Consider the following 121896-nt stretch of genomic DNA (forward strand, 5'->3'; position numbering starts at 1 on the left):
GAACACTTAACCCTACCCCTAGCTCTGGCCCCTGGACCTGACACGTCAGGGACAACATTGACAAACCCCACCGCTCCACATATACCTGACACTCAATCTCGCCCTCACCCTCAGACCAGAGACAGAACCTCACTGTAAAAGTAGCACTCTCCTACTCATACCGATTACCGAACATCTAACCCTAAACGTAGACTTGGAGTGTGCATGGGAACCACCAGAATGCTTTAAGGGTCAGCCCCACAAAATCATAAACCTAAGACCCAATCTCACACTCACCCTCCCATTACAGTCGAAACGTAACTCGAACTGAAACACTATCACCAACGTACACCATCCCAAACACCGAACACTAACCCTAGCCCTGACTCTTGGAACAGACGCCTACCGTGAATATCAACGTCACCCGTGTCTCAACGTAATACTGTCATTCAATCTCACTGTTGCCCTCATATCTCAGCCGACCCCTAAATGTACTGATAACCCCATCCTGTCAGTACACATTGCTGAACCCTGAACCCTAGCCCTTGCACGGTTGCCAGGATCGGAACCTCACGGTCAGCATCGACACAACCGACACGTCACCGCGATGCTGTCACTCAATCTCTCCCTCCCCCTCATATCAGAAAAAGCACCTCACTGCAGAAATAAGACTATCCTGCCCATACCCTTTACAGAACATGTAACCCTAACCCTAGGCTTGGACTGTGCACGGGACCCATCAGAATGCTTTAATCGTCAGCTCCACAAAATCGTACACCCGAGACCCAATATCGCACTCACCCTAATATTACAGACGGACCCTAACTAGAAACGAAACCCTATCACCAAGGTACACCTTCTCAAACACCGAACCCTAACCCTAGCCCTGACTATGGGACCGGACCCCTTCCATGAATATCGTCGTCGCACATATCTCACTGTAACACTGTCATTCAATCACACTGTCTCCCTCACATCAGAGCGGAGTCCTAAATGTAAACATAAACTTATCCAGCCCATACACCTTACTGAACCCATAACCCTAAACGTACGTACCCTTGCCCCTGGGACTGATACCTCACAGTCAACATCGACAACACCCACAGCTCACCCAAACCTGCCACTCAATGTCACCCTCACCCTCACATCAGAGCCAGATTCTCACTGTAATCATATTGCTCTCCTGCCCATGTGCATTAACAAACACTTAACTCTAACCCTAGCCCTGTATTCTGTTCCTCACCCATTAGAATACCTTTCTTGTAGGCCCCACAAAATAGTGAATGAAGGATCGACACTCGCCCTCGATCTCACATCACAGTCAGAACCTCAATGTAGCCGAAGCACAATCCTGACGTTACCTGTTTACAAACACAGAAACGTAAGCGTAGCCCTGGCACATGAACTTGACCGTCACGGTGAACACCGACATCACCCCGAGTTCACAATGTACGTGGCACTCAATGTCGACTTATCCCTCACATTGGAGGCAGATTCAGATTGTAATTGTTGCGGTATCCTGAACGTAAGCATTTTACACGTTGACTGTGAGGTATCAGTCCCAGGGGCAAGGGTACGTACGTTTAGGGTTATGGGTTCAGTAAGGTGTATGGGCTGGATAAGGTTATGGTTACATTTAGGACTCCGCTCTGATGTGAGGGAGACAGTGTGATTGAATGACAGTGTTACAGTGAGATATGTGCGACGACGATATTCATGGAAGGGGTCCGGTCCCATAGTCAGGGCTAGGGTTAAGGTTCGGTGTTTGAGAAGGTGTACCTTGGTGATAGGGTTTCGTTTCGAGTTAGGGTCCGTCTGTAATGTTAGGGTGAGTGCGATATTGGGTCTCGGGTGTACGATTTTTGTGGAGCTGACGATTAAAGCATTCCGATGGGTCCCGTGCACAGTCCAAGCCTAGGGTTAGGGTTACATGTTCTGTAAAGGGTATGGGCAGGATAGTCTTATTTCTGCAGTGAGGTGCTTTTTCTGATATGAGGGTGAGGGAGAGATTGAGTGACAGCATCGCGGTGACGTGTCGGTTGTGTCGATGCTGACCGTGAGGTTCCGATCCTGGCAACCGTGCAAGGGTTAGGGTTCAGGGTTCAGCAACGTGTACTGACAGGATGGGGTTATCAGTACATTTAGGGGTCGGCTGAGATGTGAGGGCAACAGTGAGATTGAATGACAGTATTACGTTGAGACACGGGTGACGTTGATATTCACGGTAGGCGTCTGTTCCAAGAGTCAGGGCTAGGGTTAGTGTTCAGTGTTTGGGATGGTGTACGCTGGTGATAGTGTTTCAGTTCGAGTTACGTTTCGACTGTAATGGGAGGGTGAGTGGGAGATTGGGTCTTAGGTTTATGATTTTGTGGGGCTGACCCTTAAAGCATTCTGATGGTTCCCATGCACACTCCAAGTCTACAGTTAGGGTTAGATGTTCGGTAATCGGTAGGGGTAGGAGAGTGCTACTTTTACAGTGAGGTTCTGTCTCTGGTCTGAGGGTGAGGGCGAGATTGAGTGTCAGGTATATGTGGAGCGGTGGGGTTTGTCAATGTTGTCCCTGACGTGTCAGGTCCAGGGGCCAGAGCTAGGGGTAGGGTTAAGTGTTCAGTGAGATGTGTATTCATGATACGGTTCTGTTTCCATTTAGGACTCGGTTCTGATGTGAGCTACACAGCATGATTGAATGACAGTGTTACAGTGACACCAGGGTGACGTCGATGTTCATGGTAGGAGCCTTTACCGAGATTCAGTGTGAGGGTTATTGTTCGGTGTTTGGAAAGTTGTACGTGAGTGAAAGCATTTGATTCGTGTTAGCGTCCGGCTGTTATGTGAGGGTGACGGCGAGATTGCGCGCACTTTTTCGGTGATGTGTGCGTTATGTCGATTTTGACCGTGAGGTTCTGACCCAGCAGCCATGGCAAGGTTTACGGCTAGGGATTCAGTAAGGTGTCCGGATAGGATAGGTTTATGAGCACACTTCGGTGTCAGCTGTGATGTGAGGGCGACAGTGAGATTGAATGACAGTGCTACATTGAGACACAGGTGACTTTGATATTCATGTTAGGGTCAGGTACATCATTCGGGGCTAGGGTTAGGATTCAATATGTGGGAATGTGTTCATGGGAGATACGGTTCCGCTTAGAGTCAGGAGAGGTCCCTGATGTGAGGGTGAATACAAAATTGGATCTCAGGTTTCTGCTTTGGTGGGGCTTACCTTAAAGGAATTCTGAGGAAAACGGCGCCGAGTTCTGGGCTAGTCTCAGGTGTAAGTGTTTTGCAATGCTTACGTTCAGGATACCGCTACAATTACAATCTGAATCTGCCTCCAATGTGAGGGATAAGTCGACACTGAGTGCCACGTACATTGTGAACTCGGGGTTATGTCGGTGTTCACCGTGACGGTCAAGTTCATGTGCCAGGGCTACGCTTACGTTTCTGAGTTTGTAAACAGGTAACGTCAGGATTGTGCTTCGGCTACAGTGAGGTTCTGACTGTGATGTGAGATCGAGGGCGAGAGTCGGTCTCTCATTCACTATTTTGTGGGGCCTACAAGAAAGGTATTCTGATGGGTGAGGAACAGAATACAGGGCTAGGGTTAGAGTTAAGTGTTTGTTAATGCATATGGGCAGGAGAGCAGTATGATTACAGTGAGAATCTGGCTCTGATGTGAGGGTGAGGGCGACATTGAGTGACAGGTGTAGGGTGAGCTGTGGGTGTTGTCGATGTTGACTGTGAGGTATCAGTCCCAGGGGCAGGGGTACGTACGGTTAGGGTTATGGGTTCAGTAAGGTGTATGGGCTGGATAAGGTTATGTTTACATTTAGGACTCCGCTCTGATGTGAGGGAGACAGTGTGATTGAATGACAGTGTTACAGTGAGATATGTGCGACGACGATATTCATGGAAGGGGTCCGGTCCCATAGTCAGGGCTAGGGTTAGGGTTCGGTGTTTGAGAAGGTGTACCTTGGTGATAGGGTTTCGTTTCGAGTTAGGGTCCGTCTGTAATGTTAGGGTGAGTGCGATATTGGGTCTCGGGTGTACGATTTTTGTGGAGCTGACGATTAAAGCATTCTGATGGGTCCCGTGCACAGTCCAAGCCTAGGGTTAGGGTTACATGTTCTGTAAAGGGTATGGGCAGGATAGTGTTATTTCTGCAGTGAGGTGCTTTTTCTGATATGAGGGTGAGGGAGAGATTGAGTGACAGCATCGCGGTGACGTGTCGGTTGTGTCGATGCTGACCGTGAGGTTCCGATCCTGGCAACCGTGCAAGGGTTAGGGTTCAGGGTTCAGCAATGTGTACTGACAGGATCGGGTTATCAGTACATTTAGGGGTCGGCTGAGATATGAGGGCAACAGTGATATTGAATGACAGTATTACGTTGAGACACGGGTGACGTTGATATTCACGGTAGGCGTCTGTTCCAAGAGTCAGGGCTAGTTTTAGTGTTCGGTGTTTGGGATGGTGTACGTTGGTGATAGTGTTACAGTTCGAGTTACGTTTCGACTGTAATGGGAGGGTGAGTGTTTGATTGGGTCTTAGGTTTATGATTTTGTGGGGCTGACCCTTAAAGCATTCTGATGGTTCCCATGCACACTCCAAGTCTACGGTTAGGGTTAGATGTTCGATAATCGGTAGGGGTAGGAGAGTGCTACTTTTACAGTGAGGTTCTGTCTCTGGTCTGAGGGTGAGGGCGAGATTGAGTGTCAGGTATATGTGGAGCGGTGGGGTTTGTCAATGTTGTCCCTGACGTGTCAGGTCCAGGGGCCAGAGCTAGGGGTAGGGTTAAGTGTTCAGTGAGATGTGTAGGCATGATACGGTTCTGTTTCCATTTAGGACTCGGTTCTGATGTGAGCTAGACAGCATGATTGAATGACAGTGTTACAGTGACACCAGGGTGACGTCGATGTTCATGGTAGGAGCCTTTACCGAGATTCAGTGCGAGGGTTATTGTTCGGTGTTTGGAAAGTTGTACGTGGGTGAAAGGATTTGATTCGTGTTAGCGTCCGGCTGTGATGTGAGTGTGACGGCGAGATTGCGCGCACTTTTTCGGTGATGTGTTCGTTATGTCGATTTTGACCGTGAGGTTCTGACCCAGCAGCCATGGCAAGGTTTACGGCTAGGGTTTCAGTAAGGTGTCCGGATAGGATAGGTTTATGAGCACACTTCGGTGTCAGCTGTGATGTGAGGGCGACAGTGAGATTGAATGACAGTGCTACCTTGAGACACAGGTGACTTTGATATTCATGTTAGGGTCAGGTACATCATTCGGAGCTAGGGTTAGGATTCAATATGTGGGAATGTGTTCATGGGAGATATGGTTCCGCTTAGAGTCAGGAGAGATCCCTGATGTGAGGGTGAATACAAAATTGGATCTCAGGTTTCTGCTTTGGTGGGGCTTACCTTAAAGGAATTCTGAGGAAAACGGCGCCGAGTCCTGGGCTAGAATCAGGTGTAAGTGTTTTGCAATGCTTACGTTCAGGATATCGCTACAATTACAATCTGAATCTGCCTCCAATGCGAGGGATAAGTCGACACTGAGTGCCACGTACATTGTGAACTCGGGGTGATGTCGGTGTTCACCGTGACGGTCAAGTTCATGTGCCAGGGCTACGCTTACGTTTCTGTGTTTGTAAACAGGTAACGTCAGGATTGTGCTTCGGCTACAGTGAGGTCCTGACTGTGATGTGAGATCGAGGGCGAGAGTCGGTCTCTCATTCACTATTTTGTGGGGCCTACAAGAAAGGTATTCTGATGGGTGAGGAACAGAATACAGGGCTAGGGTTAGAGTTAAGTGTTAATGCATATGGGCAGGAGAGCAGTATGATTACAGTGAGAATCTGGCTCTGATGTGAGGGTGAGGGCGACATTGAGTGACAGGTGTAGGGTGAGCTGTGTGTGTTGTCGATGTTGACTGTGAGGTATCAGTCCCAGGGGCAAGGGTACCTATGGTTAGGGTTATGGGTTCAGTAAGATGTATGTGCTGGATAAGGTTATGTTTACATTTAGGACTCCGCTCTGATGTGAGGGAGACAGTGTGATTGAATGACAGTGTTACAGTGAGATATGTGCGACGACGATATTCATGGAAGGGGTCCGGTCCCATAGTCAGGGCTAGGGTTAGGGTTCGGTGTTTGAGAAAGTGTACCTTGGTGATAGGATTTCGTTTCGAGTTAGGGTCCGTCTGTAATGTTAGGGTGAGTGCGATATTGGGTCTCGGGTGGACGATTTTTGTGGAGCTGACGATTAAAGCATTCTGATGGGTCCCGTGCACAGTCCAAGCCTAGGGTTAGGGTTACATGTTCTGTAAAGGGTATGGGCAGGATAGTGTTATTTCTGCAGTGAGGTGCTTTTTCTGATATGAGGGGGAGGGAGAGATTGAGTGACAGCATCGCGGTGACGTGTCGGTTGTGTCGATACTGACCGTGAGGTTCCGATCCTGGCAACCGTGCAAGGGCTAGGGTTCAGGGTTCAGCAATGTGTACTGACAGGATGGGGTTATCAGTACATTTAGGGGTCGGCTGAGATATGAGGGCAACAGTGAGATTCAATGACAGTATTACGTTGAGACACGGATGACGTTGATATTCACGGTAGGCGTCTGTTCCAAGAGTCAGTGCTAGGGTTAGTGTTCGGTGTTTGGGATGGTGTACGTTGGTGATAGGGTTTCAGTTCGAGTTACGTTTCGACTGTAATGGGAGGGTGAGTGGGAGATTGGGTCTTAGATTTATGATTTTGTGGGGCTGACCCTTAAAGCGTTCTGATGGTTCCCATGCACACTCCAAGTCTACGGTTAGGGTTAGATGTTCGGTAATCGGTAGGGGTAGGAGAGTGCTACTTTTACAGTGAGGTTCTGTCTCTGGTCTGAGGGTGAGAGCGAGATTGAGTGTCAGGTATATGTTGAGCGGTGGTGTTTGTCAATGTTGTCCCTGACGTGTCAGGTCCAGGGGCCAGAGCTAGGGGTAGGGTTAAGTGTTCAGTGAGATGTGTAGGCATGATACGGTTCTGTTTCCATTTAGGACTCGGTTCTGATGTGAGCTACACAGCATGATTGAATGACAGTGTTACAGTGACACCAGGGTGACGTCGATGTTCATGGTAGGAGCTTTTACCGAGATTCAGTGCGAGGGTTATTGTTCGGTGTTTGGAAAGTTGTACGTGGGTGAAAGGATTTGATTCGTGTTAGCTTCGGCTGTGATGTGAGGGTGACGGCGGGATTGCGCGCACTTTTTCGGTGATGTGTGGTTATGTCGATTTTGACCGTGAGGTTCTGACCCAGCAGCCATGGCAAGGTTTACGTCTAGGGTTTCAGTAAGGTGTCCGGATAGGATAGGTTTATGAGCACACTTCGGTGTCAGCTGTGATGTGAGGGCGACAGTGAGATTGAATGACAGTGCTACCTTGAGACACAGGTGACTTTGATATTCATGTTAGGGTCAGGTACATCATTCGGGGCTAGGGTTAGGATTCAATATGTGGGAATGTGTTCATGGGAGATACGGTTCCGCTTAGAGTCAGGAAAGTTCCCTGATGTGAGGGTGAATACAAAATTGGATCTCAGGTTTCTGCTTTGGTGGGGCTTACCTTAAAGGAATTCTGAGGAAAACGGCGCCGAGTCCTGGGCTAGAATCAGGTGTAAGTGTTTTGCAATGCTTACGTTCAGGATACCGCTACAATTACAATCTGAATCTGCCTCCAATGCGAGGGATAAGTCGACACTGAGTGCCATGTACATTGTGAACTCGGGGTGATGTCGGTGTTCACCGTGACGGTCAAGTTCATGTGCCAGGGCTACGCTTACGTTTCTGTGTTTGTAAACAGGTAACGTCAGGATTGTGCTTCGGCTACAGTGAGGTTCTGACTGTGATGTGAGATCGAGGGCGAGAGTCGGTCTCTCATTCACTATTTTGTGGGGCCTACAAGAAAGGTATTCTGATGGGTGAGGAACAGAATACAGGGCTAGGGTTAGAGATAAGTGTTTGTTAATGCATATGGGCAGGAGAGCAGTATGATTACAGTGAGAATCTGGCTCTGATATGAGGGTGAGGGCGACATTGAGTGACAGGTGTAGGGTGAGCTGTGGGTGTTGTCGATGTTGACTGTGAGGTATCAGTCCCAGGGGCAAGGGTACGTACGGTTAGGGTTATGGGTTCAGTAAGGTGTATGGGCAGGATAAGGTTATGTTTACATTTAGGACTCCGCTCTGATGTGAGGGAGACAGTGTGATTGAATGACAGTGTTACAGTGAGATATGTGCAACGACGATATTCATGGAAGGGGTCCGGTCCCATAGTCAGGGCTAGGGTTAGGGTTCGGTGTTTGAGAAGGTGTACGTTGGTGATAGGGTTTCGTTTCGAGTTAGGGTCCGTCTGTAATGTTAGGGTGAGTGCGATATTGGGTCTCGGGTGTACGATTTTTGTGGAGCTGACGATTAAAGCATTCTGATGGGTCCCGTGCACAGTCCAAGCCTAGGGTTAGGGTTACATGTTCTGTAAAGGGTATGGGCAGGATAGTGTTATTTCTGCAGTGCGGTGCTTTTTCTGATATGAGGGTGAGGGAGAGATTGAGTGACAGCATCAGGGTGCCGTGTGGGTTGTGTCGATGCTGACCGTGAGGTTCCGATCCTGGCAACCGTGCAAGGGTTAGGGTTCAGGGTTCAGCAACGTGTACTGACAGGATGGGGTTATCAGTACATTTAGGGGTCGGCTGAGATATGAGGGCAACAGTGAGATTGAATGACAGTATTACGTTGAGACACGGGTGACGTTGATATTCATGGTAGGCGTCTGTTCCAAGAGTCAGGGCTACGGTTAGTGTTCGTTGTTTGGGATGGTGTACGTTGGTGATAGTGTTTCAGTTCGAGTTACGTTTCGACTGTAATGGGAGGGTGAGTGTGAGATTGGGTCTTAGATTTATGATTTTGCGGGTCTGACCCTTAACGCATTCTGGTGGATCCCTTGCACACTCCAAGTCTACGGTTAGGGTTAGATGTTCGGTAATCGGTATGGGTAGGAGAGTGCTACTTTTACAGTGAGGTTCTGTCTCTGGTCTGAGGATGAGGGCGAGATTGAGTGTCAGGTGTATGTGGAGCGGTGGGGTTTGTCAATGTTTTCCCTGACGTGTCAGGTCCAGGGGCCAGAGCTAGGGGTAGGGTTAAGTGTTCAGTGAGATATGTAGGCATGATACGGTTCTGTTTCCATTTAGGACTCGGTTCTGATGTGAGCTACACAGCATGATTGAATGACAGTGTAACAGTGACACCAGGGTGACGTCGATGTTCATGGTAGGAGCCTCTACCGAGATTCAGTGCGAGGGTTATTGTTCGGTGTTTGGAAAGTTGTACGTGGGTGAAAGGATTTGATTCGTGTTAGCGTCCGGCTGTGATGTGAGGGTGACGGCGAGATTGCGCGCACTTTTTCGGTGATGTGTGCGTTATGTCGATTTTGACCGTGAGGTTCTGACACAGCAGCCATGGCAAGGTTTACGGCTAGGGTTTCAGTAAGGTGTCCGGATAGGATAGGTTTATGAGCACACTTCGGTGTCAGCTGTGATGTGAGGGCGACAGTGAGATTGAATGACACTGCTACCTTGAGACACAGGTGACTTTGATATTCATGTTAGGGTCAGGTACATCATTCGGGGCTAGGGTTAGGATTCAATATTTGGGAGTGTGTTCATGGGAGATACGGTTCCGCTTAGAGTCAGGAGAGGTCCCTGATGTGAGGGTGAATACAAAATTGGATCTCAGGTTTCTGCTTTGGTGCGGCTTACCTTAAAGGAATTCTGAGGAAAACGGCGCCGAGTCCTGTTCTAGAATTAGGTGTAAGTGTTTTGCAATGCTTATGTTCAGGATACCGCTACAATTACAGTCTGAATCTGCCTCCAATGTGAGGGATAAGTCGCCATTGAGTGCCACGTACATTGTGAACTCGGGGTGATGTCGGTGTTCACCGTGACGGTCAAGTTCATGTGCCAGGGCTACGCTCACGTTTCTGTGTGTGTTAACAGGTAACGTCAGGATTGTGCTTCAGCTACAGTGAGGTTCTGACTGTGATGTGAGATCGAGGGCGAGAGTCGGTCTCTCATTCACTATTTTGTGGGGCCTACCAGAAAGGTATTCTGATGGGTGAGGAACAGAATACAGGGCTAGGGTTAGAGTTAAGTGTTTGTTAATGCATATGGGCAGGAGAGCCGTATGATTACAGTGAGAATGTGGCTTTGATGTGAGGGTGAGGGCGACATTGAGTGACAGGTGTAGGGTGAGCTGTGGGTGTTGTCGATGTAGACTGTGAGGCATCAGTCCCAGGGGCAAGGTACGTACGGTTAGGGTTATGGGTTCAGTAAGGTGTATGGGCTGGATAAGGTTATATTTACATTTAGGACTCCGCTCTGATGTGAGGGAGACAGTGTGATTGAATGACAGTGTTACAGTGAGATAAGTGCGATGATGATATTCATGGAAGGGGTCCTGTCCCATAGTCAGGGATAGGGTTAGGGTTCGGTGTTTGAGAATGTGTACCTTGATGATAGGGTTTCGTTTCGAGTTAGGGTCCGTCTGTAATGTTAGGGTGAGTGCAATATTGGGTCTCGGGTGTACGATTTTGTGGAGCTGACGATTAAAGCATTCTGATGGGTTCCGTGCACAGTCCAAGCCTAGGGTTAGGGTTACATGTTCTGTAAAGGGTATGGGCAGGATAGTGTTATTTCTGCAGTGAGATGCTTTCTCTGATATGAGGGTGAGGGAGAGATTGAGTGACAGCATCGCGGTGACGTGTCGGTTGTGTCGATGCTGACCGTGAGGTTCCGATCCTGGCAACCGTGCAAGGGCTAGGGTTCAGGGTTCAGCAATGTGTACTGACAGGATGGGGTTATCAGTACATTTAGGGGTCGGCTGAAATATGAGGGCAACACAGAGATTGAATGACAGTATTACGTTGAGACACGGGTGACGTTGATATTCATGGTAGGCGTCTGTTCCAAGAGTCAGGACTAGGGTTAGTGTTCGGTGTTTGGGATGGTGTACGTTGGTGATAGTGTTTCAGTTCGAGTTACGTTTCGACTGTAATGGGAGGGTGATTGTGAGATTGGGTCTTAGGTTTATGATTTTGTGGGGCTTACCCTTAAAGCATTCTGATGGTTCCCATGCACACTCCAAGTCTACGGTTAGGGTTAGATGTTCTGTAATCGGTATGGGTAGGAGAGTGCTACTGTTACAGTGAGGTTCTGTCTCTGGTCTGAGGGTGAGGGCGAGACTGAGTGTCAGGTATATGTGGAGCGGTGGGGTTTGTCAATTTTGTCCCAGACGTGTCAGCTCCAGGGGCCAGAGCTAGGGGTAGGGTTAAGTGTTCAGTGACATGTATAGGCATGATACGGTTCTGTTTCCATTTAGGACTCGGTTCTGATGTGAGCTACACAGCATGATTGAATGACAGTGTTACAGTGACACCAGGGTGACGTCGATGTTCATGGTAGGAGCCTCTACAAAGATTCAGTTCGAGGGTTATTATTCGGTGTTTGGAAAGTTGTACATGGGTGAAAGGATTTGATTCGTGTTAGCGTCCGGCTGTGATGTGAGGGTGACGGCGAGATTGCGCGCACTTTATCGGTGATGTGTGCGTTATGTCGATTTTGACCGTGAGGTTCTGACCCAGCAGCCATGGCAAGGTTTACGGCTAGGGTTTCAGTAAGGTGTCCGGATAGGGTAGGTTTATGAGCACACTTCGGTGTCAGCTGTGATGTGAGGGCGACAGTGAGATTGAATGACAGTGCTGCCTTGAGACACAGGTGACTTTGATATTCATGTTAGGGTCAGGTATATCATTCGGGGCTAGGGTTAGGATTCAATATTTGGGAGTGTGTTCATGGGAGATACGGTTCCGCTTAGAGTCAGGAGAGGTCCCTGATGTGAGGGTGAATACAAAATTGGATCTCAGGTTTCTGCTTTGGTGGGGCTTACCTTAAAGGAATTCTGAGGAAAACGGCGCCGAGTCCTGGGCTAGAATTAGGTGTAAGTGTTTTGCAATGCTTACGTTCAGGATACCGCTACAATTACAATCTGAATCTGCCTCCAATGTGAGGGATAAGTCGCCATTGAGTGCCACGTACATTGTGAACTCGGGGTGATGTCGGTGTCCACCGTGACGGTCAAGTTCATGTGCCAGGGCTACGCTTACGTTTCTGTGATTGTAAACAGGTAACGTCAGGATTGTGCTTCGGCTACAGTGACGTTCTGACTGTGATGTGAGATCGAGGGCGAGAGTCGGTCTCTCATTCACTATTTTGTGGGGCCTACAAGAAAGGTATTCTGATGGGTGCGGAACAGAATACAGGGTTTGTGTTAGATTTAAGTGTTTGTTAATGCATATGGGCAGGAGAGCAGTATGATTACAGTGAGAATCTGGCTCTGATGTGAGGGTGAGGGCGACATTGAGTGACAGGCGTAGCGTGAGCTGTGGGTGTTGTCGATGTTGACTGTGATGTATCAGTTCCAGGGGCAAGGGTACGTAAGGTTAGGGTTATGGGTTCAGTAAGGTGTTTGGGCAGGATAAGGTTATGTTTACATTTAGGACTCCGCTCTGATGTGAGGGAGACAGTGTGATTGAATGACAGTGTTACAGTGAGATATGTGCGACGACGATATTCATGGAAGGGGTCCGGTCCCATAGTCAGTTCTAGGGTTAGGGTTCAGTGTTTGAGAAGGTGTACCTTGCTGATAGGGTTTCGTTTCGAGTTAGGGTCCGTCTGTAATGTTAGGGTGAGTGCGATATTGGGTCTCGGGTGTACGATTTTTTTAGCGCTGACGATTAAAGCATTCTGATGGGTCCCGTGCACAGTCCAAGCCTAGGGTTAGGGTTACATGTTCTGTAAATGGTATGGGCAGGATAGTGTTATTTCTGCAGTGAGGTAGTTTTTCTGATATGAGGGTGAGGGAGAGATTGAGTGACAGCATCGCGGTGACGTGTCGGTTGTGTCGATGCTGACCGTGAGGTTCCGATCCTGGCAACCGTGCAAGGGATAGGGTTCAGTGTTCAGCAATGTGTACTGACAGGATGGGGTTATCAGTATATTTAGGGGTCGGCTGAGATATGAGGGCAACAGTGAGATTGAATGACAGTATTATGCTGAGACCCGGGTGACGTTGATATTCACGGTAGGCGTCTTTTCCAAGAGTCAGGGCTAGGTTTAGTGTTCGGTGTTTGGGATGGTGTACGTTGGTGATAGTGTTTCAGTTCGAGTTACGTTTCGACTGTAATGGGAGGGTGAGTGTGAGATTGGGAGTTAGGTTTATGATTTTGTGGGGCTGACCCTTAAAGCATTCTGATGGTTCCCATGCACACTCCAAGTCAACGGTTAGGGTTAGATGTTCGGTAATCGGTATGGGTAGGAGAGTGCTACTTTTACAGTGAGGTTCTGTCTCTGGTCTGAGGGTGAGGGCGAGATTGAGTGTCAGGTATATTTGGAGCGGTGGGGTTTGTCAATGTTGTCCCTGACGTGTCAGGTCCAGGGGCCAGAGCTAGAGGTAGGGTTAGTGTTCAGTGAGATGTGTAGGCATGATACGGTTCTGTTTCCATTTAGGACTCGGTTCTGATGTGAGCTACACAGCATGATTGAATGACAGTGTTACAGTGACACGACGGTGACGTCGATGTTCATGGTAGGAGCCTTTACCGAGATTCAGTGCGAGGGTTATTGTTCGGTCTTTGGAAATTTGTACGTGGGTGAAAGGATTTGATTCGTGTTAGCGTCCGGCTGTGATGTGAGGGTGACGGCGATATTGCGCGCACTTTTTCGGTGATGTGTGCGTTATGTCGATTTTGACCGTGAGGTTCTGACCCAGCAGCCATGGCAAGATTTACGGCTAGGATTTCAGTAAGGTGTCCGGATAGGATAGGTTTATGAGCACACTTCGGTGTCAGCTGTGATGTGAGGGCGACAGTGAGATTGAATGACAGTGCTACCTTGAGACACAGGTGACTTTGATATTCATGTTAGCGTCAGGTACATCATTCGGGGCTAGGGTTAGGATTCAATATGTGGGAATGTGTTCATGGGAGATACGGTTCCGCTTAGAGTCAGGAGAGGTCCCTGATGTGAGGTTGAATACAAAATTGGATCTCAGGTTTCTGCTTTGGTGGGGCTTACCTTAAAGGAATTCTGAGGAAAACGGCGCCGAGTCCTGGGCTAGAATCAGGTGTAAGTGTTTTGCAATGCTTACGTTCAGGATACCGCTACAATTACAATCTGAATCTGCCTCCAATGTGAGGGATAAGTCGACACTGAGTGCCACGTACATTGTGAACTCGGGGTGATGTCGGTGTTCACCGTGACGGTCAAGTTCATGTGCCAGGGCTACGCTTACGTTTCTGTGTTTGTAAACAGGTAACGTCAGGATTGTGCTTCGGCTACAGTGAGGTTCTGACTGTGATGTGAGATCGAGGGAGAGAGTCGGTCTCTCATTCACTATTTTGTGGGGCCTACAAGAAAGGTATTCTGATGGGTGAGGAACAGAATACAGGGCTAGGGTTAGAGTTAAGTGTATGTTAATGCATATGGGCAGGAGAGCAGTATGATTACAGTGAGAATCTGGCTCTGATGTGAGGGTGAGGGCGACATTGAGTGACAGGTGTAGGGTGAGCTGTGTGTGTTGTCGATGTAGACTGTGAAGTATCAGTCCCAGGGGCAAGGGTACGTACGGTTAGGGTTATGGGTTCAGTAAGATGTATGGGCTGGATAAGGTTATGTTTACATTTAGGACTCCGCTCTGATGTGAGGGAGACAGTGTGATTGAATGACAGTGTTACAGTGAGATATGTGCGACGACGATATTCATGGAAGGGGTCCGGTCCCATAGTCAGGGCTAGGGTTAGGGTTCGGTGTTTGAGAAGGTGTACCTTGGTGATAGGGTTTCGTTTCGAGTTAGGGTCCGTCTGTAATGTTAGGGTGAGTGCGATATTGGGTCTCGGGTGTACGATTTTGTGGAGCTGACGATTAAAGCATTCTTATAGGTCCCGTGCACAGTCCAAGCCTAGGGTTAGGGTTACATGTTCTGTAAAGGGTATGGGCAGGACAGTGTTATTTCTGCAGTGAGGTGCTTTTTCTGATATGAGGGTGAGGGAGAGATAGAGTGACAGCATCGCGGTGACGTGTCGGTTGTGTCGATGCTGACCGTGAGGTTCCGATCCTGGCATCCGGGCAAGGGCTAGGGTTCAGGGTTCAGCAATGTGTACTGACAGGATGGGGTTATCAGTACATTTAGGGGTCGGCTGAGATATGAGGGCAACTGTGAGATTGAATGACAGTGTTACGTTGAGACACGGGTGACGTTGATATTCACGGTAGGCGTCTGTTCCAAGAGTCAGGGCTAGGGTTAGTGTTCGGTGTTTGGGATGGTGTACGTTGGTGATAGTGTTTCAGTTCGAGTTACGTTTCGACTGTAATGGGAGGGTGAGTGGGAGATTGGGTCTTAGGTTTATGATTTTGTGGGGCTGACCCTTAAAGCATTCTGATGGTTCCCATGCACACTCCAAGTCTACGGTTAGGGTTAGATGTTCGGTAATCGGTATGGGTAGGAGAGTGCTACTTTTACAGTGAGGTTCTGTCTCTGGTCTGAGGGTGAGGGCGAGATTGAGTGTCAGGTATATGTGGAGCGGTGGGGTTTGTCAATGTTGTCCCTGACGTGTCAGGTCCAGCGGCCAGAGCTAGGGATAGGGTTAAGTGTTCAGTGAGATGTGTAGCGTGATACGGTTCTGTTTCCATTTAGGACTCGGTTCTGATGTGAGCTACACAGCATGATTGAATGACAGTGTTACAGTGACACCAGGGTGACGTCGATGTTCATGTTAGGAGCCTTTACCGAGATTCAGTGCGAGGGTTATTGTTCGGTGTTTGGAAAGTTGTACGTGGGTGAAATGATTTGATTCCTGTTAGCGTCCGGCTGTGATGTGAGGGTGACGGCGAGATTGCGCGCACTTTTTCGGTGATGTGTGCGTTATGTCGATTTTGACCGTGAGGTTCTGACCCAGCAGCCATGGCAAGGTTTACGGCTAGGGTTTCAGTAAGGTGTCCGGATAGGATAGGTTTATGAGCACACTTCGGTGTCAGCTGTGATGTGAGGGCGACAGTGAGATTGAATGACAGTGCTACCTTGAGACACAGGTGACTTTGATATTCATGTTAGGGTCAGGTACATCATTCGGTGCTAGGGTTAGGATTCAATATGTGGGAATGTGTTCATGGGAGATACGGTTCCGCTTAGAGTCAGGAGAGGTCCCTGATGTGAGGGTGAATACAAAATTGGATCTCAGGTTTCTGCTTTGGTGGGGCTTACCTTAAAGGAATTCTGAGGAAAACGGCGCCGAGTCCTGGGCTAGAATCAGGTGTAAGTGTTTTGCAATGCTTACGTTCAGGATACCGCTACAATTACAATCTGAATCTGCCTCCAATGTGAGGGATAAGTAGACATTGAGTGCCACGTACATTGTGAACTCGGGGTGATGTCGGTGTTCACCGTGACGGTCAAGTTCACATGCCAGGGCTACGCTTACGTTTCTGTGTTTGTAAACAGGTAACGTCAGGATTGTGCTTCGGCTACAGTGAGGTTCTGACTGTGATGTGAGTATGAGGGCGAGAGTCGGTCTCTCATTCACTATTTTGTGGGGCCTATAAGAAAGGTATTCTGATGGGTGAGGAACAGAATACAGGGCTGGGTTCGAGTTAAGTGTTTGTTAATGCATATGGGCAGGAGAGCAATATGATTACAGTGAGAATCTGGCTCTGATGTGAGGGTGACGGCGACATTGAGTGACAGGTGTAGGGTGAGCTGTGGGTGTTGTCGATGTTGATAGTTAGGTATCAGTCCCAGGGGCAAGGGTACGTACGGTTAGGGTTATGGGTTCAGTAAGGTGTATGGGCAGGATAAGGTTATGTTTACATTTAGGACTCCGCTCTGATGTAAGGGAGACAGTGTGATTGAATGACAGAGTTACAGTGAGATATCTGCGACGACGATATTCATGGAAGGGGTCCGGTCCCATAGTCAGGGCTAGGGTTAGGTTTCGGTGTTTGAGAAGGTGTACCTTGGTGATAGGGTTTCGTTTCGAGTTAGGGTCCGTCTGTAATGTTAGGGTGAGTGCGATATTGGGTCTCGGGGGTACGACTTTGTGGAGCTGACGATTAAAGCATTCTGATGGGTCCCGTGCACAGTCCAAGCCTAGGGTTAGGGTTACATGTTCTGTAAAGGGTAAGGGCAGGATAGTGTTACTTCTGCAGTGAGGTGCTTTTTCTGATATGAGGGTGAGGGAGAGATTGAGTGACAGCATCGCGGTGACGTGTCGGTTGTGTCGATGCTGACCGCGAGGCTCCGATCCTGGCAACCGTGCAAGGGCTAGGGTTCAGGGTTCAGCAATGTGTACTGACAGGATGGGGTTATCAGTACATTTAGGGGTCGGCTGAGATATGAGGGCAACAGTGAGATTGAATGACATTATTACATTGAGACACGGGTGACGTTGATATTCACGGTAGGCGTCTGTTCCAAGAGTCAGGGCTAGGGTTAGTGTTCGGTGTTTGGGATGGTGTACGTTGGTGATAGTGTTTCAGTTCGAGTTACGTTTCGACTGTAATGGGAGGGTGATTGTGAGATTGGGTCTTAGGTTTATGATTTTGTGGGGCTGACCCTTAAAGCATTCTGGTGGTTCCCATGCACACTCCAAGTCTACGGTTAGGGTTAGATGTTCGGTAATCTTTATGGGTAGGAGAGTGCTACTTTTACAGTGAGGTTCTGTCACTGGTCTGAGGGTGAGGGCGAGATTGAGTGTCAGGTATATGTGGAGCGGTGGGGTTTGTCAATGTTGTCCCTGACGTGTCAGGTCCAGGGGCCAGAGCTAGGGGTAGGGTTAAGTGTTCAGTGAGATGTGTAGGCATGATACGGTTCTGTTTCCATTTAGGACTCGGTTCTGATGTGAGCTACACAGCATGATTGAATGACAGTGTTACAGTGACACCACGGTGACGTCGATGTTCATGGTAGGAGCCTTTACCGAGATTCAGTGCGAGGGTTATTGTTCGGTGTTTGGAAAGTTGTACGTGGGTGAAAGGATTTGATTCGTGTTAGCGTCCGGCTGTGATGTGAGGGTGATGGCGAGATTGCGCGCACTTTTTCGGTGATGTGTGCGTTATGTCGATTTTGACCGTGAGGTTCTGACCCAGCAGCCATGGCAAGGTTTACGGCTAGGGTTTCAGTAAGGTGTCCAGATAGGATAGGTTTATGAGCACACTTCGGTGTCAGCTGTGATGTGAGGGCGACAGTGAGATTGAATGACAGTGCTACCTTGAGACACACGTGACTTTGATATTCATGTTAGGGTCAGGTACCTCATTCGGGGCTAGGGTTAGGATTCAATATGTGGGAATGTGTTCATGGGAGATACGGTTCCGCTTAGAGTCAGGAGAGGTCCCTGATGTGAGGGTGAATACAAAATTGGATCTCAGGTTTCTGCTTTGGTGGGGCTTACCTTAAAGGAATTCTGAGGAAAACGGCGCCGAGTCCTGGGCTAGAATCAGGTGTAAGTGTTTTGCAATGCTTACGTTCAGGATACCGCTACAATTACAATCTGAATCTGCCTCCAATGTGAGGGATAAGTCGACACTGAGTGCCACGTACATTGTGAACTCGGGGTGATGTCGGTGTTCACCGTGACGGTCAAGTTCATGTGCCAGGGCTACGCTTACGTTTCTGTGTTTGTAAACAGGTAACGTCAGGATTGTGCTTCGGCTACAGTGAGGTTCTGACTGTGATGTGAGATCGAGGGAGAGAGTCGGTCTCTCATTCACTATTTTGTGGGGCCTACAAGAAAGGTATTCTGATGGGTGAGGAACAGAATACAGGGCTAGGGTTAGAGTTAAGTGTATGTTAATGCATATGGGCAGGAGAGCAGTATGATTACAGTGAGAATCTGGCTCTGATGTGAGGGTGAGGGCGACATTGAGTGACAGGTGTAGGGTGAGCTGTGTGTGTTGTCGATGTAGACTGTGAAGTATCAGTCCCAGGGGCAAGGGTACGTACGGTTAGGGTTATGGGTTCAGTAAGATGTATGGGCTGGATAAGGTTATGTTTACATTTAGGACTCCGCTCTGATGTGAGGGAGACAGTGTGATTGAATGACAGTGTTACAGTGAGATATGTGCGACGACGATATTCATGGAAGGGGTCCGGTCCCATAGTCAGGGCTAGGGTTAGGGTTCGGTGTTTGAGAAGGTGTACCTTGGTGATAGGGTTTCGTTTCGAGTTAGGGTCCGTCTGTAATGTTAGGGTGAGTGCGATATTGGGTCTCGGGTGTACGATTTTGTGGAGCTGACGATTAAAGCATTCTTATAGGTCCCGTGCACAGTCCAAGCCTAGGGTTAGGGTTACATGTTCTGTAAAGGGTATGGGCAGGACAGTGTTATTTCTGCAGTGAGGTGCTTTTTCTGATATGAGGGTGAGGGAGAGATAGAGTGACAGCATCGCGGTGACGTGTCGGTTGTGTCGATGCTGACCGTGAGGTTCCGATCCTGGCATCCGGGCAAGGGCTAGGGTTCAGGGTTCAGCAATGTGTACTGACAGGATGGGGTTATCAGTACATTTAGGGGTCGGCTGAGATATGAGGGCAACTGTGAGATTGAATGACAGTGTTACGTTGAGACACGGGTGACGTTGATATTCACGGTAGGCGTCTGTTCCAAGAGTCAGGGCTAGGGTTAGTGTTCGGTGTTTGGGATGGTGTACGTTGGTGATAGTGTTTCAGTTCGAGTTACGTTTCGACTGTAATGGGAGGGTGAGTGGGAGATTGGGTCTTAGGTTTATGATTTTGTGGGGCTGACCCTTAAAGCATTCTGATGGTTCCCATGCACACTCCAAGTCTACGGTTAGGGTTAGATGTTCGGTAATCGGTATGGGTAGGAGAGTGCTACTTTTACAGTGAGGTTCTGTCTCTGGTCTGAGGGTGAGGGCGAGATTGAGTGTCAGGTATATGTGGAGCGGTGGGGTTTGTCAATGTTGTCCCTGACGTGTCAGGTCCAGCGGCCAGAGCTAGGGATAGGGTTAAGTGTTCAGTGAGATGTGTAGCGTGATACGGTTCTGTTTCCATTTAGGACTCGGTTCTGATGTGAGCTACACAGCATGATTGAATGACAGTGTTACAGTGACACCAGGGTGACGTCGATGTTCATGTTAGGAGCCTTTACCGAGATTCAGTGCGAGGGTTATTGTTCGGTGTTTGGAAAGTTGTACGTGGGTGAAATGATTTGATTCCTGTTAGCGTCCGGCTGTGATGTGAGGGTGACGGCGAGATTGCGCGCACTTTTTCGGTGATGTGTGCGTTATGTCGATTTTGACCGTGAGGTTCTGACCCAGCAGCCATGGCAAGGTTTACGGCTAGGGTTTCAGTAAGGTGTCCGGATAGGATAGGTTTATGAGCACACTTCGGTGTCAGCTGTGATGTGAGGGCGACAGTGAGATTGAATGACAGTGCTACCTTGAGACACAGGTGACTTTGATATTCATGTTAGGGTCAGGTACATCATTCGGTGCTAGGGTTAGGATTCAATATGTGGGAATGTGTTCATGGGAGATACGGTTCCGCTTAGAGTCAGGAGAGGTCCCTGATGTGAGGGTGAATACAAAATTGGATCTCAGGTTTCTGCTTTGGTGGGGCTTACCTTAAAGGAATTCTGAGGAAAACGGCGCCGAGTCCTGGGCTAGAATCAGGTGTAAGTGTTTTGCAATGCTTACGTTCAGGATACCGCTACAATTACAATCTGAATCTGCCTCCAATGTGAGGGATAAGTAGACATTGAGTGCCACGTACATTGTGAACTCGGGGTGATGTCGGTGTTCACCGTGACGGTCAAGTTCACATGCCAGGGCTACGCTTACGTTTCTGTGTTTGTAAACAGGTAACGTCAGGATTGTGCTTCGGCTACAGTGAGGTTCTGACTGTGATGTGAGTATGACGGCGAGAGTCGGTCTCTCATTCACTATTTTGTGGGGCCTATAAGAAAGGTATTCTGATGGGTGAGGAACAGAATACAGGGCTGGGTTCGAGTTAAGTGTTTGTTAATGCATATGGGCAGGAGAGCAATATGATTACAGTGAGAATCTGGCTCTGATGTGAGGGTGACGGCGACATTGAGTGACAGGTGTAGGGTGAGCTGTGGGTGTTGTCGATGTTGATAGTTAGGTATCAGTCCCAGGGGCAAGGGTACGTACGGTTAGGGTTATGGGTTCAGTAAGGTGTATGGGCAGGATAAGGTTATGTTTACATTTAGGACTCCGCTCTGATGTAAGGGAGACAGTGTGATTGAATGACAGAGTTACAGTGAGATATCTGCGACGACGATATTCATGGAAGGGGTCCGGTCCCATAGTCAGGGCTAGGGTTAGGTTTCGGTGTTTGAGAAGGTGTACCTTGGTGATAGGGTTTCGTTTCGAGTTAGGGTCCGTCTGTAATGTTAGGGTGAGTGCGATATTGGGTCTCGGGGGTACGACTTTGTGGAGCTGACGATTAAAGCATTCTGATGGGTCCCGTGCACAGTCCAAGCCTAGGGTTAGGGTTACATGTTCTGTAAAGGGTAAGGGCAGGATAGTGTTACTTCTGCAGTGAGGTGCTTTTTCTGATATGAGGGTGAGGGAGAGATTGAGTGACAGCATCGCGGTGACGTGTCGGTTGTGTCGATGCTGACCGCGAGGCTCCGATCCTGGCAACCGTGCAAGGGCTAGGGTTCAGGGTTCAGCAATGTGTACTGACAGGATGGGGTTATCAGTACATTTAGGGGTCGGCTGAGATATGAGGGCAACAGTGAGATTGAATGACATTATTACATTGAGACACGGGTGACGTTGATATTCACGGTAGGCGTCTGTTCCAAGAGTCAGGGCTAGGGTTAGTGTTCGGTGTTTGGGATGGTGTACGTTGGTGATAGTGTTTCAGTTCGAGTTACGTTTCGACTGTAATGGGAGGGTGATTGTGAGATTGGGTCTTAGGTTTATGATTTTGTGGGGCTGACCCTTAAAGCATTCTGGTGGTTCCCATGCACACTCCAAGTCTACGGTTAGGGTTAGATGTTCGGTAATCTTTATGGGTAGGAGAGTGCTACTTTTACAGTGAGGTTCTGTCACTGGTCTGAGGGTGAGGGCGAGATTGAGTGTCAGGTATATGTGGAGCGGTGGGGTTTGTCAATGTTGTCCCTGACGTGTCAGGTCCAGGGGCCAGAGCTAGGGGTAGGGTTAAGTGTTCAGTGAGATGTGTAGGCATGATACGGTTCTGTTTCCATTTAGGACTCGGTTCTGATGTGAGCTACACAGCATGATTGAATGACAGTGTTACAGTGACACCACGGTGACGTCGATGTTCATGGTAGGAGCCTTTACCGAGATTCAGTGCGAGGGTTATTGTTCGGTGTTTGGAAAGTTGTACGTGGGTGAAAGGATTTGATTCGTGTTAGCGTCCGGCTGTGATGTGAGGGTGATGGCGAGATTGCGCGCACTTTTTCGGTGATGTGTGCGTTATGTCGATTTTGACCGTGAGGTTCTGACCCAGCAGCCATGGCAAGGTTTACGGCTAGGGTTTCAGTAAGGTGTCCAGATAGGATAGGTTTATGAGCACACTTCGGTGTCAGCTGTGATGTGAGGGCGACAGTGAGATTGAATGACAGTGCTACCTTGAGACACACGTGACTTTGATATTCATGTTAGGGTCAGGTACCTCATTCGGGGCTAGGGTTAGGATTCAATATGTGGGAATGTGTTCATGGGAGATACGGTTCCGCTTAGAGTCAGGAGAGGTCCCTGATGTGAGGGTGAATACAAAATTGGATCTCAGGTTTCTGCTTTGGTGGGGCTTACCTTAAAGGAATTCTGGGGAAAACGGCGCCGATTCCTGGGCTAGAATTATGTGTAAGTGTTTTGCAATGCTTACGTTCAGAATACCGCTACAATTACAATCTGAATCTGCCTCCAATGTGAGGGATAAGTCGACATTGAGTGCCACGTACATTGTGAACTCGGGGTGATGTCGGTGTTCACCGTGACGGTCAAGTTCATGTGCCAGGGCTAGGCTTACGTTTCTGTGTTTGTAAACAGGTAACGTCAGGATTGTGCTTCGGCTACAGTGAGGTTCTGACTGTGATGTGAGATCGAGGGCGAGAGTCGGTCTCTCATTCACTATTTTGTGTGGCCTACAAGAAAGGTATTCTGATGGGTGAGGAACAGAATACAGGGCTAGGGTTAGAGTTAAGTGTTTGTTAATGCATATGGGCAGGAGAGCAATATGATTACAGTGAGAATCTGGCTCTGATGTGAGGGTGAGGGCGACATTGAGTGGCAGGAGTAGGGTGAGCTGTGGGTGTTGTCGATGTTGACTGTGAGGTATCAGTCCAAGGGGCAAGGGTACGTACGGTTAGGGTTATGGGTTCAGTAAGGTGTATGGGCTGGATAAGGTTATTTTTACATTTAGGACTCCGCTCTGATGTGAGGGAGACAGTGTGATTGAATGACAGTGTTACAGTGAGATATGTGCGACGACGATATTCATGGAAGGGGTCCGGTCCCATAGTCTGGGCTAGGGTTAGGGATCGGTGTTTTAGAAGGTGTTCCTTGGTGATAGGGTTTCGTTTCGAGTTAGGGTCCGTCTGTAATGTTAGGGTGAGTGCGATATTGGGTCTCGGGTGTACGATTTTGTGGAGCTGACGATTAAATCATTCTGATGGGTCCCGTGCACAGTCCAAGCCTAGGGATAGGGTTACATGTTCTGTAAAGGGTATGGGCAGCATAGTGTTATTTCTGCAGTGAGGTGCTTTTTCTGATATGAGGGTGAGGGAGAGATTGAGTGACAGCATCGCGGTGACGTGTCGGTTGTGTCGATGCTGACCGTGAGGTTCCGATCCTGGCAGCCGTGCAAGGGCTAGGGTTCAGGGTTCAGCAATGTGTACTGACAGGATGGGGTTATCAGTACATTTAGGGGTCGGCTGAGATATGAGGGCAACAGTGAGACTGAATGACAGTATTACGTTGAGACACGGGTGACGTTGATATTCACGGTAGGCGTCTGTTCCAAGAGTCAGGGCTAGGGTTAGTGTTCGGTGTTTGGGATGGTGTACGTTGGTGATAGTGTTTCAGTTCGAGTTACGTTTCGACTGTAATGGGAGGGTGAGTGTGAGATTGGGTCTTAGGTTTATGATTTTGTGGGGCTGACCATTAAAGCATTCTGGTGGTTCCCATGCACACTCCAAGTCTACGGTTAGGGTTAGATGTTCGGTAATCGGTATGTGTAGGAGAGTGCTACTTTTACAGTGAGGTTCTGTCTCTGGTCTGAGGGTGAGGGCGAGATTGAGTGTCAGGTATATTTGGAGCGGTGGGGTTTGTTAATGTTGTCCCTGACGTGTCAGGTCCAGGGGCCAGAGCTAGGGGTAGGGTTAAGTGTTCAGTGAGATGTGTAGGCATGATACGGTTCTGTTTCCATTTAGGACTCGGTTCTGATGTGAGCTACACAGCATGATTGAATGACAGTGTTACAGTGACACCACAGTGACGTCGATGTTCATGGTAGGAGCCTTTACCGAGATTCAGTGCGAGGGTTATTGTTCGGTGTTTGGAAAGTTGTACGTGGGTGAAAGGATTTGATTCGTGTTAGCGTCCGGCTGTGATGTGAGGGTGACGGCGAGATTGCGCGCACTTTTTCGGTGATGTGTGCGTTATGTCGATTTTGACCGTGAGGTTCTGACCCAGCAGCCATGGCAAGGTTTACGGCTAGGGTTTCAGTAAGGTGTCCGGATAGGATAGGTTTATGAGCACACTTCGGTGTCAGCTGTGATGTGAGGGCGACAGTGAGATTGAATGACAGTGCTACCTTGAGACACACGTGACTTTGATATTCATGTTAGGGTCAGGTACATCATTCGGGGCTAGGGTTAGGATTCAATATGTGGGAATGTGTTCATGGGAGATACGGTTCCGCTTAGAGTCAGGAGAGGTCCCTGATGTGAGGGTGAATACAAAATTGGATCTCAGGTTTCTGCTTTGGTGGGGCTTACCTTAAAGGAATTCTGAGGAAAACGGCACCGAGTCCTGGGCTAGAATTAGGTGTAAGTGTTTTGCAATGCTTACGTTCAGGATACCGCTACAATTACAATCTGAATCTGCCTCCAATGTGAGGGATAAGTCGACATTGAGTGCCACGTACATTGTGTACTCGGGGTGATGTCGGTGTTCACCGTGACGGTCAAGTTCATGTGCCAGGGCTACGCTTACGTTTCTGTGTTTGTAAACAGGTAACGTCAGGATTGTGCTTCGGCTACAGTGAGGTTATGACTGTGATGTGAGATCGAGGGCGAGAGTCGGTCTCTCATTCACTATTTTGTGGGGCCTACAAGAAAGGTATTCTGATGGGTGAGGAACAGAATACAGGGCTAGGGTTAGAGTTAAGTGTTTGTTAATGCATATGGGCAGGAGAGCAGTATGATTACAGTGAGAATCTGGCTCTGATGTGAGGGTGAGGGCGACATTGAGTGACAGGTGTAGGGTGAGCTGTGGGTGTTGTCGATGTTGACTGTGCGGTATCAGTCCCAAGGGCAAGGGTACGTATGGTTAGGGTTATGGGTTCAGTAAGGTGTATGGGCTGGATAAGGTTATTTTTACATTTAGGACTCCGCTCTGATGTGAGGGAGACAGTGTGATTGAATGACAGTGTTACAGTGAGATATGTGCGACGACGATATTCATGGAAGGGGTCCGGTCCCATAGTCAGGGCTACGGTTAGGGTTCGGTGTCTGAGAAGGTGTACCTTGGTGATAGGGTTTCGTTTCGAGTTAGGGTCCGTCTGTAATGTTAGGGTGAGTGCGATATTGGGTCTCGGGTTTACGACTTTGTGGAGCTGACGATTAAGGAATTCTGATGGGTCCCGTGCACAGTCCAAGCCTAGGGTTAGGGTTACATGTTCTGTAAAGGGTAAGGGCAGGATAGTGTTACTTCTGCAGTGAGGTGCTTTTTCTGATATGAGGGTGAGGGAGAGATTGCGTGACAGCATCTCGGTGACGTGTCGGTTGTGTCGATGCTGACCGTGAGGTTCCGATCCTGGCAACCGTGCAAGGGCTAGGGTTCAGGGTTCAGCAACGTGTACTGACAGGATGGGGTTATCAGTACATTTAGGGGTCGTCTGAGATATGAGGGCAACAGTGAGACTGAATGACAGTATTACGTTGAGACACGGGTGAAGTTGATATTCTCGGTAGGAGTCTGTTCCGAGAGTCAGGGCTAGGGTTAGTGTTCGGTGTATGGGATGGTGTACGTTGGTGATAATGTTTCAGTTCGAGTTACGTTTCGACTGTAATGGGAGGGTGAGTGTGAGATTGGGTCTTAGGTTTATGATTTTGTGGGGCTGACCCTTAAAGCATTCTGATGGTTCCCATGCACACTCCAAGTCTACGGTTAGGGTTAGATGTCCGGTAATCGGTATGGGTAGGAGAGTGCTACTTTTACAGTGAGGTTCTGTCTCTGGTCTGAGGGTGAGGGCGAGATTGAGTGTCAGGTATATGTGGAGCGGTGGGGTTTGTCAACGTTGTCCCTGACGTGTCAGGTCCAGGGGCCAGAGCTAGGGGTAGGGTTAAGTGTTCAGTGAGATGTGTAGGCATGATACGGTTCTGTTTCCATTTAGGACTCGGTTCTGATGTGAGCTACACAGCATGATTGAATGACAGTGTTACAGTGACACCAGGGTGACGTCGATGTTCATGGTAGGAGCCTTTACCGAGATTCAGTGCGAGGGTTATTGTTCGGTGTTTGGAAAGTTGTACGTGGGTGAAAGGATTTGATTCGTGTTAGCGTCCGGCTGTGATGTGAGGGTGACGGCGAGATTGCGCGCACTTTTTCGGTGATGTGTGCGTTATGTCGATTTTGACCGTGAGGTTCTGACCCAGCAGCCATGGCAAGGTTTACGGCTAGGGTTTCAGTAAGGTGTCCGGATAGGATAGGTTTATGAGCACACTTCGGTGTCAGCTGTGATGTGAGGGCGACAGTGAGATTGAATGACAGTGCTACCTTGAGACACACATGACTTTGATATTCATGTTAGGGTCAGGTACATCATTCGGGGCTAGGGTTAGGATTCAATATGTGGGAATGTGTTCATGGGAGATACGGTTCCGCTTAGAGTCAGGAGAGGTCCCTGATGTGAGGGTGAATACAAAATTGGATCTCAGGTTTCTGCTTTGGTGGGGCTTACCTTAAAGGAATTCTGAGGAAAACGGCGCCGAGTCCTGGGCAAGAATTAGGTGTAAGTGTTTTGCAATGCTTACGTTCAGGATACCACTACAATTACAATCTGAATCTGCCTCCAATGTGAGGGATAAGTCGACATTGAGTGCCACGTACATTGTGAACTCGGGGTGATGTGGGTGATCACCGTGACGGTCAAGTTCATGTGCCAGGGCTACGCTTACGTTTCTGTGTTTGTAAACAGGTAACGTCAGGATTGTGCTTCGGCTACAGTGAGGTTCTGACTGTGATGTGAGATCGAGGGCGAGAGTCGGTCTCTCATTCACTATTTTGTGTGGCCTACAAGAAAGGTATTCTGATGGGTGAGGAACAGAATACAGGGCTAGGGTTAGAGTTAAGTGTTTGTTAATGCATATGGGCAGGAGAGCAATACGATTACAGTGAGAATCTGGCTCTGATGTGAGGGTGAGGGCGACATTGAGTGGCAGGAGTAGGGTGAGCTGTGGGTGTTGTCGATGTTGACTGTGAGGTATCAGTCCAAGTGGCAAGGGTACGTACGGTTAGGGTTATGGGTTCAGTAAGGTGTATGGTCTGGATAAGGTTATTTTTACATTTAGGACTCCGCTCTGATGTGAGGGAGACAGTGTGATTGAATGACAGTGTTACAGTGAGATATGTGCGACGACGATATTCATGGAAGGGGTCCGGTCCCATAGTCTGGGCTAGGGTTAGGGATCGGTGTTTTAGAAGGTGTTCCTTGGTGATAGGGTTTCGTTTCGAGTTAGGGTCCGTCTGTAATGTTAGGGTGAGTGCGATATTGGGTCTCGGGTGTACGATTTTGTGGAGCTGACGATTAAAGCATTCTGATGGGTCCCGTGCACAGTCCAAGCCTAGGGATAGGGTTACATGTTCTGTAAAGAGTATGGGCAGCATAGTGTTATTTCTGCAGTGAGGTGCTTTTTCTGATATGAGGGTGAGGGAGAGATTGAGTGACAGCATCGCGGTGACGTGTCGGTTGTGTCGATGCTGACCGTGAGGTTCCGATCCTGGCAGCCGTGCAAGGGCTAGGGTTCAGGGTTCAGCAATGTGTACTGACAGGATGGGGTTATCAGTACATTTAGGGGTCGGCTGAGATATGAGGGCAACACTGAGACTGAATGACAGTATTACGTTGAGACACGGGTGACGTTGATATTCACGGTAGGCGTCTGTTCCAAGAGTCAGGGCTAGGGTTAGTGTTCGGTGTTTGGGATGGTGTACGTTGGTGATAGTGTTTCAGTTCGAGTTACGTTTCGACTGTAATGGGAGGGTGAGTGTGAGATTGGGTCTTAGGTTTATGATTTTGTGGGGCTGACCCTTAAAGCATTCTGGTGGTTCCCATGCACACTCCAAGTCTACGGTTAGGGTTAGATGTTCGGTAATTGGTATGGGTAGGAGAGTGCTACTTTTACAGTGAGGTTCTGTCTCTTGTCTGAGGGTGAGGGCGAGATTGAGTGTCAGGTATATGTGGAGCGGTGGGGTTTGTCAATGTTGTCCCTGACGTGTCAGGTCCAGGGGCCAGAGCTAGGGGTAGGGTTAAGTGTTCAGTGAGATGTGTAGGCATGATACGGTTCTGTTTCCATTTAGGACTCGGTTCTGATGTGAGCTACACAGCATGATTGAATGACAGTGTTACAGTGACACCAGGGTGACGTCGATGTTCATGGTAGGAGCCTTTACCGAGATTCAGTGCGAGGGTTATTGTTCGGTGTTTGGAAAGTTGTACGTGGGTGAAAGGATTTGATTCGTGTTAGCGTCCGGCTGTGATGTGAGGGTGACGGCGAGATTGCGCACACTTTTTCGGTGATGTGTGCGTTATGTCGATTTTGACCGTGAGGTTCTGACCCAGCAGCCATGGCAAGGTTTACGGCTAGGGTTTCAGTAAGGTGTCCGGATAGGATAGCTTTATGAGCACACTTCGGTGTCAGCTGTGATGTGAGGGCGACAGTGAGATTGAATGACAGTGCTACCTTGAGACACATGTGACTTTGATATACATGTTAGGGTCAGGTACATCATTCGGGGCTAGGGTTAGGATTCAATATGTGGGAATGTGTTCATGGGAGATACGGCTCCGCTTAGAGTCAGGAGAGGTCCCTGATGTGAGGGTGAATACAAAATTGGATCTCAGGTTTCTGCTTTGGTGGGGCTTACCTTAAAGGAATTCTGAGGAAAACGGCGCCGACTCCTGGGCTACAATTAGGTGTAAGTGTTTTGCAATGCTTACGTTCAGGATACCGCTACAATTACAATCTGAATCTGCCTACAAAGTGAGGGATAAGTCGACATTGAGTGCCACGTACATTGTGAACTCGGGGTGATGTCGGTGTTCACCGTGACGGTCAAGTTCATGTGCCAGGGCTACGCTTACGTTTCTGTGTTTGTAAACAGGTAACATCAGGATTGTGCTTCGGCTACAGTGAGGTTCTGACTGTGATGTGAGATCGAGGGCGAGAGTCGGTCTCTCATTCACTATTTTGTGTGGCCTACAAGAAAGGTATTCTGATGGGTGAGGAACAGAATACAGGGCTAGGGTTAGAGTTAAGTGTTTGTTAATGCATATGGGCAGGAGAGCAATATGATTACAGTGAGAATCTGGCTCTGATGTGAGGGTGAGGGCGACATTGAGTGGCAGGAGTAGGGTGAGCTGTGGGTGTTGTCGATGTTGACTGTGAGGTATCAGTCCCAGGGGCAAGGGTACGTACGGTTAGGTTTATGGGTTCAGTAAGGTGTATGGGCTGGATAAGGTTATGTTTACATTTAGGACTCCGCTCTGATGTGAGGGAGACAGTGTGATTGCATGACAGTGTTACAGTGAGATATGTGCGACGACGATATTCATGGAAGGGGTCCGGTCCCATAGTCAGGGCAAGGGTTAGGTTTCGGTGTCTGAGAAGGTGTACCTTGGTGATAGGGTTTCGTTTCGAGTTAGGGTCCGTCTGTAATGTTAGGGAGAGTGCGATATTGGGTATTGGGTACGACTTTTTGGAGCTGACGATTAAAGCATTCTGATGGGTCCCGTGCACAGTCCAAGCCTAGGGTTAGGGTTACATGTTCTGTAAAGGGTAAGGGCAGGAAAGTGTTACTTCTGCAGTGAGGTGCTTTTTCTGATATGAGGGTGAGGGAGAGATTGAGTGACAGCATCGCGGTGACGTGTCGGTTGTGTCGATGCTGACCGTGAGGTTCCGATCCTGGCAACCGTGCAAGGGCTAGGAGTCAGGGTTCAGCAATGTGTACTGACAGGATGGGGTTATCTGTACATTTAGGGGTCGGCTGAGATATGAGGGCAACAGTGAGATTGAATGACAGTATTACGTTGAGACACGGGTGACGTTGATATTCACGGTAGGCGTCTCTTCCAAGAGTCAGGGCTAGGGTTAGTGTTCGGTGTTTGGGATGGTGTACGTTGGTGATAATGTTTCAGTTCGAGTTACGTTTCGACTGTAATGGGAGGGTGAGTGGGAGATTGGGTCTTAGGTTTATGATTTTGTGGGGCTGACCCTTAAAGCATTCTGGTGGTTCCCATGCACACTCCAAGTCTACGGTTAGGGTTAGATGTTCGGTAATTGGTATGGGTAGGAGAGTGCTACTTTTACAGTGAGGTTCTGTCTCTGGTCTGAGGGTGAGGGCGAGATTGAGTGTCAGGTATATGTTGAGCGGTGGGGTTTGTCAATGTTGTCCCTGACGTGTCAGGTCCAGGGGCCAGAGCTAGGGGTAGGGTTAAGTGTTCAGTGAGATGTGTAGGCATGATACGGTTCTGTTTCCATTTAGGACTCGGTTCTGATGTGAGCTACACAGCATGATTGAATGACAGTGTTACAGTGACACCACGGTGACGTCGATGTTCATGGTAGGAGCCTTTACCGAGATTCAGTGTGAGGGTTATTGTTCGGTGTTTGGAAAGTTGTACGTGGGTGAAAGGATTTGATTCGTGTTAGCGTCCGGCTGTGATGTGAGGGTGACGGCGAGATTGCGCACACTTTTTCGGTGATGTGTGCGTTATGTCGATTTTGACCGTGAGGTTCTGACCCAGCAGCCATGGCAAGGTTTACGGCTAGGGTTTCAGTAAGGTGTCCGGATAGGATAGGTTTATGAGCACACTTCGGTGTCAGCTGTGATGTGAGGGCGACAGTGAGATTGAATGACAGTGCTACCTTGAGACACACGTGACTTTGATATTCATGTTAGGGTCAGGTACATCATTCGGGGCTAGGGTTAGGATTCAATATGTGGGAATGTGTTCATGGGAGATACGGTTCCGCTTAGAGTCAGGAGAGGTCCCTGATGTGAGGGTGAATACAAAATTGGATCTCAGGTTTCTGCTTTGGTGGGGCTTACCTTAAAGGAATTCTGGGGAAAACGGCGCCGAGTCCTGGGCTAGAATTAGGTGTAAGTGTTTTGCAATGCTTACTTTCAGGATACCGCTACAATTACAATCTGAATCTGCCTCCAATGTGAGGGATAAGTCGACATTGAGTGCCACGTACATTGTGAACTCGGGGTGATGTCGGTGTTCACCGTGACGGTCAAGTTCATGTGCCAGGGCTACGCTTACGTTTCTGTGTTTGTAAACAGGTAACGTCAGGATTGTGCTTCGGCTACAGTGAGGTTCTGACTGTGATGTGAGATCGAGGGCGAGAGTCGGTCTCTCATTCACTATTTTGTGGGGCCTACAAGAAAGGTATTCTGATGGGTGAGGAACAGAATACAGGGCTAGGGTTAGAGTTAAGTGTTTGTTAATGCATATGGGCAGGAGAGCAATATGATTACAGTGAGAATCTGGCTCTGATGTGAGGGTGAGGGCGACATTGAGTGGCAGGAGTAGGGTGAGCTGTGGGTGTTGTCGATGTTGACTGTGAGGTATCAGTCCCAGGGGCAAGGGTACGTACGGTTAGGTTTATGGGTTCAGTAAGGTGTATGGGCTGGATAAGGTTATGTTTACATTTAGGACTCCGCTCTGATGTGAGGGAGACAGTGTGATTGAATGACAGTGTTACAGTGAGATATGTGCGACGACGATATTCATGGAAGGGGTCCGGTCCCATAGTCAGGGCAAGGGTTAGGGTTCGGTGTCTGAGAAGGTGTACCTTGGTGATAGGGTTTCGTTTCGAGTTAGGGTCCGTCTGTAATGTTAGGGTGAGTGCGATATTGGGTCTCGGGTGTACGACTTTGTGGAGCTGACGATTAAAGCATTCTGATGGGTCCCGTGCACAGTCCAAGCCTAGGGTTAGGGTTACATGTTCTGTAAAGGGTAAGGGCAGGATAGTGTTACTTCTGCAGTGAGGTGCTTTTTCTGATATGAGGGTGAGGGAGAGATAGAGTGACAGCATCGCGGTGACGTGTCGGTTGTGTCGATGCTGACCGTGAGGTTCCGATCCTGGCAACCGTGCAAGGACTAGGGTTCAGGGTTCAGCAATGTGTACTGACAGGATGGGGTTATCAGTACATTTAGGGGTCGGCTGAGATATGAGGACAACAGTGAGATTGAATGACAGTATTACGTTGAGACACGGGTGACGTTGATATTCACGGTAGGCGTCTGTTCCAAGAGTCAGGGCTAGGGTTAGTGTTCGGTGTTTGGGATGGTGTACGTTGGTGATAATGTTTCAGTTCGAGTTACGTTTCGACTGTAATGGGAGGGTGAGTGTGAGATTGGGTCTTAGGTTTATGATTTTGTGGGGCTGACCCTTAAAGCATTCTGGTGGTTCCCATGCACACTCCAAGTCTACGGTTAGGGTTAGATGTTCGGTAATCGGTATGGGTAGGAGAGTGCTACTTTTACAGTGAGGTTCTGTCTCTGGTCTCAGGGTGAGGGCGAGATTGAGTGTCAGGTATATGTGGAGCGGTGGGGTTTGTCAATGTTGTCCCTGACGTGTCAGGTCCAGGGGCCAGAGCTAGGGGTAGGGTTAAGTGTTCAGTGAGATGTGTAGGCATGATACGGTTCTGTTTCCATTTAGGACTCGGTTCTGATGTGAGCTACACAGCATGATTGAATGACAGTGTTACAGTGACACCAGGGTGACGTCGATGTTCATGGTAGGAGCCTTTACCGAGATTCAGTGCGAGGGTTATTGTTCGGTGTTTGGAAAGTTGTACGTGGGTGAAAGGATTTGATTCGTGTTAGCGTCCGGCTGTGATGTGAGGGTGACGGCGAGATTGCGCGCACTTTTTCGGTGATGTGTTCGTTATGTCGATTTTGACCGTGAGGTTCTGACCCAGCAGCCATGGCAAGGTTTATGGCTAGGGTTTCAGTAAGGTGTCCGGATAGGATAGGTTTATGAGCACACTTCGGTGTCAGCTGTGATGTGAGGGCGACAGTGAGATTGAATGACAGTGCTACCCTGAGACACACGTGACTTTGATATACATGTTAGGGTCAGGTACATCATTCGGGGCTAGGGTTAGGATTCAATATGTGGGAATGTGTTCATGGGAGATACGGTTCCGCTTAGAGTCAGGAGAGGTCCCTGATGTGCCTGATGTGAGGGTGAATACAAAATTGGATCTCAGGTTTCTGCTTTGGTGGGGCTTACCTTAAAGGAATTCTGAGGAAAACGGCACCGAGTCCTGGGCTAGAATTAGGTGTAAGTGTTTTGCAATGCTTACGTTCAGGATACCGCAACAATTACAATCTGAATCTGCCTCCAATGTGAGGGATAAGTCGACATTGAGTTCCACGTACATTGTGAACTCGGGGTGATGTCGGTGTTCACCGTGACGGTCAAGTTCATGTGCCAGGGCTACGCTTACGTTTCTGTGTTTGTAAACAGGTAACGTCAGGATTGTGCTTCGGCTACATTGAGGTTCTGACTGTGATGTGAGATCGAGGGCGAGAGTCGGTCGCTCATTCACTATTTTGTGGGGCCTACAAGAAAGGTATTCTGATGGGTGAGGAACAGAATACAGGGATAGGGTTAGAGTTAAGTGTTTGTTAATGCACATGGGCAGGAGAGCAATATGATTACAGTGAGAATCTGGCTCTGATGTGAGGGTGAGGGCGACATTGAGTGACAGGTGTAGGGTCAGCTGTGGGTGTTGTCGACTCGGTAAATGCTCCTACCATGAACATCGACGTCACCCTGATGTCACTGTAACACTGTCATTCAATCATGCTGTGTAGCTCACATCAGAACCGAGTCCTAAATGGAAACAGAACCGTATCATGCCTACACATCTCACTGAACACTTAACCCTACCCCTAGCTCTGGCCCCTGGACCTGACACGTCAGGGACAACATTGACAAACCCCACCGCTCCACATATACCTGACACTCAATCTCGCCCTCACCCTCAGACCAGAGACAGAACCTCACTCTAAAAGTAGCACTCTCCTACCCATACCGATTACCGAACATCTAACCCTAACCGTAGACTTGGAGTGTGCATGGGAACCATCAGAATGCTTTAAGGGTCAGCCCCACAAAATCATAAACCTAAGACCCAATCTCACACTCACCCTCCCATTACAGTCGAAACGTAACTCGAACTGAAACACTATCACCAACGTACACCATCCCAAACACCGAACACTAACCCTAGCCCTGACTATGGGACCGGACCCCTTCCATGAATGTCGTCGTCGCACATATCTCACTGTAACACTGTCATTCAATCACACTGTCTCCCTCACATCAGAGCAGAGTCCTAAATGTAAACATAACCTTATCCAGCCCATACACCTTACTGAACCGATAACCCTAAGCGTACGTACCCTTGCCCCTGGGACTGATACCTCACAGTCAACATCGACAACACCCACAGCTCACCCTACACCTGTCACTCAATGTCGCCCTCACCCTCACATCAGAGCCAGATTCTCACTGTAATCATACTGCTCTCCTGCCCATATGCATTAGCAAACACTTAACTCTAACCCTAGCCCTGTATTCTGTTCCTCACCCATCAGAATACCTTTCTTGTAGGCCCCACAAAATAGTGAATGAGAGACTGACTCTCGCCCTCGATCTCACATCACAGTCAGAACCTCACTGTAGCCGAAGCACAATCCTGACGTTACCTCTTTACAAACACAGAAACGTAAGCGTAGCCCTGGAACATGAGCTTGACCGTCACGGTGAACACCGACATCACCCCGAGTTCACAATGTACGTGGCACTCAATGTCGACTTATCCCTCACATTGGAGGCAGATTCAGATTGTAATTGTAGCGGTATCCTGAACGTAAGCATTGCAAAACACTTACACCTAATTCTAGCCCAGGACTCGGCGCCGTTTTCCTCACAATTCCTTTAAGGTAAGCCCCACCAAAGCAGAAACCTGAGATCCAATTTTGTATTCACCCTCACATCAGGGACCTCTCCTGACTCTAAGCGGAACCGTATCTCCCACGAACACATTCCACATATTGAATCCTAACCCTAGCCCCGAATGATGTACCTGACCCTAACATGAATATCAAAGTCACCTGTGTCTCAAGGTAGCACTGTCATTCAATCTCACTGTCGCCCTCACATCACAGCTGACACCGAAGTGTGCTCATAAACCTATCCTATCCGGACACCTTACTGAAACCCTAGCCGTAAACCTTGCCATGGCTGCTGGGTCAGAACCTCACGGTCCAAATCGACATAACGCACACATCACCGAAAAAGTGTGCGCAATCTCGCCGTCACCCTCACATCACAGCCGGACGCTAACACGAATCAAATCCTTTCACCCACGTACAACTTTCCAAACACCGAACAATGACCCTCGCACTGAATCTCGGTAAAGGCTCCTACCATGAACATCGACGTCACCCTGGTGTCACTGTAACACTGTCATTCAATCATGCTGTGTAGCTCACATCAGAACCGAGTCCTAAATGGAAACAGAACTGTATCATGCCTACACATCTCACTGAACACTTAACCCTACCCCTAGCTCTGGCCCCTGGACCTGACACGTCAGGGACAACATTGACAAACCCCACCGCTCCACATATACTTGACACTCAATCTCGCCCTCACCCTCAGACCAGAGACAGAACATCACTCTAAAAGTAGCACTCTCCTACCCATACCGATTACCGAACACCTAACCCTAACCGTAGACTTGGAGTGTGCATGGGAACCATCAGAATGCTTTAAGGGTCAGCCCCACAAAATCATAAACCTAAGACCCAATCTCACACTCACCCTCCCATTACAGTCGAAACGTAACTCGAACTGAAACACTATCACCAACGTACACCATCCCAAACACCGAACAATAACCCTAGCCCTGACACTTGGAACAGACGCCTACCGTGAATATCAACGTCACCCGTGTCTCAACGTAATACTGTCATTCAATCTCACTGTTGCCCTCATATCTCAGCCGACCCCTAAATGTACTGATAACCCCATCCTGTCAGTACACATTGCTGAACCCTGAACCCTAACCCTTGCACGGTTGCCAGGATGGGAACCTCACGGTCAGCATCGACACAACCGACACGTCATCGCGATGCTGTCACTCAATCTCTCCCTCCCCCTCATATCAGAAAAAGCACCTCACTGCAGAAATAACACTATCCTGCCCATACCCTTTACAGAACATGTAACCCTAACCCTAGGCTTGGACTGTGCACGGGACCCATCAGAATGCTTTAATCGTCAGCTCCACAAAAATCGTACAACCGAGACCCAATATCGCACTCACCCTAACATTACAGACGGACCCTAACTCGAAACGAAACCCTATCACCAAGGTACACCTTCTCAAACACCGAACCCTAACCCTAGCCCTAACTATGGGACCGGACCCCTTCCATGAATGTCGTCGTCGCACATATCTCACTGTAACACTGTCATTCAATCACACTGTCTCCCTCACATCAGAGCGGAGTCCTAAATGTAAACATAACCTTATCCAGCCCATACACCTTACTGAACCCATAACCCTAACCGTACGTACCCTTGCCCCTGGGACTGATACCTCACAGTCAACATCGACAACACCCACAGCTCACCCTACACCTGTCACTCAATGTCGCCCTCACCCTCATATCAGAGCCAGATTCTCACTGTAATCATACTGCTCTCCTGCCCATATGCATTAACAAACACTTAACTCTAACCCTAGCCCTGTATTCTGTTCCTCACCCATCAGAATACCTTTCTTGTAGGCCCCACAAAATAGTGAATGAGAGACCGACTCTCGCCCTCGATCTCACATCACAGTCAGAACCTCACTGTAGCCGAAGCACAATCCTGACGTTACCTGTTTACAAACACAGAAACGTAAGCATAGCCCTGGCACATGAACTTGACCGTCACGGTGAACACCGACATTACCCCGAGTTCACAATGTACGTGGCACTCAATGTCGACTTATCCCTCACATTGGAGTCAGATTCACATTGTAATTGTAGCGGTATCCTGAGCGTAAGCATTGCAAAACACTTACACCTAATTCTAGCCCAGGACTCGGCGCCGTTTTCCTCAGAATTCCTTTAAGGTAAGCCCCACCAAAGCAGAAACCTGAGATCCAATTTTGTATTCACCCTCACATCAGGCACATCAGGGACCTCTCCTGACTCTAAGCGGAACCGTATCTCCCATGAACACATTCCCACATATTGAATCCTAACCCTAGCCCCGAATGATGTACCTGACCCTAACATGAATATCAAAGTCACCTGTGTCTCAAGGTAGCACTGTCATTCAATCTCACTGTCGCCCTCACATCACAGCTGACACCGAAGTGTGCTCATAAACCTATCCTATCCGGACACCTTACTGAAACCCTAGCCGTAAACCTTGCCATGGCTGCTGGGTCAGAACCTCACGGTCAAAATCGACATAACGCACACATCACCGAAAAAGTGCGCGCAATCTCGCCGTCACCCTCACATCACAGCCGGATGCTAACACGAATCAAATCCTTTCACCCACCTACAACTTTCCAAACACCGAACAATAACCCTCGCACTGAATCTCGGTAAAGGCTCCTACCATGAACATCGACGTCACCCTGGTGTCACTGTAACACTGTCATTCAATCATGCTGTGTAGCTCACATCAGAACCGAGTCCTAAATGGAAACAGAACCGTATCATGCCTACACATCTCACTGAACACTTAACCCTACCCCTAGCTCTGGCCCCTGGACCTGACACGTCAGGGACAACATTGACAAACCCCACCGCTCAACATATACCTGACACTCAATCTCGCCCTCACCCTCAGACCAGAGACAGAACCTCACTGTAAAAGTAGCACTCTCCTACCCATACCGATTACCGAACATCTAACCCTAACCGTAGACTTGGAGTGTGCATGGGAACCATCAGAATGCTTTAAGGGTCAGCCCCACAAAATCATAAACCTAAGACCCAATCTCACACTCACCCTCCCATTACAGTCGAAACGTAACTCGAACTGAAACACTATCACCAACGTACACCATCCCAAACACCGAACACTAACCCTAGCCCTGACTCTTGGAACAGACGCCTACCATGAATATCAACGTCACCCGTGTCTCAACGTAATACTGTCATTCAATCTCACTGTTGCCCTCATATCTCAGCCGACACCTAAATGTACTGATAACCCCATCCTGTCAGTACACATTGCTGAACCCTGAACCCTAACCCTTGCACGGTTGCCAGGATCGGAACCTCACGGTCAGCATCGACACAACCGACACGTCACCGCGATGCTGTCACTCAATCTCTCCCTCACCCTCATACCTGAGATAGCACCTCAATGCGAAAATAACACTATCCTGCCAATACCCATTACCGCACATGTAAACCTTACCCTATGCTTGGACTGCGCAGGGGACCCATCAGAATGCTTTAAGGGTCAGCACCACAAAATCGTAAACGTAAGACCCAATCTCAGGCGACCCCTAAATGTACTGATAACCCTATCCTGTCCGTACACATTACTGAACCCTGAAACCTAACCCTTGCACTGCTTCCTGGATTGGAACCTCACAGTCAGCATTGACATAACCAACACCTCACCGTGATGCTGTCACTCAATCTCTCCCTCTCCCTCATATCAGAGAAAGCACCTCACTGTAAAAATAGCACAATCCTGCCCATCCCCATTACCGAACATGTAACCCTCACCCTAGGCTTGGACTGTGCACGGAACCCATCAGAATTCTTTAAGGGTCAGCCCCATATAATCAAAAACCCGAGACCCAATCTCACCCTCACCCTCACATTACAGACGGACCCTAACTCAAACCGAAACACTATCACCAAGGTACACCTTCTCAAACACCGAACCCTAACCCTAGCCCTGACTCTGGGAACAGTCCCCTACCATGAATATCATCGTCACACATATCTCACTGTAACACTGTCATTCAATCACACTGTCTCCCTCACATCAGAGAGGTGTCCTAAATATTAAAATAACCTTATCCTGCCCATACACCTTACTGAACCCTTAACCCTAACCCTACCCTGGCCCCTGGACTTATACCTCACAGTCAACATCAACAACACCCACAGTTCACCCTACACCTGTCACACATTGTCACCCTCTCCCTCACATCAGAGCCAGATTCTCACTGTAATCATAGTGCTATCCTGCCCATATGCATTAACAAACAGTTAACCCTAACCCTAGCCCTGTATTCTGTTCCTCACCCATCAGAATTCCTTTCTTGTCAGCCCCACAAAATAGTAAATGTGAGACCGAATCTCGCCCTCGATCTCACATTACAGTCAGAGCCACACTGTAGCCGAAGCGTAATCCTGACCTTACCTGTTTCCAAACACAGAAACGTAAGCCTTGCCCTGGCACATGTACTTGAACTTCATGGTGAAGACCGACATCACCCATAGCACACAATAAGCATGTCACTCAATGTTGCCTTAACCCTCTCATTGGAGGTAATTCAGATTGTAATTGTAGCGGTATCCTGCCCATAAGCATTGCAAAACACTTAAACCTAACTCTAGCCCAGGACTCGGCACCATTTTCCTTAGTATTCCTTTAAGGTAAGCCCCACCAAAGCGTAAATCTGAGATCCAGTTTTGCACTACCACTCACATCAGGGACCTATCGTGACTCTAAGTGGAACCGTATCTCCCATGAACACATTCCCACATACAGAACCCTATCCCTAGCCTTGAACGATGGACCTTACCCCTAACATGAATATCGAAGTCACCTGTGTCTCAAGGTAGCAATGTCATTCAATCTCACTGTCGCCCTCACATCACAGCTCACACTGAAATGTACTCATAAACCTCTCCTATCCGTACACCTTACTGAACCCCTAACCCTTAACCTTGCCCTGGCTGCTGGATCTGAACCTCAAGGTCTTAATCGTCATAACCCACACATCACGGTAAAAGTGTCGCTCAATCTCCCCATCACCCTCACATCACACCCGGACGCTCACACGAATCAAATCCTATTACCCATGTTCAACTTCCCAAACACCGAACAATAACCCTAGCCCTGAATCTTGGAACAGACCCCTACCATGTATATCAAATTCACCCATGACCCACTGTAACATTTTCATTCAATCTCACTGTTGCCCTCATGTCAGAACCAAGTCCTAAATGTAACCATAAACCTATCCTTACCATACACCTTACTGAACCCCTAACCCTAATCCTAGCCCTGGATTCTGGTCCAGCCCACCCATGAGCAGCATTGACATCACCCACAGCTCACTGAAAAGCTGTTCCTCAACTTTGACCTCATGCTCACATCAGAGCAAGACCCGACGTGTAAGCAGAATGGTATCCATGTGGTACCCATTACCAAACACTTAATCCTAACCATTGCCTGGCCATTGCACCAGACTCCTCACCATCATTTTACTCTCAGCCTGACCACATCATAAACCTAAGACCCAATATCACACTCACCCTCACATCACAGCCCGAAACTAACTCTATCTGAAACCCTATCAACCCTGTACATCTTCCCAAACACTGAACCCTAACTTCTCCCTTTCACTCAGAACAGACACCTACCATAAATAATGATGTCACCCATGTCTCACTGAAACACTGTCATTCAGTCTTGCTGTCGCCCCCACATCAGAGCTGAGTCTTAATTTGACCATAACCCTATCCTGCACGTACACCTTACTGAAAACCTAAATGATTCCCAAGCCCAGACCCCTGGACCTTAGCCCTCATGGTCAACTACAACAAACCCCACAGCACACTGTAAACCTGTCGTGCAGTCTCACACTCAACCTCATGTCAGATAGAGATCCTCACTGTAAATGTAGTGCTATCCTACCCATTCACATTACTGAACACTTAACTCTATCCCGAGCCCTTGTCTCTGCACCCAACACCTCACCATCATTTTAGTGTCAGAACCACCAAATCATAAACCTGAGATCCAGACTCGGACTCACCATCACATCACAGCTGGACCCTAACTCGAAGTGAACCCATATTACCCACGTACACATTCCCAGACACTGAAACCTAACCCTAGCCCTGACTCTTGGAACAGACCCCTACCATAAATATTGACATCACCTGTGTCTCACCGTAATACTGTCATTCAATCTCGCTATCATGCTAACATTAGAGCTGAGTCCTAAATGGAATAATAACCCTATCCTGCACGTACACCATAAGGAACCCCTAATACTAAGCCTAGCCCTGGCCCCTCGATCTGATCCCTCATGGTCAACATTGATACCCTGCAGAGCTCACCAAAAAGCTGTCACTCAATCTCTCCCTCACCCTCACATCAGAGCAATATCTTCACTGTAACTGTAGCACTCTCCTGCCAGTAAGTATTACTGAACACTTAACCCTAACCATAGCCCTGGACCCTGCACCAGAACAATTAGAATTATTTAAGGGTCAGCCCTGCTAAATCATAAACCTTAGAACCAAACTCGGACTCACCCACACATAACAGTGGACCCTATCTCGAAACGAAACCTTATCACCCACGTACACCTTCCCAAACACCAAACCCAAAATCTAGCCCTGAGTCTTGGAACAGACCCCTCTCTTGAATATCAATGTCACACGTGTCTCACTGTAATGCTGTCATTTAATCGCACTGTCACCCTCACATCAGAACTGTGTTCTAAACGTAAACATAACCCCATCCTGCCTGTACACCTTACGGAACACTTAACCCTATCCCCAGCTCTGGCCACTGGAACTGACACCTCAGGGTCAATATTGACAAACCCCACCATTCAACAGACTCCTGTCACTCAATCTCACCCACAGCCTCATATCAGAGACAGAACCACACTGTAGAAATAGCGCTATCCTGCCCATACCCATTACCGAACATTTATCCCAAACCATAGCCTTGGACTATGCACGGGACCCATCAGAATGCTTTAAGGGTCAGCCCCACAAAATCATGTATTTGAGATGCAATCTCGCATTCACCCTCACATTACAGCCGGATACTAACTCGAAAAACAACCCTAGCACCAATGTACACCTTCCCAAATACCGAACCATAACTCTAGCCCTGACTCTTGGAACTGTCCCCAACCATGAATATCGACATCATCCATATCTCTCTGCAACACTGTCATTCAGTCACGCTATCTTCCTCACATCAGAGCCGAGACCTAAATGTAAACATAACCCTAACCTGCCCATACACCTTACCAAACCCCTAACCCTAACTCTAGCCCTGGACCCTGGGACTGACACCTCACGGTCAACATCGACAACCCCCACAGCTCACCGTTCACCTCTCACTCAATCTCGCCCTCACCCACACATCACAGCCAGATTCTCACTGTATTCGTTGTGCTATCCTGCCCATATGCATTACCAAATATTTAGTAATAACCCTACCGCTGGATTATGCACCCAACACATCAGAAAACCTTAATTTTTAGCCCCACAAAATAGTAAACGTGAGACCCAATCTCACCCTCAAACTCACATCAGAGTCAGAATCTCAATGTAGGTGAAGCACGATCCTGACCTTACCCATTACTGAACACAAAAACCTAAGCTTTGCCCTGGCACATGGATTTGACTGTCATAGTGAACACTGACTCCACCCACAGCTCACCATAAACCTGTCACTCAATCTCACCTTAACTCTCACATTAGAGGCAGATCCACACTGTAACTGTAGCGCTATCCTGCCCATAAGCATTACCAAACACTAAAACCTAATCCCAGCCCAGGTCTCTGGACCATAGACCTCAGAACCCTTTAAAGTAAGCTCCACAAAATCGTAAATCTGACACCCCATTTCACACTCACCATTCCATCAAAGACCTATCCTAACTCGAACCAAAACCGTATCACCAATGGACACCTTCCCACATACCCAACACTAACCCTAGCCATGAATGTTAGAACCGAACCCTACCATGAATATCGAAGTCACCTGTGTCTCAACGTAACACTGTCTTTGAATTTCATTGTTGCCCTCACATCACAGCCGACACTAAAATGTACTCATAACCCTATCCTATCCAGACACCTTACTGAATCCCTAATACTAAACCTTGGACTGGCTCCTGGATCTGAACCACATGGTCAACATCGACATAACCCACACCTCACTGTAAACCTGTCGCTCAATCTCACCCTCAACCTCACATTACGGTCGGACCCTAACACAAATCAATCCCTATCACCCACGTACAACTTCCCAAACACGGAACACTAACCCTAGCCCTGACTGTTGGAACAGACCCCAACAATGAATATCAAAGTCACACGTGACTCAACATAACACTGTCATTCTATCACGTGGCCTTCAGCACATCAGAAACCAGTGCTAAATGTGAATGTCACCCATATTTCACTGTAACACTGTCATTCATTAACGCTGCGTCCCTCACATCAGAACCATGTCCTAAATGTAAACATAACCCTATCCTGCTCATACACCTTACCGAACACTTAACCCCAACCCTAACTCTGTTACCTAGACATGACACCTCAGGGTCAACATAGACAAATCCCACCATTCAACATACACCTGTCCCTCAATCTCACCCTCACCCTCATATCAGAACCAGAACCTGACTGTAAAAATATCACTACCCTGCCCATATCCATTACCGAACATTTAACCCTAATCCTAGCCTTTGACTCTGCATGGGACCCATTAGAATCCTTTAAGTGTCAGCCCCACAAAATCGTAACCCTGAGACATAGTCTCGCACTCACTCCACATTACAGCCATAATCTAACTTGAAACCAAACCCTATCACCAACGAACACATTCCCAAACACTGAACCCTAACCAAACCCTAACTCTTGGAACAGACCCCTGTCATGAATATCGGTTATCCATATCTGACTGTAACACTGTCATTCAATCACGCTGCCTCCCTCACATCATAGCCAAGTCCTAAATGTAAACATAACCCTATCCTGCACTTACACCTTACAGAACCCTAACACTAAACCTATCCCTGGCCCCTGGGACTGACACCTCATGGTCAACATCGACACACCCCACAGCTCACCATACACCTGTTACTCAATCTCACTCTCACCCTCACATCAGAGCCAGATTCTCACTGTAATCATGTGCTATCCTGCCCATATGCATTACCAAATATTTATTCCTAACCCTAGCCCTGGATTATGCACCCAACACATCAGAATAGCTTTATTTTCAACCCCACAAAATAGTAAACGTGAGACACATTCTCACCCTCAAACTCACACCAGAGTCAGAATCTCACTGTAGCCGAAGCATGATCCTTACCTTACCCGTTACTGAACACAGAAACCTAACCCTAGTCCTGGCACATGGACTTGACTGTCATGGTGGACATCGACATCACCCACAGCTCACTGTAAACCTATCAGTGAATCTCGCCTTACCCTCACATAAGAGGCAGATCCACACTGTAACTGGAGTGCTATCATGCCCATAACCATTACCAAACACTTAAACCTAACCCTAACCCAGGACTATGCACTGGGACCCTCAGAATTCTTTTAGGGTCAGACCCACAAAATCGTAAACCTCAGACCCAGTTTCACACTCACCCTCCCATCAACGGGCTATCCTAACTCGAACCGAAACCTTATCACCCATTGACACATTCCCAAATACCAAACCCTAACCCTAGCCCTGAATGTTGGAACCCTACCATGAATATCGAAGTCACCTGTGACTCAACGTAACACTGTCATTCAACCTCACTGTCCCCCTCACATCACAGCTGAAACATAAATGTACTCATAACCCTATCCTATCCATACACCTTACTGAACCCCTAACCATAACCCCTGCACTGGCTCCTGGATCTTAACCACAAGGTCAACGTTGAACTAACCCATACCTCACTGTAAACCTGTCCTCAATATTGCATTCGCCCTCACATTACGGCCTGTCCCTAACATGAATCAAACCCTATAACCCACGTACAACTTTCCAAACACTGAACCCTAACCCTAGCCATGACTCTTGGAAAAGACCCCTTCCATGAACATCGACATCACACTTGTGTCACTGTAATACTGTCATTCAATCTCGCTGTCACCCACACATCAGAGCCGAGTCCTAAATGTAACCATAAAACAATCCTACCCATATAGCTTACCAAAATCCTATACCTATCCCTAGCCATTGGCCAATGGATATGACCCCTCATGGTCAACATCAACACAACACCCAGATCCCCATATACTGGATGCTCAATCTCACAGTCATGCTCACATCAGGACAGATCCTCACTGTAACAATAGCGCTTTCATCCCATAACCATTACTGAACATTTAACACTAACCCTAGACTTGGACTCTGCACTGGACACATCAGAATACTTTAAGAGTCACCCCAAAAAATCATAAACCTGAGAACCACTCCCACACTCCCCCTCACATCACAGGCAGACCCTAATTCAAACTGAGACCCTATCACCCAGGTACACCTCCCCAAACACCGAACCATAACCATACCCCTGACTCTTGGAACAAACCCCTACTACAAGTATCGCCATCACCCATGTCTCACTGTAACACTGTCATTCGATTATGCTGTCTTCCTCACATCAGAATCGAGTCATAAATATAAACATAACCCTATCCTGCCCGTGCACCTTACCAATCACTTAACCCTAACCCTATCTCTGGCCCCTGGAACTGACACCTCAGGGTCAACATTGACAAACCCCACCGTTCAACGGACACCTGTCACTCAATCTCGCCCACACGGTCATTTCAGAGAGAACTTCACTATTAAAAATAGCACTATCCTGTCCATATCCATTACCAAACATTTAACCCTAACCCTAGCCTTGGACAGTGGACGGGACCCATCAGAATGCTTCAAGGGTCAGCCCCACAAAATCGTAAACCTGAGACCCAATCTCGCAGTCACCCTCACATTACAGCTGGACCATAACTCAAACCGAAACCCTATCACCAAAGTACACCTTCCCAAACACCGAACCCTAACCCTAGTCCTGACTCCTGGAACAGACCACTACCATGAATATCGACATAACCCATATCTAACTGTAACACTGTCATTCAATCACGCTGTCTCCCTCACATCACAGCTGAGTCCTAAATGTAAACATAACCCTATCCTGCCGTACACCTTACCGAACCCCTAAACCTAACCCTAGCCCTGGCCCCGGGAACTGACACCTCATGGTCAACATCAACAACCCTCACAGTTCACCGTACACATGTCACTCAATCTTGCCCTCACCCTAACATCAGAGCCAGATTCTCACTGTAATCGTTGTGCTATCCTGCCCATATGCACTAACACTTAACCCTAACCTTAACCCTAGATTTTGCACCAGACCCATCAGAATACCTTTATTGTCAGCCCCACAAAATAGTAAACGTGAGACCCAATCTTGCCCTCTTACTCACATCAGAGTCAGAACTTCACTGTAGCCGAAGCATGATCCTGACCTTACCCATTACCAAACACAGAACCTAACCATAGCCCTGGCACATGGACTTTACCATCATGGTGAAAATCTACGTCACCCACAGCTCACCATAAACCAGTCACTCAATCACACCTTAACCCTAACATTAGAGGCAGATTCACACTGTAGCAGTAGTGCTATCCTGCCCGTAATTATTACAAAACACTTAAACTTAACTCTAGCCCAGGACTCTGCACTGAGCCCCTCAGAATTCTCTTACGTTCAGCCCCACCAAGTCGTAAACCTGAGATCCAATTTTGCACTCAGCCTCATATTAGGGACCTGTCCTAACTCTAACTGAAACCATATCACCAATGGACAAATTCCCAAATACCGAACTTTAACCCAAGCCCTGAATGTTGGAACAGACCACTACCATGAATATCGAATTCACCAGTGTCTCAACATAACACTGTCATTCAATCTCACTGTCGCCCTCACATCACAGCCAACCCCTAAATGTACTCATAACCCTATCCTGTCTGTACACATTACTGAAACCCTAACCCTAACCCTTGCACTGGATCCTGGATCTAAACAGCAAGGTCAACATTGACATAACACACACCTCACCGTAAACTTGTCACTCAGTCTCGCCCTCACCCTCACATTATGGCCAACCCAAACACGAATCAAACCCTATCACCCACATACAACTTCCCAAACACTGAAACCTAACCCTAGCCCTGACTCTTGGAAAAGACCCCTACCATGAATATTGATGTCGCCCTTGTGTCACTGTAACACTGTCATTCAATCTCACTGTCACCCTCACATCAGAGTCGAGTCCTAAATGAAACAATAAACCAATCCTGCCTGTATAGTTTACTGAAACCCTAACTGTAACCCTAGCCATGGCTTCTGGATCTGACCCCTCATGGTTGACATCGACACAACACACTGCTTCCCGTATACTGGTCCCTCAATTTCACCATCACGCTCACATCAGAGCCAGATCCTCACTGTAACAAGAGCACTATTTTGCTGTAACCATTACCGAACATTTAACACTAACCCTAGCCTTGCACTCTGCATGGGACCCATCAGAACACTTTTAGAGTCAACCCCGCAAAATCGTAAACCAGAGACCCACACCCGCACTCCCCATCACATCACAGCCAGACACTAATTCAAACTGAGACCCTATCACCCACGTACACCTTCCCTAATTCCAAACCCTAACCCTATCCCTGAGTCTTGGAACAGATCCCTACTATGAATATTGCTGTCTCCCATGTCTCACTGTAACACTGTCATTCAATCACGCTGTCTCCCTCACATCAGAGCAGAGTCCTAAATATAACCATCAATCTAACCTGCCTGTACAGTTTACCGAACGCATAACCTTTATCTTATCCCTGGCCCCTGGATCTGACACCTCAGGGTCAACATCGACAAACCCCATGTTTCAACGTACACCTGTCAATCAATCTCGCCCTCACCCTCACATCAGAGCCAGACTCTCACTGTAAACATAGCTCTATCCTACTCATACGCATTAACGAACATTTAACTCTAATCCAAACCATGAACTCTGCACCGGACCCATCAGAATACTTTTATGGTCAGCCCCACAAAATCGTAAACCTGAGACTGAGTCTCACTCTCAACCTCACATCAGAGCCAGAACCTCACTGTAACCTAAGTGCGATACTGATTTTAACAATTACCGAACACAGAACACTAACCCTAGCCTTGGTGCCTGGACTTGACCGTCATGGTGAGCATCGATATCACCTACAGCTTACCATATACCTGTCCTTCAATCTCGCCCTCACCCTCACATCAGAGGCAGATCCACGCTGTAACTGTAGAGCTATCCTGCCAATATGCATTACCAAACATGTAACCCTAATGCTAGCCCTGGATTCTGCACCCGACCCATCAGTATACCTTTTTTGTCAGCCCCACAAAATAGTAAATGTGAGACCCAATCTTGCCCTCTTACTCACATCAGAGTCAGAACTTCACTGTAGCCGAAGTACAATCCTGATCTTACCCATTACCATACACAGAAACCTAACCCTAGCCCTGGCACATGGATTTGACCATCATGGTGAAAATCGACATCACCCACAGCTCACCATAAACCTGTCACTCATTCTCGCCTTAACCCTCACATTAGAGTAAGATCCACACTGTAACTGTAGTGCTATCCTGCCCGTAAGCATTACCAAACACTTAAACCTAACCCTACCCCAGGACTCTGCACCGGGCCCCTCAGAATTCTTTTAGGGTCAGCCCCACAAAATTGTAAACCTGAGACCCAATTTCTCACTCACCTTCACATCAATGACCTACCCTAACTCTAACCAAAACTGTATCACCCAAGGACACATTCCCAAATAGCAAACCCTAACCCTAGCCCTGAATGTTGGAACAGACCCCTACCATGAATATCAAAGTCACCCATGTCTTAATGTAACACTATAATTCAATCTCACTTGTCGCCCTCACATCACAGCCGACCCCTAAATGTACTCATAACCCTATTCTGTCCGTACACATTACTGAACCCCTAACCATAACCCTTGCACTGGCTCCTGGATTTGAACCTCATGGTCAACATCGACTTAACCCACACCTCACCATAAACCTATCACTCAACCTCGCATTCACCCTCACATTACAACCAGATCCTAACAAGAATCAAACCCTATTACCCACGTACAGCTTCCCAAATGCCAAACCCTAACCCTAGCCCTGACTCTTGGAAAAGACCCCTACCATGAATATCGAAATAACCCTTGTGTCACTGTAACACTGTCATTCAATCTCGCTGTCAACCTCACATCAGAGCCAAGTCCTAAATGTAAACATAACCCTATCCTGCCCATATAGCTTTCCCAATTCCTAATCCTAACCCTAGCCATGGCTCCTGTATCTGACCACTCATGGTCAACATCGAAACAACACACAGCTCCTCATATACCAGTCACTCAATCTCTCTGTCACGCTCACATCAGAGCCAGATGCTCACTGTAACAAGAGCACTATCATCCCATAATAATACATTTAGCAGAGTCCTAAATGTAAACATAACCCTATCCTGCCCATACACCTAACCAAACACTTAAACCTAATCATACTTCTGGCCCCTGGACCTGACACCTCAGGGTCAATATCGACAAACCTCACATTTCAACGTACACCTGTGAATACATCTCACCCTCACCCTCATATCAGAGCCAGATTCTCGCTGTAAACATAGCTCTATCCTGCTTATACACATTAACGAACATTGAACTCTAATCCTAGCCATGGACTCTGCACTGGACACATCAGAATACATTTATGGTCAGCCCCAGAAAATCGTAAACCTGAGACCCAGTCTCGCTCTCAACTTCACATCAGAGACAGAACCTCACTGTAACCTAAGTGCAATCCTGATTTTAATGATTACCAAACACAGAACCCTAACCCTAGCCCTGGTGACTGGACTTGACCGTCATGAACATCGATATCACCTACAGCTCACCATATACCTGTCACTCAATCTCGCCCTTACCTTTGCATCAGATGCAGATCCGCACTGTATATGTAGTGCTATCCTGCCTGTAATCATTACAAAACACTTAACCCTTACCCTAGCCCTGGACTCAGCACTGGACCCATCAGAATCCCTTTAGCGTCAGCCCCACAAAATTGCAAACCTGAGATACAATATCACACTCATCCTCATAACAAAGACGGACTCTACATTAAACTCTATCATCCACGTACACCTTCTCAAACACTGAACCAAAACCCTACCCGTGACTCTTGGAACAGATACCTACCATGAACAAAGACATCACCCCTGTCTCAATATAACAGAATAATTCCATCTCGCTCTTGCCCTCACATCAGAGCTGAGTCCTATATGTAGCCATAACCCTATCCTGCACATACACCTTACTAAACCCCTAACCCTAACACTGGTCATGGTCCCTGGAACTGACCCTCATGGTCAAAATCGACAACAAACACAGATCACTGTAAACCTGTCACTCAATCTCGCCCTCACGCTCACATCAGAGCCAAAACCTCACTGTAACAGTAGAGCTATCCGGAACATAAACATTTCCGAACATAAAAGCCTAATCCTAGACCTGGCCCCTGGACCTGACCGTCACAGTCAAAATGGACATCACCACAGCTCACCATGAACCTGTCACACAATCTTTCCTTCACCCTCACATCAGAGCCAGATCCTCACTGAAACAATAGCACTATCCTGCCTGCATCCATTACCGAACATTTAATGCAAAGCCAAGCCTTGGACTCTGCATCAGACCCATCAGAATGCTTTAAGGGTCAGCCCCACAAAATCGTAAACCTGAGACCTAATCTCGCACTCACCCTCAAATTACAGATGGATGCTAACTCGAACTGAACCCCTATCACCAAAGTACACATTCCCAAACACTGAACCCTAACCCTAGCCCTGACTCTTGGAACAGACACCTACCATGAATATTGATGTCACCTGTGTCTCACTGTAACACTGTCATTCAATCACGCTGTCTCCGTCACATCAGAACAGATTTCTAAATGTAAACATAACCCTATCCTACCCATACACCTTACTGAACAACTAATCCTAACCCTAGCCCTGGCCCTTGGACTTGATGCCTCACGGTCAACATTGACATCACACACAGCGCACCATACACCTGTCACCCACTCTCACCCTCACCCTCACATCAGAGCCCTATTCTCACCTTAACCGAAGCGTTATGCTGCCCATGCCCATTACCAAACACGTAACCCTAACCTAGCCATCGCACATACACTGGACACCTAACCATCATTAGAGTGTCAGCCCCACCAAATCGCGAACCTGACAACCAATCTTGCACTCTCCTTCACATCACAGCCAGACCCTAACTTGAACTGAAACCCTATCACCCCCGTACAACCTCCCAAACACCGATCCCTAACCAGAGACCTGACTCTTGGAACAGACCCTACCATGAATAGTGATATCACCTGTGTTTCACTGTAACACTGTCATTCAGTATCGGACTCGCCCTCACAGCAGAGCCAAGACATAAATGTAACCAAAACCTATGCTGCCCATACACCTTACCAAAACCCTAACCCTATCCTTAGCCATTGTCCCTGGAACTGACATTCACAGCCAACATCAACATCACCCACAGCTAACCAGAAACCTGTTGCTCAATCTTGCCCTCACCCTCACATAATAGCCAGAACCTCACTGTAACTGTAGCACTATCCTGACCATACCTGTAAAAGAACACACTACCTTAACCCTTGCCCTGAACCCTGGCCCTTACTGTCATGGTCAACATCAACATCACCCACAGCTCACCGTAAACCTGTTACTCAATCTCGCCCTCACCCTCACATCAGAGCCAGATCCGCACTGTAACCATAGCGCTATCCTGCTCATCCCCTTTACAGAACACCTAACCCTAACCCTAGCCATGGCCATTGTACCAGACCCCTCATAATAATTTTAGTTTCAGCCCCACCATATCTTAAACCTTAGACCCAATCTTGCACTCACCCGCACATCACAGACAGACCCTAACTCAAACCAAAAACCTATCACTCCAGTACACCTTTCAAAGCACCGATATCTAACCCTAGCCCTTTCACTTGGAACAGACCTCTACCATGAATATCGACATCACCCATGTCTCACTGTAACACAGACATTCAATCTCGCTGTTGTCCTCACATTAGATCTGAAACCTAACCCTAGCCCTGACTCTTGAAACAGACCCCTACCATGAATATTGACATCACCTGTGTCTCACTGTAACACTGTCATTCAATCTCAGTGTAACCCTCACATCAGAGCAGAGTCCTAAATGTAACCATAACCCTATCCTGCCTGTACACCTGACTGAACACCTAACCCTAACACTAGCCCTGAACATTGCACTGGACCCTTCACCATCATTTTACTATCAGCCCCACAATATCATAAACCCAAGACCCAATCTCACACTCACCCTCACATCAAAGATGGACCCTAACTCGAACCAAAACCCTATCACCCTTGTACACCTTCCCATAAACCATACCCTCACCCTATACATGAGTCTTGTAACAGACCTCTACCATGAATAATGAAGTCACCCCTGTCTCACTGTAACAATGTCATTCAATCTCAATGTCACCCTCACATCAGAGCCAAGTCCTAAATTTAACAATAATCCTATACTGCCCATACACCTTACAGAAAACCTAACCCTGAACTTAGCCCTGCCCACTGAACCTGAACCTTCATGGTCAACAATGACAACCACACAGCTCATCATAATGCTGTTGCTCAATCTCTCACAGACCTTCACATCAGAGCCCGATCCTTATCTGAAACATAGCGCTATACTGCGCATACCCATTACCGAACACATAACCCTATCCCTAGCCATGAACACTACACTGGAACCCTCACCATTATTTTAGTGTTAGCCCCACCAAATCATAAACTTGAGAACCAATATCGCACTCACCCTCCCATCACAGCTGGACCCTAACTCGAACCGAAACCCTAACACCCACATACACCTTCCCAAACACCAAACCCTAAGCCTAGCCCTGACACTTGGAACAGAATCCTACCATGAAAATCAACATAAACTGTGTCTAAGTGTAACACTGTCATTCAATATCAGTGTCACCCTCACATCACAGCCGAGCCCTAAATGTAACCATAACCCTATCCTGCCTGTACACCTTACCAAACATCTAACCGTAACACTAGCCCTGATCCCTGGACCTGACCTTCATAGGCAACATAGACATCACCCACAGCTCTCCGTAAACGTGTCACTCAAACTCGACCTCACCCTCTCATCAGAGCCAGAACCTCACTGTAACCGAAGCACGATCCTGACCATACCCATTACTGAATACACAACCCTAACCCTAGCACTGGCTCTTTGACTTGACTGTCATGGGCAAAATCAACATCACCCACAGCTCACCATATACCTGTCACTCAATGTTGCCTTTACCCTCACATCAGAGCCAGATCCTCACTCTAACCATAGTGCTATCCTGCCTGTATGCATTATTGAACATTTAACCCTAACCCAAGGACTGGTCTCTACACTGGACCCATCATTATAATTTTAGGGTCAGCCCCACAAAATCCTTAACCTGAGACCCAATCTTGGACTCACACTTACATCAAAGATGGACCCTACCTCGAACTGAATCCCTATCAGCCCCATTCACCTTCCCAAACACCGAAACCTAACCCTAGCCCTGACCCTTGGAACAGTCCCCTACCATGAATACTGACATCATCCACGTCATTCAATCTCACTGTTGCCCTCACATCAGAGCTGAGTCCTAAATGTAACCATAACCCAATCTTTCCCATATATCTTACAGAACCCCTAATCATAAACCTAGCCCTGTCCCCTGGACTTGACTCTTCATGGTCAACATCAACACCCCCCACATCTCACTGAAAACCTGTCACTCAATCTCTCAATCACCATCACATCAGAGCCCTATCACCTTAACCGTAGCACTATGCTGTCCGTACCCATTACCGAACACATAACCCAAACCCTAGCCATGGCACCTACACCAGAAACGTAACCATCATTTTAGTGTCAGTCCCAAAATTCATAAACCTGAGACCCAATCTCACACCCTCACATCACAGTGGGACCCTAACTTGAACCAAAACCTTATCACCCACGTACACATTACTAGACACCAAAACCTTACCCAAGCCCTGACTGTTCGAACAGAACCCTACCATGAATATCGACGTTAGCCGTGTCTCACTGGAACACTGTCATTCAATCTCGCTGTCACCCTCACATGATAGCAGAGCCCTAAATGTAACCATAACCCTATCCTGCCTGTAGAACTTACAAACCCCTAACACTAAGAATAGCCCTGGTCCCTGGACCTTACCCTTACGATCAACATCGCATCACCCACAGCTCACCGTAAACCTATCACTCAATATCGCCCTCTCCCTCACATCAGAGCAGAACCTTACTGTAACCGAAGCACTATCCTGACCACAACGATTACCGAACTCACAACCCTAACCGTAGCACAGGCACCTGGACCTGACCGTCACAGTCAACATCGACATCACCCACAGCTCACCGTAAACCTGTCACTCAATCTCGCCTTCACCCTCTCTTCAGAGCCATATCCTCATTATAACAATAGCGCAATCCTGCCAGTACCCATTACTAAACACTTAACACTTACCCTTGCCCTGGCCATTGCACCGGATCCCTCACCATTATTTTAGTGTCAGCCCCACCATATCGAAAACCTGAAACTCAATCTCACTTACCATCACATCACAGCCACACTCTAAATCTAAATGAAACCCTATCACACCTGTACACGTTCCCAAACACCGAACCCTAATCCCAGGCCTTTCCCTTGGAGCATACCCCAACCATGAATATCAACGTCACACATCTCACTGTAACACTGTCATTCAATCTGTCTCCCTCACATCAGAGCCGAGTCCTAAATGTAACCATAACCCTAAGCTGCCCATACACCCTACAGAACCCCTAACATTAAACCTAGCCCTAGCCCCTGGAACTGACCCTTCACATTCAACACTGACAACCCCCACAGCTCACCATAAACCTGTCGCTCAATCTCTCACTCACCCTCACAGCAGAACTTGATCCTCACCCTAAACGTAGTGCTATCCTGCTCGTACAAATTACAGAACACATAAACCAGCCCTAGCCATGGCTGCTATACTGGACCCCTCAACATCAAATCCTAAACATGAGACCCAATCTCATACTCACTCTCCCATCACAGATGGACCCTAACTTGAACCAAAACCCTATCACCCACGTACACCTTACCTAACATCAAACCCTAACCCTAGCCGTATCACTTGGAAAAGAACCCTACCATGAATATAGACATCATGCATGTCTCACTATAACATTGTCATTCAATCTCACTGTTGCCCTCACATCAGAGCCAAGTCCTAAATGTAAACATAACCCTATCCTGCCCATACACCTTACTGAATCCCTTACCCTAACCCTAGCCCTGGCCCCAGGAACTGACCACCCACAGTCAACAATGACATCACACACAGCTCACCAAAAAGCTGACGCTCAACCACGCCCTCACCTTCACATCAGAGCAATAACCTAACTGTAACCATAGTGCTATCCATCCAGTACCAATTACCAAACATTTAATCCTAACCTTTGCCCTGGCCATTGAACCAGACCCCTCTCCATCATTTTAGTGTCAGCCCCACCATATAGTACACCTAAGACTCACTCTCGCACTCACCCTCACATCACAGCAGGACCTTCTAACCAAACTTCTATCACCACAGTACACCTTCCCAAACACTGAACCCTAACCCTGGCCCTTTCACTTGGAACAGACCCTTACCATGAATATCGACGTCACCCATGTCTCACTGTACCACTGTCATTCAATCTCGCAGTTGCCCTCACATCAGAGCTGAGTCCTAAATTTAACCATAACCCTATCCTTCACATAAACCTTACCGAAACACTAAACGTTTCCCAAGCCCAGGCCCCTGGACATGATCTCTCACAACTACACAAACCCCACAGCTCACCATAAACCTGTCATGCAATCGGACCCTCAATCTCACGTCAGAGCCAGATCCTCACTGTAAACGTAGCGATATCCTGCCCATACACATTACCGAACACGTAACTCTAACCGTAGCCCTCATCACTGCACCGAACACTTCACCACCATTTCAGTGTCCAAACGACCAAATCGCAAACCTGAGACCGTCTCACACTCACCCTCATATCACACCCAGACCCTAACAAGAACCGAAACCCTATCACCTCCGTACACATTTCCAAACACCGAACACTTACCCTAGCCCTGACTCTTGGAACAGAACCCTAACGTGAAAATCGACATCACCAGTGTCTCACTGTAACACTGTCATTCAATGTCACTGTCGTCCTCATATCAGAGCCGAATCCAAAATGTAAACATAACCCTATCCTGCCTGTACTTCTTACCAAAACCCAACCCAAACACTAGCCCTAGACCCTGGAGCTGACCCCTCAGGATCAACATCGACACCCCCGCAGAGCTCACCGCAAACCTGTCACTCTATCTGGCACTCATTGTCACATCAGAGCCAGATCCTCAATGTAACCACAGCGCTATTCTGCCCATACATGTTACTGAGCACCTAACTCTAACCCTAGACCTGAACCCTTCACCGGACCCATCAGAATACATTTAGGGTCAGCCCCACCAAACCATATGTCTGAGACCCAATCTCACACTCACCCTCACATCACAGCCAGACCATAACTATAAGCGAAACCCCGTCCCTCCTGTACACCCTCCCAAACACTGAACCCTAAATCTAGCCCTGGCTTTTGGACCAGACCCCTAACATCACCATCGATGTCACCCATTCCTCACTGTAACACTGTAGCTCAATCTTACTTTCGCCCTCACATTAGAGTCATATCCTAAATGTAACCATAACCCTATCCTGCCATTACACTTTACCAAACATCAAAGCCTAATCAAAGCCCTTGCCACTCAACCTGACCACACACCGTCAACATTGACAACACCCACACTTCACTGTAACAGTGAATTTCTTACCCACACACACTATCTCCTCGGAGCCATACCTAACATCTAACAATAATGCTATCATCCCTGTATACCTTCCGGAACACCTAGTCCAGCCCTTCCACTGCCCTTGGACCTGACCCCTCATGGTCAATATCAACATCACCCTCACATCAGAGCCAGATTAGTGTAACTGATTCCCTATCCTCCCGGACACTAAACTTAACCCTAGCCCAGGGCCCCTGGACCTGACACCAGACCATTACCATTGACGTCCCCCACACCTCACCATAAAACTGAACCTCAGTCTCACCCTAGTCCTCACATCACAGCCGGATCCTATCTCTAACCACAACCCTATCCACCATTACACCTTACCGATCACCTAACTTTAACTGTAGCCGTGCCCTTGCACCTTATAAGTAATGGTCAACATTTATGTCCACCACACCTCCCCAAAATCCTGAACCGCAATCTTTCTTTCACCCTCATATTAGACCTGTTTCCTAACTATAACCATAACACTATCTTGACCGTACACCTTATCTAACTCCTAACCCTAACCCTAGCCCTGGACCTTGGACCTCAACCCTCAGTCACCATGGACATCACCAATGCCTCACAGTAACACTGAAGCTCTATCTCACCCTCACCCTCAAATCTGAGCCAGATCCTAACTGTAACCGTAAGCCTATCCTCCCTGAACACCTTTCCAAAAACCTAATCCTAACCCTAGTCCCGGCTCATGATCCAGACCCCTACCGTCACCACCGATGTGACCCACGCTTCACTCTAAGCCTGAAGTTCAATCTCTCCCTCGCCCTCACATCAGAGCCTGACCCTAAATGTAACTGAAAACCTTTCCTCCCAGTACACCTTACCCAACACCTAACCCTAACCATAGCCCAGCCCTTGCACCTGAACTCTCATGGTCAAGTTTGAAATTCCACCATGCCTCCCCATAAAGCTTAACCTCAATCTCGCCCTCGACCTCACATCAGAGCTGGTTCCTAACTGTAACCATACACAGTCCTTCCCGTACACCTTACCAAACTCCTAACCCTATTCCTAGCCCTGGCCTCTTGACCTGACCCCTCACCATCAGTTTCAATGTTACCCCCGCCAAATTGTAATCCTGAAACACAATCTCACACTCACCCTCACATCACAGCCAGACCCTAACTCTAACCAAAACCCTATCCCTCCTGTATACCTTCCCGAACACTGAACCCTAACCCTAGCCCTGGCTCTTGGTCCAGACCCCTACCATCACCATTGATGTCACCCATGCCTCACTGTAGCACTGTAGCTCAATGTTACTGTCGCCCTCACATCAGAGCTGTATTGTAAATGTAACTGTAACCCTATCCTTCCCTTACCTTAGTGAACATGTAAACCTAACCCTAGTCCTGGCCATTACACCTGACCATTCACCATCACCATCGACAACACCCATGCTTCACTGTAACTGTGAAGTTCATACCCACACTCACCATCACATCAGAGCAAATGACATTACTTGAGTATATAAACTAAAAACAGTTTGTAGAGTGTAGTGCTGTTAAGAATGGCTTATTTTTAATTCACATAGTTTTGAACCATGAAAAGAAAAGAAACCAATGCTGAGAAAAGAGAAACTGTTGGAGTTATTCTGGCTTTACAATGGTTTTCAGATAAAAGGCGAGTCAGCAATTTCTTCCAAATAAAAATGTCATCAGTGAAGAAGAAACACCTTTAAAGGGTTTCTTCATTGGAATTAGAATTTTCCCTCAATTATCCTAGGAATCTCTGTTCACCTGTCTCCTACATTGACCTGCCTTGTGAAATTGCCTCTCATGTTCCTGAGAAAAGAGCAAGTTCCTTAGAAAGCCTACACTGGAGAGAGCACTAGGTCAGTACTGCAGAAAAGCTGGGTCTAGTGCTGAGATCCCAAGCTGACCTCAGCAGTGTCCTCTTCGGCACTACAAGAGGGGCTGCACTAAGGCTGCATGCCTTCAGCTCCAAGAGTCAAATGATCCACGTTTCACCCAAGGCCTCTAAGGAAGTTACATGCCTTTTTACTTCATATCATAAAAGCACTGATGTTCAGTTTAATTCAGCAATACTTTATACAAAGCACCTAGAACATCTTATGTGTTAGATAATCAAAAAACAGGAGTTAGTGATGACAATTCAAAAGGAGTCACATACATGTAACTGATGTGAAGAGACTCAGAAAAATAATTCGAGTAGATTAAGTCTTTAAACAAAAGGCATGTATTTTATTTCAAGGAAGTATAAGTGGAGAATTACTGAATAGTCAGTAGTGCTAGCATTTATTTTCTTTCCACACTGAAACTTCGAAAACAGGGTATGAGTTAACCCATTTAATATAAAAGTCTGATTTATTTACTCACTTCATTTTTATAACAAAGCACTTTTTATATAATTTAAAACACACATGCTTTGATTGAAGAGGGACTGTAAATGCATCCAGTTTTCTTCCACCTGTGATGACAACTTTGTCATTTCTTCTAGAAGAACTGGCTCTGAAGGGAGCATTTTAAGGTGTAACTGAAAAGAGAAATATGATAGTTGAACATTTAAGAAAATTAAAACTTTGTTTAGTCTGGATTCAACTTTTTTACTAAAGAACATCTGAAGATACTATTCTGAATACTTTTTTCTTAAATACTTGTTTATTACCATCTTCCATTTCCCTCTCCTGCATCAAACTTCTTTATTATGAATTCCTTTATAGTAATGTCACTCCCTTAGTAAAATTAAAGATGTTATCACTCATTTCACCTAAGGATAGTCCTGACTCAGACCCAGAAGCAAGGGCCTAGTTCTAACACTGAATCCTTTAGTGGTTCTTTAAGTTTCTCCTTTCATTGTAGCCCACAGGTAGGAGACGGCACATGGGCCCTTTGAGTTATTGTCTAAAGATTTAAATAAATTTATATTCACGAACTAAACTTAAGAAAGGATACAGAAACAATTTGTGGCACTTCTATTTTCTCATGCTACATGCTACCACCTAAATATCTACTTTTTAAATAACTTTAAATTAGATCAAATGAAAACTATATCTAAACTAATATTTTAGATATTAATGGAACAAAGAATCATATCAACTATCACAGAGAATCAGCATCTTCTACCACCTTCTATATATTATACTACTGAAATAAACATGAGCTTTCTATTATATTAGTCATAAGAGGATCAATGTTAATTGTCAAATAGCTTGAAACTCCTTCAACCAGGATAGAAGTAAATATTTTTATTTCAGTAGAAAAAAACAAAAATAAACATAAAACCTGACTTCTTCTTTATGATCACAGAAAAAAAAGGAAAATATAACTACTCAAAAAAGTTAATAGTTTAGTATATTGAATCAAATGGATGACACAGAAAAATCAGGGGGTTGAATTAAAATAGTGCTGAGAAAAAATAAAAAGACTACAATGCTGACCTGTCCAGCTGTCCAATATGGGAGTCACTAAGCAAGGTATTTCAATATAAATTAATAAAATTTGCATAAATTAAAAAACTCCATTTCTCAGTCACATTAGCCACATCTCAAGTGCTCAGTGGCTACCTATGCCAAGTGACTGCCTCCTTGGGCAGTACAGGTACGGGTAGCAGACAGCACTGCTCTAGAGGAAGGCAAGCTAGGGGTGTGGTTTTCCATTAGACTTACCTTTAGAAACAATGCAAGGTATGCCTGGGCTAACTCAAAATCTTGCTTTCTGTCCAACATCATCCCGATCATTTTTAAGAAGCTCTGCATAACTTCTACAGACCCACCACAATCTGGAGACAAGCTTCGCAGCTCTGTTTCAATTCCTGATGGCCCTAATTCTTTCAGACGGTTAAGAGCGGCTTCATCTGAAGTTAAGTTCAAAAGAAATCCAGTTATTACTTAGAACCACTTCACTTAGGAAATTACTGTTTCTATTTCATACCCCAAGCAATATATATTTAAACTGATAGTAAGAGGGAAAGACCCCACCTATTTCTTACCCATCCCAAATCTACTTATTTTCCCTGGAAATAAGCACTCTTATTTTATATGCACCCTACAAATATATATCCTATGCACTTAGGACTATTTTTATATGAGGCATTTGACATTACATTGAATTTTATATTTGTCCTTTCAGTATATACTAAGAGCAAGGTTTTCTTCTTACTCCCCACATAAACCTAACAAGTTACTCCCACTTTGTGACCCTGCTGCTCTTTAGTCATCTGCCATGGCCCATCAGTACCATTTTTTGACTTTTGCCAATGTAAGTTTGAGTGATAATAGTATAAAAACAAAAGCAATTGGATCAGAGAACAAGAGGGTAAGTCAAACAGCAGAGTGACTGTGGTTTTGTTATTACTGCCTACAGCTTTGTTTATCATGATTGGGTAACAACTGTAGCTTTCAAAATTTAAACGTGTTAATAAATTTTAAAACTGCCTTTTTATGGGATAATTTGGGAATTATCTGAAATAACCTAAGACAAAAGTCCCTACTGGACTGCAAACTGTATTGAAAACCTTTTTGTAAATAAAAAAAGCAAAAAATAGAAGAAAAATATAATTTTCCATAAAGTATAAAAGGTTCTCAAAAGATTATTATATTCCTTATATCATATCAGTATCATCTGAATTCAGTGCCACTCATTAAATATAACACAAAAGCTGAAATTAGATTAAAACTAGAATTTAATCCTTTTAGTTTATACTCCTTTCAGTTACTAAAAAGTCTATTAATATTTCATTTAATTTATTCTCATATAATGTACAACAAACTGAAGATACTTAATACTTTATAGTTTAACTTACATTTATTATTTACCAGCCCTTCTTCAAGTTTCAAGCAGAAATCTGATTTTTGAGCCAAAATTCCAAGATTTACCACTTTAGACTTAAAAAAAATGCAAATTATTCAAAGAACACAAGTGTAACAAACAAAGTTTATATTTATAATTAAAAGCTATCATTCATTTACTCTCTATCTATAAAACTGGGTCTTGGCATGTTCCAAATGATTTCCCTCATTTGTGAAGTACAACAGTGAAGCAAAACTGAAGGACCAAAACAGCAGCAGATTCACAGACTCCAAGAAGGAACTAACGGTTAACAAAGGAGAGGGATATGGGAGGGTGGCTGGGGAGGGAGGGAGAAGGGGATTGAGGGGTATTATGATTGGCACACACGGTGTAGGGGGGATCATGGGGAAGACAGTGTAGCTCACAGAAGACAAGAAGTGACTCTGTAGCATCTTACTACACTGATGGACAGTGACTGCAATGGGGTGTGTTGGGGGGACTTGATAGCATGGATGAATGTAGAAACCACATAGTTTTTTCATATGATACCTTCATAAGAATGTATATCAATAGTATCTTAAGAAAAAAAAAGAAAAAAAGATAAAAAAAAAACTGGGTCTTGGTAAAAAACTACAAGATTACAACACAAAATTAACACCTCACATACTTAGAATGCTCCAGTTTGGCTTTTACCTGTTGGGGATCATTATTTTGTTCAGGTGCAGCATATCTGGGTACAAGGCCAGGAATTGTTGGAATGAAAAATGGTGCTGACTTGGGTACTTTGGGTGGTTCCTTTGGTTTATTCTTTCTCTAATTAAAAGAAAATAAGAAAGGGAAAAAGATTACTAATTACCTTGACAACAGTTGCTAACATTTAATTCCAAATCAATTTTAAAACAAAGTCCAAAAAGTAAAAAAAGGAATGAAACTTTTTCAAATTAGGATACTAAAATAGAATTCCAACCAATCAATATCACAGACATCCTTCAAGTAGGCTTCCCAGTGCAAATCTCCAGTACCAGTGCTGGTAAGGTAGAAGGGAAATGACAGGGTTCATGAGAAGCTCTAAGACAAATAGAGCTCATTTTCCTGAAAAGTGAATATTTAGGTGAAGAAATAATAATCAAGTAATTTTGAACTTCCTTTTTAAATACTGAAATAAAACCTTTCTCACAAAATGAGACAGAAGGCAAAATTTACATGAAATGCTCAACAGTTTCTCAAATTTTTGTGAGTCAGAGGTAGATTCCTTTGGGCCAGAGGAACCAGAGGTGACTACCATTACAAGTAATTTGGTGAAAATTTTTTGTAAAGCATGGCCCTAATTCTTCTCTTTCTTTGTAATTTTTATTTATTTATCCTTAATACTTCGTATTTTTAAAAAGCAAGAGAACACTATTGCTTGTAAAATATTTCAAGTGTGAATAAAATTTGATCAGAATTCCCACAGACAGAATTCAGTGTTCATGGCCACACTGCTACATGTCATTACCTCAGGAGCATCTGACAATAGAGCCTTTCTATGTAAGCTGCCCAACAAAAGAGCTTCACAATTTTGCCTTACACTATTCCTCTTCATTTTTTGGAAGCCAGCAACCCTAGGGAGATTCATTTCTTGAAAGACAGCCAGGAGTGCTTCTGGGTTCCTACAGCATAGAAGAAAATTACCACAGGAAAGCAGGACAAAGTAGTGCCAGTTGTAGGGTAAGCAACGCCCTTCTCTGGGATGGAAGAGACTGTCGTAAGTCACAGTTCCCTTCTAACTCACTGTTGCTGAGTGAGAAGGCGGACTGTCACTGAGTTGTACATAAAAACAAAAGGCTTTGGGGGAGTTTCATTGGGTTCTGGAAATTAAATATCTAGTCTCATAAGGAAAACCAAAAGGAGAAAAGTTACCCACAGGACAAATATAAAAAATTCTAACTTGTTTTATTAAGAAATAAAATTAGTAGAGGTGTTAGTATATTTCTCTCACACAGATCACTCACTCAGGTTTCTATGCAAGTTTGCATTCAGAAGAGACTGTATCTTAGCAAAGAGCCTACAAACTTGGCCCAATTAACTGGGCATTATTGCAACTGCTCCCCTTATACTCAATCTACTTACCGGCACTTTTAATGCATGGCTTTTAAAGCTATCCCATAAAGTACACCTTTCACAGCTGACACACCGGACAACACAATGGAGAGATTTCACAATTATGCTCCTAGACAACATACCTTTATGCTGATGCCCAATCTCTCAGAAAGTGAGCAAAAGAAGCACTTTTCACTTCTTTAAGGAAAAATAACACGTGAAAACTTCTTACCCAACACACACATATCTTTTCTGGTGCTAATTAGTTACAAAAATACTGATCCCATCTTGTCATAGTTATCTATGTCAGTGCTCCGTACATTCTTTTTCATGTGACTTAGTGTACACACCCCTAGTGACATGTGTATGTACACATTTAACCAACTCAAGTCATCAAATACTGACCCTTATCATCAGAGGATAGCTTCTGAAATCTTCTACTCTAGTCCTTTGTTATTTTGCTACTTACAAATGAAGGTCATGAAACAGGCTTTGAAAAACACCAATTTATGCCTTCATTGTCCACTTTTTATGTAAAATTGTACATTTCACAAGGTCAAGGGGCTAGGTTTTTTTCACTGCTATTGACTTGGGACACTACCTACTACCTAGTTCATATTAATTTATGTGCCTGGACCCAACCCAGCAAGCTCTAAAAATCTTGTAGTTGACAAAGTAGGGTATGGGATGACAAAGGGTAACTGAAGTTTAATAAAAAAACATAAAAAGACCATTGAAAGTCTTCTAGTTCCCAGATATCTAGCAACAGAACTACTGCACATTATGGCAGCACATGTTTCTGATTGTTTTAAAAAGTTAAAGAAGTAGTTCATCAGGCTGGATTGAAAACATCCAACTTGTAATAGCTGTGTAATTGCAGGATGCACTTTTGCTAGATCCAAAGGTCTGCCTGGTGCTCTCAGTAAATATAGAGAGAGAATCTTATAATAATCACAGTGAATAGAGCATTCAACTAAATGGTGTTCTCTTTACTACTTTAGGCATTAACTGCTCCCCCTAAAGCCCCAAAGTAGGGGAAGCTATCTCTACTAAAGAAAATGCTTCTGGAATGTGTTTTTAGGGACCACAATTAAGTATACTATAGTACTACCTTAATAACATCAAGATTGAGAAGGTTTTTCCAGCGTGATTCAGGGAGGAGTGACAGAGTCACCAGTTGCTCATTCAGCTGTTCTGGAGAATCATACTCAATCATTTCATCACTTGGTTCTACAGTTTCTTCTGATAATTCCATATCTTAAAACAAAAAATTTTCAGGTGAAACAAATTAATGGAGAATAGGGTTTTTATCATCTAAAACTAACCTAATTCATGCCAAATCCATTAGTATTTCATAACATGCTCATTCCATACAGCCTTATAAAACTCGTTATACTTATATCATGTTATCTTCTCATATTGACTCCAACTCCCATCACCATACCCAGAGCATTTCTCCACTGGTATGCTATTTAATATCTTATCAATACCATATCAAATCTATTTTCTGCATAAATTATCAAGTCATTCAAAATACTTATCAGTCAAGAAACACTTTGCCTGAATGCATTAAATTTTGCCTTCAGGAGCGAAATCCCCCATGTTAGGTTTAATATTACACTTCAAAAATTATTTTACTATTTTGTGATTACCTTGGGTTTGACAAATACCAGGGAGCATCACTACCGAAGGAACATAATCTGTGGGAAGTGGCCGTAATGAAACAACAGAATAGAGAGAAATATTGGACCTGAGAAATAAAAGCATAAGCAATATTGTAAAACATAAAAAAGAGTTTCTTCAGAAAGACTTTAATTACTGGTAATCTCTATAGTCTTAAACTTTGCTAGATTCCAATCCCTTATAAGTTAAAAAATATCTAAAAGATAATATTAATTCGAAAATGTCTTGATTCATGCACAAGAAACTTCTGCATAAACATTACTAATGGAGTCTTTGTTTTTAATGTAGTACAAATGAATACTTGAGATCAGCAATGCATAATACTTTCATAACGTAACATAACCTTCATATATTTACATTGTTTTGACAAATGTCAGCCTTCACTAAGGGAAGGACAGATTCAGAGAGTTAACTCAGAGAAAGAATATGCTGGTCAGATCCTCATGGTTGGTTAACAGTCATGGATCTTGACCCTTCTCTAGAATGGTCCTCTAGTGGCCATATTTCTGCTACTGGACCCTGCAAACATGGCCTTAAATGACTAATGTAGGTATCTGTCACAAAGTGGGCTACTCAGATTCTCTTCCCCACACATTATGAATCTGTAATCAAAACTACAAATTGGGAATATCAGGTTCTGAGTTATTAATATATTCCTAGTACTATATACTACTGCTGCTGTGGTCTCATAGTATTCTTTTCTTAATTGTTTAAGCCTCATAGATTCCAGGAGATACTCCATTTTGTTTATTAAGGATGCTAGAGTTTATTTCTAGTATGTTATTGAATTTAATATTCTAAAAATATTATTATAACATTCTATAATTAGAAGAGGAATTATTATAATCTCCTCTTCAATACTAAGAATTAAAAGAATTAGATATCTGAACTCAGGAAACAGACAAAAATTTTTCTAGACTCAGATGTTTTTGAACAATTACAAGTTAATCACAGAGGAGATGGAAGATCACTATAAATATCTTTACATGGTTATGAAGAGTCATGCAACTAACATGAAATTTAAAAAGCATTCTGCCCACACCTATGCCTTACTTTATAATAAGGTATGCTGCAGTTGAGAAATGCCTGGTTAAGGTCATAAAGCTATATTGGGGTAGTGGCAGGAAAGCCAGGGCCTGGCTGGATACTCTTTTTCAACAGTTTTAAACTTTTGCTTTCTGCAGGAAAAAGCAGAAAGTGATTTAGAATACATATTTGACCAAACCTATCTAAATAAGCAAGCATATGCTCAGTCACATACTTACAATGAGTTGACTCCGTGTTAATGTTAACTATGCAACATTGCCATTTTATAAATTTAAAAAAAAACCTAAATAGCAAAATAGCAGTGATAGCAATTATGATTATCTAACAATATCATCTCCCATCTCCCTCCCACCCTTAACAGAACTATATGAAAGCACTTACCATAGATAAATTCCAAGGTGGTCCACATGGGAAGTGGCCAGAAAATCTCCAGTAGGGGACATAACAACATTGAGGGGAGCCGAGTCCAACAAAAAGCTGTCTATGAGGCTATAAAAAGAATTAAGAAGTCAAAGTACTTGAACTCTACCAAAAAGAACATAATTCACGAAACACATTTTTGCTCAAAGAAAAAGGAAAAGAGATGCAATTTTTTTTAAATCACTAACACCAGACAGTCATCACTAACAAAGAGCTTTGTCATCCAAGTTGCTATTTAAAACACTCTCTCTCAATGAGAAAGACCCAGAACACTAAATAGACTGGAAAGACTTTGAGCAATAAGACTGCAGGATGAAATGCTCAGTCTATCATTCTGATAGACTGACTTGGTGACAATTCTGAAGGTGCCACACAATTAATCTAATTATCAGTACTCTCCCATATTTTTGTTATTCCAGTGAAAATAATGAAAGGCTTAGGAAACAAAATAAAGCAATGAAATTAAATGGGTATAAATAATAAGAGAATGGTAATGGAAAAAGCCTTGAGCAATCCTACCAGTTTGTCAAATAGGTAACCATACTACACATGAAACATGAAAATTCACACCAGGAGGGGAATTCAGAATAGGCTTCTAGAAAACAAAGCAGTTGAGATAAGCCTTACCAATGGACATTGTAAAGATGCTGATGGCAGAGAAAAGAATTTCCTGGCTGAAGAAAATATAGAGAGCAAGGGGAGGGAAAATGTAATTGGATCTAGTGAGAAGTGCCATTTGGTGCATAAGCATAAGGCTATACACCAGTGTCTAAACACCAAACATGAGTTTGTTTTTATCTTTAATCAGTGGAAAATCACTAAAACTTTTGAGCAGATAGTGGTGTCATCATCACTTTCATAAGTAAATCTGCCATTAGAATGTAGAATATATGTGAAAAGGAAGTGTAGTAAGATTATAGCAGATCTAACAGGCAGTGAAGATCTCAACTGGGGTGGTAGCAGCAGGTGGTGAAATTAAGTGGATTTAAGGACCATAGCAAAAGGCCTAACACATTGGTGTACAATAAGTAAGGAGGCTTCTTAGGCTGGCTAAGAGTGTGAAGGCTTTGTGTACTTATAAGAGTATACTGGTTTTAATCAGAGTTGTTTCAAAAACTACTTTATTTTACTGAAGCCAATGTATTATCCATGAGAAAACACAGTAAAATGACTGAAGTTCAGAATCTACATTAAATAAAAAATTATTTCAAGAAAAAATAACAGCAGTTAACAATTTTTCTTAATGTTCCATGCCAGGAAGTATCCTGAGCACTTGACCCAACTAATGTAATCTTCCTAACACTCTAAGGCAAAGCCATCCTTTCTAGAATAGATAAGAAAAACAAGGCCCACTAAGCTTTTAAAACTTGCTCAAAACTTAGCCAGGATTGTCACCCAAGCAGTCTGCACTCTTCATCATTATAAACTCAGTACAACCACCACCAAAACTAAAGGTTCAACAAACAGCTCAGTAGCATATACATCCCCAGGGGATGCTACACTGATGTTTCATGGAACACTCTGAGCAGCTCAAATGTAAATGAAGACTTTCTAGTGGAGAGTGACTTGTCCATGATAAAATCTCTCTCATTTTTTTCAGAGAGCAATTAACAATTTAAATCTTAAATAATGAATGCAAGATAGGAAGACACAGCTGAAATTTGGAGCACTGGAAACAGATACACACCAAGGTGTGCTCAGGACAATAACTGCTGTTTAATTCTCAGTTACAGGGGAAAAAGGTGGGTAATAACCTGATTATAGGTTTGCTGTTCAAACCTATTCTCAAACCTCACAAGACTGGCTTCTCTTGGGGATCAAGGGAACTGGGGAAAAGGAAACATTTGCTAAACACTTAACATATACCAGAGATTATTAAATTATGTATGCTAATTTACTTAATCCAAACAACCCAGAGCAGAATCCTTATACAGATGAAGATTAAATCTAAATACAGCAGTTTCAGGTCTTAACCAGTTCTTCACCTTGTTAGTATTTATACATTAACAGTGTACATGAGGGGTGAAGCTTTCTGACACGTTTAGAATCTGTTAAAAATAATCTGTTGTTTGAGCAAACTTATTTTGATACTATAATTACTTATCAAATTCATTGTGCAACTTCATCTCCACAGCTGTTGTGTGTGGGTAGCCTGCCTTCCATCATGTAAAAGCTTCAAATTGAGGAAGGGAGTTTCCACATACACAGCATATTTTATATGGCCACATTTGTCCACCAGGCTTAAGTATGCAGGCTTAATTCCAGGCCTAACCACCATATAGTCTCCTGCTTATCTCTTAAAATGAAAAGTCCCAGGTAAATTATAACTTTTTTGATAGAACATTAATAAAATCCCCATTCCAAGGGATCCGATAATTCAAGCAGAGCCCTGCATATGCAGCTAACAGTAAATCATTTCTAACTATATTTGGCACAAATGCAGTGTGTGTCTAGATATTCAGTCTTCAAAGTGATGGAATCACCTTACACAGGAATTTTAAAGACTGAAACAAAGGGATGGTTTGACCTAGTGAGAAATGCAAAACAATGTTCTATTTCAATTACTGTTGTGTAGTGCACTTCAGAAAGCAGAGGTCACAGGGTGAGACAAAAAAAATGCAAGTCTATTAAGACTATTTGATTTTATATTTTCTCAACCCCCCAAAAAGAGATTAACCTGAATTTCTAATAGATTAAAAACAACCACAAATAAAAGGTGGTGGTGGTAGGAGATGACAGATAATTTCAGAGATAAAAATTTCAACTCTGCCTCTCTGAGAATTGTAGAAGAAAATTTTCAGTACTAAAAGAAAACTTTACAGGAAACAGTCCAGTTCCTATGCATTTTGTTTTAGATAGGCACAAGTCCAGATGGATTACACTGTATGTTGCCATACCCAAAGGTTTACTCATAGCTTGCTTCACTTTCCAGGCTATGTAATAAGTATATTCAGCCCCTAAACATTTAGCATGTGATATACATGATGAAATTGCTTACTGAAGAAAGAACTAGGAGAATCTCCAAAGGTTGACATACTGTTTAGAAAAAGAGGGGGACTCAAAACATCCAACAGTTACCTATGGTTTTATGATGAATACTGATCCTCACTCTTCCCCTTTATCTTCTATATCAAGAAAATCAATTAATCCTTAGAAGATATGCCACAACCTGAACAAGGCTGATATCACAACTGTTGGGAAATCTGTTTCCTCCTATGTTTATTATAACAAAATGTTATTTACAAACTATGCTGCCTTGGACAAATCACTTAACTTCCTCTGAGCCTCCATTTCCTCATTTGTAAAATGGGAATAATATGAGTAACAATACCTACCTAACCCTATTAGGATATGAGAGAAGATGAAAAATAAAAGCACATAAACCTCATGGTAAATATTAGCTTAGCTGCAATCAGGCAGCAGCAGCTGTGTGATACTGCTCTTCATGCTTTCTCACTGGCTCCAATTCAAATCCTAGCTGAAGAGGTATTTCTTTTGTTCTTTATTAAAAATACATTTTGGTCCTATCAGTGTACTATACATTAACAACCCATATTTTAACAATCATTTCTTGCTCTGGTGTTTCTCCCAGCTTCATGTCTCTGTATTCACTTAAAACTCCCTCAGTGTTCACCTAAAAATAAGATATCAGAGTTGAAAACCTATCAATTTAAATCTGTTCTTTTCACTGAAATAAGAAATTCAGCAAAAAGGCTAATGCTAAGTCAAAGATTAGTGGCTTTGAATACTACTTATGGATCCTAATTTTTCTGTTCCAAAGATAACCCTACCACTTTTAAAAAATATTTTGCACATAAAAGCACTACCTATCTCCCCCATCTAATGTGAACTAAAACTACTGAAAAGTAAAATAAAGACCACATTATGTCAACTCTGTTACTTGTATAATTTTCCTACTGCAAAGCAATTCAAATTATAATGTTCATTTTTAGAATATAGCAGAAGTCCAAGAATCAACAGGCAACCAATATTTCTAATGATGCTTTAAAAAAAAAACTTTTCTAAAAATTAAGGAAATATCAAGTTTAGGTGAACTTTTAGAAGGGCCAGAGCCAATGAAATTTTTTGCTTTACTCTATTTTAAGTGAAAAAGGGATATACCTGTGGTCAAAAGTCCCTAGTTATTAAAACTGGATGCATTACTGATACTGTTTTGCTGTGCACATTCCAAATCTAGTATACATGCTAGACAGCTGTGCCTCATTTCTATAACAAACTTGAAAGGAAATGAGTACATTCTCCTTTTAAAGGTCAAATTGTTTACAGGTATGAGCTTATTCAGTTCCTGGGAAAGAAGAGGAAGTAGAATTGAACAGAGCTGAATTTAGGAATAATTCAGAGAATTAAGAAGTACCATCTTCCTTCTTATTTTTCTCATCTATCTATTTCCTTGTTGTTCTTGTTAAATTAGACATTCTGCTGGCCCCATTACTCCTCTTTTTTTCATAATTAAGCTAAGCAATTCTATGTTGAATGATAGACTTTAAATTGTATCTATTCCTACATAATTTCTAAGAAAGTGCGCACGCACACACACACACACATGCTTATTCTTTCTTTCTTGCTCCCTGTAGGTCTGCACTGTTCAAATATTTAATAGAATTAGATAATATTTTCTTCTTCCTGTGTTATTTTAGTAGCAAGTTTCAATTCATAAAGCATATTTCTAAACAGAGCTGGGCTTTACCCAAATCTTAAGCACAAATTTTCATTACTTTACAGTCTCTATAATGTCTTCTTTCAAGAATTATGTTATAGAAAGAAAATATACAATGAACACAAAAGAAAATTAGGATTCTTGACCTTTATGCTACATTCAGTATGAGTAACAACAAAACACACTAACAATACAAGTTTGAAGCACGAAGTTCTGAGATCTATTTTGGATCAAAAAGGCCAAATGAACTTTCTTAAAGTTAATGGAATTCACTTCTATATCTCAATTTTGCAGGAACAGAAAATCTAAGACAGATGGCATTTTCCTGTTACTGTGTACAGCACTGTTCCCTACAACTGAAGAGACAGAACACACTCCAAGGATAAAATACAGCCAGGTTGGAAAAATACCACAATACATTCACATTCAAACAGCATATAATCCATGAAGTATCGGTAAAAGTCACATGTAAAGACAATGGCTGAGAAATCTGATGGAGTTTAGGGATTTAAAAATAAACTCACCACCCAGACGGAAGGTCCCAAGTTCTAATAGAGCAATCCATTGAAGCACTTATTAACCAACGACCATCAGGACTGAAAGTCTTTAAATTAAAGAAAAAAAAAGCATATATGATATGTATGTGTATTTATGTATGTCTGTTTGTGTCTGCATACTTAACAGCTTTTAAAAAATACAAGAATTAAAACTATGCAGACTTCATGAAAAAAATAAGTTTGAATAAAATTTGGACTACCGATCTTACGTTATGTAAAAGAAAATACCATTTATTGTATTCCACTGATTTGGACATAGGTAAGAGTTAGGCTTTTACATGATTTATAAGAAGTATAACCTAATTTTCCATTTTTACTCCATAATTGCATATATTTATAGATAATTAGGAAACTGAGTTTTACTACACACTGTTTTTAACATATAACTGCTGTTCAGAGAACATCCAATTAGAAATATTTTGCCACTCATTTCAATTATAAAGTACCTGTGACAGCAATAAAAGCTGTATTTCCTTAAAAAGAGTCTATATATCAACACTGGCTTCTCAGAATTAATCCAAAATGCTTTTGAAGACAAGAATGTAAATTCTCTTAAAATACTGGTTACTAAAGAAGTCCTAGTTTTAACTCCAGTTAAAAATCTCCTCTTTATCCTTAATGTTTTATTTCCAAAATATAATATAAAACCAAAATAATCAGTCTTTCAAAATAAATTTAAAGAATAAACTACTTATGCCACCTCAAAGAAGTCCTACCTTTTCTACCATTAAAAATGGCTAAATAAAAGCTCTCGTTGCCTGCAGCACATAAGTGCTCTGAGGGTTAAGTCAGGTCAGATGTGAAAAACCCAAACAGAATGAAAAACTTTCAGGTTTACAATGGTAGTAGATTGTTCACCTAGGAGTCTAAATACACCATAGGGATTATGACCACATATTAGCAAATTATATTGGGAAATGTGAACTCTAATTCATTTATTAGGCTGCAGTGATACTGTGGAAACTCAAACTCCAAGGTACAGAGACCTCAATTTACAGGACAGCGCAGGAAGAAGTAATGGGAAAAATGACTCTGATAGGTAAAGTTGTGTTATGTATGTTCATTGATTTAATGGCAGAGGATTAATTTATTACTGAGTTACTCCAGACACACAAACTGAAATTATAGTTTAAAAATTAAAAAAAGGGAAGAGCAAATTGGCACTGACAGATGTTTTAAAAAATGCAATTTCATCAAAATTATTCCACTCCCACCATCTCTATAGATATTGTCACAACAAAAAATTGTGTTGATGCATAGTTCTGCTAATCTCCTATCCCCAGAACAACACAATTTTCTGACCACTTTTTCTCCCCTGTCTTTAAGGATGCAGGTAAACACTGCATTTCTGATTTTTGGTGTGAGAATTGATGTAAATATTTGGGATTGCCACTAAATAGCTAGGATTTTATTTTTATTTTTCTGTTTTTCAAGTAAATCAATATATCTGTAATTGATACCAAATGACAATATATACTTAATACAGTCCTCAACACACACTTTTTAAAAATGAGAGTATATCTTACTGTATCATATATCCCACTATAGAAAACTAAGAGTAAGCTAAAGCACATTTTTTATTAATTTAATTATTTTGGAATTAAGATATTAAACTCTAGAAATAACACTAAACTAGAATAATCAGGTACTAGATATTCCAGGTCTTCTACTATTTAATTTGTAATGAATGTAAAAAACCAGAACTGTTTTCTCAGACTAGTTAATATTAAGTTAAAAATGATATACTGAGGATTCAAGATGGCGCTGTGAGAGGTGAGATGTAGAACTCCCAAAACTACAAATGGTACAAAAATATAGTTAATTGATACAACTAGCCCTAAAACAGCAACAAGAAAGACTGAACCAGACTGCATACAAACCTCAGGAACAGAGCAGACCTCAGGAATCAGGGTAATGTACAAAAAGCCGTGTTCCGGCGGGACCCAAGCCCTTCCCCCACCCCAGCTCACCCGTGGCAGGAAGAGAAACGGAGCCGGGAGGGGGTGGAAGCCTGGAACTACTGAACAGCTAGCCTGGAGATCCGCTTTGGGAGCGGAAACCTACACTGTGTGGTGCTCTGAACGTTGGGGAGCTCGGACAGGTGGAGTGCTTGAGAGACTGAGATCCCGGTCGTTTATGGAGAAGGGGATCCACAGCTGGCCATTCTGGGAAAAGGGAAAGGCAGGTGGTCTGAGAGGCTTCCTAGCAGCAAGAGGGCTGCTGAAGGGGCAGAGTTTGGATGGAGATTGCTGCGTGGGGGGAGGGAGAGCTGGACGAGGTTGCCAGGGTGTGCTAGGCCAAGCAAGTTGGGAACTTCTGAGAGCTTCAGGCACCCTATCCCCCTGACTGCCTACTCAGCTCCGAGGCCCCCCACAGTGACACACAGCCTGCTGTGCCTTCCTCCTAGCCTGCCGGCATCGGTTCACAAACCAGCAATCACTGCGCTGGAGTCAGGCCAGCCAGAAGGAGGCTCAGCCTACAGCAGGTATAGACCCACAGCACAGATGCTTACACCTGTGTGCTTGGCCCACTGGCTCTGACCCCGGAGACAGGCACCACAGATGGAAAGCAGGAAGCAGATCTTTCCTCCCCCCAGGCACCAGCTCCGCTCCCTTATGACCCCCAACCTCACCCTAGAGGCTGAGCAGCTCCAGAGACTGGAGCTTCTGGGAACTAGTAGGTACCACACAGAAGTATGAAACATCAAAAGAACCTGGTCCAGACCAAAATCTCACAAACCCCAGAAAAAGGGTCAAATGAAACTGAACTCACCAATCTGCCTGAAAGAGAGTTCAAAATAAAAATCATGAACATGCTTATGGAGGTACAGAAAAATATTCAAGAGCTCAGGAACGAATTTAAATCGGAGATTCAATCATTAGGAAATTCCATATCTGAAACAAACATACAATGGAGGAATTTAAAAGCAGATAAGATGTAGAAGGCTGTAAATGGAATAGAAATGAGAGAAGAGGAATACAAAGAAGTTGAGGCACAGAGAGAAGTAAGAATCTCTAAGAATGAAAGAATAATGAGAGAACTGTGTGACCAATCCAAACAGAACAATATTTGTATTCTAGGGGTACCAGAAGAAGAGAGAGAAAAAGAGATAGAAAGTGTCATTGAGGAGGTAATTGCTGAAAACTTCCCCTATCTGGGGAAGGAGATAGTCTCTCAAACCATGGAGGTGCACAGATCTCCCAAGACAAGGGACCCAAGGAAGACAACATCAAGACATATAATAATTAAAATGGCAAAGATCAAGGATAAAGACAAACTTTTAAAAGTAGCTAGAGAGAGAAAAAAGATCACCTACAAAGGAAAACCCAACAGGCTAGCATCAGACTTCTCAACAGAAACCTTACAGGCCAGAAGGGAGTGGCATGATTTATTTAAGGTAATGAAGCAGAAGGGCCTTGAACCAAGAATACTATACCTGCCAAGATAATCATTTAAATTTGAAGGGGGAATTTTTCAGATAAGAAAACAATTTTCAGATAAGAAAAACGAGAGAATTTACCTCCCACAAACCACCTTTACAGTGCATTTTGGCGGGACTCCTACAGATGGAAGTATTCCTAAGGCTAAACAGATGTCACCAAAGGGATAGGCAAACAGTACAGAATATGATTCATAACATACAAAGAATGGAGGAGGAAGAAAAGGGAGGAAAAAAACCAAAAACTTTAGGTTGTGTTTGTAATAGCACACAAAGTGAGTTAAATTAGACTGTTAGATAGTAAAGGAATTACCCTTGAACCTTTGGTAACCACGAATCTAAAGCCTGCAATGGCAATAATTACATAGCTATCGATAATCACCCTAAATGTAAATAGTTTGAATGCACCAATCAAAAGACATAGAGTCACTGAATGGATAAAAAAGCAACACCTGTCTATATGCTGCCTACAAGAGACTCACTTCAAATCCAAAGACATACACAGACTGAAAGTAAAGGGATGGAAAAAGATATTTCATGCAAGTAACAGGGAGAAGAAAGCAAGAGTTGCAGTACTTGTATCACACAAAACAGACTTCAAAACAAAGAAAGTAAAAAGAGACAAAGAAGGGCATTACATAACGATAAAGGGGTCAGTCCAACAAGAGGATATAACTATTATAAATATCTATGCACCCAACACAGGATCACCTACATATGTGAAACAAATACTAACAGAATTAAAGGGGGAAATAGAATGCAATGCATTCATTTTAGGAGACTTCAGCACACCACTCACTGCAAAGGACAGATCAACCAGATAGAAAATAAGTAAAGTGGCAGAGGCACTGAACAACACATTACAACAGATGGACCTAATGGACATCTACAGAATGCTCCATCCAAATGCAACAGAATACACATTCTTCTCAAGTGCAAATGGAACATTTTCAAGAATAGATCATACAACAGGCCACAAAAAGAACCTCAATAAATTCAAAAATATTGAAATTGTATCAACCAGCTTCTCAGATCACAAAGGTATGAAACTAGAAAAAAATTACACAAAGAAAACGAAAAAGCCCACAAATACTTGGAGGCTTAATAACATGCTCCTCAATAATCAAAAGATCAATGACCAAATAAAAACAGAGATCAAGCAATATATGGAGGCAAATGAGAACAGTAATTCAACAACACAAAATCTGTGGGACACAGCCAAGGCCGTGCAGAGGGAAATATATCACAATACAAGCCTACCTCAGGAAAGAACAACCCCAAATGAACAGTCTAAACTAACAATTAATGAAACTCAAAAAGGAGAAACAAATGAGGCCCAAAGTCATAGAAGGAAAGACATTATAAAGACTATAGCAGAAATAAATAAAATTGAGAAGAATAAAACAATAGAATCAATAAAAGCAGGAGCGGGTTCTTCAAGAAAATAAACAAAATTGATAAACCCCTAGCCAGACTTATCAAGAAAAAAAGAGAGTTTACACACATAAACAGAATCAGAAATGAGAAAGGAAAAATCACTATGGACACCACAGAACTACAAAGAATTATGAGAGAATACTATGAAAAATTATATGGTAACAAACTGGATAACCTAGAAGAAATGGACAACTTTCTAGAAAAATACAACCTTCTAAGGCCGACCCAGGAAAACCAGAAAATCTGAATGGATCAATTACCAGCAAAGAAATTGAATTAGTAATCAAAAAACTACCTAAAAACAAAACTCCTGGACCAGATGATTTCACTGCTGAATTTTATCAAACATTTAGTGAAGACCTAATACCCATCCTCCTTAAAGTTTTCCAAAAACTAGAAGAGGAGGGAATACTCCCAAACTCATTATACAAGGCCAACATCATGCTAATACCAAACCAGGCAAAGACACCACAAAAAAAGAAAATTACAGATCACTACCCCTGATGAACACAGATGCAAAAATACTCAATAAAATATTAGCAAACTGAATTAAAAAATACACCAAAAAGGTCATCCATCATGATCAAGTGGGATTCATCCCAGCGATGCAAGGATGGTACAACATTCGAAAATCTATCAACATCATCCACTACATCAACAAAAAGAAGGACAAAACCCACATTATCATCTTCAGAGATGCTGAAAAAGGGGACAATAGTTGAATTGACAAAATTCAACATTCATTCATGATAAAAACTGTCAACAAAACGGGTATAGAGGGGAAATACATCAACATAACAAAGGCCATATATGACAAACCCACAGCCAACATTATAGTTAACAGCAAGAAGCTGAAAGCTTTTCCTCTAAGATCAGGAACAAGACAGGGATGCCCACTCTCCCCACTTTTATTTAACATAGTCTGGAGGTCCTAGCCATGGCAATCAGACAACACAAAGAAATAAACGGCATCCAGATGGCAAGGAATAAGTCAAACTGTCCCTGTTTGCAGATGACATGATATTGTACATAAAAAAACCCTAAAGAATCCACTCTAAAACTACTAGATCTAATATCTGAATTCAGCAAAGTTGCAGGACACTAAATTAATACACAGAAATCTGTTGCTTTCCTATACACTAACGATGAACTAGCAGAAAGAAAAATCAGGAAAAAAGTTCCATTCACAATTGCATCAAAAAGAATAAAATACCTAGGAACAAACCTAACCAAGGAAGTGAGAGACCTATACCCTGAAGACTACAGGACACTCTTAAGAGCAATTCAAGAGGACACTAGTAAATGGAAATTCATCCCATGCTCTTGGCTAGGAAGAATTAATACTGTCAAAATGGCCATCCTGCCTAAATCAATCTACAGGTTCAGTGCAATCCCTATCAAAATACCAACAGCATTCTTCAATAAACTAGAGCAAATAGTTTCAAAATTCATATGGAAACACAAAAGATGCCAAATAGCCAAAGCAATCCTGAGAAGGAAGAATAAAGAAGGGGAATTACACTCCCTGACTTCAAGCTCTATTACAAAGCCACAGTAATCAAGACAAATTGGTACTGGCACAAGAACAGACCCATGAACCAGTGGAACAGAATAGAGTCCAGACATAAATCCAAGCATATATGGTCAATTAATATACAACAAAGGAGATACGGATATAAATGGGGAAATGACAGCCTCTTCAACAGCTGGTGCTGGCAAAACTGGACAGCTACATGCAAGAGAATGAAACTGGACCACTGTCTAACCCTATACACAAAAGAAAGTTCGAAATGGATCAAAGACCTGAATGTAAGTCATGAAACCATAAAACTCTTAGAAAAAAACATAGGCAAAAACCTCATGGACATAAACATGAGTGACTTCTTCATGAATGTATCTCCCCAGGCAAGGTAAACAAAAGCAAAAATGAACAAGTGGGACTGTATCAAGCTGAAAGCTTCTGTATAGCAAAGGACACCATCAATAGAACAAAGAGGTACCCTATAGTATGGGAGAATATATTCATAAATGACAGATCCAATAAAGGATTGACATCCAAAATATATAAAGAGCTTATGCACCTCAACAAACAAAAAGCAAATAATCCAATTAAAAATGGTCAGAGGAGCTGTACAGACAGTTCTCCAAAGATATTCAGATGGCCAACAGACACATGAAAAGATGCTCCACATCGCTAATCATCAGAGAAATGAAAATTGAAACCACAATGAGATATCACCTCACACCAGTTAGGATGGCCAACATCCAAAAGACAAATAACAAATGTTGGCAAGGATGTGGAGAAAGGGGAACCCTCCTACACTGCTGGTGGGAATGTAAATTAGTTCAACCATTGTGGAAAGCAGTATGGAGGTTCCTCAAAAAAACTACAAATAGAAATACCATTTGACCCAGGAATTCCACTCCTAGGAATTTACCCTAAGAATGCAGCAGCCCAGTTTGAAAAAGACATATGCACTCCTATGTTTATGACAGCACTATTTACAATAGCCAAAATATGGAAGCAACCTAAGTGTCCATCAGTAGATGAATGGATAAAGAAGATGTGGTACATATGCACAATGGAATATTATTCAGCCATAAGAAGAAAATAAATCCTACCATTTTCAACAACATGGATGAAGCTAGAGGGTATTATGTTCAATGAAATAAGCCAGGCAGAGAAAGACAAGTACCAAATGATTTCACTCATCTGTGGAGTATAAAAACAAAGCAAAAAACTGAAGGAGCAAAACAGCAGCAGACTCACAGAACCAAAGAATGGACTAACAGTTACCAAAGGGAAAGGGACTGGGGAGGGTGGATGGGAAGGGAGGCATAAGGGGGAAAATAGGGCATTACTATTAGCAGACATAATTTAGTGGGGGTGGGGTGGGCACGGGGAGGGCTGTACAACAGAGAGAAGACAAGTAATGCTACGCTGATGGACGGTGACTGTAATGAGGTATGTGTGGACGACTTGATGATGGGGGAAGTCTAGTAAGCATAATGTTCCTCATGTAATTGTAGATTAATGATACCAAAAAATGAAAAAACAAAAAAACAAAAAAAAACAAAAATGATATGTTTCAATGGACCAATGATTCTCCAAAGCTTACTTTCACCTTCTTTATAATTTAAAAGATAAACTCTGAGATTTATACTTCAACTTGATAGCATTAACCCTCTGGAAAATACTAAACTTAATTCTAAATTTTCTGAAAATCTCATTCAAAAATTAGTCTACAAATTGTTTATTTTGAACACCTCATATGAGTTTAATGCTACTAAATAGTAAGTTTCCATTATTTACACATTTTAAATATAAACAGAGGTAGAAATGAGTCTGTTTAAACATCTAAAGTTTGTTTTACCATGTCATTTATTTGGCCTTGGTGTCCAGAAAAATCTCTGACAATCTTCCTAGTTTCTATGTCCAGAACACTAATGGAGAAGTCATCCAAGGCGAGTCCCAGAAGACCACTAGCAAGAAAAATGCACCAGTTTCAATAAAGAAACAGTTTTGAACTGAAACCTCATAGTCATTTAAGTTTTGTTAATCAAGTACACCTTTGGGGAATTTAAGCAAAATGCTTTTCTTCTATATTAATATCTGATTTTTCCACTTGGTAAATTACATACCTTACTTAGAGACTTTTACCAAAAATATCAAGAAGAATATTTACTATTATTAAAGGGAAAACTTTACCTGTCTCTATGTAGCAGCATTATATTTGGAGATGAATCAAGTTTCACAGAATGGATTAAAATTTTGTTTTTAAAGTTCCAGAACTTGAGTAATCCTTCACTTCCTGTTGTAATTGTCAACTGGTTTAATCCATCCACTGCAACACCTCTAACAGATCCTTTATGAGCTTCCAAGCACATGTTAAAAGACAAAAAAATTGCATTGCCTCTCTATACTACACAGAGTAATTCCTTCATTTAAATATCTAAGTTTCCACTGCTTACCTCTCCTAAAATCTTAAAATTAATCTGATTTTAGGAATTAGGGAGAAGATTATTACATTGCTTGAGTAAACACAAAATCCATCAGTTTGATGTCACAAAGGTTTCAAAAAATAGTTAAGATTTTCTGCTTAAGGAAAATAAAAATCTTAATTTGTAATACTCACTTCCCCTTAATATATCCAGGACTTCATTTTCTGAGTATTTCAACATGGTGTTTGTAATAGGTGTAATGACAGTATCTGCCACATAGGGTTGACGATACCCCATTTACAACCTTATCAAAATGCCCAGCACTTAAGAATTTAACAAACGCCAGCAGCAGTTACTAGTCTTGTATCTATTTTTTTTTAAATAAGGAAAAAAATTCAATACCTTGATTCTTCCCAAAACTCCCTCGATGAATACCAGACTGCATGTTATACACATCTACAGTTCCTGATGAAAGGCCAATCACAGCAAAGTTTCCACAAGAAGTTATATCCACTGCCTTAGGAAACAAAAATTAAATGATAGAAGATAAGTAACACTTTTATTGTACTTTATGGTTTCAAAAGTATTGTTTTATCTACTAATTATCTCCTTTTAAAAAACAAGCATGATAAATTAATTGCTTCATTTTTTAAGCATAATATATCTGGGTGTATAGAAAATATCTGCTTGATTCTACCTTTATTCTCTAAGAAGCATGAAGAAATTATCATCCAAGACAACAAAACAGAATTAAAGTTAACTCAGTTGAAACTTACAGTCAGGAAAATTATGTATCAGCTGGCCTTTAATTTTTAATTTGGTCACAACAGTGCTAAAACCATAGCATCCCTTCACCTAATTTCTCTTTACCTTACCTTACTTTTGTACTTGCTTTTACAGGTGATACAAAACCAGAATCATATCATTAGTTAGAATGTCCAAAGAAAGAGCCCAACATATTTAATTATGACATAAGGGAATACATAAGATATTACATGGAAAACATTGTTATAAGCAATTTCTGTAAAATAAACTCATATTTTAGTACTTAAAGTATCAATGTTACATTAACAAGATTTTTTTTTTCTGTGTTAAATGAGACTTGCTATGTATTGAGCTACAGACAGAGAAATCCCTGATTGCCACTGTGTGCCAGTCAGATGTCACCTACTCAAGAGATAATTCAAAAGACTGTTGAATTTATGCCTGAAGAAATACATGACTTCTAAGACCCAAAAGAAAATAATTTAATAGAGGCTATTTAACTATGTGGAACAGCATAAAGTTGATACACCACTAACCAAGTCAGGACATATTTATATAGTATTCACATAAGTATAATCCACTTACATATATTTTTCTAGATAACTACAGTTTATTCCTGAAAATAATAAAATATTCCTGTAGATAACGAATTACAGATTGATCTTAAAAAGCATTCTATATTCCTAAATAGAGCGCAAACATACTCTTATCTATTTTGAATTAACTCATAAATGTTTTGCTATGTTGTATAGTTATGTTCTCAGGAACTAATGGGATACTAGGCCATAACCTACAAGTAGAGGAGACCCTTGATTGTCCTGCTATACTTTCTATAAATTTTATTTTAACATGATTTACTGTTGTTAGTGGGTTTGCTTCTGGCAGTCTTCATCTTATTTATTCATGGTAACCTATTATTAAAGAAAGCAGAAGCAAAGCAAAAGTGAATCAGCTATAAGGTGGTCACCTTTAAGTAACAAATTGTATTTTAGCGCATGGGTTCTTTGATAAACATGTTTATTACATACTGGTCACTGGTTTACCAGGTTGCTCAGTTTGCCAAACAAATGACTCAACACCAGCTAAGTATTACCGTACATACATGTACTAGATGAACAGTCTACAAGTGATCACTATAGGCTGTGAGTTAAGAACATAGGTTCTGGAATGAGTGGTTCTAGGTTCAACTCCCAGCACTTCCATTTACTAGCTTTACTGACCTTGGCATGTTACTCATTACATTAAGCCTCAGTTTTATGATCTATAAAAGGAGGTTAACAATAGACAATATCATAGGATGTTATGAGGATAGTAAAATAGTATGTGCTGGACAGAGAGCCTGGAACAAAGTAAATACACAAAATATGTTAGCTGTAATTGTCATTATCACTACTACTACAACAGACAATCACAAGTGTTGGCTAGGATGTACAGAAACTGGAACCCTTATACATTGATGGTGAGAATGTAAAATGGTATGGTCACTTTGGCAGGATTACTTTATAGCCTAACAATTCCCCTCCTAGTTATAAGTGCAGAGAAACAGACACATGTCCACATTAAATCTTGTGCACTAATGTTTTTGGCAGCATTATTTACAACAGTCCAAAAACAGAAACACCACCAATGTCCATCAACTTGATCTATGGCTATAAAAATGTGGTTTGTAACACAAAATGAAGTATTATTCAGCAATAGAAGGAATGAATAAACTATTGATACACGTTACATTGTGGACAAATCTTAAAGACACTGTGGCAAGTGAAAGAAACCAGTAGAATGACAATATATTGTCTGACTGAACTTATATGAAATGCTCGGAATAGACAAATCTAGAGATAAAATGCAGATTGTGATTGCCTCAGTGAGAGAGATGGGACAGCAAAAGTGAGAGAATGTGCATGACTCCTGTTGGGTATAAGGTTTTTTTGAAGTAATGAGATGTTCTAAAATAAGACTGATTTGATTTTGGTGATGATTGCACAACTCCTATACTAAACACCTCTGAATTGTAAACTTTGAGTGTATTCTATGGCATCTGAATTATATGTCAATAAATTATATTTTAAAAAGCAGAAACAATAATTCTGCAAACCAAGCGTGACATCATTTCTTTATATCTTAAAACCTGAACCCAACTGAAGGAGACTTACATATTAACAAAGAAAACAAAATTTCAAAAGAGTAAGAATTTATAAGTAAACACTAGCATCTAAAAGACGTATTTTAAGAAGGCCTACAAAGAATTCAATTAGAATTTCTCTGAAAGGTACTTCTCACAAGAAACAAAGAAATAAAGATGGACTTAAATGACTTCTATGTCTGTAATTCAATAAATCTTATTCCTATTTAGAAAGAAATCAAGAAAGAAAAAAAACTGTTAAGACTCATGCTCATTGTGTATGGTACTGTATATGCAACATAATTCAGGTGAGAAGTATATTGACAAATGCTAAAATTATCTTCAAAGGTATTTTGAGTAATTGTGTATTAATTAGAAAATTAAAATAACCAATATACTGTGATTAAACTAAGCTTAATTAAACCTAAAATAATGCTTGGCAATTGGAAAACTTAATACCATTAGGGAATAATTTCCAAATAGTAACACGATACTCTTTCAACCAAAATTATCATTAATCAAGTTGAGTATAACAAGATTAACATAGAAGAGATTTATGCAGAAAATGCCCTTACATGCAATCTCACTTACTGTTGCAGTTATGTCATCTGTCTTGAGCTCCTTTGGCTTAAGAAAGTAAGCGCCTATTGTAGATCTTTGGTAGTTCCAGGTTGAGCAAGATAGCTTACCTTGATGGCAAGCAATGATGCCATCCCAATCACTTTCACGAGCTTCCTCTAAAACATAATTAAAATCACAAATCAAATTGCTTTTCATTTCCTCATTCAATCACTCATGTATTATTTATTATGCATCTATATTCACATTATCACTAGGCCCTAGGGACATGATGGTACGTAGGTAATTCCTGAGCTGGCAATGAGCGCCCAATCTAACAGATTTTGACTAGAAGAAATCACAATAAAGTATGAAAGTGTCTTTAAAAAGCACTCAGGAAGAGGATACTAAGAGACTTGGGGAAAATAAATGGTTCCTTGAAGGAAGCAGTAAAACAAATAGAAATTAACCAGGATAGGGGGTGGTGGGTGGGCAATGACACAACACAAAGGTCCAAGATTAACTTTAAATTAAACACAGCAAGTAAGTGCAGGATTTCTTCAAAGGGATGTAAGGAGGGCAATGCAAATGGGACTATATTACAAATCATATTGAAAACTGTGTTAAGGAGGGGAGGTTCCATCCTAAAGGTTAAGGAGCCACTAAAAGATTTTAAGCAAAGATTCAGATGTTTTAGAAAGATTACTCAGGCTCTAAGACAGAAAACAGAGAGGCGAATGGTCACAACTAAAGTTAAAAAAAAAAATCACGAAGGCGGAGCCAAGATGGCGGCGTGAGTACAGCAGTGGAAATTTCCCCCAAAAAACACATAGAACTATGAAAATATAACAAAGAAAAATCTTCCTAAAATAGAGACCACAGGACACAGGACAACATCCAGACCACAACCACACCTGCAAGAACCCAGTGCTTTGCAAAGGGGGTAAGATACAAGCCCCGGCACGGTGGGACCCGAGTGCCCCTCCCCCCGGCTCCCGGCGGGTGCAAAGAAACCGGAGCGGTTTTTTTTTTTTTTTTGGCAAGTGCTTTTTGGAAGCCTTAAAGGGATAGGGACCCCGTTCCTAGGGACGCAGGGTGGCGGGACCGGTGAGCGGGTGCCTGGGACCGGCACTTGAGGATGGAGTAAATCGCGCGTTTTTCCCATTTTTTTTTCTCTTTTTGGCGAGTGCTTCTTGGAAGCCTTAAAGGGACAGGGACCCCGGTGCTAGGGAGGCAGGGCGGCAGGACTGGTGAGCGGGTGCCTGGGACCGGCGCCTGAGGACAAAGAATATCCCGCGTTTTTCCCTGCGGGACCAGTGGGCGGGTACCTGAGACCGGCACTTGAGGACGGAGGAAATCGCGTTTTTCCCCTTTTTTTTCCTCTTTTTGGCGAGAGCTTTTTGGAAGCCTTAAAGGTACAGGGACCCTGGTGCTAGGGAGGCAGGGCGGCGGGACTGGTGAGCAGGTGCCTGGGACCGGCACCTGAGGACAAAGAATATGGCGCATTTTTGCCTGCGGGACCAGTGGGTGGGTGCTTTTTGGAAGCCTTGAAGGGACAGGGACCCTGGTGCTAGGGAGGCAGGGCAGTAGGACCAGTGAGCGGGTGCCTGGGACCGGGGCCTGAGGTCAAAAAGAAAATCAACTGTTTTTTCCTAATTTTTTTTTTAATTTTTTTTCTGTTCCCTCTCTCATTGTTGCTGTTGTTGTTTTGGTTTGGAGAGTGCTTTTTGGAAGTCTTAAAGGGGCAGGACAGGTCACTTAGACCAGCGGCAGGGAATCTGGGGATCTCTGGGCACTCTAACCCCCTGGGCAGCAGAGAGCACAGAGGCCCCTTACAGAGATAAATAGCCTCCCAGCGGCTCCCCCTCCAACAGGGCTCCACCATTTTTGAGGAACAGCCCCAGCCAGGCCACGCCCACAGCAACAGCGGAGATAAAACCCATAGCAACCGGGCAGGAAGCAGAAGCCCTGTCTGCACACAGCTGCCCAGCACAAGCCACTAGAGGTCGCTATTCTCCCAGGTGAGGAAGGCCACTAACCAACAAGAAAGAAAGCTCTTCCAGCGGTAACTTGTACCAGCTCTGCACACTATCTCTATCACAATGAAAAGACAAAACTACAGGCAGACAAAGATCACAGAGATAACACCTGAGGAGACAGACCTAACCAGTCCGCCTGAAAAAGAATTCAAAAATAAAAATCATGAACATGCTGACAGAGATGCAGAGAAAAATGCAAGAGCAATGGGATGAGATGCAGAGAAAAATGCTAGAGCAGTGGGATGAAGTCCGGAGGGAGATCACAGATGTCAGGAAGGAGATCACAGAAGTGAAACAATCCCTGGAAGGATTTATAAGCAGAATGGATAAGATGCAAGAGGCCATTGAAGGAATAGAAGCCAGAGAACAGGAACGTATAGAAGCTGACATAGAGAGAGATAAAAGGATCTCCAGGAATGAAACAACACTAAGAGAAATATGTGACCAAGCCAAAAGGAATAATATTCGCATTATAGGGATACCAGAAGAAGAAGAAAGCGGAAAAGGGATAGAAAGTCTCTTTGAAGGAATAATTGCTGAAAACTTCCCCAAACTGGGGGAGGAAATAATCGAACAGACCATGGAATTACACAGAACCCCCAACAGAAAGGATCCAAGAAGAACAACACCAAGACACATAGTAATTAAAATGGCAAGGATCAAGGACAAGGAAAGAGTTTTCAAGGCAGCTGGAGAGAAAAAGGTCACCTATAAAGGAAAACCCATCAGGCTAACATCAGACATCTCGACAGAAACCCTACAGGCCAGAAGAGAATGGCATGATATACTTAATGCAATGAAACAGAAGGACCTTGAACCAAGGATACTGTATCCAGCACGACTATCATTTAAATATGATGGCGGGATTAAACAATTCCCAGACAAGCAAAAGCTGAGGGAATTTGCTTCCCACAAACCACCTCTACAGGGCATCCTACAGGGACTACTCTAAATGGGAGCACTCCTAAAAAGAGCACAGAACAAAACACACAACATATGAAGAACGGAGGAGGAGGAATAAGAAGGGAGAGAAGAAAAGAATCTCCAGACAGTGTATATAACAGCTCAATAAGCGAGCTAAGTTAGGCAGTAAGATACTAAAGAAGCTAAGCTTGAACCTTTGGTAACCACGAATCTAAAGCCTGCAATGACAATAAGTACATATCTCTCAATAGTCACCCTAAATGTAAATGGACTTAATGCACCAATCAAAAGACACAGAGCAATAGAAAGGATAAAAAAGCAAGACCCATCTATATGCCGCTTACAAGAAACTCACCTTAAACCCAAAGATAAGCATAGACTAAAAGTCAACGGATGGAAAAACATACTTCAGGCAAACAACAGTGAGAAGAAAGCAGGGGTTGCAGTACTAATATCAGACAAAATAGACTTCGAAACAAAGAAAGTAACAAGAGATAAAGAAGGACACTACATAATGATAAAGGGCTCAGTCCAACAAGAGGATATAACCATTCTAAATATTTATGCACCCAATACAGGAGCACCAGCATATGTGAAGCAAATACTAACAGAACTAAAGAGGGAAATAGACTGCAATGCATTCATTTTAGGAGACTTCAACACACCACTCACCCCGAAGGATAGATCCACCGGGCAGAAAATAAGTAAGGACACAGAGGCACTGAACAACACCCTAGAACAGATGGACCTAATAGACATCTATAGAACTCTACATCCAAAAGCAATAGGATACACATTCTTCTCAAGTGCACATGGAACATTCTCCAGAATAGACCACATACTAGCTCACAAAAAGAGCCTCAGTAAATTCCAAAATATTGAAATTCTACCAACCAATTTTTCAGACCACAAAGGTATAAAAGTAGAAATAAATTCTACAAAGAAAACAAAAAGGCTTACAAACACATGGAGGCTTAACAACATGCTACTAAATAATCAATGGATCAATGAACAAATCAAAATAGAGATCAAGGAATATATAGAAACAAATGACAACAACAACACTAAGCCCCAGCTTCTGTGGGACGCAGCGAAAGCAGTCTTAAGAGGAAAGTATATAGCAATCCAGGCACACTTGAAGAAGGAAGAACAATCCCAAATGAATAGTCTAACATCACAATTATCAAAACTGGAAAAAGAAGAACAAATGAGGCCTAAAGTCAGCAGAAGGAGGGACATAATAAAGATCAGAGAAGAAATAAACAAAATTGAGAAGAATAAAACAATAGCAAAAATCAACGAAACCAAGAGCTGGTTCTTTGAGAAAATAAACAAAATAGATAAGCCTCTAGCCAAACTTATTAAGAGAAAAAGAGAATCAACACAAATCAACATAATCAGAAATGAGAATGGAAAAATCACGACAGACTCCACAGAAATACAAAGAATTACTAAAGACTACTATGAAAACCTATATGCCAACAAGCTGGAAAACCTAGAAGAAATGGACAACTTCCTAGAAAAATACAACCTCCCAAGACTGACCAAGGAAGAAACACAAAAGTTAAACAAACCAATTACGAGCAAAGAAATTGAAGCATTAATCAAAAAACTACCCAAGAACAAAACCCCGGGGCCAGACGGATTTACCTCGGAATTTTATCAGACACACAGAGAAGACATAATACCCATTCTCCTTAAAGTGTTCCAAAAAATAGAAGAAGAGGGAATACTCCCAAACTCATTCTATGAAGCCAACATCACCCTAATACCAAAACCAGGCAAAGACCCCACCAAAAAAGAAAATTACAGACCAATATCCCTGATGAATGTAGATGCAAAAATACTCAATAAAATATTAGCAAACAGAGTTCAACAGTATATCAAAAGGATCATACACCATGACCAAGTGGGATTCATCCCAGGGATGCAAGGATGGTACAACATTCGAAAACCCATCAACATCATCCACCACATCAACAAAAAGAAAGACAAAAACCACACGATCATCTCCATAGATGCTGAAAAAGCATTTGACAAAATTCAACATCCATTCATGATAAAAACTCTCAGCAAAAGGGGAATAGAGGGCAAGTACCTCAACATAATAAAGGCCATATATGATAAACCCACAGCCAGCATTATACTGAACAGCAAGAAGCTGAAAGCATTTCCTCTGAGATCGGGAACCAGACAGGGATGCCCACTCTCCCCACTGTTATTTAACATAGTACTGGAGGTCCTAGCCATGGCAATCAGACAAAACAAAGAAATACAAGGAATCCAGATTGGTAAAGAAGAAGTTAAACTGTCACTATTTGCAGATGATATGATACTGTACATAAAAAACCCTAAAGACTCCACTCCAAAACTACTAGAACTAATATCGGAATACAGCAAAGTTGCAGGATACAAAATTAACACACAGAAATCTGTAGCTTTCCTATACAGTAACAATGAATCAATAGAAAGAGAAATCAGGAAAACAATTCCATTCACCATTGCATCAAAAAGAATAAAATACCTAGGAATAAACCTAACCAAAGAAGTGAAAGACTTATACTCTGAAAACTACAAGTCACTCTTAAGAGAAATTCAAGGGGACACTAATAAATGGAAACTCATCCCATGCTCATGGCTAGGAAGAATTAATATTGTCAAAATGGCCATCCTGCCCAAAGCAATATACAGATTTGATGCAATCCCTCTCAAATTACCAGCAACATTCTTCAATGAATTGGAACAAATAATTCAAAAATTCATATGGAAACACCAAAGACCCCGAATAGCCAAAGCAATCCTGAAAAAGAAGAATAAAGTAGGGGGGATCTCACTCCCCAACTTCAAGCTCTACTACAAAGCCATAGTAATCAAGACAATTTGGTACTGGCACAAGAACAGAGCCACAGACCAGTGGAACAGATCAGAGGCCCCAGAAATTAACCCAAACATATATGGTCAATTAATATTTGATAAAGGAGCCATGGACATACAATGGCAAAATGACAGTCTCTTCAACAGATGGTGCTGGCAAAACTGGACAGCTACATGTAGGAGAATGAAACTCGACCATTGTCTAACCCCATATACAAAGGTAAACTCAAAATGGATCAAAGACCTAAATGTAAGTCATGAAACCATTAAACTCTTGGAAAAAAACATAGGCAAAAACCTCTTAGACATAAACATGAGTGACCTCTTCTTGAACATATCTCCCTGGGCAAGGAAAAGAACAGCAAAAATGAGCAAGTGGGACTACATTAAGCTGAAAAGCTTCTGTACAGCGAAAGATACCATCAATAGAACAAAAAGGAACCCTACAGTATGGGAGAATATATTTGACAATGACACATCCGATAAAGACTTGACATCCAGAATATATAAAGAGCTCACACGCCTCAACAAACAAAAAACAAATAACCCAATTAAAAAATGGGCAGAGGAACTGAACAGACAGTTCTCTAAAAAAGAAATACAGATGGCCAAGAGACACATGAAAAGATGCTCCACATCGCTAATTATCAGAGAAATGCAAATTAAAACTACAATGAGGTATCACCTCACACCAGTAAGGATGGCTGCCATCCAAAAGACAAACAATAACAAATGTTGGCGAGGCTGTGGAGAAAGGGGAACCCTCCTACAGTGCTGGTGGGAATGTGAATTAGTTCAACCATTGTGGAAAGCAGTATAGAGGTTCATCAAAATGCTCAAAACAGACCTACCATTTGACCCAGGAATTCCACTCCTAGGAATTTACCCTAAGAACGCAGCAATCAAGTTTGAGAAAGACAGATGCACTCCTATGTTTATCGCAGCACTATTTACAATAGCCAAGAATTGGAAGCAACCTAAATGTCCATCGGTAGATGAATGGATAAAGAAAATGTGGTACATATACACAATGGAATACTACTCAGCCATAAGAAGTGGAAAAATCCAACCATTTGCAGCAACATGGATGGAGCTGGAGAGTATTATGCTCAGTGAAATAAGCCAAGCGGAGAAAGAGAAATACCAAATGATTTCACTCATCTGAGGAGTATAGGAACAAAGGAAAAACTGAAGGAACAAAACAGCAGCGGAATTACAGAACCCAAAAATGGACTAACAGGTACCAAAGGGAAAGGAACTGGGGAGGATGGGTGGGCAGGGAGGGATAAGGGGGGGGGAGAAGAAGGGGGGTATTAAGATTAGCATGCATGGGGATCGGGGGGAGGGAGAAAGGGGAGGGTGGGCTGCACAACACAGAGAGGACAAGTAGTGACTCTACAACATTTTGCTAAGCTGATGGACAGTAATCGTAATGTGGTTGTTAGGGGGGACCTGATATAGGGGAGAGCATAGTAAACATAGTATTCTTCATGTAAGCATAGATTAAAAATTAAAAAAAAAAAAAAAAAGAAAGAAAGAAAGAAAGAAAAGGGGGATTACTCCTTGATAGGATAAAACTATTGGTAAATCAAAGATCAACGCATGCTTTAAATATCCTTAATGTTGATCACTTAAAGGGTGTCAGATGATCAGCTATGGAGGTACTCTTTTCTTATAATATTCCTTTCTCTTAATAAAAAAAAAAAAAAAAAAAAAAGCAGTTACTGTGTGCTGACCTCCAATGAGTTCTGCAGTGGTATAGAGGGCATGTCCAAGTGTGGGCAAAGTGTCTGTTTGTTTCTATGCAGAAGATCAAGGCCTAGCTTGGATACCCAGAAAATGAACTAAGATACGATATGAGGAGGAGCTTCCGGCATCAGCACTCTCTGGAGGACTCGTGCCGGGGGATGATCATCAAAAAGCCTCCACAGGGATCCGGACGATGCTGCGGTTGTGGCTGCATACAGCCCACTGTCTCCTGGACTTGCCATAGGAATGAGGAGGGAGATGTCTAGGCTGGCATGTGCATACAGTGAGACAACGAATTTGACCAGATCTGTGCTGTTGGAACTCAACTAGGAGTTGGGAGGGGTGCAAGGTGTAGCACTCCAAAATCTTATGACTATAGACTATCTACGGTTAAAAGAACATATGGGATGTGAACAGATCCCAGAAATGGGCTGCTTTAATTTGTCTGATTTCTCTCAGACTGTTCAAGTACAGTTGGGCAACATCCATCATATCATAGACAAATTTTCACAAATGCCTAGGATGCCTAAATGGTTTTCTTGGCTTCACTGGAGATGGATGGTAATTATAGATTTGCTTTGTTTATGTCACCGTATTCCTATTATGTTAATATGTGTGTGCAAATTAGTTAGTAGTTTAAAACCTATACATACTTAAGGTACTCTACAAGAAAATATGTCAAAGAAATAATCAATCCTCCCATGTTTCCTTCCATATGCTACATCTGTAGCTTTTCTTCTTTCTTCCTAATTACAACCCTTAAATAGAATTCGTGCCTCATATCGAATTTACCGAGTATCATAATTCCTCCAGGTGGTAAAGATACCTGGAGACAAGTGCTGGGCATAGAAGCCACAGGGCATAAATCTGCAAAGAAGTAAAAAGCTAACCTTTTCAAACAATATGGCTTCTCTCTCACTTACCAACTTTACATTTCCCTGTATGGCCCCGGAAGATGACTGGTTAGCCAGAGACGGGTAAGATTCCTCAAGGGAGGAACAACCTAAGACAGGCACAGTCGCAGGGGGGCCATCAGGTGAGAATTTGGGGATCAACAGAGGTGAGGCTCAGAACCTCACCCCCCACTGCTTTGAGAGAAATCTTCTGCATCTGTGGATGTCTTGCTGCCCTTGTCTAGCCTGGATTAATACTTAGTCCATAGGCACACACCTGATCATCTGATCATCTACATTTGCCCTCTCACAGCACTAAACTATGTTTTCCACCTTTATCTTGCATCTACCTACCACTTCAGCATTTTATTAAAAATAAAAATAATAATAATAATAGAGGGAGAAATGTGGGATCAACATATAAATCAAGTATAAAAATCAAATGAATATTCATATTTGACCTGATTGTTTATAGGTCATAATGCGTGATCAAAACCGAAAGTTTCTGTGATGAATGCCCTTGTACTGTTCACCATCTAAGAATTTATTCACTATGTAAGAATTCGTTCACCATGTAAAAAAAAAAAAAAAAAATCAGCTATCAGGTTGTAATAACCTTGAATGCAAATGGTGCCTATATAGTCATTTCCATAATAGTTTTCACTGAACAATATTACCACCTATCTACATTTTTCTTAAAATCACTCTGAATGATGCACTGCTCAAATGACACAGTATACTAAGACCTCAATGTATTTAGATCTTTATTAAATTAGTCAGAGTTCTATGTTCTCATTTCTTACCTTTTTATATTAATGACTTTCATTATGCCAGGCATATGACAGAATAAAAAAAAGGGCTACAAAATGAAGTATCACATATTTTTTATTAATAGCTCTTACAGAGAAGAGCAAAGCCTGAATAAATAACAATTTCAAATTATAAATAACTCATTTTTAGTCTTCACACAGATTAGCATGCACTTGGATGCACTTTCAGATGTCTATTTGCAAAAACATTTTTTTAAATGGAAGAAATAAAGAAATATATAGTAGGAAATAAATGATAAAGCAGAACTTCTTAGGATACAGTATGCAGTTACTTACCAGCTGCAAACTTTGTGATGGGTGGAAGTCTCACTGACATGGCATTCTGAAGTCCTTTACGTTTGACTCTCTTTTTATTTATTAATCCTGGGGTTGGGGGGAGAGGGGAACATAACTATGAATCCTTCTTAAAGACAAGTGTACATAAAAGAGTAACTGTTCATTGTCATATAACTATAAAGGTCAAGATATCCCATTTAAGGCAGGGGCAAAATAAAGATGATATTACCATTATTATTTAACTGTGAAGTTAAGCCTATGTAATTAGATAAGAAAATAAACTATAAGATATAAATAACTTGAAAAAAGAATTTTAAAAAAGAATGTAAAAATATATTTTACAGATGGTATGGTGGTTGGTCATACAGTCAATCAATCAAGAAAGTAATAGTAGTTTCACTGGATCAGATACACAACCAACATAAAAACAAAAAACTGTGAGTTCCCTACAATGCATCAGTATTTAACATTATCACATAACACTGCATTTAGAAATATAATGAAGAGCACACTCATAATATTAGCAAAATAAATTAGTAAATTATGTTAAAATATATAAAATACCACCAAATAATCTTAAACTTGTAGGACCAACAGGAGGAACACTAAAAAACCTCACTAAGGAACATAAAAGACAGTTTGAATGGGATACATCATATTCTTAGATATGAAGATGCTTAAAGACATCAAATCTCTCCAATTTAATTCCAAGAGGAATTATTTTGGGTATTGATTTTAAAATGACCCTGAAATTTATCTAGAAGTGGACAGATACATGAATAGCTATATTAGCTTGAAAATAAGAGTAATTATGAATAAAACTGTAAAACATTTTTGTGTAGTAAACAAAACCTGCCAAATACTGGAAAGCATGGGAAAGCATAGAGAATAAAAAGGCCCTTCTTTGCAAAAAAGATGGGACACCATTTACTTTGATGCTTTCTCTCAGCTCCCTTAATCTATAAAATTCTACAGTGTACAGATGGCTCAAGATAGATATCACTGTCTTCTGGGTGGTAGCAGATGTTTTTGCTGCCTAAGACATCTAAGTCTTTTCAATAACCTTACAACAGCACCTGAACCACTGTTACAGTAACACTGTTCTTAGGAACCTTACCACTACTCTCCCACACAAAGGTCTTTTAACTTCATCCAAGAAAATAGGACATTTATCAATGAAACTTCTGGTTGTCTCACAAAATCTTGAAATGTTTCTTTTTATATCTTACCATGTCCCAAGCTTTTGTTAAATTTTTCATGTATTGTGGAAAATGACTGAAGAGTTCCATCCTGACCTGTTGATACATATAGAAAATGCCTAATCAAGCTTCATCAGATAATGGACCATTTGAATCACAGATCTTATAAAATTAGATTCTATAAAATGCTTGACATTAAAGCTTAGGACACTTTAAAAGGAGAGCTAGATTTGCAACTACTTCATTATAATATTCAACTGTGCACAGAATGTTATTTAGTAAGAACAGAGGATAAAATGAGGTACTAATAATTTTCAGCAGATTATCAGAATAGGCAAAGGCCACATTTTCAGAATCTAACCATCCTGTTTCTAAGGATTAGTAAATAGAATAACACTAAATGAAGATAGTATCATCTACAGTATTCAAAAAGAATTGCCTCAATTACCCAGATATCCTAGTCACTCAAAGGGACATTTAAATCTAAAAGTATATAAACACATATTCATACATACAAAAATGTGTGAATAAATATTAAGCACCTGCTCTCAATATGCTAGAATTAATAGCATGAAGCAGTAAACTCACTTGCACTAAGAATTTGTTGTCCATTTTGTCCATAGTATCTGATTTTGGTAAGAGGAGCACTATGTCCCATTCTGAATCTCAAAAGCCGGCCTTCGCCTGTGGGACCATCAAATATCCATATCTGCCAAGAAATAAAAGTGTAAGGTTCTTTCACAGTGTGTGAAGTGATCTGCAAACAGCTAAGTCATCTACATTAATGATCTGGCACTGGGTAGTGCTTGCCAGGCTGCTGACCCCTGGCGAGAGGGGAAGACTGGGGGAGAGAGAAGCTATCTCTAAGTTCACTGGAATCATACAACCTGCTGTGCTTTTTGTTTCATCTGTACCAATACCTTACTCCACATTCCTATCATCTCCTAGGTTCCAGACTGATACATGGAAGCAGGCTTATAAACCCAAAGGGTAGGATGGATGAGCCAGGAAGATGGTAACAAGAAAATCATAATACCCTGAGAGCATTGTCAGCACCATTTGTGATAAGAAGTGGCTCTCTGTGGAGGAATGTCAGTCCGGCAATTGCTGTAGAATGTGCACTTCTCATCTGATTGATTAATTTTTTGTCTTCTAAATCCCAGAGTCCAATATGGCCACATGGGCTTCCAGCTGCCATTACTGGATGACCATCTGTTTTTAAAATAAAAAATTAAGAAAAACATGCAGCACAATCCAAGTGGATTTAACAATTCTTCTCTCCACCCTTTTAATCCATAAATAAAAAGCTAGAAAAAAACTACACACCAATAACCTACCTGTATGCTTTTGACTCTTTATACTGTGTATTTCATTCTGTTTACATTAAATTGCAAGAAAATATCAAGAAAATTTCTACGAGCTTCAAAGTAATACATTTTAAGTGTTCTTAACTCTTACCAATAAGTAAGTTAAGAGTTACCTGTGCGAAATGAAATCGAAGTAATAGGTCCCCAATCTTGACAGAACTTCATTAATGTGTCATCAAACTTAATGTTGTGAATGATAACATGACCTGACATAAGACCAACAGCAATGACATCCACAGCTGGTGCCTGAAAATTAAGTTACTCAACTTGTTATTTTCTTAATCAAAATAGCTTTAAAAATCTTAATGATATGCATCATTACTTACATGGTATGAAAAGAAATAATAAAATAAAAAATAAAAACAATAAGTATTACCATTCTGGCATACTATAATTACTATTTTATATAGAAATATTTAAGAATGATTTTTCCAAGTTACTTCCCAGCAGCTTCAAATCTGGTAGTCACCATTACCTCCCCCTGGCAGAAAATATTGCTGACTGGGTAAGATAACAGAAAAGGAAGTTGATGTGTGAAATCACTAGAGATCATCGACTGGATGGAAACAGAAAAAAGAGACAACTACTAGAAAACATATACAGTCCTGTCACATGCAACATAAAAGGCCAACTACAAAGGAAGTGAAGAACTGTTTATCCAAGGGAAAAAACTGGAAAACCTATAAAACATGCTAAAAGGCAAAAAACATCTACAATTAGTCTATTCCAGCTTCAATATTCTATTATTATAATCTTCACTTTATTACAATGATCTTACATACTGGTTCTATAATAAGTTTTTCTATTTTAGCACAGAATATCAATGTCCAGTAACACTATAAAATGGCATCAAGCTAAACATTTTATTAATTGCTGTCAAGTGACTACAATGCATGAGATCCTGTATAGAAGCAGAGGATACTAAAACAAGTATGATCCCTTGCCCTCAAGAAACCTAATTATCTGATACCTTTGGAGTCTTCAAAAGTAGAGCAAGACTGATGGTATTGAGAGAGGATAAAGAAATGCATATAAATTGTGCAGCTATAAGCAATGGATATTTAGAAAGACATGGTTATATATTCCAATATACATAAGATTTTCTGCAGATACACACACATTCATTCATACATGTCTGCACTGAAATAAAAGCACTTATTTTTGGGAGAGTCCAGCATTTCATTAAATATTAGGTATTAGCACCAATTCTTTAAAGCCACAACTGTCAACATCCTAACAAATTTCTGTTTGATCTATAAGCTTCCTTGCTTCCCTGAGCAACTCATCTCTACTTCTGCACAAGGCACTGGACCACATGCTTATAAAATGATTGGTAAACATGGTTCATAGCAGCCACAGGTTTAGAGGTTAATTCCAGGCAAAAAAAAATATTTACACAAATGTTTATAGGCAAAGGTGTTATTTCCAAACACTATTTTTAGGGTAATATTTATAAAGATATCTATATATTATTTTGTCTTTAAGTCTATAAATATGATTGACCCCTGAAACCAGAAGATCCTATTACTACCTGCACTTCTTCTTTGACTTAATAGAAAAATACTAACCTGCTGAAGAGCTGTCACTCCAACTTTCCATCCCAGAAATGTATATAGAAGTTTACTACAAGAAGAAAAATAGTTGAAAAGTTTTTTTTTCTTTTTTGGGGGGAGGAGAACAAAATCAACTACATAATAAAAAGTGAAATAATAACACGTAATATTTATTAAGTTCTTACTCTGCCCCACCCTTTTCTAATTATACATATTATTAACTCAAAACAATCCCATGAGGTAGATATTATCACCACTTTCCAGAGAGAAAGAAACTTAATTATGTAAAATAATTAAACTAAGGTTACATGGCTAATAATTGATGGAGCCCATATAGACCAATTCCATATCCCCTGCTGCTAATAACTACTCTACCATCCCAACTCTTTAAAAAATTAAATAGAAAAAACATGAGTAAAAACCATTTTACACACTGAGTCCCCTATACAGAATTTTATTGTTGTTAACAACCATTTGATCAATAAATATGAGAGATGCCCTCTCAAAAAAAAAACAAAAAAAACCCATTTTATGTTACAGACTATAATAAAAATAACTTAGAATATAGGCAGATCTCATTTTTCACAGCAATGTGTTTCTAGAAATATATCACCAAAGAGAAAAGAACTATAATACTACTAGTATGTTATAAACTATTACATAACTCCTCTAAATTTCAGAATCAAGCCACAAATGATAAATAGTAAGTCCATGGAACAGGATATCTGAAATTGTTGTTAATGATAATATATTAAATCATGTATTAAATTCTGTGAATGCAAACAGATTAGTTCAATAATTATTCAAGGGATATTTAATATACAATAAAGAGTATAAAATCACATAAAGAACATAAAGAGATAATCTTAGAGGTAGAGACAGTATCTCAGTCTTTATCCCTGAACCTAGCACAGAGTAATTAGTGGTATTTGTTAAATTTAACAGAAAAACACTGCTTCAAAACTAAGAACTAGGGTAAACATTAACCCTTTGATAATCTTTCAAATTTAGAAGGAGTTTGGAAAGGATGGTCAAGTATTTTTGTTTGGCCTACAGCTATACAGAGACACCTGAGCTGCCACTTTTTTTCTAGATGAATGTTTAAGTAACAAGCAGGGGTATTCAAAATCATTATCTAGCCCTTCAGGTATAGTAATAATATTACAGTAGAAGTCCTAATGTTTGTGGCTGACGATGAAAGGATTTTTTCCCTGAAAACCATTCCCAAATGCTAGCAATAAATTAACAACAACTTGCCTGCCTTCTCTTACCTTCTTAGTTTATCAAAAACTAGACACTGTAATGTTTCAACCTCATAATAATTTTCTGATCTTCTCTACAACTATGTGGATTCATTAGTGTAACTTGGGCCTTTAGTACATTTTAATGAAGCTGCCTTTCATGTGCCAGGACCACATGCCAGCTTTCACAGATGTGATGTCATGACTAACAACTCCAAAAACGTGTATTTATCGAAAGCCCTCCAAGTAAACATATAAAGCAGGGGAGAATTGAGAGACTTAAGTATACATTAGGGAGCAGTAGATGAGGATAAGGTACGAACCACTTATTTTACTTTCTAAATAAAGAGCTTACTTGGATTTTACATTCCACAACTGTAGGCTTCCTTGTTCACTGCCGAGAAGTATTTTATTCAAGTAGGTACTCGGATGCAAAATTGCAGAAATTTTAAATACTGATTTATCAAAAGTCAACTGTAGGTATTCCTCTACAACAGTAAAGTTTACAAACATGACAGTGTTTCTTATAAAACAGTTTAAAATATTTTTCATACATCCAAATATTTAGCACTTAAAGTAGGTCTACCATAGCAAAGATTTATATACTAATGTAAATCAAAGATTTATATACCAACCTAGAAACATCTGTTGAGAAATTAAACAAATGTGATGGAGGCAACCTGTAAATAATTCAGACGATCAAAAATTTCTAAAAGTTCTAATATCAAAATTATTAAAAATGTCACTCAGTGCAGAATTGCCTTACAGAAATGAAAAATGAAGATATTACAAGGGTTGGCCTTAGTATTTTTTTAATATGATCAAGAAGCAGAGTAAATGTTCCAAGTAAAGTGATTCACTGACTCTTCCAGGGAGTGAAAGGCCAAATATCTAGAGAGTTTGATGGGCCACTCAAAGATGTAAAAGATTAAGATGTAAACCTATGTGAAACTAAGAATAGTTCTCCTCACACATTTCCATAGAAAAACCTCTAAACAGAGGAGAGGAATAGAACTGAGAACCCTGTGAAGTCGGGAATGGCACAGCCAGGAGTTACTTGTTGCATGAGCAAAACATTTTTTTAAATATTACTATGCTTAAAATTCTTGTGTAAATTTTGTTTTCTACTTCATAGTTCTTTATGATGAAAATAATTTTTCATTAAGTTTCCAATAAACTGGAGTACCAAATGTGCACCTCACTTAATCTTCAGTTTCACATCCTATCTGGCACACTGCTGCACATTTCTAGGGGTATGTGTATCCCAGTTTAGGCATAGACACAGGTGGAAATTACACAAACTTTATTTTAAATACATTTTAGAGGGTCCCTGCCTCTATTTGTACCCAGCAGTTTTACTTAAAATCACTACAAACAGCTCTGTGAAGAAACTGATTTAATGTGCTGTGGCATCAGCATCAATAGAAAGCCTTCTGGACTGTGGAATCAGATTCTCTAATTTTATAAAAAGGCCTTTTAACATCCATCTGCATAGGTACTATTTTTGGAATTCTGTTCCCTCAGCTTGAGCAATGACAAAACAAAGGTGACTAATTTGATTAAGAAAATGGAATAGCTCCCTGAAGGACATTCTCTAGGATTTTTACTAAAAATAAACATACTGCATAGAACAATGATTTGATCAAGAGAAACTAAGCTAAAGATATAAATAGATTAAAAACTTATTCTTTATTCGCTATAGACCCACAATCTCTTACTGAAGAAGGCTTGGGATATTCTGGTGATAAATTCTACCCTTTGAAGGTAACATAGTCCCATAAACATAGCTCAGTGCCACTGTGTAGGAAAATTAAAGATAAAGGACACTGACTCATACCCTCAGAAAAAGGATGTATATTTTCCTTCAATTACAGGATCTGCAAGTTTTTTTGCTCCAAGTTGAAAATACAAACCAAGAATGATTCAGTTGTGAATATACACCAAATTCACAGAGAAAATAATGTAACATGTCATTATATTTGTAGATCAGTAGAAAATGTATTAGTTGGGATAAACACCTTAAATAGGTTTTAAGTAGCTCAACTGGCTGACTAAAATGCTTATCCATTTTTTTAATTAGTACCTTTTTCTTATACATGTTAAAGATTCTTACAATTTTTACTGCTTACATGTAAAACCTCTGGTATAGAAGTTGTTTACATGTTAATAATTTTAGCTACACACATACTATCCTAAGATAAAATAAATGAGTTCTTACCTTCTGAATATATGTGCCAAATAATAAGAATGCTGTCAGTATCAACAGAGATAACATGATCTCCAAAAGGTTGAAGAAGATGGATTTCTGCCTTATGACCTTTATAGGTGTGTACTACCTACAATGTAAAAGTTCAAATTAATTTATTATTCATTCATCATGTAATATTATTCATATTAACCAAGAAAACATGCTATTCCTGAAGATGCTAATGTTAAGAAATGCAGCCTAACTTTTGATTATCAAAGGTTCATTAACAAGTAGCAAGAAAGCAGGCATGTTCACCTGCTCCCGCAGCCAGTAGAATAATAAAGAAGCATGGACTAAGAACCCAGAAATGAGACTCTGAGGCTCAGCACCCCAATGGAGCTTACGGAGGAGGCTGGGTCCTCCTCACTGAATCCAACCAGCACAACTCCATATATCCTAGAAGACAGGTATGTTCTAGAAGGCCAACCTCTACAGGTTCCATCAGTAGCTGGCTTCAAGAAGACACGGGAGAGGGTAATCTATGGTACTGTTTTCCCTAGAGCTTTCTGTTTTGACTGAGACCCTTACCCTTCCAGTAGCTGCATCCCCCAGTGAGTATAGCCCTTTTCCATGGTTTCAGTTCTCGTCAGGCTTCAATAACACTCTCTTCTCATCCCTTTGGCTCTAGGGACAGTAAGAGCTCCCTTTGGTTGACAGTCTCTGATGCCTTGTACGTCTACTATCTCCCAGGAAAAAACTGCAAACTGCAGTACTTAAAAAAAAAGACAGATATTTTTCTGACTTTCTAAAAATCAAAACAACTCCCACTAAAGAACTCCCCAAGTAAATTGCCTTCTTCCGCCATACGTAGTAATGATGGAACACTTTGGAAACAAACACCAGTCCAAGCCAAACTTTGACAAATACAGTGATTCTCTCAGGTGGCTAACTAGGCCTCTGCACTGCCACTTTCCCTTTCATTCTGGACCAGCAGAGCCAGGTTATCATTTAAGTTAGTTGTCTCAAGACAAACTTAGAAACTAACTGGTAGACTATGACAAGAAAAGATCCCTCCTTAGCAGTGTAGAAAACAGAATCTAGCTTTCTCTACACAAGGAACAAGCACTTGGCTCTTAAAAAAGGAGTTACTTGCTAAGTTGTTTATAATGAAAAACCTAATCCAAATAAAACAGTGGTACAAAAGTGAGCCTCTTTTTAAAATTCACATAACTAAATCACAACAAAATACAAAGAAAACTCTTGAGATGTGACCTGACTGGGCATGAAAATTTTGAAGAAGCTGCCCAATAATTCTGACATTCACCCTGTCAAAGAAAACCAAACTAATGCACCAGTTTTGACCAGTTTTGAGAATTTGGTAAAAATCTACCCTCTCTTCCTGAAGAAAAATAGTAACATGTTAAAAAAAGAAAAAGAGCACATGTTCAGAGTGTCCCAGATGAAGAATGGCAACATTATAGTTCCCTCACTATCATGACAATCAACTACTGTCTGTAAAAGATAAAAAAATTAAACAGTTAAATGTCACAAACCTCTTTATTACGGGCAAATGCAGAGAAAATATTCCCATAAGCAGCAAAGACTAGCCTTCCATCAGCTGCCATACAGCAGATATCCTGTGGAAGAGAGTTACCTAGGAAAAAAAGAAATATAAAAGAAATAAGGATTTGTAAGATAGAAACTTCAAGTATATGTATAACATTATTCATTGCTATTATTTTAGAATATACATATATATAAATGAAAGCTGAGAATCAGTATAAAATTTTGACTTCAATGTTTTTTAGATACTTAATAATAACGATCAGACTGAGAATACGAAATCACCTTGACCTTCTTTAAGAGAATTAATGTCTAGTATTTGCAGAAATAAAATAATAAAGAAATGAAGAGCTTTTTGAGGTTATTTGGAAAAAATCCTCACTTAATATTCAAAACACTAGCAGACAGCCATCCATCCAGCCTTCATGTGAATGCCTTCAGTAACACTAAGTTCATTACTGACACCAGGAAAATTTTAGAAGTAAATCAAAACCTAGAACCCTGCCTAACTCTACTTTTGGAGTAACCACAAAAAAAATTCCATGATATTCTACATGCTGTCCTTAAAATGAACAATATGGTTTCCACTCAGTCTTCTCCAAAATGAATAAGCCTATCACCTCTAACAATTTTTCATATGATTCCTTGATTCTTCTTTCACTATCACGATCACAAGGGACTTTGTTTTTTATTTCCTGTTTTAGGGGCAGGAGGGTTGGAAGACAGAAGACTGTTTCAAGTATTTTTCAGGCTGCATATTCTACTTTGGGATATCATTTCCAAAATACTAGTTATCATTCACTTTTGTATTCCATTTAGGTTATAGGGACCTTCTTCTGCCTTCTACAATCTTTTAAAAAATGTAAGTTTATCAGACATACACACTGGACACCTTAGAGTTCTCCTCTGTTTCTCTCATAAAGATAATAATTGATGGAAACTAGAACCTCTCAGCCCTGCAAGTCCTTTATTCTATTACACAGTTTTCAAAAAAATAAATATTCCCTCCACTGGAAAAAATATCAAAATGTGGGAAAAGGAAAAACTCTTCCTCACAGTAGAAAGAATGAGATATCAGCAAATCACTATTTGATAATCATCATATTAATAACTGGTTCAGGAAAGAATCATCAAATAGTAAAAACAGTGAAACTGTTGAAGAGTAATACGGTATTTACATAGCCTCAATGTATCTTACAAGATAATTATTAATTACAAAGGGTAAAACTTTAAAGTGGAGCCTCCTGACAAAGGTCACCTCAACCAATAATCAAAGTTATTACTGCCAGGAATACAACTAAACAACAGCGTATGCCTCCTGATATGATTCACTGAGAAGTCAATATTATTTCTTTGTTATCTCTGCCATAGTTCATAGCCTGAATCTAATCATAAGGAAACATTAAAAATTAAAAATTCAAATTGTAGGACATTCTAAAAAAGAACTAGCCTATATTCTTCAAAAATGTCAATGATGTGAAACACAAAGAAAATCTGATGAACTATTCCAGATTACTGAACACTGAAGAGACATGATAAATGAAAGCGACATATATCCTGTTCTGGCTCTCCGCCTCCACCACCATGTAAGTTTATCAGAAATACACACTGGATTCCTTCTCTGTTCTGTAAGTCTTTAAATGTAAGTCAAAATTTAAGAAATTTTTAAGAGCTATAAATATGTATAAATTCAGGATAAAGTCTACACTTACTTACTGCAACCAGACTAAGTTTCTGAACCTGTTTAAAAAAAAGAAAAAATATATTAAATACATTTTCTTTAACAAAAAACAATTAAAATAATCTAATACTTTGTGATTAACATATGAACTCATACATAAATTTACTATGCTGCACTTTCTAAAAAAAAAAAAAAAGGAAGATCGTGACCCTAGTTTTTATTATTTAAAAGCTTGTATTTTCAACTATTTCATCAGAAGTGGTGATGGAAAGAGAAGGCAAATGTTTTCTGTAATGAGCCATGTAGAAAATATTTATTATAAGGCTTTGCAGGCTCTGTGGTCTTTGTTGCAACTACTCAACTGTTAATGAACCATGAAAGCAGCACATTTAATACAAATGTGCATGGCTATATTCCATAAGCTTGATTTATGGTTACAGACATTTGTTTTTCATGTAATTTTCATATACCATGAAATATTATTCTTTCAGGTTTTCCCCAACCATTAAAAAATGTGAAATCTGCCCATCACAGAAGCACAGAGCTCAGAAGGATATAAATGGGAATGCAAAGCCCAGGGATGCAAGACCGCTAAGTCTTGAAAGGGTCCTAGGGGATCAAATTAGGTATCATATATTTCTTAAATAGAAGTGGATGTATGTCTCCATGTCACACCAAAATTTAATTAGACTGCATCCTACTACTGTGCAAATTTTACTTGGAGATTGCTATTATATTATAGAATAAACACAAACGTATGGAAAAAATTAAAATGTCACGGATTATACAAAAACAGTGGGCAGGACTGGCTTGCAGGCTGTAGTTTCCTGAGCTCAGTCTATGGTTACCGATCCAGCTGTGTGACCTTGAGTAAGCTACTCAACCTCCTATGCCTCGAATTCTTCATTTGTAAAGTAAGGGTTAAAACAGATGCCTATTTTATGGGATCATTTTGAGTATTCAATGAATAAAAGTTGTCTGAAACAGTTAGAATGGAGTCATAAAGTTAATGCTCAGTAAATGTTAGCCCCCACCACTACCTCCACCTTGGGCACAGCTCTCACTTTCCTGTTACACTAACTCAACAGCTACCAACAACCAGCCCTTCTCGCTAATAACCCATGTGATTTTCACACTCCTTCAAGAAATGCAACTTTATAGCATGGATTACAGAAAAAATGCTTAACACTGGCTGTTATCCTCATCAAGAAAAAGTCTCTACTTTCCCAGATCATACATTCCTTTGGAGAAGACCAAAGAACAAATAAACAGCAACAAAAGACTATTTCAATGACTGATGAGATATTAAAGGAGAAAAACTATCACTAACAAGCAGGAAGCCTATGGGCAAGTAATTTAGTTATTTCTAAGATTTTGTTTTTTAATTTAATAAGAGTGCTACGGATTGACATATACCTTCCAAAGAGATCGCTACAAGGCTTACAGTAAGTGGCATCGTGCCAGACCCTTAACGTTGATAGAAAATAGATGCTCAGAGATAGTTAAGGGAAAATTGGTTTGTTATCAAGTGCAGACAGTCCCCTAAATCATGATTAATTTCAACCCCTCCAGTTCTCCCAATATATTTTAGCCTTAATTTCTAAACCAGCTTGGGTCACGAATTGCACAATAAAATGGCATTCAAGTCTTTCTCATGAAGAATGCGGAAGCTACGGAATTGTTTTAGTCACATTTCCATCTTCAAGAGAAGTTCAGCAAACATTTAGTTAACAACTATATTGCCAAGACCTGAAATGTATTTTCCCCTAGCCAGACTGCCTCCGAAACTCGCCCCAAGCGGACTGCAAGGGCTAAATAAGCACGTTTATGAGATGCGCTGGCGAAATAGGACAGGAAAGGGTTAAGAAAGAGAACGACAGAAATAAATGCTAGGTAGGTGGCGGAGGAGAGCGGGACTGCCCCGGGACAGAACTGGGGGCCGGAGAGGGTGGTTCCCGGCAAGCGGGAGAAAGAAGTCACTCACGTCATACGTGTGGAAGCTTTTGCCCACGCAGGTCGTCACATAGAATCTGCGCTTCACAGTACTGAACCGCACCGCGTGTGGAATGTCGTTGCTGAAAAGCCCCAACGCCCGGAACCCTGCAAAAAGAGCGCTGGCTGTGCGTCCTCCAACGCCTCGATCCATCACTGGCGCAGTCCCAGTTTCTCTGCGGTCCAGACCCGATGGAAACCAGGCACCCAACCCCTCTGCGCGTCTCGTTGTCTCAAGGCTCGGCCGGGGCTTGCCGTTCACAAGCGCTTCCGGTGTCCGTTGCCAATCGCGTCAGCGGAGACTGCCCTTAGTGCAATTGCTCCGTGCGGAGCTCGCAGGGTAGGCGCAACTTCAGTTCCGCGGGCTACGGTAGCGAAACTCCTCAGGTCGGGTAGGGCTGGAAGAAACTGAAGTCACTTTTTTGAGGGACGTTGGGGGAGGGGAGCGAGATGTCCTGGAGGATGAAAGCAACCAAAGTTTTAACCCACACGGAGTCAAGTTAAACGTGTGATTATGAAAATGCATAAAACTACGAGATCATCGAGAAAATTTGAACACTGATTGCATATTTGATATTAAGAAAATGATTGATTTTAACTATGTGATAGTGGTATTATGCTTTTAAAGATCCTTATCTTTTGGAGATACATATCGACATATTTAAGAAAGAAATTATACAGCTAGGGTTTTGTTTTAAAAATAATTGGGGATGAGATGCAGGGTTTAGATTAAACAAAATTGTTGATTGCTGAATCTGGGTAAATTCGTGTGGGTAAAATTGGACCATTTCCAGAATCTCTCGCCTGGCTTTAGTGCATCTCCGTATCAATAGGTGTTTCCAAGGGGTGGAGAGAAGTAGCCCATCTCCGTATCAATAGGTAATTACATGGGGGAGCATATCTGGACCGGAGAGGTTGAGTGAGGTCCCTTTTTGCAGTCCGGTTGTGAGAGACGGGTAAGCCCAAGTGGACAACTTATAAGCAATAAACGTGTTTCTCCCACTTTATTTTTCCCTTTGACCGATTTCAGTTCAAAGCTTTTTGCCAAAGGGCTCCGAAAATATCCCCCCCAGAGTTACAATGGGTATGTGAGAGTTCATAATAATATCCTTATGCAAATTGAAATTTCCCATTGTGGGTAAAATTGTAACATTTCCAGAATATCTTGCCTGACTTTAGTATATCTGCATATCAAAAGGCGTTCAGAGGTGGAAAGAAGTGTGGCTTTAGTGCATTTGCATCTTTCCTCAGGGGTGGAGAAGTTCATCTCCATATCAATAGGTAATTACCTGGGCAACAGAGGGCTTATAAGTACCTGAGAGGTGAGGGGGAGGGCCGATGTGGTTGCTGCTGGAGTAGAGAAGAAAGATGGACTGGGACTGCAGTTTGTAAACAATAAACGGGTTTTTTTTTTCTCCCTTTGACTGATTTTGGTTTTTAGAGGTATTTTGCCCCAGGATTTCCTTTCCCTGGACTGACAATTGGCGTAGTATTGGCAGGATTCCTCCGAACCCGAAATCTGTTATAATGGGTGCTGTAAGGCTGGAAGCCCTGGAGGGAGGGGTGAGCTCCTCCGACACTGATGACGTGCCAAAGTCCCCGGCTGCTGCCCCTCCCAACCTGAAAAATGTGCCTTAGGCTAGCCAATCCTTGGCCGCTGTAAATCTATGCTCTGCCTCCCCCTACCTTCTTTAAAAACTCACTGCCTGCCCTGCTGGGCGCGACTTCACCAGCCTGTGTCTGTGCAGACTGGTGAACCTTGCCCAGGATTGCGCTCAAATAGACTGCCTGGCCTTTTGTTGCCTCTCGTCGCCTGCTTATTTTGGTTAGAATTTATCTTACAGGTGCGACCTTTGGGAGAGCCGCCCCTAGAAATGATGGGGAAAAGTGGCACTCGTGCCGAGGGACATGTATCTACACTCATGTGGTCGTGGAGGTGCCACCACCGCTGCTGGCCACACCGACCCCGGCCTGTGGCCCGAGCCTAAGGCTACTGCTTCTGCCACTGCTGCTGCTCTTGCTGCCGGCCGGAGCCTGGCCACAACCATGGAAAGGAGCAGAGGTCCGGGTCACCTTGATAGAGAAGCAACTGGCTGCTGTGTACCATGTCTTGCTGGCTACAGAGCCCATTGCCAGAACAGCTCCGACCAAGGTAATAACCTCCTAACCCATCATGGGGTGGGTGCGAGACTCGACCCAAAGGCCATGGAGTGGCGTGGCACAAGCACCTCAAAAGACAATGTGGGCCCATTGGTGTAGTTTGTCTTTCACCTTTGAAGAAGACAGCTAAGCCTGGAAGGAGTGCCCTGCACGTTGTGCAGATCAGCAAACCACCAAGAGGGGCCTAAAGCGTCTCTCTGCAGCCTATGGTCGGTCGCCGGTTACTGAGAGCGATAGAGGTACCCACTTTATTCGACATGTGTCGCAAGGATGGGTACAGCAATTAGGAGTAAAATGGACGTGGCCCTGGACATTTCAGCACATGGACCGGCGATGACTTGTTCTGGCACCTTGGGGAAAAGGCCTGGAAGCTGGCCTTCTGTGTATTTCTGTAATAACAGAAAATTGGCCCTCGACAATCATGGTTATTTGCTTCTACGGTCTTTGTGTCCTGGATGCGTTCCCTGGCTGCTGCTGCCACGTGATGGCTGGAATGGACGAGTTTTGGACTTAATCTGCATGGGACTTTGAACCTAGCTGAATCCTCTGGCTTGAGAATTATGATTGTGTTGCTGCTGTCAAGAAAATAATGTTTAAAGAGAGGCTTAACTTTGTCTAATGTTGGGTAAAAGTTTTGTGAGCAATCTAGCATGATTGTTAGGAATGAGTAAACAAATGTAGAAATGTATTTTTGTACTTAGTGAGAGATTGTGCTGTAAAGTAACTGTAAGAATAGAAATAGGTTAGTGTAAGAGTATCCATCTTAAGGGCCTAGAAGCCATTTTTCTGAGTGTATGTGACTTAAAAAGAAAAACAGGAACTGGGTAAGGCTTTGAAAAACAAGTTAATCAATCATGAGCACTGGAATCAGGCAGTGGTGACCCCTGGTCAGCTAGCCTTGGTCAGTTAATCCTACATACCAAGCTTATCATGCGGAACTGCCCTGACAATTGAGGAGTGGTCTTATCTTGCTCCTGCCTAACCCCAGGGTGTATGTCTTGCAAGAATAATGTATAGCTGTGGGAAATTACTGTGAGTTAAGTGCTTTGAAAATGCTATATAAACCCTTGGCTTTGAGTGCTCGGGGTCCTTGTTGAAACCCGCTGTGTCGGGCAGACACTTGGACCCCAGCTAGCTGGAATAATAATAAACCTCTTGCTTGTTGCATCGATCTGCCGTGGCCTTCGTCTCCTCACTGGGGGGAAGCGCAGACCGGAATAAGGCCATTGGGTCTTACATAACCTAGCTGAATTCTCTGGTTTGAGAATTATGATTGTGTTGCTGTTGTCAAGAAAATAATGTTTAAAGAGAGGCTTGACTTTGTTCTAATGTTTGGTAAAAGTTTTGTGAGCAATCTAGCATGATTGTTAGGAATGAGTAAACAAGTGTAGAAATGTATTTTGTGCTTAGTGAGAGATTGTGCTGTAAAGTACATTTGCTTAATCTGCATGGGCTGAATCCTCTGGCTTGAGGATTATCAAGATTTTATTGCTGTTACTACTGCATGTTACTAGATTGGTTGGAAGAGGGGGATTGAGTAAATCGTAAGGTGAGATTTCTGTAGGGGTGTATTGTGGGTAAAATTATAACATTTCCAGAATATCTTGCCTGGCTTTAGTATATCTGCATATCAATAGGCATTCAGAGGTGGAAAGAAGTATGGCTTTAGTTCATTTGCATCTGTGGAGAAGTTCATCTCCATATCAGTGGGTGATTATCTGGGCAACAGAGGGCTTATCTGTACCTGAGAGGTGAGAGGGAAGGCCAGTATAGTTGCTGCTAGAGCAGAGAAGAAAGATGGCCTGGGACTGCAGTTTGTGAGCAATAAACAGATTTTAAACTTTATTTCTCCCTTTGACTGATTTTGGTTTTTAGAGGTATTTTGCCCCAGGATTTCCTTTCCCTGGGCTGACGCCCGTAATGGAAAGATTTTTTTGTTTGCTTTTTACTGTTTGTTCATAATAAAAAAAAATTGTATAATTAATGGTTATTAATTTTTTATCTTTGAATTCTGAAAATATGTACAAATGATTTAAATTACTTGATAAACATTTTAAAGAATTTTCTGAAGTGTGTGCAATCCAGATGTTGCTTTTATAATCAGAAATAAAGACTTCTGCATATATTCATAGCTTGGGAAGAAAATAGAATGAGTTTCCCTACTGGGACTTTCCAGCTCACAAAGGCCTTTGACATCCATTATCTTAATATAATCCTCAAATTAAGGCCATGAGGTGTTTAGGGAAAAAATTATATTGCTGCTTTACAAAGAGGAACTGGTTCACTGGAGTTAAGTGATTTGCCAAAAGTTCCAAGATTATTTAGTGCTAGAATCAGACTAGCACAAGGCTTAGAAAAGAAGAAGAGGGAGAGCTCGTTTAAGGGCAGCTGGAAGTTGGAAAAAATATGCATTCAGCAATCCAAGACCAAACCTTGGACCACATGATGGGTGTGGAATCACATTAGATAAGGAACCTGAGGTTCCCAGAGATAACCTAACTTGTCCACAGTCAATTAATCAGTGTAGCACTTTTAATTTAGGCCTGACTGATTTATGTTCTTTGACTATCTGGACGGTGGGGCGAAAGTTTGAAAATTAAAACTCTTGGAAGACCTATTGGTATGGTAGCAGTAGATACGCATGTTAGCTGTTGTGCTGTGATCTTTCAAAGAGAGAATGTTGGGGGCTGATTGTGGGTTTTCCAGTTTTAATAGCTGGCCAGAGTTCCTTTCTCCCCATCAGTTTCCTCCCTGTGTTACCTTCTATTCAGCTGCCAGGACAGTGTGCGAATGTGTGGTGGGAGAAAAGGAACTAGCTATTAATCTTTTTTACTTAAAAATGCCCCCAAGGCTGTGAGCATGAAATTAGAATAAAATAAAAGGTGAATGTAGTAGATCATTGACAAAGATCACTTTCAGTTTGATTCAATTCCTTGGGCCTTCATAATATTCATGAAAATTGAATCTATAGCTATGCCATGTTGTCATTTACAGCTTTAAAAAAAAGTAAAATATGACTTCTGAGTAGTTGATATAACAAAGACCATTTCTTTTCAGTTACTGACTTCATGTGTTGTGATCACCAGCCTCCAAGATGGCCCTCAATGATCCTCAAGTCCTGGCATTCATGTCCTTATGTAGTGCCCTCTCATATTGAACATAGGGCTTATCTGTGTAACCAGGTTAGGTCATAAAAAACATTGAAGATTTTGACTTTCTCCTTCTTGGGTTATTCTGCAGGAAATCAACTGCCATGCTGGGAGGATACCCAAAGCAGTCCTGTGGAGTGTTTCACATGGCAAGGAACTAAGGGTCCCCTGCCAACCACCAGCACTGGCTTGCTAGACATGTGAGTAAAGCACCTGAAAAGCAGATCCGCCAGTTCCAGTCAGGCCTTCAGGTGACTGCAGCCATGCTGACATCTTGACTGCAACTTCAAGATAATAGGGGAGGTGTATCAGAATATTTCAAAAATGAGAAACTGATTTTCCTTAGAACATTCTTGTTTTACCCCTCCTCATCCTCCTCATACCCCTAATACCTTTTCTTTTTGTGTTGGTAAGAAATGTTTGGATCAGAAGCACAAAGAAACAAGCAATCTGAAAAGCACAATGAGTCTGCCTAGTCTCTGGGGTGGGGGGAGGTGGGGAGAATGAGAGGAATGTGGGATTCCTTCTAGAACTAAAGGGGAAGCTAGAGAACCATGTTTCAGAAGGGACAAGGACCAGACCAGCTCCTACTAATCTGTTCCTTTACTCTCCTTGCTCCTGCCACCTTGAGGCTGCTCCTTGGTAATCAGGGAAGTGAAAAAAAACACTGTATTTAAGGTGCTACTCTTTGTAGGACTCTTGATTGTAAAATGCCTTCTGTTTCATGTAGCTTGACTAACTCTTGATACCTTTCAAGTGCCAGCTCAAGTCCTACCTCCTTTGCAAATTCTGACTTTTCAACCCAAAAACAGGTCTCCTTCCTCTGAATTCCTGAATACCACTTCACTTAGTGCTTGCTTTCTGTGACAGACTTACATCCTTTTCATTTTTAGTTAATAGAGTCTGCATTATTTTCATATAGCATATGGCTCCATGGTTCAGTAGGGACTAGCCCCCTCCCCAGCTCCTGTGGGGCAAATTTTAATTATTGTAAGCTAATTGTGATAATTGATGTTTTTCTTGCCAGTAATTAGTTTAGGCAAAGGCTTGAGATATAATTCTGTCCAACAAGATTTTAGATGTCTTTTGATAGGCTCTAGAAAAGGTCTCTCTCTCTCTCTTTTTAACAGATGGATGCAACCATTCCAAGGACAATTTAGAGAAACAAAATGTCAAGTCAAGAAGAAAAGTGAGGAAGGAAAACCTTTTTCAGAAACCCTGCAGCAGACTTACCTTAGGTCCTATTGACCAAAAGTGTATTGTATGCTCTGTATACTCTTGTTTTAGTGGCAAAGATGGCTGGAAAACAACTATTTGGCATTTTTAGCATCTCTAGAGGTGGGTGGTCTCTGCTACCACCACAAAGCAACCTTCAAGCATAAATAAGATTTTTTTCCCTTGTTTTCTTGAATGTTTCAATCCAGTGAGTCTAAAAAACATCCAACGCAGAGATGCCATTCATAATAGGTAAACATGGAAGTAGGGCTCCTTATTTTTTCACAGAACAAGATCTTAGGTGAAGAGTTCTTTGTTCTATCTTTTCATACTATCTTCTCTCAGTAAATTAAAACTCATAGTTTTGAACTTAAATGACAAAAAACAAAAAGCTCCTTCTAAACATTCAATCCTTTGTTCTATGAAAATCTGTAATGGACTTTTATTGATTTTCCCTCTTGGTATTTCCCCTGCTCCTTTTTTGAAAATGATACCAATCAAAATTGCAAGTTATTTTTGGAAATTCTTATCATAGAATTGATAATAACTTCTAAAACTCTCAGTTTTACAAAAGCTTTCCAACCAAAACCACTTCCCAAACTAGATTTCTAGTGGCAGAGAGAAAAGATAAAACTTAGGATGATTTACTTAAGTCCACATATTTCATAGGAAAGCCAGATTATTCTTGTGAAAATTTACAATATGATGTTTCATCAAGTCAGATTTTTTGGAATAGTTAATGACAAAGAATGATCTCTCCTTATGTGTGGGTGCCAGGGTGAGAGAGCACCTTCTTTCCCAAAGCCTCCTATTGATAATATGAAAAGCATTCTTTACTGTTGCATTTTTTTATGACCAGACTCTGAGATTTCATTAGTCAGCATTAGCAGCACAAAGATGATATGTAGTTCAATTCACTTGCAGAAATGGATAAGGAATTGAATATGATTTTTCCCTTTTGTTTTCTCTTTCTAGTCAAAATGTATTAATTAAACTTATGAAAAATGAAAAAAGCTTTTGCAGTTGCCATTCTTTTTCACACCAAACACTTAGTTAAGAACAGAACACTGCTTTGCAGACATGATATTGCATTCCGACTCACTGGCTCACAGCAAGCATTTTTACTTGTTGAAGCAAAATTATTCCTAACTCCAAATTTCACTTGCAGTATTAGTTTTCATTCACTGGTTTTAATAGCCAGATTAATGCAAATGTGCCTAATAAAGACAGGGGTCACACTAGCAGATCAGCATGGCCCAAGTGTGTGCCAGCAGTGTTGCTATGGTGGTGATTGTTCATGAGGGCAGCCAGGGAGAACTCTCTGGACTGGCTTTGCCTTCTCCCAGGCTATATAGGAGATCTGCAGAAACACAGGTGTGTTCATTCAGATAGACATCTGAATCAAATGAGAAAAGCACTGTAGTGTAATAGAAAGAATGCTGAACCAGGAATTGCCCTGTATCTACCAATTAACCCATATCACTTAACTTTGATAGACCTAGGTTTCCTCTTTAATTGGTACTCATGGCTTGGCTCTCTACAGAAGGAGACAGTGTCCTTGGAGCATTTTTTAGTCATTATGATTAAAATAACCTAAATGGACTCTACCCATAATGTAGTGGGGGAGGTCAGTGTGTTGGATTGCCCTGGGTGAAAGCTGCAATGGTACATTTTGATATAATGAAATGTAATATGATAAAAGCATAATCTCTTAAATTTCTTCCAATTCTAAAATGCTACTATTTTATTATGAAGATAAGAGTAACTTGTCAGCAAACTTGAACCTTTGGACCCATACATTCTTGAACAAGAACATCTTGACTTATAGTACTTGGCACAAAGGAGTCTTGAACACTTGGTGTGTTCAGGTAATTAAAGAACAGGTGCTTACAGAATGATAGCTTGTTATTTGGTTCTTGACATGTTACATTTACTTGAACTTGATTTTTGCCTTGGATTTTTCAATAGCAGTGCACATTTCTAGCCATATTTAGGGCATGCCTTGACAGTGACCAAAATGCTAATTATCTATAAATATTCAAATCAAAAAAGAGAAAAGCTTCTCACTACATGACTAGCTTATTTATTAGATTTATTTTAGTAGGTAAGTTCTATGAAGGTAGAGATTTTTCCCTTTATTTTGTTCATTGATATATAACAGGCACCCAAAACAGGTACCTGAAACAAAAAAAGGTACTCAGTAAATATTGAATGAAAAAAATAATAAACTACATTTAAACATATAAAATGCTAAAAATGTGTTGTTCTTTCTTTCCCTCCCAGAATAATGAGTTGTGTGTATTACTTTAGTATCTAATAGTTAACACTCCCTCCTTAAGAAAAAACTAAATTCCAGATAGGGACTACTTTTTCAATCTGGATCCTGGGATGAGAAGATGCGTGGAAAAGACCTGGAGCTGACTTGCAGTTACCAGTTGTAAGTTCAGTAACAATGAACTGCTGCTATTGTAAGCCAATGAGGTTTTCTTACGTCTTTTTTTTTTTATGTATAGTTGATATACAATCTTAGGTTGATTTCAAGTATACAACACAAGGGTTCAACAGGTACCCACATTATTAAACCCCTAGTGCAGTTACTATCTGTCAACATAGGAAGATCTTACAGAATAATTGACTATATCCTCCAGGCTATACTATTATCCTGTGACCAATTTATATTATGGTTGAGAATTTTTTGCCCCTTTATCTGCTTCCCCCACCCCACCCATCCACTCCAACCCCTCCTCCACGGTAACCACCAGTCCCTTCTCAGTGTCTTTGAGTCCACTGCTGTTTGGTTCATTTTGTTTTGTTTTGTTTTTAGATTCCACAAATAAGTGAGATCATATGGTATTTTTCTTTCTCTTCCTGGCAAGCCAATGAGACTTGATGGTTGTTTATTATCTCGCCATAACCTGGTGAAAGCCTATATGGATGTTGGAGAAACGTATCAAAGTTAACATGTAAAAATGAAATTTTTTCAAAAATTAGAGTTTGTTTTTTTTATAGAATTATTAAAGCTGAATTACAGAAGGTGAGGGACACAAGGTTCACAAAAGATAAATATCCTCTGGTACGATTTTAAGATTGTAAATTATCCATGTTCTCAGCTGTGTGCCCAGGATGGCTGAAACAGAATAAAGGCTCAGTGGATGTTTGATGCTTGAGCAAATGCAAATTCAATCTTTATTTTGCTTTTTTTGTGGTAGGGGGCAGGGGGAAGTTAGAGGAGGGTTATTGGGAAAAAAGCATGTGGAGAATAGTGGCAGACTGCAACAATGTTAATACATTTTGGTATATAATATCTTTTTGCCTTCTACCTACCTACAGAAGTAAGGGAGGGAGAAAACAGGCAGTGGACATCAGAGAGTTCATCTGATAGTCGCTATTGACAACTTCTGACTCATTATGGCCTTTAAGGAATAGTTTATTTTTGGGAAACAGGTAGTTAACTTTTAATTTCATTTTAATCCATTTATTCACTTAGCATATTTACTGAGAATCCACTATGTGTTAGATACAGTATGAGGATACAGTATGAGCTATACTCGTAAGATTTCACTAGGTCTTCCTCAAAATCCACATATGCATGTGATCTGTTTACCCCAAATTATTCTGCAAATTTTCATATCCAACATCCCTGCTGCAAACACAATTTAAATTTATCCTCAGTACAATATGACATCCTTTGTCATCTGCCTTCCCAGAAGAAGCATACTAGTGAGAGGTATAGTAGTAGGGGAGGGAGCAGGGACATAAAAGCAGTGCATCCATAAGCACATTCTAGCAAAGTAGCATCTTAGCTGTAATTGTCAGCAAGATAATATATTGACATGAGAGTTGTTTACAGGAAGCAATGTGAAATATGCTAAAGAGTGGCACCCCTTTTACATGCTCACTTCCCTTGTACCCGACCCCCATCTCAAGTCACAACTTTAGGCTTGTTCCCCATGATATTCAGGCCCAGCTTTATCTTGCTCGCCACTTCCCACCCTCTGGGCCCACTGCAAAATATGCTTTAAATCAAAGCTGAACTAATCTCTCATTGACATTCAGGTAAATTGCAGCTTTCAACAATAAATAACAACCATACACACAGGAAAACAAAACTTTTCCTCACATAGCTCATGCTTTGGGAGTAAATAGGAGTGGTGGACTGCAAGGCTGTTTGATCTACTGGTTCAGTTATGCATCTAAAACCTCAGGTTCTTTCCATCTTTTTTCTCTGCCATTTATAGTTTCATCTCAAAGCTGGTCTTAGGATAACTGTCAGTTACAATTGCCATTGCATGCTTCTTTGTTCACATCCTGTGAAAAGAGGAGCCTACTGTTGTAGGGTTGCTCTTAACAGTGAGAAATATTTTCCAGAGCTCCCAAAAAACTTCATCAACAAAAGTGGTCATATGCTTATCTCTGAACAAGACCAAGTTGGGGGAATTCCATGTGCTTTTTGTTTTAGCTTGTAGCTTGGTTATGTTTAGCAACTCAAAACAAGGATTTTGGGACCACCAGACTGGCTTAGACCAATCAATCCTAAACCCCATGAAGGATGGGGGAAATGGAAGAATAATGGAGAAGTGGTATAATGCATGTCGAGAAGACAACTAGAATTTAATTATTAGTTAAGCGCCACAATTTCCACTAGGTAGAACACATTTCTTATTTAAAAATCCCAAGTTTCAGTCTCAAGTGAGGAAAAGTACACATACCTTGACACCAGCCAGATACTGCACTTACTAGTTAGGCAATGTTGGATGTTTTACTCACTGAGCCTTTTCTTGCATCTATAAAATGGGGAGAGTGGCTAGCTCACAGGATTGCTGCAAAGATTTGTGTAAAAAAAGTAAATTATAAAGCTACTTGGTAACTGTTGGTTTCATTTGTGGTAATTCTTGTCTTTACTTCAAGAACAGCAGAAAATGAGCCCAAAGATTCTTCCAACCTGCTGCTTACGCAGAAGCTAACAGGTAGACATCAGTCATTAAGGCTTTCCAATGTTAAGTTCATCTCTATTTAATGAATAATAACATGACTTTTTTAAATGAAAAAATGTTTAAGAAGTACAAGGGAAATGTTCGGAGAGAAAAGCGAAGTGCTAAGGAAAAAGAGGAAGTCCTAAGAAGGACATTCTGAAGGCCTTTACAATTTCCTTGTCTGCACTTTTAGATTTTCTGGTTTTAAACAAACTGATTACAATGAGGATTAGAGTAGTTTTTCTTGTTTCTCATGCTTCTCTGTGATTCTTGAAGCTGTAGGTTTATAGTTTTTATCAAATTTGGTAATTTCCATAGTTTCTTCCTATATTGTTTTGTACCTCTTCACTTCTTCACTCCTGAAGAGTCTCTAATTACATACGTATCAGGCACAGTTGTTTGGCAGCACAGATGGTCTTTTCCTTATAAATTATTTTTTCTATATTTTGCTATGAATAGTTGTCATTGGTATGTCTTCAAGTTTACTGATCTTTTCTTCTGCAATGTCTAATCTCCCATTCATGCCATTCACTGTATTTATCATTTCACATATTGTAGTTTTCATTTCTGTAAGTTGGATTTGGGTCTTCTTTGTATCTTCCTTGTCTCTATTTAACTTTCTGAACATACTGAATATATTTATAAAAATTTCTCTAATGTCTTTGCCTGCTAAGTTTAACTTGTATGTTACTTCGGAGGGTTTTTTTTCCCCTCCTCATCATAGGTATTTCCCTATTTCCTTCATGTCTGACAATCTTTAACTGTGTGCCAAACATTGTGAATTTTGCCTTCTTCAGTACTGGCTATTTTTTATTCCTGTACATAGTCTTTAGGCCTGTTGTGGAATGCAACTGAATTACTTGAAAACAATTGCATTGTTCAAATTAATTGAAAAAAGTCTTAATTGAAAAGTTAAATTACTTGAAAACAATTGTATTGTTACAATACAAATTAATTGAACAATTAAATGGAAAAAAAAGTCTTGCTTTAAGATTTATTGGGATCAATGCAGCAGAGTAATTATTCTCCCTTGCTGAGGAAAGACTCTCCTGAACCTACCAATGCCTAATGAATTGAGATTTTTCTGTCTGGCTGGTGGATAGGGAACCTTCCTGGCCTTGGCTGAGCACTGGGCACTGTTCTCTCTAAGATGATTCTTTCCCCAGTCTTGGGCAGTTTTCTGACAGCCTTGTGTTGGTCAGTACTCTGCTGAGAACTGTTAAGAGCGCCCTTTACAGAGCTCTGGGTTTCTTTCTCTATGTACCCCTCTCACCTTTGGCTCTGTGTCCTAAGACCTCTGCTGCCTTAGTCTTGCTGGCATCTCATCCTGTTTCCTCACTTCAACTTCTGCTGGCTCTCTTGAGTCCACCCATTATACCATGGTCAAGAAACTCTCTCAAGCCAGTAAGCTGAGTAACTAAGACTCACCTCATATTTTTCCCTTCTTTCTGGATTACTGCCCTTCCTTACCTGATGTTCAGTGTTTCGAAAATCATTGTTTTATTCTGTAGGGGTGTTTTTCCCTTTGGGGTATGTGTTGGGTGGGAGGATGTTGTTTTAGGTAGGAGGGTAAATTCAGAACCTGTTCCTCCAACTTGGCCAGAACAAAAGTTCTCAATCAAAAATTTTCAGTAAAAATATGCCAAGCTGTCAAATAATTGTGTGCTTGAACTTTTCAACCTTCTTTCCACTGCAGTCCTACACAGAAAACTAACCTTAAGAGATTTATCAGACTCTGTAAAAGCCTTTTATTCTCATCTTTATAATGAACTGGACATTAGAATGGCTAAATTTAAAGTATTTTTTTCTGGCCATTTTCCAGGGGCTTTGTATTTATTATATGTTTTAATTCTCATAATAATCCTTAATGTAGGAGGCAGCATCATCTTTACCTTAGAGGTATAGAATCTGAGACTCAAGAAAGTTAATTTTCTATTATCCTCATTTATAAACTGTCATCCTATGTTTAGTCATAAATAACTTTCATATAATAGTAATCAGTGAAGCTTTATTAATTGGTATTCTATAAACATGGATGTCAAAAAGCATAGATGTATCTAAAAAGTACATTATCGACCAGGAGATATTCTTGAAACTACAGCTATAACAAGAACATTTGAAAAAAGTTAATACTTCTGAGTAATAGATAGGAAGGAACACTAAAAAACCCAGATCAACTTGATATATTCACTGGTATAATTCTCAGTGGGTTTGTAAGATTTAGAAAGGAATATAATTGAGATATTTAAAAAATCCCACTTACTTTGGGGTAAGTTTATTTGTAGATTTTAGGGATGATATAGGCTTAGTATGTTTTAACTTTAGTATAGCATTTGACAGATTTCCCCTGGTCTTTGTTTTGATATGGCTAGAATGAGGACATGAAAATTCAGTTCTACAGCATTGAAGAAAACTTTTTTTCTTAACAAAAAACCCAGAAAAAATGTATAGGCTGTGCATATCAGCCTATAGAGATCTCTATATTGAAGGTCAACAGACCTTGGTCCAGTCTTGATCAACATTTTTTCAATAACTTGAATTAAACCATTGAAAGCCTATGCAGGAGAGTTATGTAATAAATACAAAACCAAGATTCAAAATCTCAAGATTTCAATATGCTGAAACAATGAGCCAAAAAAATCTCAACAAGAAGTACTTGACAGGAATAAATGTAATGACCTTTTTTTTAGGTTAAAATTACACACATACTGTACATAAAAACAGAAAACAAAAATGCAATGATGGTTCTAAAACTAAACATACCCCCTATCCCCAAATCTCTCCCTCATCCTCTCACATTCTAAGATGATGTATCTAATAT

General features: G+C 42.3%; 1 protein-coding gene and 1 long non-coding RNA gene across 3 annotated transcripts; one reads left to right on the forward strand and one right to left on the reverse strand.

Annotated features, from left to right (window-relative positions):
* Positions 1-59728: 59728 nt before the first annotated feature.
* Positions 59729-107873, reverse strand: WDR36 (WD repeat domain 36). 2 transcript variants are annotated; one of them, XM_037011957.2, is made up of 23 exons: positions 107571-107873; positions 105618-105645; positions 103896-103996; positions 102373-102490; positions 100510-100642; positions 98929-98983; positions 97474-97606; positions 97030-97205; positions 96582-96702; positions 96024-96089; positions 94795-94881; positions 85243-85388; positions 82167-82281; positions 81532-81697; positions 81197-81305; positions 72914-72993; positions 67673-67780; positions 66214-66311; positions 65673-65818; positions 63176-63295; positions 62496-62577; positions 61360-61547; positions 59729-60227 (listed from the first exon to the last, which is right to left on the reverse strand). In XM_037011957.2, the coding sequence occupies exons 1-23, from the start codon at positions 107730-107732 to the stop codon at positions 60078-60080; spliced, it is 2688 nt and encodes an 895-aa protein (XP_036867852.2). In that variant the 5' UTR covers positions 107733-107873; the 3' UTR covers positions 59729-60077. The 2 variants fall into 2 exon arrangements, with proteins under 2 accessions (XP_036867852.2, XP_073089154.1); XM_073233053.1 differs by lacking the exon at positions 105618-105645 and having other exon boundaries at positions 107571-107705.
* A 142-nt stretch (positions 107874-108015) lies between these two features.
* On the forward strand, positions 108016-115099 carry LOC108383878 (uncharacterized). The gene is made up of 3 exons (XR_001849877.3): positions 108016-109730; positions 112979-113087; positions 114018-115099. It is a non-coding gene; the product is annotated as an uncharacterized lncRNA (long non-coding RNA).
* Positions 115100-121896: the final 6797 nt, after the last annotated feature.

This window comes from Manis javanica, chromosome 1, assembly GCF_040802235.1.
Source record: "Manis javanica isolate MJ-LG chromosome 1, MJ_LKY, whole genome shotgun sequence".
In the NCBI taxonomy this organism is placed as follows: domain Eukaryota; kingdom Metazoa; phylum Chordata; class Mammalia; order Pholidota; family Manidae; genus Manis; species Manis javanica.

Coding starts and splice junctions, on each gene's coding strand:
- WDR36 (XM_037011957.2), bottom strand. CDS start 107,732: ATGGATCGAGGCGTTGGAGGACGCACAGCCAGCGCTCTTTTTGCAGGG. Junction 98,984..100,509: donor TTGTGGAATGTAAAATCCAA/GTAAGCTCTTTA, acceptor TTCTTCTTGTAG/TAAACTTCTATATACATTTC. Junction 62,578..63,175: donor AAAATAATGATCCCCAACAG/GTAAAAGCCAAA, acceptor ATTTTTTTTAAG/TCTAAAGTGGTAAATCTTGG.